The 113,614-nt window shown below is 42.9% G+C and overlaps 3 protein-coding genes across 10 annotated transcripts; all 3 read left to right on the forward strand.

Moving 5' to 3' along the window:
- The first annotated feature begins 9,062 nt into the window (after positions 1-9,062).
- On the forward strand, positions 9,063-76,775 carry JADE3 (jade family PHD finger 3). 8 transcript variants are annotated; one of them, XM_057404495.1, is made up of 12 exons: positions 9,063-9,258; positions 29,071-29,123; positions 43,799-43,858; positions 44,841-44,923; positions 55,066-55,223; positions 57,065-57,255; positions 59,386-59,597; positions 62,092-62,259; positions 68,028-68,144; positions 68,604-69,077; positions 71,377-71,494; positions 73,363-76,775. In XM_057404495.1, the coding sequence occupies exons 3-12, from the start codon at positions 43,810-43,812 to the stop codon at positions 74,253-74,255; spliced, it is 2,463 nt and encodes an 820-aa protein (XP_057260478.1). In that variant the 5' UTR covers positions 9,063-9,258; positions 29,071-29,123; positions 43,799-43,809; the 3' UTR covers positions 74,256-76,775. The 8 variants fall into 8 exon arrangements, with proteins under 8 accessions (XP_057260478.1, XP_057260481.1, XP_057260485.1 ...); XM_057404497.1 differs by lacking the exon at positions 9,063-9,258 and adding an exon at positions 9,445-9,462; XM_057404496.1 differs by lacking the exon at positions 9,063-9,258 and adding an exon at positions 9,794-9,905.
- A 7,928-nt stretch (positions 76,776-84,703) lies between these two features.
- On the forward strand, positions 84,704-96,391 carry RGN (regucalcin). Its single transcript, XM_057404507.1, has 6 exons — positions 84,704-84,901; positions 88,162-88,344; positions 89,172-89,387; positions 90,867-90,998; positions 95,106-95,260; positions 96,027-96,391. The coding sequence occupies exons 1-6, from the start codon at positions 84,721-84,723 to the stop codon at positions 96,075-96,077; spliced, it is 918 nt and encodes a 305-aa protein (XP_057260490.1). The 5' UTR covers positions 84,704-84,720; the 3' UTR covers positions 96,078-96,391.
- An 8,242-nt stretch (positions 96,392-104,633) lies between these two features.
- Positions 104,634-112,123, forward strand: LOC130596619 (regucalcin-like). Its single transcript, XM_057404428.1, has 6 exons — positions 104,634-105,305; positions 105,797-105,979; positions 107,409-107,624; positions 109,393-109,524; positions 110,210-110,364; positions 111,535-112,123. Exons 1-6 carry the CDS (start codon positions 105,140-105,142, stop codon positions 111,583-111,585), a joined length of 903 nt encoding a protein of 300 aa, XP_057260411.1. The 5' UTR covers positions 104,634-105,139; the 3' UTR covers positions 111,586-112,123.
- Positions 112,124-113,614: the final 1,491 nt, after the last annotated feature.

A 113,614-nucleotide genomic window follows, 5' to 3' on the forward strand; every position in this document is an offset into this window, starting at 1 on the left:
AGGAAGAATATCTCCTGAAGTCGATAAACCATTGGTGTACTGAAGATAAGAAAGATACTCACTTCTGGGAGATGCTTTTATTTGACAAAGCAAAATGAAATCAAACAGCCACCAGAATTTGACTGGTAGCAGAAATTACCACTTTTTTGCCCTTAGCCAGCCAGGATTTAATTTTCTTTATATATGTGTGAGCAAAGGCTGTGAAAATACCTAAATACCTAAAAATCTTAGGTCAGTCTCCAAAGTACACCTCAACAAACACTTGCTGGAATTAATCTAGACACACACAGTAAATGTATTTTTTTTTGTATGGACAGAACATTGTGTCATGTACTTCAGAACTATCATTGTGTAAGTTGTCTAAGCAGTGCGTATTGGACCACCTTGGTCTCTAAATTTCTACATATAATACTTCCAAACTTATATGCTGACGCATGGTTATATGTATGTTCATAGTTTATTTTTTATATCATCAACCTGCTCTGGAAACAAAATGCCGAATTGATTTTTGTGACTACTTTTCCTGGGGGACAGGATGGTTAGTTAAAAATTAATCTAGGCTAGAATCAGTGGAAAAAAATTTTAAATGCTAGGAAAGAGCAGGATATTGCTTTTTTAACTTTTTTATTACCTTGATAGCCTGCTTACCAATCTGAAGTTTTTAATTAAAAAAAAAACTAAATAATGAAGGACTTTCTTAATGCAATTATTTATCTTTTGGTTTCAGTTTCTTGCTAACAGGTGTTAAGAACACTTCTAGCTTAAGCATCAGGTACTGTATGCATTACAGAATGGTACATGCTCCATGTAGTCTTTATATGTTTGTTGTATAGCTTTTTATGTAATTTGTATTGCACTGTGAATGTGATTCATAATAAACATTGTACATCTAAACTCTGGATTCTGGAAGACTTTTTAAAGTTATAAAATATTGCAAACCGTAATTACATTATATTAAGTTTACAAACTGAAATCTGTGTTTAAGTGGGGACTTCAAATAGATACAGCTAATTGAAAATAAGCATTAACTCTGCGGTCAGCCATCTTCCAAAAAAGGTGAATTCTTGACAGCAGAGATTTCCCCCCGAAGTCACTGAGGATGTGATTAACTTTACACTGCAGTTTTTCCTAATAAAATGTGGAAGAAGGGTTTTGATAGCAAGCTGTAGAGAGTCAAGTAGAGAGATTCGTGGCTGGAGACTGTTAAAGTGCTTCTCCCTGATCTGTGTGTGCATGGAGTTGTTTCTTTTTGGTTTGTTTTTTAGCTTGTAAAAGTCTTGTGCTTTTAACCGTGCTTATCTCTTCGGTTATTGCATGCATGCGAGTGATGTGCTCACAGCAAAAACAGATTGTGGTGGTTATACTGGTAGAACTATTCATTTAGAATGCAGTTTCTTTGTAAATCCCATTTAGTGTCTGAAAACAGGTAAAAAGTCCTGAAAACAGGTAAGCACTAAATACATTCCCAAACTTGGCTTTAAACTGGTCAACATATATGAGAATCTTCTGTCTAGAGGTGGTCTAGGGCAATTTTATCATAGATCATTGAATGATTTGGACTAGAAGGGGCCTTAAGACCATCTACTCCTCTGTCATGGGGAGGGACGCCTTCCACTAGACCAGGTTGCTCAAAGCCACGTCCAACCTGGCCTTGAATACTGCCAGGATTGGGCAGCCATGGGTTCTCTGGGCAACCTGTTCCAGTGCCTCACCACCCTCACAGTAAAGAACTTCTTTATATCTAACCTAAATCTCCCCTGTTTAAGTTTGAACCCATTGCCCCTTGCCCTATCACTACAGTCCCTGATGAAGAGTCCCTCTCCAGCATCCTTGTAGGCCCCCTTCAGATACTGGAAGGCTGCTATGAGGTCTCCACGCAGCCTTCTCCAGGCTGAACAGCCCCAACTTTCTCAGCCTATCTTATATGGGAGGTGCTCCAGTCCCCTGATCATCCTCTTGGCCCTCCGCTGGACTTGTTCCAACAGTTCCATGTCCTTTTTATGTTGAGGACACCAGAACTGCACACAGTACTCCAAGTGAGGTCTCATGAGAGCAGAGTAGAGGGGCAGGATCACCTCCTTTGACCTGCTGACTGTGCTCCTTTTGATGCAGCCCCAGAATACAGTTGGTTTTTGGGCTGCAAGTACACACTGCCAGCTTATGTTAAGTTTCTTGGTGACCAACACCCCCAAGTCCTTCTCTGCAGAAGTTCACGTCATGAACTTGCATGAAGTGTAAATGTTTGCTAAGAACATGAAGTACTGTGTCAATATAATTTTTTTAATATCTAGAGTTAAATTGTGAAGCTTTAAAGAATCAAAGATTTTTGTTTAAACTTAACTGTTATTGTCTGATTTTACAGTTTAAAAATAATCTTATACCCCAACTGGATCTGAGTTGCCTAATAATCGGGTTTTTTTACATAGCATGTAAGTAATAGCAAAGCTGTCTTAAGTATTTTCACAATTTTTACCAATCACATCCTCGAACAGTAAGATGCAGAAGCTTTGTATCTGTGTCCCAATTGCTAGGAAGACACCCACTTTCTTGTATCGTACCTCATAGTCATGCATAAGATGCACGGATTTAAAAGTAAGCCACATGCCAGGCTGCACTTACATAACTGGGACAGATGCTTTTTTCATTCCAAAAAGCAGCCGGAAACTTTTTATTTCAAAATATGTGCTTCCATCATTCTGACTAATTGGAAAAAAAAATGAGTTTTACTGACTTAAGTGTGAGCAAGAATTCTGTTGTGCAATATTTTCTCTTAAATGTTGGCTTTTGAATGTTTAGGGTTTATTCATACAGCAGTCAGCTTTCTGTACATATTGAAATGAGCATTGCTGATAACATAGTCTAGAAGATACTGATTCCCCAGGCTTTTTGCCTAAAGATTTAATAAAAGCTGCTGAGAAATGACTCTTTCAAGACCTAGTATCAGCCCCGGTGCTTACATGAGTAGCTCCTAAACAGTAGGATTTTTGCCATCAACTTCCTTGTTGATTCCTTGTGACCTTTGTGCCATTTCTTTTTTAAGTAATGAGTAAGCCTTCTGAATTCATAAGGATGACAAAGGCCTTCGGAGGTTTGCAGAAACAGCTCTTCCAAGGCATGTTTAAACCTGACCTAAAACGTGTACATCCTAGTCCACCAGTACTAAAAGCTGTGAGTGATGCTCATAAGTAATGTCTCTAGTAGGGATGGATCTGAGTGGGATAATGCAAGCAGGCTGTAGCACTTCATTAAGTTGTGTGTTGTAGGACTGCTTTCTTGCTGCAGTATATGCTGGAAGGAAGCTCTGCAGTGGTCCATCCCATTCCCTGGACCTGTGAAGCTTGCAGTATAAATTATAGCAATCTGCTGAGGATAGCGTTTTCTGGAAAATAACAACTTGCTGTATTACCAGCCTGGAAGCTTTTCTTAAAACTATCTAGTCTGAGCTCTGTCTCTCAACACAACCACCTATGTGTGGGAAAACCTTACAAGCACCCAACCTGGTAAAAGCAGGATGTACTGGAGGTGTTACTGCATGGCTGGGAGTCACAGTGTCTCAACAGGCCAGACATTAATGTCTTGGTGTCCACTTTGATAGAAGAATGCTTTTTACTGCTTTCATCTCTCCAGAATGCCTGGTTGCCATAAGGCTGTTGCTGTTAATATTTGTGGTCATGCAGTCTTCCTGGTGCATATGTAGTCATTGCTGGTTCTGAGTAAGAGAGAAGAAAAGGAGGGGGAAGTGAGAGGAGCTTTTGAAAAAGCTCTGAAGTTTTCTGAGTACATGAAGAAAAATGTGCAACTGCTCATTCCTTTACTTTTTCTGCAGCTAATGATAATCCCCAGCTATGTCCAATGTCATGTCTAGAGTATCTGAGTACCGTCCCAGAATGTGTTAAGCAATGTGACCAGCATCTGTCAACTACGAGTCATCCTCTTTCCAGTTAGACAAAGCTTTAAACTTGCCAGTGTTGTCAGGGGTCTAAGAGGTCTTCCAAAGACATATGAATTTTCCTCACATCCTTCTGTTAAATCCACTATAAAAAGTTTGCCCTTAAAAGGATCAGGTAAAGCTGATAGGCAGGAAATGATGGTGAGGTTAAGAGGCTCTTGGACAGTGTTTCAGTGAGTGAGTTTCTGACATTCCCAAGCTGCACAGGCTAAAAGCAAAGCAATGTGCTACTACAGGTTCTACCCACGTGATGAGGCTAAATTTAAGGCTAGGCACTCCTGCAGTACTGGGAGCTCAAAGGACTCTGTGTCTGCATGCCAATAATGTGCATCTTTTTGCTTTACCAACTTCATTTTATCAGAAGTGTTGTGGTGATGAAGTCCCAGCTCATACAGTCACGTGAGAATCTCCATTTCATTTTAGGTGCCTTTTGTCCTGGTCATAGTGAAGAAAACTTACAACCACTTTTTCACTATGCAGAAAACTTTGTGGCTGTTTGAGCCATTGAACTTCTGTGTCTCAAAATTAAAAAGACAGAAACTTTGGAGGGGTGGGGAAGGGTGGAGCAGCCACTGACTTGTGATTTCTGGGCAGTGGAGAAGCAGCCTCACTTCCCCCTACTCACATGGATGCTGGGTACTGTAGGTGGGATCTTCCCCCAAAACTGCATGCATGTCACCACAGAAGAAACTAACTCTCCAGCTCTTTTAGGCAAGGTACAAAATTTGTTCCCTCGCTAATACAGGCATAAGATACATTTTTTGATTCTTTTTTTTGTTAGGTACTTACCTGCTTGAGTCTAAGTACAGAGCCATAGTACCGATAGGGTTTGAAAGCTGCTGGCAGCGCTCTCCATTCTGTGTTACTATCTTAGAAGGAGAAAGATAAACCAAAGATCTCCTACAAAACTTTGAACTTGTCAGATCCTGGGAAGTGAAGCTGGCACATTTTGCTCTATAGAAAGTAAATGCTTCACTATTGTGGAAGTACTGTTTTTTTCCGAATGTGCTGATCTTTCTATGAGGGGAGACCTTACCCCACTCCCCCCCCCCCCCCCCCCCCTTTTCCTGAAGTTCCTCCATGAAAACCGCTTCAGGGGCTTTTTTTTTTTTTTTTTTTTACGTGTTCTGGCGATTAAATGGAAGGGCTGTGCGATGACCTGAGGACGTCTTTTGATAGCTGCTCCAACAGGCGCTAAAGGACTGGATTCAAGTGTTAAAAGACCATCTTTTGAAGCTCTGAGCACTCTTTGCTTCTATTTCGAACAGTATCAGAAACAGTTTTAGTCATGAGAGAGTTTAAAGACAACTAGCCATCCTTAGATGAGATTCTGCTTTGCATTTTTTTCCCACAGTTGAATTACTCTTCAGTGATAATCAGCTCATTGTGGAAAGAAACGAAGGGAGTTTAAGCTGTTGTGTCTCTCGCTGGTAGCTGACAATGCTTCTTCTGGTTTCAAGGACAGCGTATCAAGATTTCACCCATGGTACCTGTTCTACCGTTGAAGTGAGTTTTATGCAGCTCTGCAAGTTTCAAAAAGAGTCAGTGTATCAAGTGTTGGGATCTGTGTATTTTAACAGAGTCAACTAGAGCAGATGCCCATGAAAGCCTCTATGTGCAGGCTGGGTATGCTGCAAACACTTGGAGGTAAGCAGCATGAATTAATCCTCCCAGGCCTTTCCAATTCTTATTTCTTCTCCAGGATACCATGGCATGTTTGTTGTCTTTTTCTTTCCCAGCATCTGATCTGAGATAGCAGATTTAGTAAAAAAAATGCTTTTGTCCTGAAATTCACTGCCATACTTCTAGGTATTCTCAATTAGAGATGATGCTTCTGGGACTCCAGTCCCTAAACTCTGTGTGACCCTGCTTCTCAGATGTTAAACATTACTTGACTGTAACTTTCTCAATGCCTTCATACACTATGGGCAGCCTTTGCACAGCTGAATAATGACCTGGTTCAACTTGAGTATGGTATACCTGTAAACGTTATTTTATCTTCACCATATATCTTATACTTCTAGTTTCCTGCACATTCCTCCCTTGGGAAGACTTCATGTTTGTACTATATTTTATCAACGTGTTAACATCTGGCTTTGTAAATTCTTTATATTCTCTAGGTGCATAAGAGCATCTGTAGTTCATCCTTTCCCAAGAAATGTGGAAACTGTCTTGCATATGTCTCTTAAAAACACAACAGTGTACAATCTGCTTTTTATTTATTCATCTTGCTCCATGTTCCTTCCTATAGAAATGCATCTGAATGCAAATACAATTATGTGTAAATTATTATCAAGTTGTAAATAGTTTACCAGGACTTATAGGGGATCAGATTAAAAAAAAACAAAAAAACTATTTGCACATAAAAGCATTTCTTGAAATTAGAAGCCCCACAGTCTTTCTGCTGCGAGTTTTTCCATGTCACCTATGTTTTAGCGCTGAGCCCATCATGTACAGCTGCGGATTAGAAATAGGGATTTGGATGTCATCTTGTCATCTTCTCCTGACATATAACAGACAGTGCATGAGGAGGGGAGGAGTGGTGTGTGATTCCAGGCATGGGAAATGAAGATAGCTGTGCAACACCTTTTGTGGGCTGGGCTGCATCTGCTCCTGATAAAGTCATTGCGTATAAAGTAATCTGGCCGGAAACTTCTCATTGGAATGTTTCCTTCACTGATGGGAATGTACATTTGTCATTGTCCTTCAGAATGACAGATACTTTAAATGATGTAAATCTCCACTAAGCAGATTCATGGACATACAAGAATAGAAAATACAAGTGAAGACATTGCTACTTGAAAATAGTTTCTGTTTAAATCAATCAGGCTTCAAATTCCTTTTATGATTAGGAAACAGATCTTTTTCTATTGCACATAGACCTGGTTTTATCACTCTGAATTCTCTTAATTTTGAACTTAACATCTGTCTCATGGCTCTATTGCCTTCCCTGCTGCCTGGACCATCCGGTTTGATAGACAGGATTCCACAAATGATGATGATCAGAGGAGTGTTCTTGGTGTTTTACTTGAGACTGTGGTTTTCAGAAGCTGCTCAGAGTGGTTTCCTGGCAAGTATATATTAATGAACAGAAGGGTGATCACTGGTGCGTGAAGGAAGTCACACATGTCGGCATTGCTGTTTGGTTGCAGTCTAACTGTATTTGTAAAAAGCTACACTATGTATTACACACAGAAATATTAACCAGATAGTCAAAAGAAAAAAGAATACTGGGTCGTTCAGGGTTGTTTGTTTTTTGGTTTTTTTTTTGGTTTTTTTCAGCAGCAAAAAAAAGGACTTCTATGGAAGTCTTTGGATTAGCCAGCTGTGATTTACAATCAGAAGCCTACATGGATTCAGTGAAAGCTGACTTGGACAGGTTGGCCAGGTACTTGGAGAAGTGATCTGTTGGGGGCTACTGAACAGATGTGCCACACATCCTGCTTGGGAATCTGAGTAAGAGCTATTGGAGGTTTGCAGAGTATATAAGGAAGATTCTTATTGTGGATGCCCACTTGGACCAGGAGGAAGTTGATGCAGGGGGGCTGTGATTTTTCTACAGCAGGTAGGAGGATGTTGAGTTAGGCAGAACAATTAGCTTGAACATTTTGCCTTTCTCGTGATCCATTTCACCTCATCCTTTGGCTGGCATCTGGGAACACCATAGAAGTGCAGCTCAGGCATGCCAAACCATCCCTTCCACAGTTGCTGCTTGTCTCTTCATTCATAGAATCATAGAATGGATTGGGTTGGAAAGGACCTGAAAGATGGTCCAGTTCCAACTCCCTGCCATGGGCAGGGACACCTCACACTAAACCATGTCACCCAAGGCTCCGTCCAACCTGGCCTTGAACACTGCCAGCGATGGGGCAGCCACAGTTTCGCTGGGCAACCTGCTCCAGTGTCTCACCACTCTCACCTAATATCTAATGTTAATCTCCCTTCTGTCAGTTTAAAGCCATTCTCCCTTGTCCTGTCACTGCATGCCCTTGTAAAAAGTCCCTCTCCAGATCTCTTGTAAGTCCTCTACAAGAATAATTTTTCTTTGTACTCGTTACTATATTTTTGTTGTTTCTTCTCTGTGCCTGGCCTAGGCAGGAGGGCTGTATCCCATACTTGAGACCCCAGGTTTGATGTCCTTCTCTGCTGAGTTTCCATAGTCTTTCCATGCCTCAGTTATTATACACAGACCACAGGGCTGCAGCAGCTGAAGGGTGTTCTGCAGTTACATCTCTTTGAGCCAGTCCTTCTGGTAAGGAAGGCAAAAGGGTTTTGCAGCCTGTTTGACGCAAGTGATACTTGGTAACAGCAGTTTGGGAACTATGTGTGGGTGTGGGGCCTAATAATGGAGGAGGTTTGCCAAATTTCTGCTGTTGCTTCCTTTATTCTAACTGATGCAGCCTACTGTGCTATCAAATACTGTTTTGATGTGGAACTCTGTCATGGGCCAATTAGCACCAATAACTGGCTGAAAGCTGCCCCAAGGCATACTTTACGACCACCATTTTACAAGTTGTGCCACTCACATAAACTGTTCTCAATTTGGTGCAGGACCGGGCGAGGATGGGTGCGTGATGCCCTCAGAAGCTGTCGGAAGGCAGGTGGGATGTGCCGGCGTGCCTGGCCACCTCAGCTCCGCGACCAGCCGCCCTGCCCAAAGCTGGGTCTCGGCAGCGGATGGCTCTGGGCCCACGCGCCAGGCACTGCCACTTGCCGATCACCTGCGCTGGACATCCCAAAGGGAGAAGCACCGCCTGAGTGCGGCGGAAGCCAACTGCCGCTCTCACCGCGCCCGGGCACGGCTTAATCCCCTCAGCCCTGCCGCCCGCCCGAGGAGCTGCTACTGAGGTCTCCCCCGCGGACCTTCCCCCTCAGGCCCTTCACCGCCCGGTCGCCGGGGCGGGGGACGGCTCAGCCGGCGCAGCTGGCAGGAAGGCCCGGCAAGGGAGGGAAGGGAAGGGGAAGAGGCGGGGCCTGTAGCCCAGCAGTGTCAATAATACAATAGGGCTCTTGTGAAGCTGCCGCCGGAGGAGGAGTGGGGTCTGACTGCGGGTGAGCGGGCCAGCCAGCCGAGCAGCCGGCACGCAGGGCGGGAGCCGCCGCCGGCCACGGGCCCGGGCGGGCGGAGGCGATGCGCGCCGGCGCGGGACGGCGGCACCACCACCAGCAGGAGCGGCAGCGGCTGCCGCCGTCGTCGTCGCGGCGGGAGCGCCAGCCCTGACGGCCGCGGCCGCCCACGCCGGCGAGCAGAGGAGGAGCGGGAGAAGGCGGCGGCGGCGCGCCGGGCCGTGCCGCGCCGGCGGCGGGAGGTGAGCGCGGCCCGGGCTGCCCGCATGAAGGCGGGGCGGGGGGCGGGCGCCGGGCCGCCGGGGCCGCCGCGCCGGGCCTGTACGCGGGGGAGGCGCCGGGCCTGCGGCGGGCGGGAGGCGGTGGCGGCGTTTGGCGCCAAGGCCGGGCAGGAGAAGGGGGAGGAGGAAGCAGCGGCGACCGGGGGGAGGCGGCGAGTCCTGCGGGTACGTGGGGCCGGGAGTGGTGGTGGGGGCCGTGCCGTGCCGGGCGGGCAGCGTCCCTGAGGTGCCGTGGCGGGTTGCCCGCCCGTCCATCTGTCCGGCGTGGGCGCTGCGGCCCCGGCCGCGTCCGGAGGGAAAAGTTGCGGCTGTTCTTCCGGGCCGCCGCTCCGACCCCGCGCTTGGGAGGCCGTGCCCGCAACGTGCGGCAGCGGCTGGGCGCCCCCGGCGAAGCGCCCTTTTGTTCGCCGCAGCCCGGAGAGGCGGCGACCCGGCGGTCCCCGAGCCGGCGTGGCCCTGCGGAGCGGGTCTGGGCGTGGCGGGCGGGCGGGCCGACACAGCCGAGCGGTTGTCCGCTGCCGAGCAGCGCTCCGCCGGTATGTCGAGGAACTTGCTAGAACTGAGTTTGACAATGAAGAGGTAGCGCTGCCCGGCCCGCAGCTGCCAAGGTAAGTTTTGTGATGAGCAGCAGGCGCGGGTAGCGCCCAGGAGCACCGTGCACTTGTAGGGATAGGAACGGGAAGGGCCCGTCTTCGGCTTTCCTAATACAACCTTCTTCCGCCCTCGCACGATGTTTGCTGGGATGTTGCCCGTCTTTCTGCAAAGGACGCACAGCGCCCAGTACGGTTAGCAGTAAAGGATGTAGCAAAAGTGGCACTTGCAAGTAATTCTGTAGTGATTGGTGGGAAGAATGGGGCACAGGCACCTCAAAATACGTCTTGACAGGTAGAATAAATGCTGATTTTTCCTGTTTTATTTAACTACACTTTATAAAGAGCATTTATAGTTATTTGAAGAGTTCAGCTATTATTCACAAATTGTTATAATGAGCAGCTACGGACTTTAAAATATCACTAAATTAGTGCAGTGCTTTAAAGGAGACAGGATGCTGAAGACAGCATCCAGTTGTGATTAAAATACACTAGGAACAACTTGGAATCTGTTGCGCTTCTCTGAAAGTCTTAGCACTAAAACTGAAAGGTTAAGAGGGTTGTATTTTGTCTTGGTGCACACGAGACGTTTCATCTGCAGCCAACTCTTTACGTCATGTTGGTGCTTATTGTGGGCTGTTCTGTAGAGCATCTCGAGCACACCTGCTTATCTCTGCAAAGCAAGGCTGTATCTTGGCCACAGTTAGAGCTAACCTGTAAGTGTGAGAGCTGGGTGGGTTTATAGAGGAAAGGACCCACCTGGATGAAGGCATGCTAGTGTAACTTTCAAGCCTGCCACAGAGTTCCTTAGCAGGACGTCAGAAGCTTTCACCTGCACATACTAAAGGGAAAAAATGCAATTTTAGTTAAGAGAGTGCATTTTCAAATTAAAAGCAACTTAATGCTCTTAGAGTCCAAAGTTATGTTGGGTTTTGTTGTTGATTTTCAGTTTGGCTGTTTGGGTTTTTTTTTTTAGCTGAACTTCTAACCTCTTTTCAGACTGGATATGACATGCCCTGTTCTTAGTGCCTAGGAGGAGCAGAAAAAAAAGCTGTCTTCTCCAAAAGTTGGGCTTGAGATGCAACAGAAGTCATCAAAATAACAAGAGCTGTTTCTATTGCCTGTCCTTCATTTAATGTTTCCTCTTTCTAGGTTCATTTTGCAGAACAGGCCTCTCTCCGCCAGCAGTAAAATTTCCCCTGAGTTCGGTTAGTCAGTGCAACTGTGGGTTAGTTTTTTTTTTTTGTTGTTTATTTGCATTTTTGCATTGTGTAGCAGGTACCTGCAAAGATTTACTAGAGAGCTGATGCAAGAGCATCCGCAGTGGCATTTATTGGCAAGGATGTGTGTTAATTTGGGATCTCGTTAAAATCCTGAAAATCCTTTGTGAATGTAAAAGGCGCAGCTAAAGGATCTCAGTGTAAGTGTTAGAATGAACCCAGCTTTTTCTTTCACCATGGTTCTGTGGGCTTCCTCCCTGTGGCAGAAAATCAGGAAGTTTCCATGTGGAATTTATTGGGATACCTGAGGTTGCTGTAGACTTGTAGTTTTTAAAATACATGTAGTTCTTGTAGAGCTGGGTGGCTTACTTAGGACAATTTCCAAAGGCTGCTCATTTACTTGTCCAGCTCTATGTGTACACCTCAGCAGGCACACATGCGTGCGGTTGCTGTAGTAGCTGCCACGTGCTGAGTGCTGTAGAGCATTTATCCCAAAGAGCTTGCTGTGGCTCACCTGTGGGGTGTCTTGACTGGTGGGAACTCTTGCCTGGCATGATACGATGGCAGGTGCCCAAGGCCATGGCAGAAATGGCTGGATTTGTTAGACCTGCTGGTGAGAAGTGAAGTTAAACCCAGTTCAAGCTGCTTCGAGTTTGAGTTTGAAATTGATACTCCTACGTTGCTCCTTGGGGGCTATTCAGGTAGCTTTTTTCAATCTTTGAAATTGTTTTCTGGCCATTATGCCCAACAGGTAAGGAGCATGGTTTGGAGTCTGTATATTTTTGTTTAGCTCAGCACAACATATCCAGACCAGGAGCATAGACCCATGTTTGTAGTGCAGCTTTTGTGATCCATGGATTAAAATGTTATATAAACCTCTGTTTCTGTGGTGCATCTTTCTCCTTTAGTCCCTAGAAGTCTCCTTTAGAATTGGCTCAAGGTTTTGAGAGGTCTTACCTGAATAGGTTTGGTAGTGGAATGTTTTGTACGCTTCAGAATATGCAGAGCAATTTAGTAACAAAGAATTTGAAAGTTAATATTTTATTAAGTGTGGAGATCATTCTCTTGATATATTTTATAACCAAACCCTTGCTGTTCTGTCTAGGTCAGTGGTGTCATTCCTTCTTGCATTATAGCCAGAAATGGATTTAGCCAAAACTTGCAGTTTGATCATGCCAGCTTAATTTCTCACTACTCCCACAACTTTTGTGGGAGCCGCAGCTAAAGGTTCCCAGGGGCTTCTGAATTTCTGGAGAGGGGAACCCTTCCTCTGGAATCGTGTGGTATTTCTCTGAAGATTTGAAAGTGGTTATGACACTTGAGGCTTCATGTAATTTGAGACATAAGTGCAATTTTTACATACTTTACTTAAAATGGAAACTAACAAGTTAATAATAGCACTTATCGGGGGATATTTATGTAATGGAAGCCAACAGATGCTATTTGCATCTTGAAGAGCTGGTGTATAACATGTTATGTCAGGGCCCTGGCAGGTTTTGTGCTGGCGGAGGCTGGGTCAGGTGGGAGTGAGAGATGCTGGAGATCCGTAGTGCTTGATGGCACCTCTGAGAAGTGAGATAACTATATGAAATTTTGCATTTTAGCACACAGTTGATTTTAGCTTAATGCTGCTATTTAAAATAAAAAAGCATGTGAGAGGTGATTTAAATTTATCCATGTTAAATGATCAATTGTACTGTCACTTTAAAATGACTTTTCTTTAAGCTGTCTTCTAGCTACAACTGCACATCTGATGTTCAGAACCCCTGAAAAGTGTGCTTATAGATACTAATTTTACTGATGCTTCAACTTCAGCTGTAAGATGATATCTGGCAAAGAAGTATTAGAAGTGTGATGTGACAGCCTGGGTGTTGCCTTCTGTGGAGAGATGTCTGTGTAATTACTAACCACCTCCCTATTTCCTAGGCTGTTCTCTCTTTTCGTATTTATTTACTTCCCAGTCACCCTTTTCTAGATGGCATGTGAACTTTTCTAGCATTTAAGATCTTGTTTCAGTGGGTAGGAGACAAGGAATTTTGGGATTAGAGCACTCTGGGACGTGTGATCTTGGGCCTAATGAAATCTCCTGCGTTTGCAGAGCTGTAATACAAGCTTTAATGGGATTTAAAGAGATGGAAGAGACCCTGAGCTGTGAGTGTGGATGCGGAGGCCCCACTGGCACTTGTTAAGTCGCCCTGTTAGGAGGAGCAGGAGAAGGTGGGAGTATAAGCTTGTGACTGCTGCTGCTATTTGTTATAACTTTCTCCTGGATGAAACACTGGGATGCTTGCTTTAGCTTGTTAAAACTTTGCTTGAAAACTTTGGAGTGTTTTCCTTCTTTAACATACACCTGCTACAGCATTAGATTACAGAGCTGTGTTTTCTTGCTTATTGAATTGAATGCCGAACATAACATATTGTGTCGTTAATGCCTCCTTGTGTTTTAATTAAAGCTGTAGGGAGATGTTAAAAAACAGGTTTATACACATGCCACACTGGTTGCTAAATTGAATATGCTTGTCATATGGTCTTGAAGGAATTACGTACTATTTTGCTAATCTGCTGTCCAGGGCTCTCCCAATCCTCTGCTTCTTCTTTATCCTTCCCCCCACCATTATTCTGAAAAAAAAAAACCAAAAACCTTCTCAAATGTTTTCTGACAGCCTCTCATATTTGCTAAGAGTTCCTGACTGTGTGGTTGGCTTTGCTGTGGCTCTTGTTCATGTGCTAGAGAGCAGTTTTGCACCTGCGCAAGTGGTTTGATGCACAGCAGGTCCAACAGCTTCCAAGGGTGAGTGCTGTGCAGTAGTAGATGCTGGGATGCCAAAGGGAGGGGTGGCACCCTGCCTACCAGGCTGTGCCAAGCGAAACAACTGACCAAGAGCATTTACTACACATGGTTAATTCTGTGCGACTGTGTTACGAGCTGTTTTCCAAGCTGTGTTTTAAATTTACAGGTAGTTCTTGTTTACGGGTAGTTTAAATTTACAGGTAGTTCTTGTTTTGGAACATTCTGTTGGGTAGATAAGAAGTTGGAGGAAAACTTCTGGATAGGACATGTCTGCATGCTAAATAGCTTTTAACTGTGATAAATTGTTTATCATGTAGTACTGGATGACTGCAGTTCTTTAAATGTGCAAATGACATATTCTGCTACAAATGTTAGACTGAAGTCTTCTGCTAAAGTTATTTTGGTTGTTAGATGCAGTTTGATTATTAGGTTAATACACTACTAGGTTCATAACATTGGTGTTCACAGGCAATTGAAAAATCATAATGTCCTGGGTTCAGCAGTAGCAGTCATAACCAAACTGTGAGCTTTCATTCATACTGCTTTAAAAAAGTGAGTATTGGTTTAACAGACTGGACAATTTTTAACTAACACTTGCTTTAAAGAGCGTAAGATTGAGAAAGTTACTAGTTTTATCCACAAATATTTAAATCTTCCCTGTGTATCAATTATAGGAGAATAAAATGGCAGTGTTTTTGTTCTGCTGCTAGATAGAAAATGCAACATCTTGAACTGCTGGATACAAAAACATAAGGAAAAATGTGTGTCCTGTCAAGGGAAGGAAAGAGTGTCCCTAGTGGGATTACTTGCAGTTTTTAATTCTTTGTTGTTCTGCTTTTAACTGCTTGTATTTCTTTAATATTCTTCCAGTGTTAATTTGCAAGATTTGATATCAAAGTGGCTGTCGAGAACTCACTGTTGGAAATAGTGCCATATCTTCCCCCCGGTTTTGACTTTATGAAAGAATCAAAACCAACAACCAACAAAAAATCCCTGAAACACCGCGTGGAGCTGAAATACAGAGCATGTGAGCATGTTAGGGATCCACACGAGAAAATGGTAGGCTCAGCAATTATCTGGTGAGAAGGTGCCTCAGCGTAAGAGGTAGCAGAAATACCTCTCCCTCTTTTATTAGTACTTGCAAGGGAAGAGGAGTAACAAACTCATACTCCTATTCCTGCCTTCATGCAAATAGGTTCTTTTTCCAGCAGGTAACTGACTGGAAATAGTGATAACGGGTGATTACTCTGCAGTGCAAAGTAAACCTTGTTAAATGCTGTTTGATAGGAATGAGAAGAAATGCTCATTTCAAGCACAGAAAATAGTTTATTGTTTGTTTGTTTGTTTTTTTTCAAGAACTGCTGACTGGTGGTTTGGCAAGGGAAAGGTTACCAGTCAGTCATCAGCATTGCTGGGCTTTGCTAGTGTTAACCTTGTTGGATGGAGTTTTAGCAACTCTTCTGCTTAATTCCTGAGCAGTTGTATTCTTCTGCAAAAATCAAACTGACTGTCATTTAAGCAACTGAAAGGCAGATACTTAAACCTGATAATGAAGTTGCAGTCTTCCTTATGTTAGCAACATAATCATTTCCAGTGTAGCATAAAATGAGCAAGCTTAAGAAGCAAGTGAAGTGTTTTGTCTGACAAATTTGAACTTGCAGTTCTGCAACAGAATGTGCTAAGAGTGAGGGAGGAGCTACAACGTTGATCTTAATACAAGGTGCTTGTTAATGAGCTGCAATATCGGAATTTTGCTGTTGGCATACATAGGAAGTAAAGTTCACTCCTTAAAGGTATTGATTCTTATGGAATTTTTTTTTTTTTTTTTGCAAAATAGTTTGCCTGTGTTACAGAAACTAATTTTCTGCCCTGCCCTTCCTTTGGTTTGTGCTTCTTCACTTTTGCTGTCCAGGAGTGAGAAAAAAAAAAAAAAGGTGAAAAAAAACTCTGGAATGAAATAATTCCACATTTTTGTATGAACAAAAACAATGCAGGATAGTTTTGTGTGCTCTTTGGAACTGGTATCCATCAGTTTAGGTAGCTTTTTTTGGGTTTTGTTGCGTTGTTTGTTTGGGTTTTTTGTGTGTTTTTTGTTTTGTCATACTATAGCTTCCCAGTGACGTTTTGTGAAAATTTTAAAGTTTTTCTTTATTTGGGTATTTTTCAGGTGTTTAAATCTGTTGAAGTTGGTAGTACGCATATTTTTGATCAAAATGAATTTTCATACAGCTTAGCATACAAAGGGTTTACTTGCCCTGGCAATTGGACATCATTTTGCCAGTGACTAGCAAGTTATATCCATGTATGCTCCTGCAATTTTGATGAAGATCTGACTTTGTGTAATCTGATCTGTGTGCCTGTACAGAGGTGAAATAGCTGTGGTACAACTGTTATCAAATATAAAGTCTCTGGCCTGAGCTCAGTGAAAGAGGAGGTGGTTAAAAATGACTTAATGTGTCGATACCTTGTGTATTCTGTCTTTCCTCTATTACTTAACACTGGATATATATATATATTTCTTTGCTAGGCATGTGGTGTTTTCATTTTTCTTCCTCTATCAGTGCCATAAAACTTAAGAAGGTGGGACGTAAGTTATTAGAAAGCTTGTGCTCCTGACAATTGGCTCAGTATCAGTCAGAGCCCCGTGACTCCCATTACGTGGATTAATCTGGCTTAAGTGCTTTCTTAAATCTTTTGTTTGGCGTCTTCTGTGTACTTGTTCTAGATTTTTGGAAGCCTCTACATGTAATAGCAAACAGGGATATGTATTAATTTACGTTGCTGAAGTCGAATAGCTTTTGCAGGTGCCATTTCATTTTCTTTCTAAGATCATTGAAAAGATTATTAAGATTATTCTGCTTGTTCACTTGTGCATGCTTGACTCCCACATTTCAGACAGTCCACTTCTGAGGTACCGAGCGTGTTAAGAGCTGGAAAAAACATCTAAACTAAATTTAAAAAGGGGAAGAAAAAAAAAGCCCCAAGTGCACGCAACAACTTGAATGTGATTTATAGTTCCTACTTATCTCTCCCAGCCATGTCTTTGATGCCTTTGTGGTCTCCGGTTGGCTGTCCCCTTTTCTTTTTGCCTTGACTTCCCAGCTTTTTCCTTGTCATTGGAGAAAACAGTGTTTCTAGCGAGTGGCTCTTGGTCATCTTGGGACCCTATAAATCAGGTAGGTCAAACTAAAATTGTCTCCTGTACCAGACTCCAGGCTCTATGGACTTCCAGATTATTTGTAGTTGGCCTGAAAATATTTTAGCAGACCTTTAAGTTTGGTTTGGTTGGTTTGGGGTTTTTGTTGTTGCTGTTTTGTTCGTTAGGTGGTTGTTTTTGAATAAGATTCAAAAGGTCACAACAGTAGGTTTGCTAGGCCTGATAAAGAGATGCTTTTCCCTTGTCAGGGTTTTTATGTGAGGTTTACTTTCTGTGGCTGGTACTTATGTGTGGGTTTACATATGTATAAAAGCATCATCCACTGAAAAATCAAGTGGTTTTTTTGATATTCGTATAAAAAAATGTATTCATGATATAACACTTCTCAGTGAACTGTTGTATTGATGTGATGAGTGTTTTGCTTATGTATTTAACAAAAACTTCTGTCGTCTTTATGCCTGTACATATGTAAGTTGTGCTTGGTTAAGCAAGTTGAATCAGTGTGATTTAAAGTAAACACAATTGCTGATATGTGTTTTGTACTGATAATAAGTATGTTTCAAAAGCAGGTATACTTTTAGGTATCAAGAGGAACTGCTGGAAAAACAGGACAGTGGTAAAGCATTGGGGTAACTTCCAAAGCGCTTAAAAGTAACAAGGATGCAGGTATCAAATCCTTTCTAATAATCTGATAGTTTTTTCTGTCAAAGTGCTTTTTTTTTTTTTTTTTTGACTTCTTGAAATAAGCTCATTCTATTGAGGAAACTAGTGTTTCTAGCAATTCGAAGGTGTTGCACTAGCTTAGCTGTGTTACAATCATCAGGCTGGTCGTACATGTTTAATTCTGAATAAAAGGCGTTAGTTCAGCCCTTACACAAGGCCTATAGAAGCTGAGCCTGCTTCGCTCTCATACCAGACTTTGGCCATAATGAACTATCTTTAGATCTGTGACTTAGAGGTCTTAATGCCACATTAAGGTATGCTGTACTACCTCTGCCTGTTCATAACCTCTTACAGGCTCGTAGAGATAAAATCGTTAAGAATTGTGGGCTTAACTGCATGATGGCAATTCCCAAAGGAGGAAAAGCTCAGCTCCTATGTTTACTTTCTCTGTTGAGCTTTCCAGGTCTGACTGGATTATAGCAGGATTATAGAAGGTTTTGTGCTCCAGGTGAGCAGAAGCAGTGCAAAACTCTTGAGGAGCAAGCCTGTTAAAGCAAGTTGTCTTTATTTTTATTCTTCATCCCTCTGGAGGATCATAATGGGGTTTGGCAAGTTCACAGGGGGCATTTGTGCTGTTTGCATGCCTGAAGTGCAGATATACCAGTGTGCTGTGAGGAGCCTCAGAACTGGTGGAAACCTATTCATGCAACCCATCCATACCAGTGCAAGTGGCAAGTCTCTCTATGTCTAGTTTAGCCCCTTGCTAAGCAATGTCAAAAGCTTGGCCTCTGCAAACGTGATAACTTTATATAGCAGAAATCTTACTAAACTACTAGAAATCATAAAGGTCTGTGTATTTATAGACAATTTTATTAAAGGTCACATATTTATTTTTGACAGCTCTTCTGGCAGTGGGTGCTTTTAAATGAGTAGTTCTCTTGCATTGCAACTCCATCTTGCAAACTCCCACCCTTCCTCAACATATTTGCATCAGGAAACTTTGAGAAGAAATTCAAATTTTGTTGCTTGGGAGTTCTGCTCACAAATTTATCAGATAGATGCTCTGCTAATTCTGTCTTTGTTTTGGCACTGTCCTTAATTCCTGTTGATTCCACCAAGGCCAAAATTTCTTTGCTCGTTACTTGGAGCTTATCATGTGTTTTGTCTGACTGAGCAGGAATGGCTTTGGGAAAGGATTAGTGGTTGACACAGGTTTCTCTTTCATGGCAGTAAAAAAGCACCAACTCTTTCTGACCATTTAGGATCATCTTCAAGGAAGGAGTCTTTTGGTTACTGCTGTGGAATTTGCAGCCACAAAGGATGAAGTTGATGAAGTCTTGTTTACTGTGTTTTCGTGTCTGCTGCTTCATTAATTGTCATTTGATTGTGCTCCAAGTCTTGTGTTTTGCGGTCTAAGTGTAAAGCTTGGGTACTTTATTTATTTATGGAGTTTCTTTGCAGGAGGAAGTGAAAATTTGAGTGCTAGTGTGCTATTGATGATCAGCTGTCTGACTGTGAAAGAACGGGGGGCTTTTCCTTGTGAAATCTCACAAATACCAATGTACCGACTTTGAAGGATGTCAAAAGTACTCTAAATGATCGTGATGAGCAAGTGAAGTTAACACTGTTATTTTTCTCTTGCCTTTCTTTTAGTTTCTCTGGAAACTGACCATCATTCAGCTGAATACTGACTAAATGTTTTGATAGGAGGTGAGCTGTTTGAGGGTGACTTTTCTGTGGCCACTGAGACTGCCTTCAAGTCCAGGAATGCACAGTATATTCACTATTCACTCAAATTCCTAGTAGCCACAGCAGTTACAGAAACTTGAAAATGCCTGTTCTGTAGTCTGTATGAACCCCTCCGTTGTACATTGGTGAGCATTATAACTTAATGTAGCCAGAAGAGGAGGCACAGTCTTTTCTTGACTGCTGTCAACTAACTGTGATCTAGCTTTCCCCCTGTAATCCAGATGTAAATTATTCTGAATCTTTTCTTTAAACTCGCTGATGCCAACCAGTTGTGGGTGGGTTTGGTTTTGGTGTTGTTTTTTTTTTTTTTCCCCTTACTTACATTGACCACAATAGGAACAGAGGCTCAGCTGGCTCATTTGGGTTATAAAAGCTGGTGGTGGCTTCAGGCATGAGCTTCCGACCAGCAACTGGTGGCCATCCTGCATGTAAGTGGTCAGAGCTAAATGGCACAACATAGGTAGTAAAAGGTTGCGTGGGCTGGGCTTCCCTCAGAGCAGTGGGGAATAACTGCGGGTACTTGCATGCTCCATTTAGCAGCAGCAGAGTCCTGTGAGGGAAAGGGGCCTGGGGTCTGGTAGCTGGGCTTGGAAGGTTGGAGGCATTGAGGCTGAATCTCGATGGACAGAGGAGGGCTGAGAAGGCAAGGTGCAGAATGTGGGATGGCCTTTGCAGGTGTGGCAATCATTGAAGCCTTATGCAACCCTGAATTGGATATTTGAAGAGTGCGAGCGAGGGGAGGAGGAAGAAAGGTCTAAGCACTGATCTGATTCCTGAAGGTATCTGTTTACAGGACTGCAAGTCAGCAGTTGAATCTGCAAGAGGAGAGATTTCTGGCATCATTTCCTCTTTGGTTTGTGAGCTGACTGTCCTGAATGTGCTGGCACTTTGAGTCCCGCCATAAAGACCTTTTCATTTGCTGCATGGGGAGTTAAAACATTACGAGGCTTGTTGTTTCTTGTTGTTTCAGAGATGTAACTTGAAGGCATTGAAATGCACAGTTTGATATTACTTCAGTCTGAAGTCTAAATCTGGCCCTTCATCTTTTATGTTGTCAGTGCGTGGAGGATCCAGCAAGAAACAGTGATGTTGCTTTTAGCATTTGTGACTCTCATGTGTGTGGTGGGGTCATGGGACTTGCTGCAGGGTGTATGAGAATGGCAAGGCTGTGCCATCAGAAACATAACATCTGTTACCATGCTTCAGAGGTTCTCACACTTGGTGAATAGTTTTATTTTTTATTTTTATTTTAAGATCTTCACTAAAGATATCCATAACTGTGCACAAATATAACTGCATTAAATTATGGAAATTATCTGTGGGAAAAGATGCTTCTAGGTCATCTAGATCATTGCTTCTGAAATGTTCCCTTAGACCTCCCTTCAGCACACGACATGAAGTAGCTATCACTCAGCTCTAGAAAATGCACATAAGCGCATCTGTTTAGGACAGGATGTACAAGTCAAATGAAGTGGGTTGACAGTTAAGATCTAACTGGCCAAAATGTGACTGTGTCTAACAGTGAGACATGTTCCCTTTCCTCAAGAACTGGCTTTGTTTTTGTTGTTCCAGATCCTCCTAAATAGGCTGGTTTTGCTGGTCAGTGGCTCAAAGCCCTGTTCTGCAGCTTCTCGTGGTAGGTAGCACCAAACTACATTTGTTTCTTCTGGATTCAAGAAGCCTCCTGCCAGTCCCTGATATTTATATCCCAGTTCAGGTGTTTTACTGCAGGCTTCTGCCATGTGCATTTGTGGTCTCCTGCTGCAGTCCTCTGCATTGCAATGTGACTTGCCATGGGGAATACCCACTCCTCAGAGAGATGCATCTTGCAGCAGGCTTAAGTAATACATCTCAACATTTTGGCGTGAAAGAGGAGCACACACCTGACCTGGTGTGTGGACTGCAGCATTACTCACTCTATATTAAAGTATTATAGAATAGTTTGGATTGGAGGGGTCCTTAAAGATGATCTAGATCCAGCCTCCTGTCACGGGCAGGTACAACTTCCACTAGACCAGATTGCTGAAAGTCCCTTTCAACCTGGCCTTGAACACTGCCGGGCATGGACAACCTCAGCTTCTCTGGGCGACCTTTTCCAGTGATTCAGCATCCTCATAGTGAAGAATTTTCTCCTACTGCTTAATCTAAATCTACCTTCTTTCAGTTTGAAACCATTACCCTCTATGTCCCCTCAGTCTCTGATGCAGGGAGGAGAGACACATGGGTGGAACAGCTACTTGGAATTGCTTTACTCTCACCAGTGTGCAGCGATATGCACATGTGCTGTGCAGTAGCTGATGCACAGTACTTGCTGCTCCACAGTAACATGTTTGCATGGCTAGGTGCAGTCCTAGGTGCAGAAAGGCCAAACAAACCACTTTGTGCAGTCCTCCTCTTTATACTTGAGTCCCATTTGTTGTTGTCTTGCCCTTGGGCTGGTTTGAGGAATGCTGAGCTGGATCATGTTGTCTTGGCAGTGTAACTACCAGGACTCTTGTCCAATCTTTGTTTAGACGTCCAAAGCTGCAGCCTCCAATCTGTCCCCTGGGGATATGGACCAGCAGTTCTGACTGTCAGCATGTTTCCTTGATGCTAAGCCTAAAGTTTTGGGTTTCAGTTTGGTGATTTTTTGTTTTGCTGTTTTGGTTGCTTTTCCCCCGCTTTTCTTCTCCTAAAATTTATCCCGTTACCTCTCATCTTTTACAGACCCATGCCTACCATGTTTCACTAATGTTAATATTCTGCTGGACACATGAAGACTATAAACAACTTTGTGTGCACCTTAGGTTGGGTGGTTTAAGTTAAATCCTGTGTGTATGTGGATCTCGGTAGCTTTTCCCCATAAGGGCAGTTGTTTCAATCCCTGACTTTTTTTGCATGCATATGTTAATTATATTGTGTAACAAGTAATTTCAAGGGAGTAATAAGTTTTGAGTATTTTGCAGAGTGGCTGGCACTACATATGCACTGAATAACTGCTGCATTGGGTCACCATCTGGGTGCCTACAGGCCCAGGACTTCAGAGCATTTCATAAAACGGCTTGATGTTACTTGTTAGTTGCCTTACGAAACCTATCCTTCTAGGCATCCTGCTGCATTGTTTGTCTGAAATGGGGTAAGCTGCTGTGGGAAGTTGTTTTCCCAGCAATTTTGAACTGGTTGCTGGAATTACTAAGGCATTGGCTATTATTAAGAATAGACTTGTTGCTGTGTAAAGGTGTAATGAAATACTTTTGTGACAGTGGAAGGAAATGAAGGTGCTAGAGAGTTGCTGGCTTTTCTAGCTGCTTTCCGCATCTCTAACCTGCTTTAGGATGAGATGGGCTGTCTTTAGATTTTTACAGTAAGATTGTGAATTTGTACTGAATTGCAAGCAAAAATCTAACCCTGTTCGCTATGAATACTTAAAGATTTTAGAAGACTATTCTTAAAGCTTAGTGACTTTTTCTTTTCTACCGCCTCTAGGATAAGTATTGCCTGGAAGTCTCTTCAGTTAAATACGATGGCTACTGTTTTGGTATTTGTATATTTGTTCCTGTTATGATTTTTCTAGAACTATAAGGGGAAAGAATACCATTACCTTCTTGCTTCATACTATGATTTATTTATAATCTCAAACTACTGGCCTTATTTCCCATGCTGTCTTAGTAGTATTAAAATCTTCATGTGCATTTTGTAAGAGATCTGTGTATACTGGCAGTCTGTGGGGAGCCAGATACATGTGTTAGGTAGCTGAGACAGTCTGTAAGAAAATTGGGTGGTAAATAATTATAATTTTCTAATACCTTTCTCACATAAACAGTTGTTACATCTGTGGAATTATTTATCGTGATGTAGACATGAAGCATCGTAAGACCAGCTTTCTAATTCAGTCGTGAAAGTTCATTTGTGAGCTAAGAATTCCACAGGAGATGATGCAAGTTATCAGAAAATGAATGTTACCAGCATCAAGCGAAGGAAAAATGGATTAGGTGAAATGCTCATAGAAATGTTTGCAGTTGCTTAGAAAACGGAAAGGAAGTTGCTAAGCCACTGTCCCTCATATTTGAAAAATCATGTCAGTCAGGTGAAGTTCCCAACAACTGGAAAAAGGGAAATATAACCCCCATTTTCAAGAAGGGGAAAATGGATGACCCAGGGAATTACAGACCAGTCAGTCTCACCTCTGTGCTTGACAAAATCTTGGAGCAGATTCTCCTGGAAGGCATGCTAAAGCACATGAAAATCAACAAGGTGCTTGGTGACAGCCAGCATGGCTTCACTAAGGGGAAATCCTGCCTGACCAATTTGGTGGCCTTCTGTGATGGGGCTACAGAACTGATGGACAGGGGTAGAGCAGTCATGTACCTGGACTTGTGCAAAGCATTTGACACTGTCCCACACAACATCCTTGTCTCCAGATTAGAGAGACAATTTGATGGGTGGACCACTCAGTGGATAAAGAACTGGCTGGATGGCTGCACACAAAGAGTTGTGGTCAATGGCTCAATGTCCACCTGGAGACCAGTAACGAGTGGTGTCCCTCAGGGATCGGTGTTGGGACCGGTCTCGTTCAACATCTTTGTCGCTGACATGGACAGTGGGATTGAGTGCGCCCTCAGCAAGTTTGCCAATGACACCAAACTGTGTGGTTCTGTTGATACGCTGGAGGGAAGGAATGCCATCCAGAGGGACCCTGATGTGCTCGTGAGGTGCCGGGCTGATGGCAACCTTAAGAGGTTTAACGATGCCAAGTGCAAGGTCCTACAGCTGGGTCAGAGCAATCCTGGACCCAGCTACAGGTTGGGCAGAGAGGAGATTCAGAGCAGCCCTGTGGAGAAGGACTTTGGGGTGTTGGTCGATGAGAAAATGAACCCTGGAGGGAAGGAATGCCATCCAGAGGGACCTTGACACACTTGTGAGGTGGGCTGATGCCAACCTCATGAGGTTTAACCATGCCAAGTGCAAGGTCCTACACCTGGGTTGGGGCAATCCCAGGCACAGCTACAGGTTGGGCGGAGAAGAGATTCAGAGCAGCCCTATGGAGAAGGACTTGGGGGTGTTGGTCGATGAGAAAATGAACATGAGCCGGCTTCAGTGTGTGCTTGCAGCCCAGAAAGCCAACCGTATCCTGGGCTGCATCAAAAGGAGCGTGACCAGCAGGTCGAAGGAGGTGATCCTGCCCCTCTGCTCTGCTCTCCTGAGACCTCACTTGGAGTATTGTGTGCAGTTCTGGTGTCCTCAACATAAAAAGGACATGGAACTGTTGGAACAAGTCCAGAGGAGGGCCAAGAGGATGATCAGGGGACTGGAGCACCTCCCGTATGAAGATAAGCTGAGAAAGTTGGGCTGCTCAGCCTGGAGAAGAGAAGGCTGTGTGGAGACCTCATAGCAGCCTTCCAGTATCTGAAGGGTATGCTGGGGAGGGACTGTTCATTAGGGACTTGTCCTGTCCCCCATTAGGACAAGGGGTAACGGGTTAAAACAGAGGAAGTTTAGATTGGATATAAGAAAGAAGTTCTTTACTGAAAGGGTGGTGATGCACTGGAATGGGTTTCCCAGGGAAGTTGTGAATGCTCCATCCCTGGTGGTGTTGAAGGCGAGGTTGGACAGAGCCTTGGGTGACATGATTTTGTGTGAGGTGTCCCTGCCCATGGTAGGGGGGTTGGAACTTGATGAACTTAAGGTCCTTTCTAGCCCTAACTATTCTATGGTAGTTGCTAATTAGTTTAAACAGGACAGGTGAATGTGGTGAGATTTAAGTGGTCTTTGCTAGGTCCAGTGTTATTTGCCATTGATGATGGGGGTAAAGGAAAGAAGACTGCTTATTAAATACCCAGATGAAACTGAGTGGAGCTGTATGTCTGTTTGAGAAGATGCTTTGAATGTACAGTTGTTTGACACATGAAGAAGGAGTCTAGGAGGAGGGGTTGAACAGGGCTGAGCAGGGGGCTGAGAAGTAGCTGTGATGGGAGGGTCTGGCTCTACACTGGCAGACTGGGAGCGATGGGCCCAATAGCAGTGATTGTTTATGGCCAGGACATGAGGCAGCAGTTGTGTTGCAAAAGCAGCCACACTGGAGTTCACTCACAGTATTATTATATGTGACTCACAAGACGGTAAATAATGGTTTTCTGTAACAAGGAAAAAATGTTTTACGTCTAGGGAAGGGTTCAGCTGGAAGACTTCACCCAGATTTGGGCATCACAACCTTGCAGTGGTTTTGTGCACCAGCACGAGAAAGGTGGTGGAGAGCAGCAACTAGAAGGATCAGAAATATTGAAAACGTGGCCTATGAGCAGAGGGTGAAAAATGGAGTTTTATTTAGTCTGGAGAAAAGACTAAGGCGTACTAATTGTTCAAGCATGAAGTTAACTGTGTAAAGAGGAAAGGGGTAATCTCTTCCAGGGTCCAGTGCAAAGAGAGACTTGGTAAAGGGCTTGAGCTCTGTCAGGGGAGATGTGTGCTATAAGTGCTGGAATGTGCTTTCTAGCAGTGGAAGGGGCACACCTGGAGAGGATGTGGAGCCTCTGCTATGCAGTCTGAGCTCTTGGTCCCATCTTGGTGCGCTTTTCCAGCACCCAGGCCGATCTTTTCTCCTGAGTCCCTCTCTTATTGAAAATGGCAGTGAAGCGTGCAGGATGGTTAAGGAGAGAAGCATGAAGCGCTGTTCCAACCAGCACGGTTCTTGTTTTGGAGGCTTGGCTGTTGGCAAGTACTATGGTAAATTACAGAGGGAATGATAGTATAACAGTAGTGATAACTGCAAAAATAGGTCTTTGTTCCAAATGGCTTTCTGTTGTTAAAAGTTGTGTTTTAAGAAATAAATCTTCCTGATGCTTTTTTTCCCCTGGTGATGCTTAGTTTCCAGGCAGTATGAAAAGCTACTGTGCATTTCCAGGGTCTTTTTTTTTTTTTTTTGTCTTTTTTTCCTTTTTTTTTTTTCTGTGTCTGCATTGTCCTTTAGTTTCCTTAAATATTTTTTTTTCTCTTTTCTGTTTCTCCGCACTACAGTTTCTGGTGCTGCCTTCATGCTTTTTCAAATGCACACCAGGAGTAGAAATTTGGGGTCTGTTGACACAGTACGTGCAGAGAGGAGGGCGAGTGTCTCCAGCGTGATCCTTACCCTGCTCCTGAACTTGCTCTTGATGGAGAGATTTGGGGGGTTAGCACCCTTCTAGGCTGTGGAGCACTCTTCTGTTTGTTCTTTTCACCTGCTAGGGAAGAGTTCCCTGCTCGTTAACTTGAGGTGATTTAATTTAGTGTTTCAGAATCAATATGTTAAGACTGGCTTTCAAAAAAAAATAAAAGGAGAAAAGGGGGGAATGGTAATTTGTGATGTCAGCTCTATCTTTCATGTTATCTTGTGTATTTATATATGGTTGTGAAATAAATCAAGTTGGGACTGAAGATTGGGACTGTAGTGTAAGGGTTAGAGAAAGAAAAGATTTTTAGTTGAACCTTTTGGTATTTCAGAGTTCATCTTGGCATTTAACTGAGCAAACAAATGTGTTTTTAATGAGGAGTTCAAAAATATAATAGTTTTGTGGTTCAGCGGGGAGGCAAAAGCTGTGGTTTTGTTCACACTTAAAAGTTGTAGGCTGTGTTGCATTTTAATGATGTCATTTGGGCTGCCACGACCAGGACTTCGCTTGTGTTTCTATGGAAAACTTACATTAAAGGGCTTCAGTTGGGACTCTAAAAAATTAGGCCTTAATGAAACGTCTCATAAGAAGAATTTGTTCGAAGTCATGCTTGAAAATTTGATCCAGCCACTCACTCATTCTTTACTTTGTATCTTCCTTTGCTCTCCCTTCCCCAGTGCGTTTTGTGGGTGAGGTTCTCGGCATTTCTTAGCCAGAGGGTAGAAGCAGCATTAGTACCAGTGTTTTGTGGCAGAGCAGCAGTGGGCTTTTAGCACAAGTCCCTCTCGTCACCACCTCTCACTGTGTTGTGTGTCAGCTCAGCAAACCATGTTTCTGCTGCACACGAGCTGAGTCCCTCTGGATAGAGACTGGAGGCACCCATCGATGCCAAGTGCATTTTGTCTCCTGCTCATGGACCCTGTGATCGCTTCAGGCCATGCATGTGGTGGTGGCAGCAGTGGTGTATATCTGCTTATCTCCAGTTAAAAACTCGACCCACATAGTGTGATTCATGTTTTGGCAACCTTGGCTGTGGTACTGCTTTGATCTACAGATCTTCTAGCATTGCTCAAAATTAATTGCTTAATGTGGTTATAGCCAGAGACTGTATAAAGGAGATGGAAAGAGGAAACTGGGTTGATACAAAAAAAATGCTCAAAGATAAAAAACCTAAAGACAAAAAACTCAAAGACAACTTTGCCAAAACCTTACAATTTTCTAAGGTCAGCATACAGGAGCTATAATATACTGTGTGTTCCCCTACCCCCGCAATTGGAAGGAAACATTTTCCTTTGATGCCACAGCCAAAGTTGAGCAACAATAGTTGTACTAAGTAATAGAATCTGTGCCACTCCTCAGTGGATGGGTGGTGGTATCCTCTTCTTGTGCTGCAGATGGGTGGAGAAGCAGAAACGTTACAGCATGGTGCTGACGCTTGGGCCAGAAACTGCCTTATTTCAGTTAGAAAGACATTGCCATCCCCTCCTCCCCCTTTTATTCTTCTTCTGGCAGGGTTTGCAGTTATCAGTTCCTTGGTTTTTACTTGAATTTCTGCTTTCTAATACTTTGTTCCCCAGCTTGTAGCAGTCCTGTTTTTGTTAGCTTTTTATTCTAAGGCATGGGGTGGACTGCCTGCCAGGACAGACACTGGTCTAACTGCTGACATCTCTGAGGAGTGCTGCAACTAAGCTGTTGGGTGTAACGACTTTAATGCTTTTGCCATGTCCATTACAATAGGACACAAACCATACATGTGCATAATGCTGCAGGAGGTGAATGCGGGCAGTTGGTGGAGAGAAAAATTCCTTCTATTCCCATATTTGCTGTTGCTCAAGGCTGAGAACTAGATTAAAAAGGGCGAGTAAGCGGAATCCCTGCCAGGGAAGCTGAACTATCCAGGATTGTCAAGGAGAGGTTTGAAGGAATGTCTTGAGGAATTAAAGCAGGAGCCATAGGGAGCTTTCCCTCTATACTTGTCCTCCCCCTCCCTCCCCCCCATGAATTTATAAGCATGCTCAGTTCATAGAAGGCCCTCTAGAAGGAAGAAACCATTGGTGTATTTGGAGAAAGCAGCTCCTTAAGTCAGCTGAATAAGCGTGCAGCATCTACTTGAACTTTTTTTGTTATTCCCCAAACAAGATAGAGAAAATGCTAATTAAAGTTCTGTTTTGTTGGTATTGGTAAAGTTGCTTCCCATTTGTGTTAAGAGGAAGGCAAAACCAACTTTAAGATTATTGTTATGAATTTACTTTTAGTTGTAGTATGTGTATATATAGCTGATGTATTTCATTTTTTCATATATTAAGTTAGAATGATGGGATTTAAGGCTTTAGATTATGGATATATCATTTGCTTGAGAAAATTGCAGTAAAAATATAATACACCCTTCACTTACTTGCCAAAAATTAAGCTGTAGCTCAGACATGAAATGCCTGATGTCACTCCTGCTACGTAAGTAGCACTCCTTTCATTTTTTCAGGAGCTTGTGATGTCATAAGCTGAAGCGAAAACATCTACCTCATGACCTGGCATGTAAGTGAAGGAGGAACTGATACTTAAAGAACCCTAAATATGTGCGTGTTGGTGTTTACAATGTGTAAATTGAACCTGTATACCTTCAACATTCAGATATTGCCCTTTAAATGAAAGCTTTGTGGATTTTAAAGGAGTATAAAGTCCTTTTAAAGGAGAGGAAGTCATAAAAGAAGCTGTTAACAATGAGGTTCCAGCCTGCAGAGCTCCTTGTAATAATTTCAGTTAAAATCTATCTTTACGTATCCTGTAATGCTTGGAAGGCTAGTAGGCATAGACAGAGTAATTTTATCTTACCACAATATTTACATGTGCTGCTTCTAGTCCTTTTCATTCTGTGCTGCTTCTCTGGATATAAATTTTGATAGTTGTGATGAATACGTCCTGTACCCAGTGATACCCTTTCTAAAATTAAAAACCGCTTGTGCACAAGGTTTAGGTGCTTTTATGTGCTCAGATGCTTCACAGTAAACTTCCTGCAGCTTTGTGACACTTCTATATTCTTTTTTTTTTTCCCCTTAAGTAAGCAAAAATATTTCAATCCTCTGCAGAGGCATTTTCAGAGCCTTTTTTGTCTGCCCGCTTTCTGCTTTTCTTTTGTGTGGCTTAAAGGATTAAAGTGCAGTCATGGCTTTGAGGGGCTGATGTCAGCAGTGAGCTGGGTATTCCTAATTAGTGCTAACACCTGTACCTCATTATGAAGCCTTGTTCAAGCTGTCCAAGTGAACCAAGGTAGCCGGTCTCTGTTGCACGTCTCTAATGTGATTATAAAACCCTCTCCTGATGCAAGTTTTATTACTTATTCAACTTTGGGATTGATGTGGAAAGTGAAGCTAAGCTGAGCCATTTGGCTGGCTACCAAAGATCATAAGGAATGGCAAAGAGAAGAGATGCAGTCATCTCAGTTTCAAGACTTGTAGTTCAAAGCTTGCTTCTGCTTTGACTGTTAAAAAAGAAAGGGGGGGGGAGTGTTTTTTTCTAATTTTCAGTGTCAGATACTCTGAATTTAGAAACCAGATCTACAGACTCCAGCTGAGCTCTGAACATCTCAGTGCAGTTGCTATTGTGCATAACCGATTGATTTTCTGCAAATAGAGCTTTGGCCTTGACTACTCTTGCACCATCACTTTGTCTTTTAGGGGTCAGTGTTTAGAGATTCCTTTCTATACAAAACCAGCATCGGCCTCTCCTCCCACCTAATTCTGTGCTGTTAGCAGGGCTGTAATACAATGTGTTGTGCCATTGCAGTTGGAAAGTATGACCTCAGACAGATTTGACTAATAAAATTAAAGGCTTAGGTGAAACGGGTCACTGTCATGTTTGGGCTTTGCAGGCAAAATTTTAAGCATGGTTACTTTTTTTTAGGTAGTTTCAGTAGATTTTTAAGGGTTTAGCTTATAGAATTCAGGCACACAGTGCTGGCTGCAGGTTCTGGGTTATTTCCCTGTGAGGGAGGAGAGAGGGTAAGTTGAGATGTGTGTCTTGGAAAGGTTTTGGGTAATAAACCTGTAAGAATTCACATGAGAACGTTGTGCTAGTTATTCTGATTTGGAAAAATGAAAGAAAATGGCAGTTTAGTGAAGTCTTAAACTTCAAACATGGAGTTGAAAGTCTAGTTATTAAAGGGGTTGAAGCCTTGCAGAGTAGAAGAGAACCCAAAAGAAAAGCCTGAATGGATAGTGCCCTAAGGTGCGTGTAGGCTGTATTTGCACAGAGTGTTTATTAATTTCTCTTTAAGAAAAGAAAAAAAAGGCAGCAACTCCAACACACTGAGAGTGAGCTAATCTTATATTTAATCATTATGACCAAAATAGCTCTCTACAGTGAACAGCGATTAACAAATTCTTCAGGGAAACAGCATGTCGACTGTCAGAACCCCTGGTGGTTGTGCTCATCATAATCAATATCTTGTCTGATAAACACACTCATTTCAGTATTTACCATGTTCCTATGGACCATCTATCTGACCTGTAGTCCAGAGAGGTCAGGTTGGGAACTGGTAGATTAAGAAAATAAAATCCACTGCACAGAGGTGAATTGTTATGAGCAAGTCTGGTTTCGGATGAGCTCCTTTACTGAATTAGGCCAATTACTGTCTCTGATAATGGTCAATAGAAGACACCTAGGGAAAGAAAGCATTAAAAAGCTCATATAGACTCTGTTTCTTGTAAAATTTTGACTTTGGGATTTCCAGCAGATTGACATGACATATTGTGTTTAATAGCCCTTGTCCTCCATTTGCCTAATTCTCTTCAATCTGTTTATTTTTAAACCTCTGCAACATCCCATAGCATTGAGTTTCTCCAAGTAATTTTGTACTAAGTGACTTTTTTCTTTTAACGACTCTAGTTCAAAGTTTGTTCCATAACTGTGTATCCCTTGTCTTCTGCACCATGAGCAGCAGTGAGCGTCTCCATCCTGTTTGCTGTTTCTTAACCACTTATGGCAGCTCTCTCCTATTCTGCATCTTCCTTTCTCAGCTGGGAAGTCTCAGTTCGTTTAATCTTGTGCCCTAAGGCCATTGCATGCTTCTCTTGCAGCTGTAGTTGGAGGTTCATGTTCTGCAAATACTTTTTCTTCAGTGGTGCCCCTCCAGAAGGTACTTCCTTGCCCTTAGCCCAAATGAGTTACCTACTACTGTTGCTCGTCCATAAAGCTTTCTCTTATGTGGCTCAGCAGGTGCAGCAAATGAAATCAGACGGGCTTGTATTGATGTTTGTTGCTGCTGGTCTTGCACCTCACTTGTATAGGTGCAGAGCTCTCTGTGCTGTTAGTTTCTGCTACAGCTCACCTTGGAATACCCAAGGACCTGGTTTTTAAAGGCATTTTATGAATGTGTTTGTTTTCACCACCTTAAGGCCTTTCAGAAGCATCCCATAGGCACTGTGGCATGGCTGTGCATGTTAACTGGGAGCCATAGTTGGTGTTGAGGTAGGCAGCTCAGTGTCCCTGGCAGGGGTGTCCGAAGGAGCAGATGGACCATGCCTGGGCTGCTCCTGGGTCACAGCTTCAGTGTGAACAACTGGTCACTGTTGCAGAGCTGAGGAAGTGGATGAGTAGTCTCAGGTGGCTTTATTCTGCCCAAACACAGGTTAAGACATGTCTTCTCTCAGTTGCAGACCCTTGATAACAAATACAGCTGCAGCCTGCCCTGTGCCCTGCAGCTGCACAGGGTAAGAGCCTGCAGAGAGGGGGACTTCTTTACAGGTTCATAAAACTTCACTGACCAACTGGAGTTGCATATACAAAACGTATTGAATGTGCAGGTTTTGCATTGTGTTGTGGAGTTTTGAGAGTGACTCTGCTGTAAAGGTGGTTTTGTTTTGTTCAATTTTATAGTTGCGCTTTTAATTGTAACCTCTCCCTCTTTCTCAGCAGAGACTTTATTACTGCTCTTGATAGCATGTGATTCAGTTGCAGCATGTTGTGGGTTCTTACCTATGAATAAAGATGTGGTGAAACACCTCCCTGCCTTCATGGTTTGTAGGCATTTTCATTCTTTCCAGTACAGAGGTGGAGAGTGGATGAAGTGACCTGCTTTGGAGTCAGATTCATTATCTCACACCCCTGCAGCTTTGGAAGGTCAGTTGTGATAGTTCCTTGTCCTCATAGGATGGAAAGGATAGTATTTTTCTGTACTTTCTCACTCCACCTATTCAAGTACAGCTGCTGTTTGTGATCCACCCTATGGGTTGGCACCTTTTTTCCTGTGCCAAAAAAAGCCACCTCCATCCACTTGCTTGGCTTTAGCACAGCTCAAGTAAGGACATGCTTTCCACAAAAGGGTGGGGGTCTAGTGTTACTCATTTTAATCGTGTTTATTTAGTCAAGAATGGGGGGGGGAAGGAGGGAGGAATTTGGGGTAGTGTTAATGGTCAGTGTGGCCCCTCATCAAAAAACCAGGAAAGTGCTTCAGCTTGGCTCTTTGGTAGGAAACTGAACTTTATGTGGTCTTTGAGAAAGCAGTCAAGTGATGCATCCTAAACAAGATGTGGCAATTTAGAAACCTTGGGCAAATACAATCATTCTTTAGTTCCCCTTTCCAGGGTGGTGTCAGCCCCAGTGAGTAAGTTTGCTGTCTATTTTGTCACTGCTGCATTTTGCGTTACAATGGGGGGGGGGGGGAAGAGTAATTTTTCTTTTTGCCTCTGCTCTGTACATAAAAATGGACAAACATTATTTGGTCACAGTATCATTTTCATAATGTCTTCTCCCACCTCAGTTGGGTGATTTAGAGAAACCTGGAATCTTACTTACTTTTTTATAAAGCTGTTTTAAATCTGTTGGCCTAAGAGTCCTGAACATCATTGGTGTGTTGTAGTATTATAGATTGTAGCACATAACATGAAATTAATTGACCTTCCATTAAAATTAATTTAAATTCATTACTTATTAAGGCGTTTTTTTGTCTCTTTAGAAAGTTTTTCAAACTAAAAAAGTGCTTTAACAAGTCTAGTAAATCTTTGTTCATGTTGTGATGTTTTGACACAGAGAATTAAATACTGCAGTTGCATATGTGTTGTGTGAAATGTGAGAAAATGTAGTAGGATGTTAGTATTCAACTAGTGATTTGGAATATTCCAAGTATTATTTTGAGTTCTGGCTGTGACAGTACTTCCCCTTTAAATGTTCCTGCCCAGTGATCCCCTTGGTGCCCTTTTTCTTACTTGAAGAAAACTTCAGCATCCAGATTGTTTATTTTAAGCTTGTGAATGAAAACCATTTCTTGTCCGATGAGGAAACAAGTCATCAACTTCATGTTTCCTATAGGAAAATATTTGTGTTCTTACTTTCTGTTATCCTTTGAGTAGAATATAAAGATGCAGCTTGCTGTTTTTTGTAATCCTTCAGGCTTTGTTAGTGATATAAAACTTTGCAGCGAAGTTGTTAGCCTCTTCAAAGTATTATAACCAATAAATAAATGAGTCAAAAGAGGTAACATATTTAATGCATTCTACTGCTGTTGATTCTTTTATTGTTTGAGACTTAGGAGAAAACAGAGAGAATGGTGAAAGCTACTTACTTTATTTGCAAGTACCAAAAAAATAACCAATTATTTGAAGCAAATGTCTTTTGGGAAATGAGAACTTCTGCCTGTGCTATTAATAGAAAATTTGTTTTTTGGAATCCCAGTAATGCATCCATTTCTAGATCTTTCCTTCTCTGATAATATTTCCTGCGTGTATTCCTAGCTGTGATGCTAGTTTCTTACCTGTGTTTTGTCAGGAAAGCATGCATTAATACAGCTGGAGAGCAGAGAAAACAGATACAAGTGGAAAACTGCTTGCAGCATCAGGCAGATAAAGCAAAGTGGCATCTTCACTTGAACTAGTGTAATACTTGTTATTGCCTAATTTTCAATTAACCAGTGACTCTTTTGTTAGTTTCTTTCATTCTCCCCTCCGGCTGTGGAGCAATTTCATCACAGTACAACAGCAGGACAATACTTGGTGACTGAGTGCATCACAGGGATTTTTATCCTGTTTGTCTCCACGTGTGCATTAGCAGGAAGGGCAGCGAGCGGTGAGGCTGTGGGATAAGCACTTGGGAGACCTGTATGCAGCTGCCTGCTTTGCCAGAGGCTCCCTGCATGATGTATGGCTGCTCTGTGCTGCAGCTCTGAAATGTCAGAGCTTTCAGTGCTTGCTTAACATGAGCCTATCGTGAGGGTGGATATGGTAAAGACTGCAAAACACTTAGAGCCAAGGTAATGTGAATCATACCAGGTCTTAAAATAGAAAGCCCAGCTAACTGCTCTCTGAGGCTTTTCTGCTCAGTGATACTGGAGAGGCGTGTGCATGCTGCTCCTGTTTCTCGCCAGCGCTTGACGTGCCCATGACTGCAATCTCCTTGCAGATACAGTGCATGAGGCTGCCTTTGGGTGTTGAATCCCCTCGGGGAGCCCCTGGGCAGCCATCTGCTTGTTTACCTGGCTTAGCACTGGGTGCAGTAACCTGCACCAGTCAAAAACTGACTCGTACTGGTCAGTTTTTAGTAGCAGGATGTCCACACCAGTCTTACAGCAAAGACCTTAGCCTCATCTTTGTTTAGTAAGTACATATGGGCTTGTGGGGTTTTCTTTTTTCTTTTGCCCCTTTATTATTAGATGCTGCCTCAGTGTTAATGTCAGGTATGAGTTTTCTTCTGAGGGAGCCCTGTAAAACAGGCAACAAACCATTAGTAACTGCATCTTCCCTGCTGAGGGCTCTTGGGAGCAGATTAAGTCCTCCACGTGTGTGTACCTGAGATCGGCACTTTCTGCGGCATATGGTGCATGCGTGTAGTTAAAGGTCTGTATGTGAGCCAGCCCCTGCCTCCTGGGGGATTCCTTCAGGGATGAATTAGCTGCCCTGGAGTTTCCAGCAGCCTGACAAGAGGTGGCTTGTTTGTGTGAGGCTGGCCTGAGGAAGCAGGAACTGTGATGGCTTCCCTCTGGCAGCATGGCGCTCCTCCCTCCCCTGTGGGCCTGCCCTGCCTGCCTGCCTGCCACTTGGGCCTCAGGCACTGACCTGCTGTGTGGCAGCCGTGGTAATGCCTGCTGGGAACTTGTTCCTTGTTTCTTTGCATTGAGAACTTTGTCACTCCATTGGCCATGAGGTGGGCCCAGCTGGGTCAGGCAGAAAGAGAAGACACCATCAGGGTGTTGGTGTCCTGCTGAGGACGGTGGTTCCCTTTTCCTGAGGGCTGTGCCCTCATTTTAGCCTTTTTCCTGAGTGGAAGCAATGCTGGGAGGTGTTTGAGGAGCTGGGAGAGGTGGGTGAGGAGTGTTCACTGGGCTGCAGCCGGGCAGATGCATCTCTGGTGTTGTGATCATAGCAATGCCAGGCAGTGCCCGGCTGGTTGCTGTGTCAGGGGAGGAAGTGCCGCCTTCTGATTGTTTTTTATTTTATTTTAGAAGCAGGCTTTCGTTCAAACTCAGTACGGTATTTTGAGGGAAATAATTTTGTGTGTCTTAATCTCTACTGCTCTTTTAGGAAAACGGTAGCTCTGTTAATAAACAGCTGGTATGAAAACAGCCTTGCGTTCAGGAGCAGAAAGTAATTATGAGGACTGAAGCAGAGAGGAGCAGCACCACGTATGCATTGGTGTATTTGCTCGCATTAATGGCAGTCTGATGTTCTTTATTTTTTAAATTGATTTTGCTCAGGTGGTACCGTCTTTAGGATGCAGTGTTTAATGTGAAGAAATACTTCCATGTCAGCCTGGCCCACCTGGCTGCTCTGTGCACAGGCCAACACATGCAGCTTGCTTCAAAGCCAAAAATAAAGCTGCTCAGTCACTGCCGGGTGTCAGGGAAGCACAGGGAGGAGAGTGTCGTTTAATCTTTCAGGCCTCTTGGAGAGTTGCTGTCGAGGTGGTGCTGTGTGTGTTGCTGGTGACTTGGTCTTCTGAATGACTTTGATTTTGAATGACTTCTGAATGACTTCGATTTTACCCAGCTTCTTGGTGTGAGGTGATTTAGCTGAAGGCCTCTGCTGGAAATCTGTCCCCACCTGCCCTCACGGTGGGTCTTCATGTGGATGTGGCACTGGGAATTAAAAGCTGCTCTTCTGTTTTCAAGGTAGGAAAGGCAGTTGTATTCCGGCTGTGCTGTATTTTATTGTATCATCAAAGCATGTTATAAATGTGAAATAGCATCACTTACCCTCTTTTTATACTCACAAAGCAAAATGAAGGCCATTAAGTGCTTTGCAGTAGACCAAATGATGAATCTTCTTTGTAGAAGGGCACGTGAAATGATGCCAGGGTTCCCTTTTGGCCCATAATCCACCAATGAATGGGAAGGGGGCTGGGGGGGGAATTATACTTGGGATTTCTTCATCATGATTTTATGATCTATCAGCTGACTTCAGAATTTTAACTATTTCAGGTGATAAATTGTGCTGTTAGATGATACTTTGGGTTCTTCTTTCTAGGTTTTAAACACACAGTATCCTTGTGGCAGGTGCTAAATGGCCTTATGTAAAAAGGTAATGTACAAGGAAAAGAGAGCTGGAGACTAGGTAGTTGCTATTGTGCTTCATACGGACCTATGTTGTTATCCAGATTCCTGTAACGTGTACTTCCTTGCCTACTAATGTTATTTCTTTAATTAATGACAAAGGAATTGACTGTCACTGGTAGTGCTGTTTCTAAAAACAGGCTCATTCCTCCTTTGATTATTATGTTAACCAAGGCTTAGTTTGAAATAGTAGCAAGAAAAGGTTTATTTTGTGGTAGGCCAAGTATAGTCTTCAGAGAATAAATCAAGCTTTCATTTTGGGGGTGAGAGGAGAGTAGGATAGATGTGGTCACTTTATTAGGGTTCTTCAGTAGGGGGATATTACTAATCTTAAAATGTTCATTCTCTGCAGAATGAAATAAATTTTTTTTTTTTTTGCTGAACTTTTCCTGTGAATTGTTTAAGCTTTCAGACCTTTTTGTTGTGGCACATACTGCCAACCGAAGTCCGAGTAGGTGTTTTTTCCAGTTTATAAAGCCTTTTTGTGAGATTGGATAGGATATTAAAAAATAATAGTAATAAACCCAAACATGACTGATCTCTCTTCCTCTAGTTATTTGAAAGGTTGTATTAACTCTACTCATATTTCATAATTTCCCTGGCAGTTGACTATGAAATTTGACCTATTTAAATGGTCTTACTGTACTACATTTCCTGGAGACCTTTCAAGATAATTTGCTTCCTAATCTAAATTTAACAGTTACATAAACCACATTTTGGAGACTTGGAAATTTCTGCCTACTGCCTCTGCCTTTTTTTGTATTTTTTTTTTAATTTCTTTTTTAATGTAGACAAGCCATATTGGAAAACTGTAAGTACAGATTTTTTTAATCTGAGATTTGCGCGTAGCTTGTCAGTTGGTTTGCATACATAGATGCTGTTTTTCTTTTTAATAAGATAATGAAAGTAGGTTATTTCTTTGTCACACTTGAAAGTTTCCGTAGTGCAGCGGCCAATTCCATTTTTTTGTCAGTCTATTTTAAAGCATGAAGAAATAAAATCTCACAGGTCTAGGTTATATTTGCCTTACAGCTCCTTGAATTTCTTTGTTGCCTTTTCCTTCTGTATAGGTGTTAACAGGTACTGAGTAGCGTATGGATATATTTAACCTTTCTCTGCAACAAACTGAAGCCAGGAAGAAATGACTGCTACTCCTTGGAGATACTGTTTTGTTCTGAAATCTGGGTTAGATTTAAGGATTCATTTTGTACGTTTGTCACTAGTGTCTTGCCTAATATGCTGGTGAATTCAGACTCTGTGAGATACCTCATCCTTCTTTGTGCTAACTCTTGTTACATTCTTCAGCATATAGTGCATCAGTATCAGAACAAGAGGATAAACTTAATGGCTTATTTGGTAAATTTAGTTGTTTACTCTGACACAAACTAAAAAGGGAAAATGTGTGTTGCTATTGTTTTCGCAGGTATTTGAGTTTTTATTTTGAATAAGGCTCTGAAATTTTGTTAACTGCTGTTTACATATGCTGCTTGACTGATTTTTTTTGAGTAATTCATGCTAACTAGCCCTTCAGAAAGGGGAAGTGCCATAAGTCAGTGCAGCTCAAGTTTTCCCTAGGGAGAGGAGATTGGTGGTAGAGGCAAGTGTTCTTGTTAGCTTCAGCTAACTGTAAATAAGCAAAAAGGAGCAAACATTATTTAGAAATCATTAATTACAAAACATCTCCCCTAGATTTTTGGCACAGAGCGTTTCATTTTTGTCAGATTCTTGCATGTGCTGGCTGATATGTTGATTACTGTTAAATCGGGATCCATGTTCTGTTTCAGCCAGGTGAGTGCAAGGCAATTTTTTCCTAAAGTGCAGTGATATGTTGGATCCAGCATCGATTTTGGCTCCAGGGCAGAATTCCCAATATGGGCATCAGCCTTCCGGAAGCCAGGGAGATGCTGGCAGCATAATGTTGCTGCTTGTGGCTCAGGAGAGTGTGTTTCCTGGGGTTATTTTTAGTTGAACACCTGAACAGTTCAGGGCATTTTGACTTGCTTTTGAGGGTTTAGGTGACAACAGGGAATGAGGCCGATTTTTCTTCTTTAAGTTGTGGGTTTTATCTTTAGTAGTTGTGAGCACATCAGGGATATGGCCATGGCTTGACAAGTCACAAATGGGACAGGTGTGGAATATGGTTGAAGTTTAGGAACTGCTCTGGTAATTGATATTGAAAATGTTCCACTGCGGTAATTGCCTGGAGGATTGAGTATCTTTTTGCTTGTGACATGGTGATTTTGTAATGTCGCTTCTGTATTTTAATTTTCATTTAAAAGGTCCCTCAAGGTGAGCATCTTTAGAACTTGGATATGTTGTCATACGTGATAGATCAGTTGTTAGTCCTTCTGTGGATTTAAGAAGTGGAGAGGTGGGGGGAGAACTTTAGATCAAGACATGTTATGTTCTTATTCCTAATGATCATTTTTAAGTTAATCTGTGCTTGACTGTAATGCTTGAGCACATTTCAAATCCACAGCCACAGCACTTCTACTTAAGTTTTAAGGTAGTGGAATCATTACGCAGTGACTGGTAAATAATAAGGCTTTTCTTGGGGCTTTTTTGGGGAGCCACTTGCCTTTTTTTGCTCTGCAACAACATTTCTGTGTTGCTTTATGCTCCTTGTTTATCTTAGCTTGTACATTGGAACTACTGTAAAGTTTAAATGCTAAAACTAATTTCTCAAAATTCAGATAAAAAGTTCAACATGCACATTTGCAAAACATCTGTATGAAGAAAACTGAAGTGGAAGGAGGCTGGTTTTAGTTGTTTGTGGTCCAGCATTTCCATCATACTGCTGATAGCTCATCTTACTTTTTTTTTTCCCCTTTATAAACCGCATCTATTTGAGGCTGGTTTCTAAATTTATATTGTAACAATTCTGTGGGAAAAATATTTTTTATCTGTTCTAAAAGTTCACTAAATCTTTCATTTTGTATGTAAAACTAAAACTGTTTATTTGACTCTCTTGGTTTGCCATTGATACTGTGAAGTAGGAAAAAGGCACTGGTAATCTCGTTAGTTTATTTATTACCTTTCTAAGCTTCATGCATATGTTGAAAAAAAATTAATTGTGCTCCTTTATTCTAGGCTTAATTTCACCATAGTTTGCGGGGTAAAGTTAGAAAAGGGGCCGAGCTAGGATATCTGAGGGATTGTACCTGCTTGTGTGGGATTTTTTGGTTCTGCTTGTTTGGGCTTTTGGTATGTGTGGATTGTCCTTTCTTTCTACGTTTAACCCTTTCAGGGATATTTGTGGGGGGTTGATTTTTATTTTTTTTATTTGAACTCTTCACCATGCATTGCAAGTGATAACGCTAAATGTGATGGAAGAAGTAGGAACTTCAGCACAGGGTTGCTTGCAGCCTTGCTCTGGATGGTATCATCCAGCAGATAGTATCATCATCTGAAGCTGAGGGACAAAACTGGAGGGTGCTGGACTGCTTTGCGAGGAATTGGACTGAAGCTGGGAGAGGCTGACATAAGTTTCCATGTTGTGGAGTCTGGCTTTGTCGCTCCTGTCTTTCTGAACAGAGCAGCTGCTGATTCTCCTGCGTTCTGCAAAGGCAGATGAAGGAGTGAGGTGGGATCTTTACCACAAAGTGGGTGTTACTTTGGGACTCCTCACTGATGACTGAGGAAGTGGTATCATTGTTAGTGAGCCTTTTTGATGAGCCCTCACCGCACTTTGGGGTGGAAGTGAGCTGGAAGTTGTGTGCCAATCACAGTGTATGCAAGGGTACAGCAAAGGAGTCTCCTACCTACTAAAACCAGAAGTGAAGTCCCCTGCAGAGGTAGTCCTGTTGAATGATGCTGAGTCTTGTTACTCCTGCATCGGAAGGGGGGGGGGGTGGAGGGGTGGTGGTGGTGTATATAGCTGGTGTTGGTCACTTTAATAACCTCTCTTAGTGAATGCAGCACACACCTGTGACTTGTTGTAGCTCTTAGTGACTGTTGTGGTTAATACTGCTGAAAAAAATCGGTAAGGACTCCAGTGTTATTACTCTTTGGGGCTTTTACCCTGAGTGACTGCTTTCACTGTTTCTGTCTGCTGTGACAGAGGTGTAAATCTCTTGCCTCAGCTGCTGCAAATCCAGTTCTCAAATACAGCTTTTTAATTTTTTTAATTGGTTTGATTTTGTTTTTCCTCCTAGAAAGTTGTTTGCTGAGGTGTGCTTTCTATTCCAAAGTTTTGGTTACACTGTGTAAGTTGTCTTTGAAGTAGCTGTCACCTCTCTGCTTTTCCTAGTTGCCCAGGCAAAAATCCAGGCTTCCTCGGTGTTCTTTCCTGCAGTTGTCTGTCTTAGCCTCGTGTTTGACCCTACTTTGGATGAATGCACATGTTGTGCTCTGCAGATAGCTGTCTTTAGGAGAGAATGAAAAGGTTTTATTGCTGCATGTTTCTATAGGCTGTAAGAGATGAGAATCGCCTGCCATAAGCTTTCAGCACCTTTTAACAACTGCTCAAAAATTCATCTGAACATCAAAGCAAGCAGCAAGCACTTGAATTTCTTGCTAAGAAATGGAAGTGAGAAATACTGCTTGGCACACATAGATGTCTTTTTCATCGACTCCCAAGGTCTTGTAGCATGCCCGATGGTCTGTAAGCCAGGGCACTTTGAACTGAAAGACTGCCAGCAGAGAAGGTATTGCCACAGCCAGAATGTGCTGCATTTTAGAGAGTGTTGTATGCTCCAGGGGCTGGGTTTGGCTGCTTTAGCACAAGATCTCAAATAAGGCAATACCATTTTATTTGCTCTTGATTAAAGTCCGTGCATTTAAACTTCGTGACTGGGCAAGATGACAGTAGTCTTCTAGCCCTCCCCGCACTACCCAGAAGTTAACTTCAAGTCTGCTGCCCCCAAAACATGCAGAAAGACAAGCCCTTCTGGCTCAGGTGCCTTCTACCTGTCAAACAGCTTTTGCTAAGAGATTCATGGAAGTCCCTTCATCTGGCTGGTGCCTGCAGAAGCCACCTGACCCTGCTAGCTGGAAGTAAAGACCTGCGGTGTTTTGGGTACTTTGTTTTTGATGCTTCTCTTCTGTTGGATGCTGGTCTTTGTATGCGGGATGGCTGCCTTGCCTCCCCCAGGCTGTTTTGAGCTGGGAGAAGGTGAATTAATGTGAAATAAACTGCCATTGCATAGCAGTTTATAGTTTAAGTGATATGACACTTTTTTGATGTCCTGCCCTGTTGATCACTGTGTCTGTCTGTCCTCCACCCAGGTTGAATACCTGACTCAGAAGTTCTGTATCTGACTGCTTGAAAACTACACATGTTGCTTCCTTTTTTGACTCCCAGGAGTGTGGGACAATGTCTTCTTATAACAGATAGTTCAAAAGGGTTGTTTTAAACTTTTAGTGATTGATTATTGCGTTTAGATTCAGTAAACTCACTCCCTTAAATAGGAGTGAAAATTTCCACCAAATTAAATACTTGTGCTGCAGAGAACTCGGTTGCAATCAAAGTCTTGGGACATGCTCCTCTTACGTGGAAGTCTTGTTTATCCCATGGTCTTTGGATAATCTCAAGACCCATTGTACAGTAACTACCAATGAGGGTTTATTAAATGGGGGCACTTAGCTATGTTGCTGTTTTTAACTGCATGTGGTTTTGTTTAAGAAATGAAGCTGCTTATGTTTCAGGTGTGGGCAAGCCTGCGTTCTAATAGTGCAGGCATTTCAGGTTCAGCTCTCTGTAACCTACTCATGCCTAGCTTCTGCTTTGTCTGTTTTTGCAGAATAATTTTTTACTTCTTTAATGATTTCCTCATTCAATCCATTAATAAGATCAGAGCAATTTCCATTTGCTGTTATTAACTGTAAACTGTTACTGGTTCTTATTTAGCAAATGTAGCATTTAATATAGAATTGCAAAGTCTGGTAAGAATGTTTATGGATTTCTGTTGGCACTTGTTTAGAGCCTGTAACTGATCACTGTTTTGACCTTTATTAAGTAGAGGCCCAGAATTTTTTCTTGTGTGTTCTCTGTATGTGTTACATGTTGAAAAATCAGTTTCAAAAAGCTTAATACCTTTTTTTAATGGGACCGTGGAAGCGATACCCTCCTTCACTCCTCAGACTTCTGAAAACCACATTTCATGTGAACTAAGTGGTGGCCTGATGATTTCAATGGCATCAGGCATTATCTTCTGCGATTGTCCCTATTTAAAATGTGCCTTTTGTTTTTCATGGATGCCTTTGCTTTTTGCTGGCTTGTGTTTGTGTTGGGTTATTTTTAAGGGGAGTTGTATTTCTAAATCGTTGTCTTGCTGTGTGAATCCACCTTATTTCCTGGCCTCCACCCATCTCTCAGCTAGCGACTGCCACCATGGCAACTCTTCCTCTGGCTGAACAGATGGGACATTGAGTCTCCTCCAGGAGCAGAGCACTGCTCACGCCCTGCTGGGAATCATGCGGGTTGCAATCCTTGCTGCAGAATTCGGAGCAAGCTCTGGCCAGCAGAGGCATGCTGGTTTTGAGGGTGCTTGGTTTCACAAATCATACTGTGGTTGAAGAATTGCTTGCAGAAATAAAACATGGTGCCTTATTGTATCTGTGCCTGAAAGCTCTTCAGAGGAACTTTGTATTTAGTGAGAGGAGCTTGGCCTCAGCCAGCACCTGGTGATTTTTCTGATAGAATGGTTGCCATCTCAACTTTTCTTTTCTCTAGGATGCGTCAGGATGAAACGCCACAGGCATCTAAGCACCAGTGACAGTTCAGACAATGAGAGTAAGTAATACCTACTAGTTTTTCTTTGGTCTGTCACCCCCTTGTGGTTTCCTTCCGTGGTTTGAGGCCAAACTGTTTCACCTCTTAAAATTAAAAAAAAAAATGTTTCTTGATTTCTTTTTTGCATTCTGTGGTTTTTGATGTTCTGATTCCTGTTATAGGAGGAAAATGAGGCAAACGATCCTTTAAACCTAGGGGAAGTTTTGAGTCTACTTAGAATGTAAAGAGAAACTTGAGTGTCTTTACTTTTCAATGTTGGGGAAATGAAATCTGTAATTCAAGAGAAAAATTTACTGTCGGGGGTCCTATTTTGTAATTCCTATTTTTTAAAAGGAGTTCTGTTGTCTCTTGTTATGCAGGAGCCTCAACTTCAAAATGACTGGGGGTGGCAAGCTATTTGAGCATTGGTACGTTAGAGTGTACATAAGACACAGAGTTACAATAAGTATATTGATAGTTATCTTACATTACACTGGTCCTTGATCTATTCTACTTTGTTCTGTTGTACCACTTCGGATAGTTATATTTTAAATGTTCCTTGGCACACATTAGCCTGAGTTTGCTGAGGAAGGTGGGGACACCTTCCACTTGAGCAGGTTGTCTTCGCCCCCCTGCCCTCCCCAGACCTTCCTCTCTGCTTTTTGTTTTCCAGGACTTGCAAACTCTGTCTCAGTTTTGCTCCTTCTTCCACTTTGTTAGAAAGAAAGCAAAGGAAAGTGGTCTGCCTGCCTCTTTCTGTTTACTCCTGCTTGCATCAGGCAGATCAGAATGTACCCATAAGCTGTGTGCTGTGGCTTTACAAAGAAGGAGTGGAACAGAAGGAGCTGTAATTAAGCCTACAGACTGCCTAAGAGTTTTTTTGCCCACATCTTGTCAAAAACTTGTGATAATTCAGGAGACTGGAGCACCTTGTGTCTTACTGAAAAATTAAATGAATTGAAATGAGCTATAATGTTTTTGTTTTTGTTTTTTTTTTAAACAGGTCCTTCCACTTCCTTTTCATCTTGTTCTAAATACAGGAGCAAGTCAAAAACACCAGCAAATGAACAAAAGAAACCTGCTGAGGTAAGAACCAGGGTTAAAGATTGGTTGCTGGTAATTTTTTGTCATGTAGTTTTAATGTTTCTAAGCCTTGAAATCAGGAGCTTTGAACTAGTGCCAGTGAGTCCTTTTGTCACCTGTCAAATTCTTTATGAAACTCTGTTTTCCCCACTGTGCGAGTATTATGGGAGCTCTAGTGTTTGATGTCCCAGAATGACTTTGGGCATTTGCAGACAGTATTGTGTAGTTCTTTCTTCCCCTGAAATGTAGTCTTCTTTTTAAATTGGAAAAGCTGGGATGGTTTTAGGACTTGAGCGTGCCACAGAAAAGTGGTTCATGTGTATGGGAAGCATACTTTCTTTCTGCTTTAGGATAAAGCAGTGGGCCACTTAAGTGGGCAGGATATGCATGAGGAGTGCTTACTCATCTTCTGTCACTTTCTCACTTTTGGCTTTTTACCTTCAACAAAGTATTTTATTTTATTTTTTTCCTATTCACTCTGCTGTCCCCACCATTAGGACCTCACCTACTGCCATTGTCACTGGATCTGTATCCACCAGTTGAATAAACTGGCCTATATGCACAGTCCAGTGCGCAAATCCAGTCTGTCAGTCATTCCACCAGTAGCCCTTCTGCGGGAGAATTTGTAGGCTGCCTTCTCCAGATTTGATGCTTGCTTTCTTAAGGGATGAAGTCAGATAACTGCTGCAAATGGGAAGAATGTTTTTCTTTCCCTTTACCTTGCTATTGCATTCACTCCAACTGAGTCCTTCAACATGTTAGTATGAACTGTTGATGCCTGAGGTTACTGAAAAAAAACACCAAAAAAATACAAAACCCACTTTGCTCAACAATTTAAAGCTGAGATTTTTTTCCCAGAAGTAATTTTCTGTACTATACCAGCAGCTTTTTACCTGCTTTAGGTGCTACTATGAGAGATTGCATGAACTAGAATGGATTGTGCTCATACAGCAGAGCTGTTTGGCAGACATACTTCATGCTTCTTTTCTAAATGCTGCTAACCAGATGAGTTTGGTTTGGTAAGAGCAAAGTACATGTTGCAGAGCATGTTCTTTCTTTAGAAGCTTAATTTTTATCACAAATTAATTGAATAAAACTCACAGATTCTTTTCTAGAACAGAATCTTTTAGGAAGGTTTCCATAAAAGGAAAATTGGCCATCACTAGCTACATAGTGTCTTATTTACAGCCATCAAGAAGGTTAAGAAGAGTTTACTTACTTTTTACCTTTAAAAAAGTAAGTCTGAGGTCTGAGGGTAATGGTTCTGTGAGAATTTTAATCTTAAAACAGCGCATGGCTTCTGAGGTCTTGTAGTTATTGCTGATGTCTGCCTTGTTACTAGCTGAGCTAGTAACTATGAGCTAGTAACTAGGGCAAATGGGAACTGAAACGCGCATACCCTGCCAGACTTCTTGTGTCAAATACACCTCAGTGCTAATCCCTTACCAATCAATCCCTTGTTTCTTTGCAGCCATCCAGCTTTACTTTTGTGTCTCTTCTTGGTGATTGTCCTATTACAGTTTTCTTTGCATTTGTTGCATGCTGTCATTATGGTGTGTATGTACATTATAAATAATTATGAAGATTTAGTCCATATGTATAGCATACAAGTATTCTGTTTATGTAACTTCTAGGAATTAAAATGAGCAGTATTTTCAGTTCCTCCTCTTGGGATCTTTGCTGCTTTCTACCTGTTTCAGCACAGAATCTTGAACCCTTTACTGCTTGAAAATATGAAACTTTGAACAACAAAATCTGAAATATACAGTTTGAATTAAAAAGTGTATTTTGTAACATCATCTTTCCAATAATAATGACATCTTTTTATCATCTTTCATTTAAGATCCTGCTCCTGGGAATAAAAGAAGGAAAAAAAAAAAAAGGAGAGAAATCTTAACCCTTAGAATATGTTCTCGTCTGAAGGAGTGTCCCAAGTATAGTATTTAAAAGAATGCTGTATTTCCAGGGGGTGGGGGAGGAAATCAAGTCCCATGGGAAAAGGGAATGAAAGGGAAGGTGACAGTAATAATCTCTACTGCTTGTACATAAACTCTTGGCTGTCCTTCCAGTTTTCCTTTCCTTTTGCTTCCTTCTGCTGGAAGCAAACACTTCTTGCAAATCCTTGAAAAGCACATGCTGGGAGAGTGTGTTACATGAAATGCTGTTGTCTGCAAAGCCTTGAAATTGATTATTTATGCACCAAGTGGTGACAAGTGTGTAAAGCAAAGACTGAAAAGCGACCCCACCACCCACCCTTCCAAAAGTCATGTTGTAATCCCACAAGTTTTTTGTAGCAATAGTTGTCTAATAACTGTCAGATAGAAATTTAAAATTTCGGGCTGACAGGATCTGTTTAGCAAGGGCTCTCTTTAACAAGTTGGCATTCCTCTGCTTTTGTTCACCTCTGCTTGCCAGGCAGCAGGCTGTTTCTTGAGTCAGTGATGCAGAAAATCTAGAAGGTCAAAGCTATAAATAGCTGTTTGGGAATATTTTTGCTCATGGTCTTCATACATTGATTTTTCTTTCATGCCAGTAAGCCTGGCTTTCTCAATTAGATTGCATGTGAATACATAGGGTTTTTTTCCACTTCTTTCACCGTGTTCAGCCCAGCCCAAGTACCTGGGTTCTCTTTCCAAATACAAGCTTGGTTAGGGCCCTGTGACCAACAAGAAAGTTAGTGTATCTGTAGATTGCTTCACAGGACTTGTCTGTACATGCTATGGTCCTCTGTGCTCACCTCTAAAAAAAGATGAATGGCTGCAGTTGAGGAGAGCTCTGCCTTGAACTACCTCCCAGGTCAGTCAGTATCGAGGTGGGTGCAGATGGCCTCAGTGGAGCCATGGAAAGGTTATCTGGTGTTTCTTCAGGGCAAAAGGGCTCAGTGTCAGAATGCACATGTCAGAGTTCATTCCCAGAGCCTAACTTACCCCAGAGGTTTGCATCAGTGCAAAAGGGATGTTACTGAGTCAGACCTGGGTCTGCTTACTCCATGCTCCTCCTTGGAGGAGAACAAGGCAAGCCTGTGACGATGCTTCTTCAGACCACCGTGTTTCTCTATGTAATTTAAAAAGCAGGACTGTGGCTCTTTCTCTGTGCTCCCCTTCTGGATTATTACAATCTATCACAAACTACTGAAATGTTGACTTAAAAATTCTGCTGTCTGATTAGCTTTAGCATTTACTTTGAATAAATACTGTTAAGGCTACAGGTACTTCAGTAGTATAAGTCATAAGTTTTTCAGGCCTTTATGGTGATGTTGGCTACGTGCCATTTGTGGTGTTGCCCCTCAGGGGTTTAAACATAGACAGGAGGGGCTTGCAGGCTGGAGCAGTAGGCTGTGTGGGAGTAGCAGAGTAGCAGGCATTTGGGTGTCTGGCTCAGCATGAAGCCTGTACTTTGCAGCTTCCTGTCTCTGTGGAAGCTGCAGAAAAAAATGATGGCATTTTTGCAGGGAAAACCTATTAGCTGGGCTGTCCGGAATGAATGTGGCTGTTTATTTTCTCTTAGACTACTGGGGTCACAAAAGAGCCTAAGAGATCTTTATGATGCTCCACACTCAAGCTTCTATATGCATAAAAATATGTATATATATTTTAGTCCCCTCTCCTTTTGAAACTGTAAAGGAGTTAGGTTAGCATTGTGCTTTTTTTTTTTTTTTTTTAACCTTCCCATAAAAGATGGCAGTATTTTACCTTTCTTTACAAATAGGCTTTTGAGTCTCTCAGCAATAGTAGTTTTTAATCCCTCATTGATGATAGCGACAGCTGAGTTATCATGTGAAATATGGCTTGTCTTCTACAAGTAAATGGTCTGCTTTCATTACTTGGATATGTGAAACTTTCTTTAGTGGCATTTAACTGCCACATAAATCGTAGGTCTTGATCCTGAAGAGCACCGTGTAAGACCAGACTCTTGGCAGAAAATGGATTCTTCTTGCAGTTTGAAAGTGGTTGGTTTTGTTCTATGTATGAATAGACAATGTGGTTGAATTATATTGCTCTGCATGTACCATGCATAATAGAAGAGGAGGCTGTTACTTTTATACTCATGCTACCTCAGAAAATTCTGAATTAACTTGGACATCTGCTCAGGTTTCTCAAGACCTCTGGCAAACATGGCTTAAGCATTTCAATGCGCAGCTTTTTAGCCTGCTTAGGTTATGATTTTTTTTTTTTAAAAGTGTTTTACAATACTTCTATGTATGTCAGAGGTGCAACCTCATTGGTTATTTTTATGCTTTCAGATAGTCTCAGGCTATTTGGTCTTTTTAGCAAGAGGTGACCCGGATGCATAAGTGCATGGAAGAGCTTGCTTATGAAAAGGCTGACCTGTTTTACCTTTGGAAGTGCATGAGCAGGTCTAAGAGTTAAGTGTGAGTGGTCTGGAAACAGCAGAGCTAGAGCTTCAGTCCTGCCTGTCCTTGTGATGGAAGAACTGGGGAGGAAAGCTGGGAGGGAGTGAGGGGGTGGTGAATGAGGCCAAAAGTTAAGAAATCTGTAGCAATTAAAAGGATATGCTTTTCCATGCATCATGTAATTAGACTGTGGAGCTCATCTGCTACAGGAAGTTGTTGAGACTGAGAATTAAACAAGATTAAAAAAGAAATGGGGCAGATGATAATGAGCACAGATTTTTCTAAATATCTGTATAAATTAATACCACTTAAAACAAATTGATTATTCGGATTAATCCCAAAATCTGAAGCTTATGTCTGATGGGCAACCAGAAGGAAACTTGACGTGTTCTTGCACAGTCTTCTGGCTCATGAGATACTGTCGGAGACATGACGTTGGGTAGGGATGATTTAGTATCCAATTTCCTGGCTTTTTCTATACATGCTTGTAAAAGAGCCTAGGAAGATTCATGGCTACTTAACGGCCAAGTACAACATTTTATTTGTTTGTGTCCTGGATAATCCATAAAAATGGTTTTTAGGGAGTAGGGGTTCCACATTAGGATTTACTGCAGTGTGTGTCCAAAGTGTGTGGATGTTTTGAGAACTACAGATTTTATGCTATTCTTACTCCTGTTTGTCCCAGCTTTTTTTTTAACACTGAGTTTTTCAGTCCAGTCAGTATACATGCCTGAAACTGTACCTTCACTTCCATGTTGAAGTTATGTTGTCTTTTTTGGCTACTTTACTACCAAAAAACTACCAACCAAATAAAAAAAAATCTTGTCTCAAGTCTTCAGGCTTCTCTGTAGTAAGTTGTCTTTATTCAGAAACTTCATGCCCAGATTGCAGTGTATTAATGAGAAAAAAATCTACCTCTCCATGATGAGCCTACCAAATTTTGTCCTTAAAACTTCATCCTCTATAAATGGAAAGTCTTTTGCACATGCTCTGAAACATCTATACAGAGATTAAACTATGCTCAGATACTATGTGGCTGTTTACATTTGTAATGGCTCATATTACAATTTGGCTTTTTTTTCATTATTTATGAGGTAATTTTAGGTGTACATTGTTTTGTAAGTGTAATAAATTTTGTTGAGGGCATTGTACTTGAGGGCTACAATAGCGAAGGAAGCTGTAACACAGGAATAAAAAAGTTACTATATCCTTTCAAAGTTGAATAAAAAAGTTTATTTGACCCCAAAGATGATGAAAAATTGTGTAATTTACCATTGTTTGGCACCTGGCCTTTCCAAGTTGGCCTTTGCAATAGGTTGTAAAGGAGACCAGAAATCCAAGAAAATAACTAGTTCTTTCAGCTGTCTCTGGTTAGAGAGGATGTTCCACATGGTTTTCCATAAAAGATTCCTGAGGGTATGCTCTTGTGGGGGGACAGGATGAGACATAGTAGTTCTGTCTTGCCTTTTAAAAATCATGGTTCTGTCTCTGGAGCAGTGAGTCTTCTGACTACCTAAGCAGTGGGTACAAGGAGCAGAAGCTAGGTGCAGCTGTCATGCATGGGGCTTTGCTGGGCGCAAGGGAAGCCTTAGGGCTGAAGAAATTGAATGCAGTCCAGCAGAAATCCCACTTGGATTGTAGCAACAGAGCAGTTAACCCATAATTTACTTAACACTTTGGGGTGTGGTTCCCAGCCATGGACCTGTGACAAGCAGTTTACCCTTGGGGGTTTGTAAGTACCCAGAAGGTCAGTGTGTCAAAAGAAGAAACACTGGGTTTATTTATTTTTTAATTTTTTTTTTTTTCCCCCATTTGCTTTCTCTTACACATTCATTTGGGCAAGACAAGGTGAATGAGCAATGGCATCAGTCAGCTTCAGTGATAGCTTCCTGAGGGGTCTTGGAAAAGGTATTTAACTTGTTTGTTTGTTTTCATCTTTGTTTTTTCACTGGTTTTAGGTTTGCAATGGTCCTTAACAAATGGTGCCTGGCAGTCTGTGCAGATCTGATGTTTGAATTGTTCAGCCAAGATGGGGCTTGTGGTAGCCTACTCTAGTGTCAAGACTCACGCTCTCTGTGTTGCTAATATTTTCGTGTAATCCTCTATAGCATTACTTGTATCCTCCTTGATATCTCTAGTGGATAAGGATACTTCACACATAATAGTATTCTTTGTTTCACAGGTTTCATTTATTCACACAGTGAGCACAGGAAGTTCCTGTGGGGAAGATTACATACTGAATTGACATAGAGTGCTTCCAGAAGGAGTCTGGATTAAAGTTATAGACAGCTTTTGGTGAAGCATTTATAAATGGATTCCAAGAAGTTAATTTTCCTTGGACATAATCTTCTAACATAATTTCCAAATAGGACTCAGAAGTCTGAAAAACAAATAAAACATATGATCCATATCTTTCCTTCCAGAGCTCCACGATATCTCTGTTGCTTGGTGTGTTACTGCCGTGGGGGAGCAGAGCATCCTTATTTCTTGAGATTTTTGGTAGAATTTAGGTTTTAAAGGCTTTAGAGACAGCAGTACATCTCTGCAGAGGTGACTAAGATGTTCTCATTGCCTCAGCAAGTCCAGGCAGACTTATACTGCAGAGCAAAAAGCTGATCTTCACCAAAGAACAAGATTTCCTCTTCTAGATCTAAGCCCCAGCTCTAACACATTAAATAATTGTTGGGAGTTTCTCCATAAAATGGTGGTGATGATGATGAAGGTGTAAGCAAACACTTTTTTCACTAACGTCATTCACTCAAAGCACTGCACCATTTTCAGCTGAAACTTAAAATTCCTGGCAGCAAAATGAAATTGCAAGGTCAGACTGAACAGCCTTGCATGGTAAGCAGGGCTTACCTCATTTCTTCTTTCATGCTTTCAATTGCTGAAAATACTTCTTAAAACCCCCCAGTCAGACCGTAATCCCTGTGAGCACTTGGCAGTGGTGGGGAGTACCCCATCTCTGTGTGAACATGCAGACCTGGCTCTGCTGGCTCCAGGTTGTTGTCGCCCACCTCTGCAAAACGCTTCTCTGTTGTGGTAAAGATACGCAGCACTAGTTGAGTCTACTCTTGAGGAGTGATATGTATGTCTGTATGGGAGTACTTTACTAGCCTAAACCTGGCATACTCATTTTTCAGGTTTTCTCAATATGGATTATATTGAAATAAAGTTGAAGGGTTGTGTTTTATGTGTGGTAAGAAATAGAGCTGCTGTTGGGTGACTGAAAGATGACAGCCACACTTCATGGGCTAATTGTGGAAGTGAAGGTGGTCCTTGCCAAGAGAAGAGCATGTGCTGTGGAGTGGACTAGCTTTTGCTTAACGGGTACAGTTAGTAAAGGAACTGCAGTGTTTTTCAAATAAGTGTCCAAAAAGGAACAGCCACAAGGAAAAGCTGTCTAAATCCTGAAGGTGTGTGTTGGCTCGTCATTGAGTTGGCTTAGTTCATAGCCTTGAGGCTGACTGCTGAAATATACTTAGTTTGTCAGAAAACTCTTTAAGTCTCCTGGGTGTTTTGGTTTACTTCCACAAGAAAGGAAATACAGAATGAGTGTTCTCATACATTGTCTTCTTGAGTGTATTTTACTGTTGGAAGACCCAGCTTGGCCACACGTGAAGCAGCGAACAATGATGAGAGCTACATATTGTAATGATTCCAAGCATTTGCAGGAAATACTCAATTGCACTCATCACAAGTATGAATAGGCAATTCTTAGGAAGTCTTGGTCAAGTTTTGGCATCTCTTAAGTTTTCATCAGTTGTGTTTAATCTTCAACCTTCAGTGGTCAAAATTTTAGAAAATTGAAGCAGAGAACTTAATATTGTGGTGTGGTGATGGTGTGGTCAGTACTGTACAAGAGTCAAAAAAGCAACAAAAAAGTCCATGTTCCAGCAGATTTGTACTCTAAAAATAGAGGTGATACAGTTCACATACATAATGGATGATCAGAAGATGAATTTGCTGCTAAGCAATGTAGTTAGAATACTGATGCCTTTAATAGCATTTTTCATCTAGTATTTAAAAAAGTGGGCTTGACATGAAGTAGTCTACTTCTGTATTCTGTTAGTAGCTTAAAAGGTAGCTTATAAAGCACTTACCCTCAGATGAGGTTTGAGAAATATCTTTTCTGATAGTTAAGCTAGTCATTGCCCTTCTCATTTATTGGATTATTTTTTCCATCTGGAGTTCTTTTGGAATTGTACCATGTTAGTGTTTCTCATTATCCTGGTTCTGTACCTGTAACACGGAAAATGAAAATGCCTTTTAAAAGGCATAAATAATTTTATATTTTGGTGTGTGCACCTGCTGCTTGGAACAAATGGATGCTTGCAGCCTCAGTGCTTTCACTTCTGTCATTCAGATTTTAATACAGCCCTGTTAGGTACCTGAGAATCTGGGGTTTTACACAGAAGACAACAGTTAACAGTCTGGACTGAACCAAAGCAGACTGCACATCAGGAGCAAATAAGAGAGCCTTGAGTCTGTGGTTTTGAATTCCCTTGGTCAGTTTGCTCTCCCAGCAGTCCATGTGAGATGTGCTTGTAGGACGTAATGAAGTAACACCGATGTTCCAAGTTATTGGCAGCCTGTTTCAATACCTGTTTTTAGCATAGAACCTTTTTTAATAATGTTTTCTTGATGATTTCCAGGAACAGCTGAGAATTTTTGTAGTATGCATAACCGGTCTGGTGCTGTCAAATTGAAAAGGGTACACAAAGATACTTGGCTCTCAGATATTTTATTACTCTTCTAACTATAAAACTGAATTAATAAGAAGAGAGTTCAACCTGCCACAGCTTATTGCAGGGATATTTTCTGTCTTGTTTTATTGCCCTTGGAGGGTTTGATTTCTCATTATGATAATACTGCTAATTAGTCGTGATGTCTCCCCAACACTAAGCCATAGTCACTGTTTTGCTGGTGCAGTGTAGCAGTAGAGGAAAAAAAACCCACAAAGCATGCATATGCCCTTTATTTAAATTGTATGCACCTGTATTTGACAGACACTGCCATTAAGTAAGCTTTGAGATGACTGATAACAGTGTTTGTATGTTTGTAAAAACTTAATCCTCTTGAGCCAAGAGCTGGATGTTATGGCTGAGGTTTGTCACTGATGGGTTTGCTTTGTTTCGCAGTAGCATGTTTCATCATCTAGGTTTGCAAAGGATGCCGAGGTTGTGTTGCTGTGCCTGCACTGCTGGTGTTCGGACACAGAGCAGCAAAGGTCTTGTGTTTTAGCAAAGGCAGCTGTTCATCTTTGATCATGGAATTCCTGACCAGTAAATCTTCAAGTGGTTTTAAGAAATGAACAAGTGCCTATGCATCAATTTTGCCATGGCAACCTTCATAGCCCGTGATGAATATGACAGTTTAAAATAGCTAAACTGGGTGAAAGAGAAGGATATGCTACCTTGCATCTAAGTTGGGGTAAAGCCTACAGACTGGCAAGTAAAATAAGCTGTTTGAAAGTGATATGGTGAGGAATATTAAATCAGAAGCAGGCTTCTTGTCCCTTCTCCCTGGTCACCTCTAGCAGCCTTCTTCCGTCTGATTAGCCTTTAGGCATCAGCGTGGTTTTGAGTTAGCATAAAATTCTTGTCATACTGCATGTGATACACTGAACTGCTAATCTGAGTAATTTCAAGCCTGTTTGTGTCTTGGTACTCTTTTAAAAAAATTATCAAGGTATATGCATTGTTTCAATGTAGATTAAGAAAAATACCTACTGCTTCTTTTAGTGCAGTGCACTTTCTCAAGCCACTCTTTTCCCTGGTGTTTCTTGCAGGTGTTCCGCAAGGATCTCATTAGTGCCATGAAACTACCAGATTCTCACCATGTTAACCCTGATGAATATTATATCTTTGCGGACACATGGAAACAAGAATGGGAGAAAGGGGTTCAAGTTCCAGCCAGTCCAGAAACTATTCCACAGCCTTCCCTCAGGTAATGACAATCAGATGCAGATCACGTACACAAAACGCAAAACAGCAACTTGGAGAAGATGCTCTCTCAAAAATAGGTTGTCTAAATGCAGTCAGCTTTTCTGTATTCTTATATTTAAACCTCCAATGCAGCAGCCTTCAGGCATGTTCTTAAACCAAGCAAGTACCAATTTGGAAAACATTTCTGTGGCACTTCAGATCTGGTTCTGTCTGTACACTGTTATAGCATCTACACTGTGAATTTAAAAAGGTTTTTTTTTCTCTCCTGAGTCACACAGTGTTATGGATTAAAAAGTTTCTCATTTGAGTATGGCAGGTTTAATAAATTAAAAATAAACCCAAATCTTATACGTGTTATTTGAAAGGCTTCCATATAAAGCATGATGATAACAGAGCAGGAGGCATGCAGTAGTTACTGATACCCTGTAAAGTTACTCGTTCATGTAATTTTAGTTATTATTGCCAAAGCCTTAATCCTTCTGCCATCTCTTGCCAAAAATTGCTGCTTAACATTATAGAAAATCAGTGATCTTGGTAGATAAATAACCTTAGACTAGGAAAACATAACACTAGTCCTGCAACTCTTCCTGGGGCAAACAGAGTGTGTTTCAACACAGAAATGTTGTTGCCAGCATGGTCTTTGAGACAAGTGAATTGTCCAGTGAAAGCACTGATGCCAGCATAATTTAATTTCTACTGGGCTATTGTCAGTACCAAGTTATTAAAAATAACTATATTGCATCTCATATCAGCAGTATTACATTAGAAGAAAAAAAATGCTATAGATTTGGCTGGACCAGAGAAAAGAAAAGCTCACAGGGGAACAAGATGAAAAAATGAGCAAGGTGAAGGGGGAGGAAGAATGGCAGAACACTGTACTGACATTGACAACTCTCATTGTCCAGTAAGAACTATGTAGGATGCTGTTTGAGTGCTGCCTGTTCCCTCTTTATTCTACTTGCCTAATTTCCCACTGTTTTTTCTTTTTTTCCTTGTCCTGTGGAAGGTTAGTGCTAGAAAGCATGCAGAGTTGCTCATGCATGGCACTGTTCCAGTCAGTATCTCCCTGGCTTCCTTTCACATGCAAGTCCTCTTGCATTGAAGTCAGGGAAAGATTGACCTTATCTAGGTAAGGTCAATTTTTCCATTTCCATAGGTTAGTTTACTGATCAAATGCTGAGTTTTATCTCTTAAAATAATTGAAAGATTGAAAACAGCAATATCTTTCTTCCTTGCTTCCTGGATGATTTTTAGCTGGTTTTTCCCCCTTTACGTTTTTTCTTGGCATCAGGATGGTTCTTACATAACAAAAATAATGCTTTAGTAATGTGGATAAAGTAATTTACAAAATACGGGTAGACTGTTTATCCCAAATGAAGAGCAAGCATTTCTACACACACACTGCAGTAGAATAAATTAAGTTTTTGTGAAAAAGCTGTTATTTTCAAGAAATCAGTTGGCAAGACTTCCTTCTAACGTTTAAGAAGAATATAGAAAAAAGATTGTAGCAGGATTTTATGCATTATACTTTCTGTGGGTTTCAAAAGGACTTGCATCATCGCTGTAGTAGCATTTGTTAAATTCAAAATCATATGCACAGGCTTACATTTTAAGAAGGATTCTGTGTACGTAGCACACGTTAACACATTTTGTGTGAAGAAATGACATTTACAGACTCTCATCTCTGTAGCCTGTCTATGTTTACTGGCTAGTTTAAAATCTGTGAAACACAAGGTTTCTTTGCACTTCTAGCAAACATTTTGTGTCTTTCAAGGATGAGTCTTAAAAAGCTATAACCCTCTATTTCTGTTTTGTGGTGGTGTTTTTTTACTTTCATTCTAGGGTTGTAGCTGAAAAGGTGAAAGAAGTACTGTATACACGACCCAGGAAATACATCCACTGTTCCAGCCAAGAACCCACAGAACCAGGTTACATCAACATTTTGGAACTGGCAGAATCTGTCTGTCGCTATGACTTGGATGACATGGACATCTTTTGGCTTCAGGAGCTAAATGAAGAGCTTACAGAAATGGGTAATTTTACAACATGTTCTAATTTTAAAAGCAGTGGTTAATTTCTGGTGTTTGAGTTGTAGTTGGATGTGTGAGATCTCTTAAAGATTGCTGAATAAGAGTTGAATGGAAAGGCTGAGAAAAACAGGAGGAAGAAATGCTTAAAGTAATTACTTGCTTCATCTGTTAATGCTTTATATTTTACCTGTTATGCCGAAAAACTTCATCACATCCAAAATCATGTGCAGCTTCTGCAGGCTGAGGCAGGAGGAGATTATCCCACACCAGATGGAGTTGATTTTAGGACTTCAAAAGTTAAAAAATTTAATGTAGTAAAAGCAGATGTTTTCATTTCTTAAACTTGAACATATTACTGCTACAAATTCAGAGTTCTGAGGAGCTTGCATGCTGGGTTCTTAACAGAGTAATTAAGTTTCACACATGTTAGCTCATTTAAAATCAGCTAAGTAAACTTTTCTTTTTTCCATGCAAGTGGCGGTATAGAAGGCTATGAGGTCGAGTGAGCTGTGGAAAATAATCTTGGAATTATTTCTGGAATAACTGACTTGTGTTGGAATAGCATGTGTGGCTGACATTCTTCCATGGGTGATTACAGGTCCTTTAGGAAGGACGGGTGGGCAAAAGAGAGGTATTTGGCATGTCGTGGATTTGCTGTTCACAAACAAGGAAGAACCTGTAGGGATGTGCTAATCGATGGCAGTGTTGGGTGTAGTGGCTATGAAATTGTGGTGACTGAGATCCCGAGGGAAGTGAAGAGAGGAAGTAGCCTTGTGGTCCTGGATCTTCTCCTTATTTGGTTAACTGGCAGATGGGATCTGGGAGGCAGCTTTGAAGTTGAAACTGTTGAAGAGAGCTAGCAGGACTTTAAGGACAGTCTCCTCCAAGCACAGGAGAGATCAATCCACATTGAGGAGAAAAAGTAGATATGTCAGGAGACCAGTTTGTTGAAGAAGGGAACTCATGACTGAGCTCCAGTGCCAAAGGATGTATGTAAGAGGCAGAAGCAAGAACAAGCTTCCCAGGCATACAGGAATGCTGTTAGCAAAAGCTTTTCTGGGGGCCAGATCTCCATCCGTGGAGATTTTTCAAGATCTGGCTAATACATCTCTTGAGCAGCATCCTTGTCTAGATTCACCATTGACTGCTTGGAGCCAGGGACTAGGCTGGAGCCCTCTGAAGGTGCCTTCCATCTGAACAGTTCTGCAGTTCTTTTTGTTCAGGGACTGAAAAAATATCCAAGCATTGGGGAGAACAGTTTAATAGTAGAAGATACTTTTTATCAACAGTCATTTATCTTTTCCATCTCTGTTTGTTTGTGACAAGGAGTTAAAATTAGTAGCCCTATTCTTGTGCATAGTCCAGGAGTTAAAATGTTAGCCTCTGACAGCAATGTCACGTGAGTATCCCAGCCTTTGAAAGTCTGAGTAAATAGTGAACTATGGGCAGCAGCATCATTTTTGAGTGAGGATTTTGATATTTTGAGAGGATGCAGTTTGGAGGTTTTTTGTAGCTGTAAACATTGTAGAGTTTTGTATTAAGCGTGTGTCCTGAAGCTGCAAGCTGAAGGCCAGTCTCATAGCAAATCCTTTCTATGTGGTTCTGTTTACACTGTGTTAATTAGTGGTAAGTGTATAGAGCATGTGTAGTGTTCAAGTGAACAGAGGTAGTATGGATTGCAAATAGTATATTTATCTGCTATTTTATAAAAAAAATAAAAAAACCCTAAGAAACAACAACAAAACCCACAAAACAGCAACAAAAAAATATTAGTGTTTCTTAGTGATGGAGATGAAGGAAAGGTTGTATGGGAGCAGTTAGGAGTTAGAGCAACTGCTGTCTGTCTCTTGTGCTGTTGTGTTTTCTTCAAGGTCCCAGTCTTGTGTTATATATACAAAAACTTTTACTCAGGTAGTAGTTCTTAGCTTATTTATAAAATAAATCTGCAATTAACCAGTAAGTGGAAAAGGTTTTCTATTTTTATTATTTTTTAGTTTTAGTAAGAGTGATGGGGGAGGATGCCATGTCTACTGCTGTAGCTGCTAGAAGTTATCCTTCTCTCTTCATGCATCTCGGACTCTGTCAGAGGCACCTGACTGTCCTTTAATTCCCCTTCCCTATTCTGTGTTGCAGGATGTGGGCCCCTGGATGAAAACACAATGGAGAAGACGATTGAAGTGTTGGAACGGCATTGTCATGAGAACATGAATCACGCTATTGAGACTGAAGAAGGATTAGGTATTGAATATGATGAAGATGTCATCTGTGATGTGTGCCGGTCCCCTGACAGTGAAGATGGGAATGACATGGTGTTTTGTGACAAGTGTAATATCTGTGTCCATCAGGTTAGTAGTGCCTGCAGAAATGTTGACAGTGTCCTAGGGTCCTGGGATCTTAGTTGATGTTGGCGAATGTGGAATTTGAACTGGTATTAGATGTTTTGGGGACTTGCAAGTACTCTGTGACCATAACAGTTTTCCCCCTGTAATTAAACCTGCTTTTGAAGATAAAACAGGGCAGGAAATTCTAGCTTGCCTATTTGTGAAGAACCTAAAGATCATTGTTTCAGAGCTGGGGTTTTTCCTCCTTGACTGACTAGTTAATTGTTCAGATGGGGGGTATCCAAATCTAGCCATCTGAAACCACATGTATGTGTAGGCACTTTAACAGACTGACCTTTTTAGAAGGTGTAAGCACCTGCAATAACTGTGCTCTCAGTCTGAAAGTTGCTCACGTTTATAATGTTTCATACGTAGCCAAGACTTTACACTGACTGGGCTCAGTATAGTGAGGCAGAGGTATCCTTGTAATCAAAAAAGGAATATGAATCCTGTAGTTTCTGTTCATCTTGTTCTGGAAGGGGCTTTTGCTATAAATTGAGACGGGACTGTGAAGGTTTTTTAGTGTATTTTTGTACCAACTGCATGTAATACCCAGTAAACATACCTGGCTGAAAAAGGAGCTGTCATCTTCCTGCTTGCAGTGGGCTGGCTTCCAGCCCAGCTGCTTTCCCGATCTGATTCACTGTGTGTAGCTGCCATATGAAACCGAGTGCCAGTAATGTGGCCAGTGACAGGAATAGGGCTGGCAGCTGGGCTGCCTGCTTCAGCCTCTGCTGATGTCTGTTCAAAAGTAATGATGAATTTGCAGTAGGAGGCTTGTGGTTGCCTGCTGGCAGCTGAGCTTGATCTCATGGCCTGCTGCCTCCAAGCTCCTGACCTGTGCTGGATCTGACTGAAACTAACTGGGGAGCATGTCTGGGCTAAGGCTAATCCTACCCACAACAACAAAATCATTTGATTTTTAATCTGGATTGGCTCTGGTTCACCAAATAGCCTCAGGTCTGTTTGTCATTGCACAGTTAGGAGGGAGGGGGGAGTGTGAGAAATTTCCTCCTTCATGGTACCTTCTCGTGCTGGCTCAAACACATTGTGAAATTACTGGTTTAGTAGTCTAGGCCTCCTCTGCTTATTAGTTGGATTAAATCAGAAAATAGTTTCTGTTCATTTCCAACCCCCTAAATGTGATCTTAGGTGTAATGTCACTTCTGCTTTAGTAACAGAAAGGATGCTGGTAGGAATGTGCTGCATAAGGGAGAAAAAAATTATTTGTAACATTTAGATTACAGCTCCCCCTGTTGATTTTTGCAGCAGTCGCCACATCAAAATAGCTTTTAGACTAGTGAGTCTTGCAGAATTTAATTCAGGAAAGTCCCCCTCTCTGTGAGCCTGACATAATGTGCAATGTTTTATGGTATCTCCTCATATTAAATACTTAGCTCTTACAATCAGAAGGTTGGGAAGTCAAGTGTGGAAATTTTATACTAGATTTGAATCTGAAAGACTAGTTGCAGTTAATCCTGTTCTACAGAGTGTTTCAAGTTACTGCTCTCAGAGACAGTGTTAGGAATGGTGGGATTTCTTCTGAAAGCCACCCTTTTGACAGAGCTTGTATTTGGAGTGGTTAGGTAGAGTTAGGCCTTAGTGGCATCCATGATTTTAGATCCACTCAGCTTGTTATGCGTGTATATATGTACAGCAGGATATGTATAGGTACATGTGTGGTTAGCCATCAAGAACCGCTAGGAATTTGAATTAGAAAGCAGGTTTGTTTATTCTGTTTTTTTTCCTTTTTTGTTTTTAATTCTCAATCCTAGGAAAACGTAAGCCCTTGGAAAATGAGAAATGTCTCAAGTGCAGTACTCAGGAAATAGTCATAAAACCCAGCACCCCATAATTTCAGTATATGCTGTAGTTTTTTGTTGTGATACTATATAAATATTTAAAGTAACAAACAATTCACAGAACTGTAACCACAAAGGTAATTTAAGGTTGCAGGAAATGGTCTTCAGTCAAGCCACTCATATCCCATCACATCTAAATAGAATTTTATGTTACAGTGTAAAGTTAATAGCAGTAGGAAATTGTGATTTTAAAGAAGTAGTTGATGCAGAAGCTAATTTAAAGAGATGGCAACAGTTTTTGTTTTGGAAATTTAAATCTCTAAAAGGAAAGATGAAGGTTCTTAAAGCCAGTGGTGTTTTGCAGTCACAGTGGGTATGTTTTACACCATAAACAAATATTGCAAGCACACTTGAAAAGAAACCAGCATAAAAAGTCTTTGCTTTATAGGCTGCTTGCTTATCTCTTTGATCACTTGACTCATTTTAAGGTAAAGAAGCTAGAGAAGGATTAAGTAAAGGCCAAACAGTGCCTTAACTATTTGAAAGCTTCTTTCTGTGTGAATATTAATGCTCAGTGTGAAATCATTTCAGCATAATGATCTCAACATTTAGTTTTCATTATTCATATTATCTCAATATTTATGTTTTCCTCCAAGGCATGCTATGGAATCTTAAAAGTACCTGAAGGGAGTTGGTTGTGCCGCACCTGTGTCCTGGGAATACATCCTCAGTGCCTCCTGTGTCCCAAAAGAGGAGGTGCCATGAAAGCTACCAGGACAGGAACCAAGTGGGCACATGTGAGCTGTGCTCTCTGGATTCCAGAGGTAAACACTTAATTTCTGCCTCTTCTTTTGCGTTACAGACTCCTCTTTTGCGTTATAGACTCCTCTGCGTTATAGACTCCTTCTTGTTCCTTCCTCTGCCTTCATGTCATGATTTAAGATATCTCTCTGGCTTAATACTGGGCTTTATTCTGATGAGCCTGCACAGTCTGTGAAGACTGGGAGAGAGTCCAGCTTATGTTCCCATTAATTAATAACTTTGTCCCCTCCATTTACTCGGCAGTCACTTCTTGGTGTTGTCATGGTATCAGAGCTACCTGCTAGAAAGAATTACTGATGTAAGCTAGTGTTAACCACACAAATGCATCTTTGTTGTTTTTTCTCTTCTGAATTTGTGTATTCAGTTAGGTGTATGGTTTGCATAAATACATCATTTTTGGTTTCGTTTTTTTTTTTTGTTTTTTTGTTTTTGTTTTAAAGAACCACCTCATTGCATTATCTGCAGAGGATATATTAAAACATTTATAGTTAGGGTTTTTTTGTGGTTTTTTGTGTTTTTTTTAACTAGATTTGGTGGGGAGATAAGTATCTATCTTCTATGTCATATTTTATAAGAAAAGGCTTTTTAAATATATCTGTGTATAAATATGTGTTAGAGTTTCATAATGAAACTTTAAACTTCTTCCTCCATTTTGAATCAAGTTTAGCATAACAGTATTGTTCTGTAAATCGAATGTTCATTCCTGTATAGTTGGGGTTTGTTTAATTTTGTACTTGGAATATTTCTGTTTTCTCTCTGGTAAGATCCACAAATCCATTAAAGGGTGGTTTAATATGAGGCATTAGCCAAGTCTGTTGGCACCATGACATCAGTGGGATGGATGCTTTCTTTTCTGAGCATTCTGCTGCCAAGAGCAGCCAGGCCTCCTGTTTGCGAAACTTTGAGGGAGATGATAAGATTCTAGGGTTTTTTTTGTTTTCTATTTTTTTCTAGCATAGCAATCAGATGCAATGTGTAGTTGTTCCTAGCTCTGTCTCAGGCACATATCTGCTTTTCAAGGAGGTTATCTTTGCAGTTGCACTTTTCCTTTAGGCCTGCTTTGGTTTTTGGCACCTCTTCAACCTCTAAGAAGAGTGGAGTTGAAGAAAAAAAAAAAAACCAACAAAACCAAGCGGTTTATTTTGGAGTTAATAAAATATATAAGTAAAGCAACCTTCTGACTTCTCCTCCTCTGCTGAAGTGTCTTAGCTGGAGGCTCTTTTGGATTTGAGCAGATGGTTTTTCCCAGGAGGTCCTTCCTGCATGTGATTGCCTTGATGCTCTCACCAGCAGATGTGTAGCCGGTAGGTTTGGGAAGCAGGTGATGGCAGGGCAGGAGCCTGTGCTGCCTGCTCACCTTCCCTGCGGCTGAGGGAGAAGCTGCTTGGGAGAGACCTCACATCCAGCTGCTCCCACAGCCTTTTCACTGGCTCTAGGCCTCGGCCACCTCCTCCCCTCCACACCAGTGCCTAGTGTGTCAGGCATAGCAAGAAAATGACACCTGGCAGTAGGGGTGGGAAATGCCTCTTGGATCCATTCTGTCTCCTGGTGTTCTGTGTTGTCACTTGTAAAACAATTCAGTCATAGGAGAAGCCAGAAAAACCTTTGGGAATCCGCTAAAATGGCAGATCAGTTCCTTCTGCAGAGTTGTGGCCTCACATGCTACAGGGGACAAGAAAACCCAGAATTTGAACACCTGGGGATAGATACTTTAGGAAAGAATGTGTATTCTCGTATGCCTGTTTCTCTTCTGTGAAAGACAGTAGCACACTGAAACTCCCCCAAAAGAAACAGAGAAATTCTAAAATCACTGCCATTTCCTCTTGTGGCCCTAACAAAATAGAGTAAGACAGAATGAAGAGAGGAATAGGTCATAAACATGTCTGTGCCTTCTGGTAGAAGTTTCAAAGAGGGACTTCCTGAGTCACCAGGTACAGGCTAGCATTGTTGCAGGCAATTGCACCAGGTATTTTCCTTCATTAGCTCATTCAGCACTGTCTTAAAATGCTTTTCCCTCCCTTCCTGGTGAGCTAATGCTGTTGAAAGACTTTCTTGACCCTCACTTGACTGATGGGGAAGTTGGAAGGGTGTACTCATTGCTGGTTTAAAGGGGCCTACAAGAAATCTCGAGAGATGTTTTACAAGGGCATGTAGTGACAGGACAAGGGGGAATGGATTTAAGCTGGAAGAGGGTAGATTTAGATTAGATATTAAGAAGTTCTACACTATGAGGGTAGTGAGACACTGGCACAGGTTGCCCGGAGAAGCTGTGGCTGCCCCATCCCTGGCAGTGTTTAAGGCCAGGCTGGACGCGGCTGGGAGCAACCTGGTCTAGTGGAAGGTGTCCCTGCCTGTGGCAGGGGGTTGGAACCAGCTGGTCTTTAAGGTCCCTTCCAGCCCAAACCATTCTATGGTTTTGTGATACTCTTCTGCCTCTGGTGTAAATGTGTAGTCTAATTCATGTTTTCTTAAAAAGCATTCTTTTTAAAAAATGGGAACATTGAGACCGGAAAACTGTGATGAGTGTTTTGAAATTCAAGGTCCTTCTCTGCCTTAGACCACCCATTACAGTTACGTCCTCCCTCAGTCAGTGTGGGGTCAGCTGAAGCAGAAAGTTATTTTTCCTTGCTACAACTGGATGTGTATCAAATTGACTATCCTTAGCTGCTGTTTGAGTGGCTGTGCTCCAGCCACTGGTGCAGATCATTGTGCACTTGTGTAGCTGCTTGTGGCGGGTTAGCAGGGGAGCAGAGGACAGGATGGTGGCAGTTGAGATGGCAGCGGATATACGTAGCAGTCACAGAGAAGAGATTTCAACAGCCCCTTGTCTTCACCCTATCCCACTCTTAACACTTCAGAGTACAGCAGTCAAATGTAACAACAGATACAATGTGCAGAAACAACAGGAAAGCTACATATTACAGCAGATGGATAATTTCTGCCTTGGCATAGAAGGTTTTGGAGAACGATAAATGTTGGCCTCTCTGCCCTCTATATCCCTTGGGAGCAGTGAAGTTAAAACAGACTTTGCCTTGACTCTTCTCTTAGGAACATCAGAAGCATGCAGACAGCATGAGGCCAGTATAAATAAATCACACCTGACTCTGTAAGCTCCTCTTTGTGCTTTTACAGAGTAGGGTAATATAAACAGGCAGCACTACAAGCTGAATGGACAGTATTTCCAACATAAATGTTTCCTGACCTTGAGTCCCCTCTGGTGAAGGAGCTGGGAGAGCATTAAAAGGGCAGAGAGGGACAAGAAGGTCTGTGTCAATTCCCAGATCCTGCTGGGAAGCATGGTGGAAAGTTGGTATTACCCAGTCTCCATTAAAAAAAAAAAAAAATCACTGAAGAATCTGTTTTGTTTTTGAAAGGAATATAGATAACCTGACAAGATGATCAAATCCTTTAATTCCCAAAGTCTTGCATCCTTGTGTAGTGGTAACCACAAGGAGAATTCTAGTCAATCTTTGTAGAACGTTTCAGAAATACCTGTGCAACTTGGAACCAGCTCTGGTTCAAGGAAGGTCAAGTTAGGTTGATGAAGTTAGGCTCACTTTGGAAGTGAAAAAGCTACATTTTATGATGTTTGGGAGTGCTAGGCATAATATTGTGGAACCATTCAAGCATTCCAGAGACAGCTTTGTCACCCACCAATTTATAGGAAGGCCACAACAGATTGTCATCTCTGTCTGATGGGGGCATCACATATGGCCTGCTTATTCTCCTTATCTGATAAAACCTGGGCCCTCTCTGAAGCATCTGTCTTCCTAATAAAGACTTCTGGAAATGAATACAGGAGGTTGACCTCAGTATATTACAAAAGATGTGGCTTCAGCTGGGGGATCTAAAGGGTGAAGTACTATAATAAAACCAATGAGAAATCCTGTTTGAGTCAATATATGTTATTCGTTCATGAACTGCTGATAAACTTTTTAAAATGTTGAAATAAACCAGGTAATCTCTTGCAAGCCTGTCTTCCACCTGGTTTAAGTGATCCTTAGAGCAATGCAGTGGTACAAAGAGAGTAACAGAATTACTCAGCTTGAGCATAGCAACTATGACACTTGGACTTTATGAACTTAGCACTGCTATCTTTGAATAGTTCAGCCTCACCAAGGAGGTCTGCTGAAACAAATCCTTCCCTTTTCAGGGATTAAGCAGGTTTTAAAATTAATATGTGCATCAAGTGATTGCTGATGTATCTCCAGAGAGGAGCTAGGAAATTCAGCTTAGTCTGCTGGCTCTTGTGAAGTCAACTAATTATCACATGCTAAATCAATTCATATAACCTGGATTTCCCTAGGGGAGTCATATTATGGAGTTAATCTTTGAAAATTATTGCAGCATAATGCTCAAGTGTTCTAGAAGAAGAAGAAAAAAATTGCCATTCAGATCTCAGCCTTAACTGTTCTCTTAAGAAATCAGTGTTATACTGGCCTCATAGTGCCATGGGGTATGACCTAGGAACCTCTCTTCTTTGAATTCTTGGATATGACCCCTTTGAGAATAGGCCCCTGTCCCACCATTGGAAATACAAGTCTGTTCTATTCAGGTGAATTGTTCATAAAAATTATGATCTTCCCAACTAGAATCTGCATTTTCTTTTCTGCTTCAGGCAGGTAGCTCTCCAAAGCATATATTCAACTCTCCAAACATACAGTCAGCTCTCCAACTGCTATATTCAAAAAGTGCAGTGTAAGCATCAAAATCCAAGCTTTTGGAGACTGGAATTCTTGGGACAGAACAGTTCCCTCACTGAAATCTTCTGCCATGTGCCATTCTCATACTGGTCCAGTTCTGCATGTCAGTCATTCAGAGCTGGCCAGCTTTTTGTTTGTGCTCTTAGTTAAACTCTGTCTGTCAGGAGTGGCTCAAGAGATGCCCACACAGCTAATTTATGTCTGTTTTGGTGTCCGCTTTATGGGGGACAGTCCTTACTTCCCAGTATGGACAACAAGCAACTGAGAAATTTGTCACAAAGGATATGTGGACGTTAGTGTAACAAAGAATAGGAAAAGGTATCCTGTGCTTATCAGTTTTTCTTTTAGTATTAATATCCATAATCTGGTCTACCAGAGACAAATGGATCATCCAGACTAAGTATGTGAAAACTTGAACAAGAGAACATACTGTGCTTTGCAGTAAGAGAAGTTTGTTGTATTCTTTCTCAAATAATATTTGATGCAACCTGTAGTGAGGAAAGTGTGTTTGCACTGGGAGTGCTCAGAGTAGTGGCAGAACTGGGAAGCAAAGCCTTCCCTGACTGCTGGCTGGTAGATCTGGTTCTGTCCTAAACTGGGGGCTGACGGGAGTAGCTACTGTAGCAGATCTGTGGATCATAAAAAAGAAACTATATGGGTAAGTATGAGTAAGTGTTCCTATTTTGTTCTGATAAGCTTGCATTTTGATACTTTTAAATTAGACCTGTAAAAGTAGCACAGGGGAAATAAGCATCACTTATTGCAGTCTGTCAACTGATTCATAACAGGACATGCTGCAGGTGCCTCAAATGTTTTGAAGAGCTACAACTTATAGCCACCAGGTTAAACTAGTAGGATTCCACAGTACTGTTTTCATGTGGGATCTTTCAGGGTCCCTTGCTGAGAAGTATGAGCACATAGAGATCTCTCAGTGAGATAAATGTGTGGTCATATTTCTTCATCTGGTATTAATTGAGAGCTTGTTTCTACTGCCTTGATAACTGCTTTCTATGCTGTTTTGTTTTGTTTTGTTTGTTTTTGGTTGTTTTTTTTTTTAATGTTTACAGGTTAGTATTGCTTGCCCAGAAAGAATGGAGCCAATCACAAAGGTGTCTCACATTCCACCAAGTCGATGGGCTCTAGTGTGTAGTTTATGCAAACTGAAAACTGGTGCTTGCATACAGGTATGTACTTGTCCTCTGGTGACTCTATGTAGTGTGTCATCTATGTGAGAAGGGCAGTTTTGGTTTTGCATTTTGTTCTTTGTGTGTTCAGAGATGCTTTATAATGCAGATGACTGTGGATAGTATGCATACTTCTTCATAGCTGTTTACTATCAAATTAGTTCACTAACACAGAGATTTAGGAGTGAGTTTGAGTTGCCTTCTTTTAAAGAAGGCTGAGATGTATAAGGACTGCTACAGTGTGGGTCAGAGATGGATAGAAAAGTTCTTCTGTTGAACATTGTTCACAAACAACAATATACTGAATTGGGTGGTACCAGCTTCAAAGAGACCAACAGAATGTTTAAGAGTGCTTAGGAAATAAGTTTTGTAGGGATGGACTTTAGTTAAGATAATTCTGTCCTTTTTTCCTGGTTTGTTGCTACTGTTATTGATCAAGGTTTTTTGTTTTGTCTGTAGTGCTCTGTGAAAAGCTGCATCACTGCCTTTCATGTCACCTGTGCCTTTGAGCATAGCTTAGAGATGAAAACCATCCTGGATGACGGTGATGAGGTCAAGTTTAAGTCGTACTGTCTAAAGCACAGCAAGAACAAACAGAATTCGCTACCTGACATTGATGAGCACCCTAAAAGCATGTCGGACCAGAAGCAAATAGAGAGTGAGAAAACCAGTTTGCGAGCCCAAAAACTCCGAGAGCTGGAAGAAGAGTTTTACTCACTAGTTAAAGTGGAGGATGTTGCAGCAGAACTGGGCCTTCCTAAACTTGCTGTAGACTTCATCTACAATTACTGGAAATTAAAGCGGAAAAGTAACTTTAACAAACCATTGTTTCCTCCCAAGGAGGATGAAGAAAATGGCTTGGTGCAGCCAAAAGAAGATAGCATTCATACTCGCATGAGGATGTTCATGCATTTGAGGCAGGACCTAGAGAGGGTAAGAAATTAACTGGTACAGTTTTGAAAACCTGTTTGCAGGTGAGCGAGGTCTTTGTTCGTAGAGAGAAGTGGGAATGGAGGGAAACATAGGGAGATGATTTCAAAAATTACAATAAAGAAAACAAAGCTTTCAACTCAGATCTTCAGTATGCTGCCCTGCCTGCTGCAGAGGCTGTCAACAGCGGTCCCTTCTTAGTCCAGTGACACCTGCAGTTTTCAGGTGCTTAGGGATAGTGAATATAAAAAAGGTAACAAATAAGGTATATGTGATAGCTGTGATTCAGAGATGTTGGAGAGGAGAGGGGAAGGAAAATCAAAAGAGAGAAAATAGTGTTATAAGAAAAGGGAAAACAATACTGGGGAGAGAAGAACATGAAAATACAGGGAGATAAATGTTAGAGCCAAGATTTCCCCTTCTTGATGTAACTGTTGTCTTGAATCTAGTCATTATCAATCTCGATCTCCTTTTCCAGGACTACTTCAGCTATGGATCTTTATTTAAAAAAAAAATTTAATTAAAACCCCATAACATGCTTCAAATGGAGGGTTGTGGTTTTGGGGCGTTTTTCTTCCAAGAGGCCGTTTCAAACTTTTTCTTCTTGTTTTTGCAAGTAGTTTGTTTGCATCAGGTTTTGTTGATAATGCTTATTCTGAGTGGAGGTAATTCACAGTTGGAAGCATCTGTCTCAGTTTCTGAACTTCTCATGCCACAAGGCTGTACTGGGTTACATTGTGGGATGAGTATGAATTTGGGGATCTTGGAATTTCCTTTCTGGGGAGAGAGGTCCCAGTTCTGAACAGATGAAGTTGAGTGCTGGGGGAGACATGCTTGGCAAACATCTTTCAGCCAGCCCTTAAACTGTTTCTGTGTTCTGAAAGCTTTTTTAACTGTGTATCAAGAACTTTCAGTGTCTCTTCCTGTTCTCGTTACATTAGGTGGAAATGCTGCTGTTAAACAAATAGTGAAAGCAGAATTATGTGAAACAGAATCACACAATGGTTTGGACTGGAAATAACCTTTAAAGATCATCTAGTCTGACCACCTGGCCACAGCAGGGACACTTTCCACTAGAAGAGATTGTTCAAAGCCCCTTTCAGCCTGGCCTTGAGCACTGCCAGGGATGGGGCAGCCACAGCTTCTCTGGGCAACCTGTTCCAGTGCCTCACCACCTTCATAGTGGAGAATTTCTTCCTTGTATCTAATCTAAACCTACCCTCCTTCACTTTAAAGCCATCCTCCTTTGTCCTGTCACTACACGCCCTGGTTTCTCTTTTCCTTATAATTCCCTTTCATGTAACAAAAGGCTTCTTTATTGTCCCATGGAGACAGCAAGGTCTCTGCAGAGCCTTCTCTTCTCCAGACTTGGTAACCCAAACTCTCAGCCTTTCTTCAGAGGAGAGGGGTTCCAGCACTGACCTTTCTTGTGGCCCTCCTGGATTCACTCCAACATGAGTGTCTCCATGTCTGTCTTGTGCTGGGGGCCCAAAGCTGAACACAGTACTGCAGGTGGCATCTCACCAGAGTGGAGCAGAGGAGGAGAATCACCTCTCTCAGCCTGCTGGTCACTCTTCTCTTGATGCAGCCCAGGATACAGTTGGCTTTCTGGGCTCCATGCGCACATTGCCAGGTCATGTCCTGTTTTTCAGCCACCAGAGTTCTCACGTCCTTCTCATCCAGGCCTCTCCAATCCCTTCATCTGCCAACCAGTACTGATCCTGGGTATTGCCCTGACCCCGGTGCAGGACCTTGCACTTGGCCTTTTTGAGCTTTGTGAGCCTGCAATGGAGTCAAAAACTAAATTGCAAAATGGGTTATCCAGAATGTGTGTATTGCACAAGAAGCCAGAGTATTCTTTTAATTTTAGGAGAAAAAACATAGTTTAGCCGTTAAAAAGCATTCTATGAAACATTTTGCAGGGAAATTCTGGGAGAATCCAGTATTGCCAGCAGTAACATCCCCAGCATTGTACACAGTGGAAGCAGGTTGCAGACAAGCAGGTCTTAGAAATGGCTTACTTTTCTTTTGACTAGAACTCTGCTTGCTGTTCTTATACATGAAAACGTCTTCTACTGTCTTGCTGAATATATTCAAGGCATTCATTAAATTGGCAATGAAAAAGAAAAAATCCAGGGTATTTTTTTTATTCTTAGTTACATATGCTCAGTAATATTCACAAGAACTTTGCCAAGGGATTTACACATAATGTTGTTTAAATTCTGTTGTTGATGCACTTTCTATAACTATGTTGGGATTTATTTTTGTATTGCCTATTAAGTCTCCTATTATTCCTCTGTAGGTAAGAAATCTCTGCTACATGGTAAGCAGGAGAGAGAAACTGAAGTTATCTCACAGTAAAGTACATGAACAGGTCTTCAATTTGCAAGTCCAGCTCATTAATCAGGAAATTGCTGCAGGTAATCACACAAATGTAAAATTTTTACACATTCTGTCTGTATTTAAACTAAAAAAAGTGTTCCCTTTATGTTCCTGCTTAGTGTTTTTAACACTGTAAGTCTGCCTTTAAAAACTTTGTTCAAGTACGCAGTCAGTGAAAGTAGCAACACACACAAGACTCTAATTTCTTAAAATATGTACTTCAATATTTCTTGATTTTATGGCTGTTTGTGGTATATTCCTATTACTTATCAATCACTGTGGCATCCAGATGGCAGAAACAGCCTGGTGGCGATCTCTAGGTTTTTGCTTCCTTTGGCCTCTGGTTTATGGTTATTTCCCCACAGCAAGCTCTGCCCTGCTCTTTGGTCCTCCAGCTGAGAAGGCTTTTTGCTTGCTGTCACGCTTGGTTCCTTCAGGCAAGAGAGAAGAATGACTGATGGGAATCACTGTTCTCCTGTTGCCTCGCATGCTTGATGAGCACTGCAAAGAGGCATTTCTTAGATTGCCATCTGCAATTACTCTCCTTCCTTCAAAAAGAGTTTAAGTTTTCTGTTTTTTAAGAGTGAATGGTAACTGGTTAGGAATGCTGATGTACCAAACCCCACTCTGCCCTTTGTTCTTATAGCGACCCTTTTGAAATAAGGAGCACACCATTTGGAAAGAGGAAGAGTATATATTACAGTGCAGTTACTTTTTTTTAATTCTTTCAGGGTACATATTACGTTTTAATGAGTTAAGAATGAAGTCTTCGAGGTTTTTTTGTTTGCTTGTTTTTTTTTCTCTACCTCTGAAACACAGGTTTCATTAGTACTGACAAGGTGGGTTTTTTAAACTGTTTTAGATCAGACTGGAACTTTGTGAAGCAGCAGTATTCTAAAGCACTTTGGGTTTCTGTAACTGCATTTACAGTGCTGGGCCTGGAGAACAAAAGGCTCCAGGGAGACCTTAGAACAGTCTCCCAGTACCTAAAAGGGGTCTACAAGAAATCTGGAGAGGGACTTTTTACAAGGGCATGCAGTGACAGGACAAGGGGAAATGGCTTTAAACTGAATGAGCAGAGATTTAGATTAGATACAGGGAAGAAGTTCTTCACTATGAGGCTGGTGAGACACTGGCACGGGTTGCCCAGAGAAGCTGTGGCTGCCCCATCCCTGGCAGTGTTCAGGGCTAGGCTGGGTGGGGCTTTGAGCAGCCTGTTCTAGTAGAAAGTGTCCCTGCCTGTGGCAGGGGGTTTGGAACTGGATAATCTCTAACGTCCTTTCCAACCCAAACCATTCTATGATTCTGTGATTTCGTTAGAAATGTCTACTAAATTTATTTTATGACTTTTCTAATACAAGTGCTTTTGTAATGCTTATTGGACAAGCTTGATAGCTGCTCTGCAATGGGTTCTGTATGCATATAATATCATAAAGACTAATATAGTGGGGTGAAAAGACTTTTAAAGTGTAAAGAATTGTATAATACAAAGCAGAGAGTTGAACCAAGTCCAAACTGGAACTCAGTTTGAAGCATTGTTTTTTCTCCATCCAAAACTGAATATGAACCTTTTTTATAGCTTTGTTGGAACTACTTCAGTCATATCTCAAAACTGGTTCGATTCACTGGCTTAAAGCCCTTTAAAAATGGCATGCTGTTGTTTTTAATGGAAATGCTAAAATGCTTACCTAAATTCTGAAACGGTGAATAATTTGGAACAATTTTCATTATCCCAGCTTCTCTTTAATGTCCTAAAATAATTTCACTCTAATTGCTTGCAAATGCTTCTTATTGTTGAATGACCTTCTAATGGACTGTAAGACTTGTTATAGATAACAAAACAATTACTCTCTTCTAAAAAAAGCTTTTTTTTTTTCTTCTCTCCCCTTGTGTCTTTCTGCTGTAGGCCATACCCTGACAAGTGCACTAGAGAATACACTGTTCTACCCACCTCCCAGGATCACCCTGAAGTTAAAAATGCCCAAGTCAGCACTAGGAGATTGCAAAAATAACTCGCTGAAGCCTGGCAACAGACCGCTTTCTCCTGACAACAACAGCACTGTTTACGGCAAGCGGAGCGTGCCGATGTCAAAGGAATCATTTGAGATTAAAGCAAAATCTTATGCCAGGTATCAACATGAGAGCAGAAGTAATGGGTTGCTGACAGGGATTGGAAAGCCTCGGGGTGAGGCAAAGGATTCTGGCCCCACACAGATGCTGGAGTTTCACCGGGGCCAGCCGTCCGGGAAGCCCTTAGCCCTCCAGGCTGCTTTGCACGGACAGGGTTCCATTGGGAATGGGCGGGTGCAGCAGGATAACTCAAGGCTGGCAACAAAGTCTAATGGCCTGATGGGCAGGGCTGGAGATGTGAGCCAGAGAGACAGCTCCAGCCAGACGCCCTATGAGCAAGAGTCCGTGCTCACGGCTCACTTGGCCAGCCAGAGCAGTTTCAGAAAGTCCACCATAGAACATTTTAGTCGGTCCTTCAAAGAGGCTACCAACAGCCTTGTGAGGACCACAGAAGATCTCCGGTGCTGTGACAAGCCAACAAGAAGACTTGCAACAAAAGACCGTTTGTGGAGCAAGCAGACACTGGAAGGTGCTCCGTACCAGGACAACGATGGGTACTGTCCTGACTTAGAGCTGAGTGACTCTGAAGCAGAAAGTGATGAAAACAAAGAGCAAGTGAGGTTAAGACGAGGTAGCTCAGAGAGAGAAAGCCCAAGTAAGGACTTTGGAAGAGATTGTCACAATAGAAACAAAAAGAACATGATTTCTCACAGTTCCGTACAAAGGTGATTAGAAGCCCCCACGGGGTGACTCAGCCTTTATGTATTCCAGTGTACCAGTGCAAAGCTCAGCATCAAAAGGTTCCAGAAAATAGTCCAGGACCTACATTAGGAAGATTTGCGATAGGGGATAGGGGAAGGGGAGAGAAATCAGTAGTTCTGTTCAACTGTGAATTGGCTTGCAGTCTCCGCAAGGTTGACTCTGTTATTGCAAAGTCATGTGGAAGTGGATGTGTTTTAATTAGACGGTAACATCTGGGAGAGCACAAAGCAGTTACTCTTCGTGTAAATCCAGGGAACTGCTTCCCCCTTGCCGGTTTATGTGCCAGACAGTGTGCTCGTGTTATGTCCATCTCGTGGTAGTGGACAGGTATTAAAGAAGTCCTTGCATTGCTCTAATGTGTTGCAAAAAAGTGCAGACAGAGACACTGAAACTGCATTCATGTGGCACGTTCAGTAAGGCTTTGATCCAGCAATGCACATGCAGATGCGTTGGGAAGTTAAGCATGTGAAAAGTCCTGCTGGTTTCCCCCTGGGAACGTTTCTACTCCGATCTCTGAGCGCATGCCAGTGTGCTCTGCTGGATCAGGCCCAAAGTGACTACTAAGTGATGATCCTGTTCTGCAGGAGACTTTGAGCTGCAGTGGTGTGTGCAGGCTCCTTGCGGAGGGTGGAAGCAGGCGTCGCTTGTGCTGCCAAACTCGCTGACCTCTAGCCGTGCCCCTGTTCCTTGCTCTTGCTGAAGGTTGTGTTTCTCTTCACAATAATTTGCTTACTTTGTAAATATACAACTTCTATTACTTCAATTTTTTTAATCTCTGTACATACTTGCTTGTTGTGGGATGCACTTGTAAATATTTTACCCAGCTAACAAGTACAGATGGCTAATTTTGTGGATAGTGTTTACAAAAGTAGATGTACTACTTCAAAGAAAAATGCTATTTGACACTTACTCTTAGGCAATCACCGGTGATGCCAGGTTCCTCTTGAAACTGAGATTTCATGTCCAGAGGTGTTTGTACCTGGTACTTCTTTTGCAGGCTCAAATTTTCAACCCTGGTTGCCTGAATGCAGGCATAAGAACCTTACTTCTGGCATCGAGGTCTGTAAAATTTTAGCCAGTCATCATTTGGAGTAGCTTTTTTTCTGTTCTGAAAATCTATCCTGTTACTAAACTACTTTTCAACCTCTGGATCAGTTGCTGTTTCCCAAACTAACACTGTTTTGTCTGTCCTTTACAATTAGCAGTTGTTAAGTAGCGCTTAAATTTCAGCCAGGACTGGAGAAGCAAGAAGGGAAGGGATTTTTTTCCATTTGTTTCAGTGTCAGGGAATTTTTGTTCAAATGCATACAACCTTCTTGCTTTCCAGATGGTGTCCTATCAATCAGCAAAGTAACTGTGCTGTTTTTCTCTGAAATGCTGTACATTTCATAAATATGCCATATCCTCTGTCCCCACACTGCTGGCTGAAACAGGCCGTAGGTTGTGTAAGGCACGTCATCCACCTCCTTTCTGTTGAGGGTTTTATTTTGTGTAGAAACAAAAGGTGTTGCCCACCCAGCATGAAGATGACTATGCAGAATCCAAACCACAACCTGCTTTTCTTCATCATCTTAATTTATTGCTTTTAGCTTGGGAAATGGCAACGACACTTTCAGATTTGTTTTAGACTTTGAAATCTCCCTAGTTGCAATAGAACTAGCAGGTCAGGGGCTGCAGGACTTCTCAGTTGTGAAATAATAATTAAGAAGAAAGAAAAGCATACTTGGCAGTTCTGCTCTGTTTGCTTCAAGCATCTTAATTTTTATAATTTCTTTTTCCACTTCTTGATTTTATGTATATTTGTGTAATTGATCTTTCTAGAGCTGTATCTTCAAAACGATTTCTTTGGTGTAAATATGCAGTAGCATTTTAGGTTTCCACATATTTTATTTTAATGGGAAATGCTTTGTGTTCTAAGCCATGGGTCATTCAGAATAAGTAAACAAATGTTGCTCATTTGTATTCCAGTTCTGATTCTCTTAGTTCTCCTTCGATATTTATTAGTAATCCTTTCTCACTGGTCATGAAATTTTATGAAGCTTGTATTGGGAACACTGATCTAGGAGGTCAGCAAAGTGTTCCTCTTATTTTGTGACTGGCAGCGTATGACAGAGGGGAGGGAAAATGGTGCTTCAGCAAAACTCAGCATTTCTGCTCTTCTGGGGTAATTAATTCAGTTGTTTCCAGTCTGGGCAATGGTTTTGCTAATTTTACATGATTTTAATAGATATATGAAGGAGCCCTTGGTTATGTAGTTCTCAAGTATTGTTCCCAAAGTGCATTTGCTAGTTTTTATTGTGTGTTCGGTGGCTAACTGTTTGAAGTATTACCTCTTAACCTTATTTGTCAATTTTTTTTTGTGTTTTTGCATTTTGTTTTATATATATAAATATATATATATTCAATTTTCCAAGATGGACTCGGTCTTTTTCAGATGTCCCCTTTTTACAAGTACTTTTTCATTAAATTATGAAACTGCTAACAGTATTTTCATTTGTTGTGATTTATTTAGGGCTTTACCCCTTGTGTCTGGCAGGTTGTTAAACTCATCAGTCCAAGTGCAGTTCTATGTCCAGCAGGAGTAAAGTATTTCTGCAGAGCTGGCAATACTTGTAACAAGTTAAGTATCAAAGAAAACCTTTCCCCTTCAGCCTCCCAGAAAAAGTCACTGAACCACTAATTTGCTGTGGATAGCAAATAGCCCAAGCCTGGCATTTGTTTCTGCCTAGCTGAGCAAATGTAACAGACCGTTTGCTGCCCTGGCCTCACTCTATTTTCTTATGCTGTGGTGTGACTGTATTTCCCTGGTTGGACAAATTAAGTTGCAGAGGAAGAGCCATAGCCAGGCCAGCTGTCTCATCCTTGTTCTTGAATGCTCACATGCATGCAGAAATACCTAACAGTCAGCTTTTGTCTCATGCGTGCTGCAGACAAATCCATGCAAGCAAGTTCCTGGTTTGATGGTTTATGCTGGTTCTCCATGGCCTTCAGCTGTAGTTCCCCTTGTTCCCACAGGCCGGTGCTGTGCTATACCTTGCTGGCAGAGAGGAGCTGCTCCCTGTTGCCTGGGTGGGGAAGGTGGCAAAACCAAGGAGGAAGATGGAGAGAAAGGAGCAGGTTGTGGCTGCACAACCGCTCCAGTTGCATCCCTCCTGCTCTGGCTGGCTTGGTAGCTTGCAGTGTTCAAGAGGGATGAGGGATCTGCAGCGCGTATGTTGGAAGCAGCAGTGACCTTCCTGCCTGTGGTGGGTCAGTGGCTGAGCAGTGGCCCCAGGCAGGTGGGAGTGGAACTGGGAGTGGGTTGGGTGAAATAGAGCAAAAAGTCCCTTGGCTGCAAAGAAAACAGGAGACCAAAAAAGGGGAAATGCAGTAAAGGTGCATATAGAAGAAAGGGAAAAAACAGCACTAGGAAGAAGCAGTGAATGTTGGATAGTCAGCTGTTTTTCAGGACCAGGATTTCTCTTTCCTTGCTAAAGGCATCCTTGCAGCAGATTCCTGCACTGGACTTCTTTTTGTGACTTTCTGACTGGCAGCCTCCCATTCCGTTTGCAAGTACAGTCTGCTTGTGGCTGTGATGTGGGAAAGACAGGGCCAAAGAAGGAAACTGGTGTCCTCATTATTTTGGAAATGGCTGCTATTGGTTTGTAGAGTCTTTACAAACAAGAAAGTGTGGTTAGTTGTTGACAGTAACTTGAGCCAAGCTCTCACAGGGGCTGTGCGGTGATTCCCAGCACCCTCAGTTCCACATTTACATCTCTGTCCAAAGAGAGATGTTCCTCAGCTATAACTTGCATATATCACTTGTAGAATGTTTTCTTCGCACCATGAATCACAAACCATAGAAGGAAAAATTACAGATGTTTAACTACTAAATATAAGCTTGAAACCTTCACCTGATTTTGATGTGGTACCTCAGTGCTGACTAAGCCCAGACACACGGGCTGTACTGCAGACACGTGATGTGCATCTGGTACCTGGGAGGGACTCGGTGTTCAAAGCCTGCCTCTGTGAGCTGCAGAGATAATCCAGCACAACCTGTCATTTTGATCATTGTGAGTTTTGATGATCCCAGTACTCGGGAAGATGTAGTACTGCACAGAACTGACACATCTATTAGGAAGACATGCTTTTGATGTGAATTAATGAGCAAAAGGAAGCTGCTTGCACAACCTGAGAGCTTGGCATGGAAGGGAATAATCCTGGGGAAGGGCAGAGATGTAGAACAATGGAGTGCCTCAGTGTGACTTCTTCAGGAAGAAGTGAAGACTTGGATTTCTGGGCTCTGGTTTCATGAGAGATGCCCTGCTGCTGCTGCTCTGACTCTTCCTCCATGCCAGCTTCATGGCTGAACAGAATTTTGCCCCTCCTGGGATGTATTCCTTTTGCAGAGACCTGGGAGCCTGGAGTAACTGCTCCCAGGCTCCGCTCCAAACCACATCAGCTCATCTGGTGGACTCTTCCAGCACAACTGCTGGACTCTTCCAGAGAGATGTGACACAAGTGGATTAAAGCGACTGCAAGCACAGCTTTCTGAAGCAAAATCTTACATAGCAGTTGGGTAAGTTGCTTGAAAATAGCAGCTGTGCATGCCTGTTTCTGTTCCTCAAGTCAACCCTGGGCAGACAGCTTGGATGAGTTTGTATGACTACCTCATTGTGTAAGGAGAAGCAGCCTCAGATAGTATTTTCCCTGCCTCTGTGTGTGCAGCTTCCAGATAATCTTTCTCTAGTAGGCTTCTTTTGGCTGGGACAACCTCATGGTTCCACCTTGCCCTGCCTTTTCTCTGGGACTCTTTTTTTTTTTTTTTTTTTGTTTCAGGCTGGGCTGACCTTCCCAGCCTTCCCATTGCTTTCTCAACAGCCCTAAAGCTGGCTATCACCAGCTAGCCTCACCTAGGCTGCCTTATCTGAGACATTGTTTTAAATCTTGCAGTAGGCTCTGGAATGACATCTTAATGGTTTCTTTTGGCCTAGCCCTTCTCAAGACATTTTTCCTGGTTTCTTTTTTTTTTTTTTTCCACAGGTGCCTGCCCCCTCTGCCCTCACTTCAGGGAAAAACACTGGGCAAGGCAGGGACACAAGGTGTATTTTGACTTATTTGAGTTCTGTAATAGCTCCAGAGATGTTCTGCTAGCCAAATTGGTGGGCCAGTGTCCTGATGAAGAATTTAAAACCTAGCACAACAGCACTGTAGAAAGGAAGATGCCTTCAAGAAATCTTCTGGTCATCCAAAAGTCCTTGAGGTTGTGACCGATGTCAAGATTTGTCACTCTTCTTATTTTCTGTGGTCTCAGCAACCACAAGGAATCCAAGTATAGGTGCTACTACTGGAGTGATACCTCTAAAATTAAAATGTATGACATGCCATTTGAGAAAATGGCTCTGGTTATACCTTTTTGGAAGTGCAAGCCCTAGTGAGGTACCTAATGAGGTACCAGAGAGGGGAGGAAATCATTAAACTAGCCCATCCCCTTCATCTGAAATCACAGTGTCTGGCTGCATTCCTTTGGAGTTCCATCCCTCTTATCTCAGAAGCTTATCTTAGCTCAGTAGTTTGGGAACCTCTGCCCTGGCATAACTGGCATTTTAGGCTCCATTTACATCGGTTGAATAGAGCCTGACCAAAGCACTTCCCCTCCCTAGAAGTGATGGCTCAGCCGTTGTTATGTTATCTCCTCTACAGTGGAGTAGGGGCACTGCCTCACCCTCTCCCTTCAGATTATTCCTTCTACAACAAGCTAGCCATCTCTCCTGGCTTAAGGAAGCACAGAGGCCAAAAGCTGAATGTGCCAGGTGATGTAGATATCCATAAGCAAGTTGGAGTTTATACTTCGTACGAATGGCTGATACAGAAAACAGGCTTCTCTCAAACTGGTTGAAATGCTAAATTAAGCTCAGAGCAGTCACCCCAAACCTGAAGTTTGCTTCTGATTTGGGCCTGAAGAAGGTCTGGTGTGCCTGAAAAGTGCAAACCCTGAAAGCACTATTGCTAAATTACCTCCTCGAATGAAAGATGCTGGCTCCCTTGCACAGCCTTTGCTGTGGCTGTAATTTTGCAGCTGCTGTAGCACATATCAATGCTCTTTTTTTATCCTGAGGCAAGCAAAATGGAAATGCAGGTCACGTGGATTATGAAGACCAGAAAAGTAAGGCATTAATGAAAAATGCCTTGGCCGTGCTCCACTGAAGAAGGCTTTCTGAAGCGCCCTGCTCCCCAGCTGCTCCTGGTGATGTACAGCGAGAATGGGATTTGCCGTCTTTCTTCTTAGAAAAGATTCCTCAGCCCGCAGAGCAGAGAATCTTTCTGGGACAGTTTAAGGTGGCAGGAGCTAGCACTTGTGAGTGCTCCAGTGACAACGAAGTTGGAGGTGCATGTGTGGTGGTGTGAGGGGTGTTTGTGAAACACTTGAGAAGCTGGCTGCACTGGGAAAGGCAATATGTTTGCTTATAGTACTGTGTTCTGGGGTGTGATACGCTTTTTCATAGCCACTGTGTAAGAAATGAAGCTCAAAGAAGACTGTGTAATAAACTGCAATAAGTAGAGACAACTGTTGCTGGTTCTGTGAGAGAAACTGCACTTTTAAAGGCTAAATGCTTCAATATGACTCCATGGTAATTTGGTGCAGTCCTTTTTAGAAAAGATTGCCTGGCTGAAATTCTTAATCCATGCTGCATTAACTTCTGTGACAGTGTGACAGCAGTGGGTGTTAGCCTTGATGTAACACATAAATTAATCAGTGGGCACAAGTCTGCTGTTTAACGCACTCCAGAGAGGACATTTACAGAGCAGGAATACTTTGGCAAATGCATGAGTGTTTAAATACAGGACTGTGATCATCCAGACTAGTAAACAGTTGTAGCATCCCAGCGGTTTGATCTCTCCTGCACCTACTTGTTGCTTACTAACAAATAAAAGCTTGAGCTGGACACACAAGTGAGTTCCAAGAACTGTACTTAGCTGAAAACAAGTGTGTGGCAGTGCCAACTCCTGCTTTCCAGCCAACTGATTGCAGTGACTGATCTTTTATTTCTCTCTGCTCTCGCTTGGTGTTGGGGTTTTTTGATTTGGTGTGTTCTCTCCATCCTCCCAAATGCAGTATTATCTGCTGCACTTTGCTCAGCTGCGGAGGAGGCCTGACAGAGTGCCTTGGTGAGGTGCTGGGTCTTTAAGATAGAGACATCTGATATATGGCAATTGCACTTTGTACCAGGCATGGATAAGGCCTACAGCCCTCCCATCTTTAGACAGGGAGGAGGACTAAAATAGGAGTAGAACAAGAAGGCTAAAGGTGAAAGAAAAAAGACAAAGAGGGCTCTAAAGATGAAGAAACAAGAGGATCAGATTTATAAAAGGAGAAAAGAACAACTGCAACCTTCCAGGAACCAGCATAAACAAGTCCTGGTTTATTTTTGTAACCCCTGAAATCACCCAGCACCCATTCTTGCCTGCAGTCCTTATTGGGGGGGGGCGGGCGGGGGGGAATTTTCCCTGCTTTGTGGCACACTGGGCTACTCTCCAGAACTGGTCAAAATTTCCTGACTAGAGAGAAGGGTAATGGCTTGCGGCAGGCTCTGGGAGCCTGCAGGCTGGGTAAGGGCTGTGACTTCACCTTACAGGACCTCCTGCAGCATAGGTCTACTCTTACTGCTCCTCATGGCTGCCATAGTAAGATTCCCCTTTCCCTGCTCTCACAAAACAGGAGTAAGTGTGCAGTGTACGCTACCATGTGGAATAAATGCTGAGCCACCAGCCACTTCCTTTGTGCTGTGTGTGCTCCTTGTTACTCAGATTTAGAGGCCACAGAATAGACATTGTGGCTGCGATGCAAGGGAGGGAAATTCCTGGTGGGGAAGCCACATGGCAACACCACTTTCCACAACTATCTTGTCTGTGCTCCTCTCTCCCATATTGAGCTTGTACTGGCAGAAGACCTCAGCTGATGCTCTCTGTGAAGGCACCCTGCCATGAATTCCTCCCTGCTCTACCTTCCAGCAAGCCTGGATTAACTGTTACAGAAAAGACAAAGCAGGAGTACTGCCCTGTGTAACTGGAGATACAAGTTCAAAATACTTGGTACTTTGGAAGGAGACCAGAGTTTGTGTTGTAACCCAGCGCTTGCAGAAGCTGTTAATTTTCTCCCAAGGTGTGTGCCATCCCACAGCTTGTTTTGATGCCTCCAAACCATGCTAGCAAATGCCTAAGTCAGCAAGGAGCAGAGAGATTGGCGCCAGGTAGGTTGAGAGTGCGAGTATCTCCTGCTTGCTGAATTCAGTTAGCTGTTTCACTGACCACATGTCCCAAAGGCAAAAGGCCTTGTAGTGTGCAAGGACAAGGGGAGAACAGCAAATGTGGCTGAGCTTTGTAAGAATTGGTAGTTGTACTTTGCTGTACTTCATGAATTCTCAGGATACATTCTGGGTTTTTTTTAGTTAACGTCTGGATCCTCTTCCCTTATTGAAAAATGTATGAAAGAAAGAGAACTGTAGCACTTTTTCTCTGGATGTTCGTTTTCTGTGATGGCAGTCACTAATAATTTGCTTGCCTTGGGTCCAGGATGAAATCCTGCTGTTTGTTGTACAACACAACAGTGGGGACAGAAGGAGGAAGTTCAGTGTGAAGCACTGAAGCAACGCTACGCAAGCCTGACACAATAAAAGCCTAACTGCTTGGTTAATGTAGTACAGTGGTATAGTAGTCCACTGAGGTAAGCCTGCATGAAAAACATGTTGGTAAGGCCAGGTAGCCCATACATTTTCCAAATATACCACTAAAAGAAAAAAAAGCCATGACCAAATGAAGCCTGGGCTGTGAACACCTGCTGTGTGAATAAAGGTAACCCAGTAAAAATGCTTGGCAGGAGATAATTGCTAATAGGAATGTGTCTGGTAAGGAACAAGTAAGACCTGTAACAGAAGCTCTGAGGGGACTGCCTGGTGTGCAGTGGAATGAAGTGCCAGCTGGAAACAAGAGTCTGGGTGGGGAAAAGGGGGTTTGGAGCAGCCGTGTTGATCCTGGTTCAGGGGCATACGGCGGTGAGCCAGCTTGGTGCCCCCTGGGTTGCCAGAAGACACACAAGACATGGAGCAGTGAGACCAAAGTCGCTCTTGTATCACAGATCCTTGTGGCGATGACCGAATTCAAGTCAAAAGGCAATCTGTTGGGATGCTAAAGAGGAAAGCTGGCATTTAGAAAACACACTGCTTTGTGACTGGGAGCCACAGCGGCATGAACACAGGCAGGTGCAGTGGAGAATTGCACGTGGAAATTTTGGTGCTAGCCATCTGTTTGTCTCCTCGCTTTGGAAGTAATTGAAGCTATACAGCAAGAGGAGCAAAAGAGGGCACGACATGACACGTGGAAGGTCCTGGATTCCTGGAAATGCTGCAGGATCTGTGGAGGACGATGCGCGGTGCTGGGAGCCGGGGCCAAGGCTCAGCAGACGCGTAAGCCAAGCAAGGAGAAGGCACACACAGACCAGGCCTCCGGAGAGAGAAGACACTTGTCCACTGCGGGGAGAAATCTCCTCTCTCTTTCTTCCTCCCTGCAGCTTTTGGAGGGTGAAGCTGGACCTCACCTGGAACCGCCCGCTCCCTGCGCCGTCCTTGCAGCACCACGCGGAAAGTTCCCCGAGGGGCCCGGCCTGGCCCTGCGGGGGGCCCCCCCCCCCCCCCCGCCCTTTCCCCCGGGGCAGGACTGCCCGGGAGGCCCGCCCCTGGCCGCGACACCAGAGGCCCCGCCGCCACCGGCCCCGGGGCGCCGAGGAGAGGGGCCGCCTCCCCGCTATAAGAGCGGCGGCGGCTGTCGGGGGCCTTTGGCTGCGCTCCCCGAATCAGGTAAGGCAGGCGGGGAAGGCGTGCGTGTGGTGCTCTGTTGCCACTGCTTCATTGTCTCCTGCGTGTGGATACACTGAGGGGTGTGTGTGGTTAAATCACACCGCCCCACGCCGCGGCAGAGGTGCGCCGGAGCAGCCCGGAGTGCAGGGGCGGGACTGCCGGCTGACGGGCCTTCCCCCGCCGGGCCCGGCGCCCCCAGTTGGGATTTGTGTCTGTTTTATTACCCAAACACCCCTTGTTTTGCATTATTGTTTGCAACCTTCGCCGTGATGCATTACAATCCGCTCCACACCGCCGCGCGGGGTGCCCGGCTGGGTGCCCCGCCGGATGCAGGCGCTCTCTGCCGCCGGGCCGGGCCGGGCCGGGCCGGGCCGCGCTGCGCTCCCCGCAGCGGCGGGGAGGGGAGCGCACGTTGTTGGACATGTGAAAGTCGTTCAGTAGCACGAAGCGGGCCATCGGCGCAGGCAGCACGGATAAGCTCTGTCGCTGTGTACAGGTGAAGCCTCGCTATGCTTGAAGCACGGCTCTGAACACTGATTTTCAGCACTCAGAAGTGGATTTCATATGCTCTTGCTGTTGGCAGAGGCGTGTAAAATGGAATGGTTTTCTCTACAGGCATGTCAGCCGTTAAGATTGAGTGCGTAGCCAGCGAGGGCTACAGGATTGGGGAGTCGCCCGTCTGGGATGAGAAGGAAAGCGCGCTCCTCTGCGTGGACATCACGGGTAGAAAGGTGTGCCGCTGGAGCTCGGTCACCAAGCAGGTGCAGGCCATCTCTGTGGGTAAGGAATGGCTCAAAAATCCTCTGCTCATCACAACAGTTGTGTCTTCTGCCTTGGTCCTCTGTCCCTGCCCAATGTGGCCAGGGTACCTGTTGGTGATGCATCTGCATTCCTCAAAAGCCGCTCAACTTATAGAGATCTTTCCCTAAAACCTGACTTTCCTAGGCCAAGGAGGACACCGGGACTTGTGCTGTGCACAGACAGTAGATACTGGCCAGACAGTCCTGAGCACCCCTCTTATGATTCTGGGCTAATGTTTGATCAGCTTCTCTTTCCTGTGACTTGTTCACAATCTCTTTCGTTCAAAGAATCATAGAATGGTTTGGGTTGAAAGGGACCTTAAAGATCATAGAATTCCACCTCCCTTCCATGGGCAGGGACACCTTCCACTAGACCAGGTTGCTCAAAGCCCCATCCAGCCTGGCCTTGAACACTGTCAGTGATGGGGCAGCCACAGCTTCTCTGGACAACCTGCTCCAGTGTCTCACCACCTTCATAGTAAAGAATTTCTTCCTAATATCTAATCTAAATTGTCCTGCATTGTCCCAGAGATAAAGTTCTGCTCTTGATATTTGGGGGGGGGGGTGTGGGGGGGGGTGTTACAGAAGGAGCAATGCCCATAATGTTTTCTTTATTGGAAGAAAAATTCCTGTACCTGTTTAAGAAGACATTTTTGTAAGGTAACAGTGTCACCACCTAGATCCTCGATAGTTGAAGTATTTAGTCAAGAAAGGAAGAAATGTGCTAATTCTTGTGAAGAGTTGCAGATGTACTTTTCTGTGTAATAATGTACTTAATTGTCTTTCAGAAGCCAGATCCTTAAATGTTTTAAGTACTTGTATTTATGACTTTCTCATGTTCAGTAACACTTGGTGAAAATCACTTTTTCTCACCTATAAGCTGTTCGCATCATTCCCAATGAATTGAATGGGACTTACCTGCCTTTCGCATTACTGTAGTTACCAGTTTTAAGATGGAAGAAGGCTCGATACTAAGTCTGGAAGCATTCCTTCCCAGACTTAGTTCTTCTTACCTTAGCTGAGGAGGGGTGCTTCTCTCTGCCTCCCCCTACCCAACTTGGACCTACTCTCAAAGGTGTAATCTTTTACATGTGGCCTCATTGGAGGTGTAGAAGGGGTAGTAGCTGAAGTAGTTTGTTTTTTTTTTTCTACTTCCTTCTGTTTCCTCTGTTTTGTAACAAAATAGTTTTAGTTAATGGCTGTGCCTTTGGGAGTACCATGATTAAAAGAAAAAAAAACCAAACCCAACCAGCAAACACCCAAAGAGTATCATGTGATTTAAATAGCGGGTTGATGTCCAAAGTGGCAGCTGAGGGGGAAATTACTCATTACTGAAGTTTATAGAGAATTGCAACAACCCCACACTTAGCAGCAACTTCAAATGCCCTTTTCAGCTTCACAGGGAAAACACCACTACATGCGTAATTGTGCCTGGGGTGGGGGGAACTTTACGGTCAATTTTCTGTTTGGCATAAGATGGTGTTGCAAATAAATTGGTTCCTGTGGATGCTGCTTAATGAAGCCCTCTGGGGTGGCTGCAGATTGAGCTGTGTGCAAGGCCAATACGCTCACTTCTGCAGTGAACAGTGGGGTGGGTGGCTGTGTCCATCTCACTAGGCTTATACTCCCCTTTCCACTGGGAGGCTTTGTCGGGAGCTATGGGGCTGTTCTTGTGGCTGAAGGGGCACCTGTGCCTACCTCCAGGGACAGGCAGGTAGGGGTGTACAGGCTGCTGTGCTTAGGGCTGCTCCCCCAGGTTGGAAGGGAGGGAGGCCCTGGGGGCTGCCTGGGTGGAAGGGCTCATGTGAGCTATAGCCCAGGGGGTGTTTCACCGGGAGAGCAAATGGAGAGCTGCATACCAAGGAGAGGTGTTCCTATGCTCTCCCAGCAAAGCCCCTGCTGCTAGTGCAGGCAGAAAAGTGCTTTTACCGGCAATTGGAAAAGCAGCAAAATTAATTCCTTTGGTGGGTGCCACAAAGGGCTGAGGGGACTCTGCCAGCCTCTCTGTGTTGGCACAGTAAGGAGAAGTGGCACCTGTTTGCCCACTGTAGGTAAGCCCAGACCAACACCTAGAGGTGGCGCACCTCTAGGTGAAAGAGTCGCTAGAGTCGAGCTTGCAATTAGGTGTGCATCTCCGGTGTTGGGGGCAAATAGCATTTGGTTTGCTTGCATGGTGGTACCGCTGCCGGGACTGCAAAGGGAAGGAGCATCCTGAGCCAAGAGCAAGCAGCCAGAAAGGAGCAGCTCCTCTTGGCAACAGGGATGGCTGGTGATGTTTATAAGTGTTTGGGAAGCTATTACCTAATTATACCTCTGCAAAGCTATAAATACATGAAATGTTTTATTTTTAAATTAAAAAGTTGCCAATTAGTCCCATGTGTATTAAATGCTATGCCAGACTTTATTGCCCTGTTTAATGTTGTTATTCCTTATGTTGCGCCTGATTGCAGGTTTTTACAGAAATGTTATCCACACTCATTTTGCTGCTTTTTCACTAATTCCTTTATAATAACCTGCAGTTGAGGTCTTACTGCATAATAACGCAAATGAGTGTAAAATAACCATGGAGCATTTATTAACTTTTGGTTTTGCTTTGACTCGTGGAAAGCTCTGCCACTCCTGGGTGTGTTTCTGGTGCTGCTGGCAGCGTGTCTGAACTGCACAGCAGCGTGGTGCAGAGGGGTGGCTCTCCTGTCCAGTGTGACCTGTCCCAATGCAGAGATACTCTCTGTCTCCATGAGTTACAGCTCAATGCTGCTGTAGAGCTGATTTACTCAGGAGCTGTGCTAAACAAACACAGTTGCTCCAGTGCTCTTGTGGCAATTGATTTTTCCCTTGAGAAAGGGGGAGCCCAGGCAGTAAGCTGCTGTAAAAAGCTTACATGCCTGTATCTTTTTATTGAATTATTTACTTATTTCTTAAAGCACCTCAGAACCAGGTGCTGGTAATGATTATTGCTCCTGGTTGCTATGGTAGTACTCAAGTTCCTGGAGTCTGTGTGTCCCAGACTGGTGATTTTTCTTCATAGTGACTTTCTGTATGCATTAAGTATGCCCTCTTCACATGGAAGAATCTATTTCTGTGCATTTACACACCAGTTTTGTTGGTAGAAAAGGAGTTTGTTTCTCTTGCCTGTGGTCATACTGAGTCTAGTGTAACTAGACTGGCATGTCTGAAGTGGACAGAAAACAAATGCCTCTTCATAGCACATCCCTCTTTTCCATTTCACCCTGTTTCTAGATGCTCCCGTGAGCTCTGTGGCTCTCCGGAAATCTGGGGGTTATGTCATCACTCTGGGAACAAGATTTGCTGCTTTGAAATGGAATGAGCAGCTGGTAACCACCATTACTCACGTGGACAAGGATAAACCAAACAACCGATTCAATGATGGGAAAGTAGATCCTGCAGGGAGGTATTTTGCAGGTAAGCTGCAGGTGGTTCTTTCCTTCTGCTGCGCTGTGAGGTTTTGGTGATGAATCACCAAACAGCAATCACTTTTGGATGCAGTAAGTGTTGATTCATAGTTAAATGGTGGAGGTGGATTTTTTGTTGTTGCTGTCTTCAAGCAGAGTTTATTCCATTTACATGGGGATAATCCAGGTGACATCTAATCAAGGGGACACCATCTAATCAGGGGGTGGGCCTGGATGATCTCCAGGGGAGCCCACCAGCCTCAGCTGTCCTGTGATCCTGTCCTCCTGTTTTGTAAAACACCATTGCGTCTATCTGCCATGTAATTGGGTCCCCAGACTTACCTTAACTTGCATTTACCCAAACTCTAAGAGCCGGTCTTAGCTGCCAACTTTGAGCCATAAAGATGAGATTTGTTTTTTGGAGACGCTTTGGTAAGACTCATTCTGAGGCAGGAGGAAATGTTTTTCCCAGTCTCTGTTAAACAAGATGTGGAGATTTGCGGGAAGTTAAATGCTGACCACGCCTTTCTCAATATTTGAATGACTGAATAAGGCATTTTGCAGGAATCGTGCTGCACACCGTTTCTGCCACAGTTCAACAGAAAAACAAAGGCTGTGTTTCTACATCTTCTGCTGAAAGCAAGCACTTTTGAAACCTACCTTTCTCTTTTGCTTTTACTCAGTTTCTTCCCCAAATTTCTGAAGCCCCACACTGCTCCCTTCTACATGGGCAATGTGGTCATTGTCATAGCAAGGGGCTGCCACCAAACCCAAACTTGCTTTCACTCTGAACTTATTTCATTCTAAACCTGCTCTCTCCCCTTTGGCTCTGCACAGGGACAATGGCTGAGGAGATTCGTCCTGCTGTGCTGGAAAGACACCAGGGCTCTCTGTATTCCCTCCTCTCTGATCTCACAGTGGTGAAGCACTTTGATCAGGTGGACATTTCTAATGGGCTGGACTGGTCGCTGGATCACAAAACCTTCTTTTACATTGACAGCTTGTCCTACTCAGTGGATGCCTTTGATTATGACCTCCAAACTGGAAAAATTGGTATGAATTGTTGCATTCTACAATAATTGTTTGCACCTAATGATGGGGATGTTTGTTTGCATTCTGGTTATGATGCAGAGATGATCAGAGCTTTGGGAGTGCTCCTACAGAAACCTCTTTAGAACAAAGCAACAGAAGTCATATTAACATCCATCTGAGCCTGAGTAAGGTCAAACTAATCAGATGCTGTTGGTAATATTCTAAAGTATATAAATTGAGTGGCAGAGTTTGAGCAGTAATGTGGACTGCTGTTATTAAACAAGATGCATATCTGATCTTCTTGTTTAAAAAAGGCAGTGTTTCTTACATGGCTAGGTTTCTGTGGCTCCGTGCTTCTTATTACTGACAGCATAGGCAAAGTATCAGAATGCTTGTAGTCCTGTGCAGAACCTTTGCTAGCTTCTCTGGAGGTTTTTTCCACCCTGTTTTGTTTTTTTTTTTTTTAATATAAGCTCTTAAACGAAGATTCTGCAGATAGAGCCAAACAGCAACTCAAAACTTCTTCATTTATTTAAGACAAAACAACCCTTTAAGGGCTTCTACAAGCTTGGGCAAAAGAAAAGAATTCAGTGGCTTGGACTAATAGTTTGCTATTGAGTACATGGACTGCAGTATTTTGCTTTAAAAGAACCCAGTCAATTTGATATTTAGCTTTGAAACAGTGAATTTAAAGTCATACTGGGTGTAGCATCTTGTCCTAGTGTCTCTGCTATAGCTTCCAACTGGATTTTCCTTTAGGAAACAGGGCGGTTCTTCTCTCTCTCACCCCCGCTCATTCACTCCCTTTCTGTGGGCAGTCTGAGAATCCCCAGGAGACAAAGGAAACTCATTAAAAATATTTCTGCATGTGAGAAACATTGAAGTTGTCAGAGCATAAAATAAACAATGTTGGGAAATTGGTTTTCATTTTCTTTAATAACAGTGGATAAAAGTCCAGGTAAGAGTTGTTTGGGTCTCGCTTGACAGTATGCCTTTGAAGTTGATGCTTTTTCTAACTCTGTGTTTATATAAACTCTCAGTTTATATATCTTAAGGTCAGTTTTGTGTTGGAACAGTGATTATTGGCACGTTCCAGCAATCTGTTTGAAAAGTCTCCAGTTTTCTGACTGGAAGTGGCCCATACTTGTAATGATCCAAACTGCTATTAGAACAAGTAATTAATTTTCTGAATATATATATATATAACATTAATGTATTCAGTTCTTCATTTAGTATTAAAAGTAGGGAGCATGAGTGCTGCACTAGAAAGGAATACCAAAAAACAAAGATTATACTTCCAATGGGAAGAAACTGATCCACAGGCTTTCATGCCAAGAAACAACTGGCTCAGGGAAACAAACAGGGCAGCAGACACAATCTGTTTCTTTCATATGAAAAAGCACAGCTTTTGAAACTCACAGGATAATTAACTGCTGGGCTGCAGTTTTGATAAAAGTTTTAACAACTGTCTCAGTTGTGTTGGTTTTTTCGACCCTGCAGGCAACCGTAGGAGTATATACAAACTGGAAAAAGAGGAGAGCATTCCTGATGGGATGTGCATTGATACAGAAGACAAACTCTGGGTAGCTTGTTATGATGGGGGGAGAGTGATTCGTCTTGATCCTGAGACAGGTAAATCCTTGCAAAGGGTGGGCTGGAATTCTGTATGAGAGAAAAAGAGAAACAAGCACAAAGAATAAGAGGTGTTTTTTTTTCCCCTCACAGAAATGGTATATTAAACAGATTAATGTCCCTGTTCTCAAAAGTTAGCTTTGTAAATAAGACTCCTTAGTTCTAGCCTCTGTTGTGTTGGAAAAGGTAAAGTTGATGAGGAGATTATTATTATGCTTGTGAATTGTTTGAGTTAGCATCCTCTTACAGCTTCCAAGCTTAAGGTTTACCTCATTGATAAATTATGTGGAAGAAAATTAGTGAGCCATGAAAAAGCAAAGATGACTTAAACCATTTTTTGGCTTCTTTCTTCAGCATAGCGTATTATTTTGGGCAGCCTACTGAGATTAATACAAGTCCCATGAGACACTGATACCAGCAATGTTGGTTTATTGTTGAAAATTATTTGCACAATGAACTTTGCAATTGAGATGATAAAAAAAATGTTTAATGAATTCCACAGCATTTTACCATTCCCACAGTAGTGTCTTGGGTGTGCCCATTGTCTGAGCCTGTCATTCATTGCTGCCCTCATTTGGGCTTTGGTGGTCTGCCAGGCATGATTTAGCCTGGGTCAAAAACACGTGAGCCTCTCTGATTCACCGTTTCTACTTTTTTCCTCCCTCGCCTTCACCTTCTTCCTTTTTTCACTTGTTTTCCTTTTTGTCCTCCCTTTTGGAAGTATTTTCTTAAATGAAAGCTAAAGAGAATAGTGTTCATAAGCAAAAGTCAGAGAGAGACTAAGAATATTGACAGCAGAGTATATATCCCTAATGCATTCCCAGTTTCTTACTGTGTTCAGAGCAGAGTCTTTAGGAGCTGAATGTGGTTTGGATGTACCAGTAGGTGCCAGTGATTTTCTCTTCCCATGTAGAACACCCAGCACCTGCAGCAAACATTACCAAAAACATTAGCAAGAAGTTTCTCAGGTTAAGTGTCCATGTCAAAAAGAGCCTTCTTTGTGAATATCTCATGCTTATCTGCCTCTCCACAGGGACAGTAATATGTAAAATCTGCAAATTGCTGAATTCTGAGTGAATTGAAGCTGTTTAGGGAGATAACCCAGACAGGTTTGAAGAGAGCTCCATGAAAGCCTCTCTTTTAATGCACAATAGCTATTAAGTGTGACTTGAATGACTGTCAGACAGTTGCAGTTACATCCACTGATAAAAAGTTGATCTAAAGCATGGAGGGGTTTTCAGGTTTCACTGATAGCAAAGCTTAGACTGTGTTTTTAGGAGGATGGGTAAGGAAACTTGTTTGTTTTGCATCTTTTCTAATAGAAGGTTTTGAGTTTCAGGGTGAAGCAGCTTTTCAGGTCTAAGCTTCTTTAGCCCAGACAGCTGCTGCCTTGAGATTTAGGATGTGCTACAGGGAAAGACTGTGATGACTGATCCAACTGGGTTTGCAAAGGGCTGCAAAGGGATGTCTAACTTGTATATTGCCAAGTCTTGTCATACCTTCTGGTCATGTAGTGACCTAGTTTTGTGTAGTCTTGTCTTATTATTAGGAATTAAATATTTGACAGCTCTTCCTAATGAATGTATTCTTATGTCCTTTGATTGTATAGGGTCTAAAAGATTCGCTGAGTTTCTCCCTTCTAGGTACCAGGCCTAGACGAATACTTCAGGTAGATTTTGGAGCGTCCAGGTGCAGATTTTCTTGTACTTCAGGAGACAATGCTCATCTCAGATCTTTGTAAACAATATCTTCCAGGCTGCTACACTGAGACCACTCTGCAAGTGCAGTCAAGGTGTCTCCGCTTGTCTTTGGGGCTCATGCCTCTTCTCCTGCAATGCATATTTTTTGCCTTTGAATACCCTTCACACTCATTTTCTCCCAGACTTGGTTTCAGCCAGTTTCTAGGGTGGCCTCTGGAGCATTTTGTATGCAATCATGTAACCCATGCAACCATGTTATGCTTCAATTGACAGCTGACTGGATAACAACAAAGTGTTGGTTGAGCAAGTTGTCAGGAGCCTTGTCTTGGGACTCATATTGGTCCTTGTCACTCCCAGGCAACAGACAGAACTACTTCTTTCCCAGTTTTTCTAGATATTTTGAAAAATCTGCTCTTCTCAGAGGAAAAAAAAAGCAGTTAACCAGACAGGCAAATGATCTCTGGCAACCTAAATGCTCTTACAAAGTGGGTTTGATTTTTACTTTGGCCACTGTGGGTCTAGAAGTGTGCCAAATAAGCTTATTGCACAGCATCAGGAATCCAAGACTGCTCAAACTTTCCAGGCTTTTTCACCCCTCCTTACTTGCTATTTTCTTATATTTATTTTCGGCTTAAAACAGAGTTGTAAAGTACCAAGACATCATCAGAGTTGCTGATGAAGCCAAGAGAATTCTGCACATCCCTCTGTTGTGTATTCTGCGTGTACTGGTTACTTCAGTACTAGCAAGTAAAATGGATCAGGCAATGTCCGTTAGTCCTGCGCCATACAGCATATGATGAGGGATGTTTTACAAGGGCGTGTAGTAATAGGACAAGGGGGAATGACTTTAAATTAGAACAGGGTAGAATTTAGATGAGATATTAGGAAGAAATTCTTCACTATGAGAGCGGTGAGGCACTGGCACAGGTTGCCCAGAGAAGTTGTGCGTGGTGTACGCTTCATCCCTGGCAGTGCTCAAGGCCAGGTTGGATGGGGGTTGAAGCAGCCTGGTCTAGTGGAAAGTGTCCTTGCCTGTGGCAGGGGGTTGGAACTGGGTAGTCTTTAAGGTCTCTTCCAACCCACACCATTCTGTGATTCTATATTGTAGCTTATTTTGGACAGCCAGGCTGTCTTCCCACACCAAAGCAGAGACCAAACAGCCTCTGGGGAGCACTATATCCATCTAGGCAGGCCAAAAGTGTGCCAGGACTGCACCAACAGCTTAAATGTGGCCTTGATTTTACCTGTGCTTATGACCCACTTAGTGTTGTGGTACATGTGAAGCTGCTTAGTCTGTGCTTTTGTCAGGTAATTGCAGCACTGCTACATCATCGCAAGGGAGAAAAGTGCAGCTTGGTGGTGAGGCAGAAGGGTTGATAAACACCTCCTGGGAAATGGTGGCCCCACTCTGAAGCTGACCAAAAACTTCTGACAGGTGTTAAGTGGGCCAAACTTTCCACTTTTTCTTTTCCCTTGTAGGATTCCTGACATCAAAGTTACTCTCCTGCTATTGCAACTCATCGCTAAACAGTTATTTACTGTAAGGGGACCGGGCCTTTACACATGCAGTTGTGGGGCAGGGAAGATACGTGTTTTGTAAGAAGAAACTATTCTATGACAGCCTTCTGGTTAAGGCTGGGCCAGTCCATTTACTACTGTCATTATGCTGGTAGCTGTTTGTTAGTATAATAAATGAGTAATATCATTTAGGCAGGGGGGGTTGGAAGTAGATGATCTTAAGGTCCTTTCCAAGCCTAACTGTTCTATGATTCTATGATAGCACTAGTTTCTTCCAAGCTTCAGACTTGTCCCATGATCCCTATTTTATTCAAGCTTGTTTTGAAAGGCTATTGAAATTTCAGGAAAAACTTCAAGGAATTAATCTTCCTTAACTGCAGGCAGTAGAGGTGTAGCACGAGGTACGCCTCAATAGAGCTGCATGAGGTCTGTCTGCTCCAGGCTTCCTTTGTAGTTATAAGTAGAAAAGTCATCAGCTCTAGGGCATGATTCATGTGACCTGTTGTAGGGAGGAATTATATCTCATTTCCATTGACTGCATGGGCAGCCGAGATGATGAGCTGAGATAAACATCTGTGCTGTGGCTGTTAGCATTTACTTAGGGGACAAGCTGAGACTGGGGGGAAGGAAGATCTGTTTGTAATAAGTGAGACTGAAACTTGTCAAATGATACGTCGTCAACAACAGAAAATCCACTTCTGTGGTGAACAGAAGCCTGGTTTCTCCTGTCACGGTGCTCATCAGTGTGCTGAAATGCAGCATAGGACCTGCTCCTGCCCTGGTACCTGCTTTTGTGGAACACCTGGCTCCATGCTGGTTATTCGCATAATTTGTTTAAGTTTCTTGTCCTAAGCTGACGAATGGGAGCACAATGCATTGTTTTCTTCAGGAAAAAGACTGCAGACAGTGAAACTTCCTGTTGACAAGACAACTTCCTGCTGTTTCGGAGGAAAGGATTATTCAGAAATGTATGTGACTTCTGCCAGTGACGGGATGGATAAAGAATGGCTTTCACGGCAGCCGCAGGCTGGTGGGATTTTCAAGGTGAATGATACTTTTTCCTGTTATTTTAGAAGGCCATTTTTTCCTTCCTGCATTTTTCAGGTAGCAACCCAGTTGGAGTGGTGGGAAGCAGGAAAAGGGGTGGTCATTGGAACTTAATTCACATATGTTAAGCTACTGTTTGCATTTTTGGTTCCTGTTGCAGGACAAAGAAGTTAAATGTACTTGGAGATTTGAAATACTTCTGGGTTTTGTAATGTTGTGACATTTGTAACAACGCTGATACTGCAATTTTTTTATGCTGTCACCTCTTTCTCGTTCTCCCCTTCCCAATACAGTTTGGGTTTTCTATTTATTATGGAAAGAATGTGTAAATACTCTGTGTCTCAATCAATGGCAGATAAAAGTATCTGCTATTATTTACCTTCTAGTTAGTTATAACTAAGTTATCTCTTTACAAATTTGTCAGCTTGGGATTTGTTTGAAATCTGTAACCTGCTCTTCTGTATGTGTCCATACTGAAGGCTATATTGCAAACTGCAGAATTAAGGCTTAGTGGTATCTTGAAAGAGGCTTTTGGGGACTGGACTCTGGTCTGTGATTATTGAGCTTCACAGAAAGAGCACAGGTTGCACAGGCTGAAGTTCCTGGCTGTGATGAGCTGCTGTGTACAAAATACAGTAGGACATCGAGTTGGAGGACAGAGTCCTTTTCTAAATTAGAGCATGTCTAGTTGTGAAAGAAAAGCAAGTGTCTGATAGTGGTGAATTGTTGCACTGATCTTGTTTTTTTGTCTCTGTTTTAATAGATAACAGGGCTAGGGGTGAAAGGAGTCCCGCCGTTTCCGTTTGCAGGTTAAATATACACTCTTCAGGACGGATGGAGAGGACTGATTTAAGCAAGAGAAGTGGGAAGGTCTTATTCTAAACTCCAAGTATTCTGGTTCAGCATCTTCTGCTTTGAAACCACAACACAATTATAATATCAGGAAAGGTTTAAAAACTACTGAAATACATAGAATATTTTAAAACTGATCTCCCCCTTGCCCTTAAACTCTATTACTTTTAATATCTGATGGTGCTTTTTCTGTTGTGTTAAAAAGATTCTCACCCTAATAAATTACTGAATATTGTAACTTTCTTTTATGATTAAATAATGTTTTCATATGTTTTATTTTTCTTGTTTATTCTCTTGTCTCCTAAGTTCCTTATAAAATGTCCATTTGTGGTCTTACCACTACTTTAACAAGAACTTCATTTGTTCCATGATGTTCTCAGCAACTCAAACACTAATACCTATTGCTGTGCATCTACAGCTTTCTTTTCACATTACCTTTTTAAGGCCTCAGGTGTGGTTGTGTTTAAATCGGCTGGAGCCGATCATCGTCTCTCCCCCAGTGCATGTCACTATGTTGTTCATTTTGTTAAATATAAACCCAGACTTTTGGGATGAAGAACCGTATCTTTACACATCCTCTGAAGATCTCAGCCTGTTCTGGCTTGATCCATGATGACAGGAAGGTGTCAGGTATTCTTGGCCATTTGTGTTTAGAAGAAAACACTACTTGCACATACCTCTCACTGAACAATATTCCCCAGAGCAAAAGGGGGCTGCATGCCCAAATGACAACTGCTTCAATGTATGTGTTTGAAAGGGAAGTTCTATTGTAGTTTCTTCACAGCATCTGTTGCAAATGGTAAGATTATTCACTGGTTTGGTTTTTTGCTGGTAACTTCAGGCCTCTATGTGCTGAAACAACTGTGATGTAGCTCAGCTGGTTTTTAAACTGCAGATTTTGCTGCTGTCGTGTTACACATTCCCATATTTGTGCACCTCCACCTGCAGGTGGTATAGCTATCCATCCCACCCTGCTGTGTGTAGGTAACCCACCAGGTGAGTGCCAAGAGAGCCTGTGGCTGTGCGTCTTCTCTGCAGGTAGCTCCAAGACTTGGTACATCATGGTTTTCTGCTACGTCTCCAGAAGCCTGTGGGAGTTAGTTTCTCTCTGTGGGATCTGCTTGTGTCTGCTATGCCTCCTGAGCATTGCCTCTGCACCACAGCGTTACACTGAGGCTGTGGTGCCGCTTTGAATTGAGGGTTCAAACCTAACTTTGTGCAAGTCACCATTTTTCGTCTTTAAAGCATGTAGAGGTTTGTGGCCAAGTGCAAGGTCCTACACCTGGGCTGGGGCAATGCCAAGCACAAATACAGGCTGGGTGGAGAAGGGATTCAGAGTAGCCCCGAGGAGAAGGAGTTGGGGTGTTGAATGAGAAGGTCAACATGGCAATGTGCACTTGCAGCCCAGCAAGCCAACTGTATCCGGGGCTGCAGCAAAAGAACTGTAATCAGGAGGTTGAGGGAGGTCTTGTGAGACCCCACCTGCAGTACTGCATCCAGCTCTGTGGCCCCCAACATAAGAAGGATGTGGACCTGCTTGACTGAGTCCTGAGGAAGGCATGAAGATGATCCAAAGCCTGGAGCACCTCTCCTATGAAGAGAGACAGAGAGTTGGGTTTGTTCAGCCTGGAGAAGAGAATTCTCTGGAGATACTTTATAGCAGCCTTTCGGTACCTAAAGGAGAACTGTAAGAAATCTGGAGAGGGACTTTTTATAAGGGCATGTAGTGACAGGACAAGGGGGAATGGCTTTGAATTGGCAGCAGATTTAGATTAGATATTAAGGCACGAACGGGTTGCCCAGAGAAGTTATGGCTGTCCCCATTGCTGGCAGTGTGTGTCTTTGTGCCTGTGAGCATGGGAGCAGGTACAGTAAGCTTCTGCAGACACTTGACAAGTAAATACCACCTCCCCTCTGTAGGATCACCCACTGGGCTTCACTACACTGATTTCACAGGCATCACATGAGCAGGAAGAGCCAACTCTGCCAGGAGAGTCGTATTTTTAATATTACTGAAAACACCCCGGGAGCGCGCCTCACCACAGCCTGCAGTGCCGAGGCCTTGGCTGCCTCCCGCGCCCCAGCCCCGAGGAACCCAAACAGGTGCTGCCAGCATATTTTGACTCAAGTCCCATGATGGGCCATCGGATCAGTCCCAAACTGGAGCTGGGTGGTTGCCGGTTCCCTCAATTAGGAAGGCTCCCTGACTTTAGTTTAATCCCTTGCTTATTAATGAAGCTCACCTCTTTGATCAAAGACTTGTACTGATTTCAATTAGCATTGAGCAAGAGCCCACTGACAGGAAAGGCTGTACTAGGAGGAGCAGCTGCTGTGCCCTGAAGGATTTCTTCACCCTCGTGACCAAAATCTATAGTCATAGGTGAACAGTATTTATTCCCAACCAAACTGGAGAAAACTCAAGTCATCCTCTGCTGGCAGCATAGCTCTGCTGAAATAAAAGCCGGAAGCACGGACTGCCCGGGGAGCTCCAGTTCTTCCCATCTCAAGCACCAGGGAGGGACCAAGCCCTGCCTACAAAAAGGGCGAAGCCAGGGGAAGGTAAGCCTTGGCTTCACGTTTGGACAGCGCTGTCAAGTGGGATATTGCTGGGGTGAGTAGCTGCACCCGCGCCTGCCTGGCACGGGTTTTTAATAACTGTGTCTTCCTTAACTGTAACCATGCCTGTTGTCGTCTCCAAGAGGGAGACAGCAGCAGAGGATGTCTCTGTCTAGGTGAAGAATGACTTTAAGACATAAGGGCAATCAAATCATATGAAAGGTTGAGTTTCTAGAGTAACAAAAGCTGGGATGGACCCGCAAGGGGAATAAGCAACACAAGTGTGATTTGAGGAGCTGTGAAAAAAAGAGGGGAGTGATGGACCTACTAAATATTTACAAAGCCGTGGGAACAGAGCTATTGTCTGAGCCTGTATGCAACAGAATATATGCCTGTGGGTAACAGAAGACAAGTACAATTATTTAGATACCACATTAATATATGTGGTGTGTTAATGCTTTGATACACTCTCCCAGCTACACTGTGTTGATAAAAACTAGGGACCACAAAAAAAGAAGTGGTAGGATTTGCATCAGAGGAAACCAAAGCAGTGGGAAAGGAGAGAGGAGGTCACTCCAGAAGGAAACACTGTGGTGGGGTTGTCAGCCAGAAGTACAGGGTTGCACCACTGCCTTTATCATAAATCACAGAATGGTGTGGGTTGGAAGTGACCTTAAAGATCATCCAGTTCCAAACCCTGCCATGGACAGGGGCATCTTCCACTAGACCAGGTTGCTCAAAGCCCCATCCATTCTGGCCTTGAACACTGCCAGGGATAGGGCAGCCACAGCTTCTCTGAGCAGCCTCTGCCAGTGCCTCACCGGCCTCATAGTGAAGAATTTCTTCCTAATACGTAATCTGAATCTCCCATTTCTCAACTTAAAGCCATTTCTCCTTGTCCTGTCACCACATGCCCTTGTAAAAAGTCCCTCACCAGATTTCTTGTAGTCCCCTTTAGGTACTAGAAGACTGTTACAAGGTCTCCCCTTATATACTCAAAGCTTGATTTGTTTAAAGAAATAAGATATTTTTAAAAGTTCAGATTTTATTTTTGTGCTGTTAATGACAGTGCTTGCCTATGGCCAAATCCTCTGTAAACTTCTGCTTTGCAACATCAGAAACAAATGGAGTGCATGGCAGGGACAGGCTCTTGATGTTCCGGAAATAATTCAGGAATAGTGGGCTCGCCAGCAACAAATACATGCACCTGCTACTGCAGGGGTGCGCCGCTTGTCAGCAGCATCCCCAGAGCCTTTGAGATGTGTCTCCTCCTAAAGTGACCGACCTCTGGAAAGGTTGGCATAGGGGATGCTGGAGTGTTGTGCTAGGGGTGGGAGATGTGATGCTGGTAGTCTATATGCTGGTCGGGTCAGGAATAAGAGATGGTGCCAAATGCGGTGAGGGTGTTCCCAGAGCATTTGCAACCACCTGAATAAATCAGAGAGACGTGCTCTGGTAGCACTGTCCCAGCTGCTGCCCTGCTTGGTGTTGCTGCTTGTTGATGATCCAGCATCTGAGCTGCTCCACAGCAAAGCAGCACATGGGGTTTTTTAGCTGCAGCAAAGCAAATGCTTTATCCCCCTGCCCGACGTGGTTTTGCTTTGCCGCAGCCTGTGGCGGGAAGTCAGTCAAGTCACCAGAAAAAATTGCTGAGTGGGAAATGTGGTTTTCTCTGCCAAAATTCCTTTAGGAAAAGATGCCTTGAGAAATACTTTGTGGAGAGAAAAAAAAAAAAAAAAAGACCTTTTTTTCCTGCACCAGAGAACCAGTCACTTGTCTTTCAATGTGAAAGCAGTTAAAATGATAGTAAATGAGAATTTCCCTTTTGAATATACCTTCCATCTGAATGCTGTGAAAAAATGGATATCGGTCTGCATGAACCTCCCTCCAAAGTTATCTTTTAGGTTAAAAGTAGGAAAACAGAGTAATGTGAAAAGTTTTGTGGGAACGAGCAGAGACGCAGGGTTTGTGCTGAAATGAGGTGGAGCCCTGGGAGGCCAAGGAAGACTGAAAAGGGTATTCAAGGAGCTCACAGCCACTTTGCCCATAATGCAATGACTTGGCAGGAGCTCAACTTGGAAATATGACTGCCTCTTTTGCTAGAAATGGTTGAATCTGTCTCTGGCTTAGGGCTGTAACTTTTTAACCTCCAAATGTGGCTCGATGGTGACTGTGACAGGATAATACTGGGTCTATTGCTTATCTGGGAGAAATGTTCATCCTGTTAATCATTTGAACATCAAATTAACATGTTCATTAAAGTTTTGCATTAGTAAAGAAATGCATTGCTTTCTCATGCTGGACTGGGTCTGATTCCTCCCAGGTGGCTTCTGCCCTCTCTGATCATGGTGAGACCAGTGACTGGCAGCAGCAACCTGCCTCCTGCATTTCCCACTAGCTCTGTCTCCATGGCAAGCCTGCCCTTGTCCCCACCTTGCTGGACCAGCTGCAGGGGGTACCCACCATCACCTACCTCTGCTGAGCAGGGCTGGTTTGGAGAAGGCACTTGACATCTTCTGTCTTCATCTCTCACGGGTGAAAAAATGGCAAATGCCAAAGAAAGAAAAAAAAAAAAGTCTTAAATCCAAGCAAGATGTTGCTGTCCTGCAGCATCCGTGGCAATCGTGGAGGGTCCCGGGGCAAAGCCCTTCTTGGGTGTGCTGCAGGCAACAGCTTGCAGCTCTCCACTGAGGTGCGGATCGGGCTTTGCATGTAGGAGGTGAGAAGCCCTGCAAGGAGAACGGGTTCTTCTTTGCACACAAGAAGGTTGTGGCACAGCTGGTAACAACCTCCAAATCTTAATGATGCTAATATGCTTTAATCACAAGAGTAGATTTTTCCTTATCCTTCAAAGTGACTACAAAACCTTCTCCTGCATCTTTTATTTACCTCCCCTTTTTATCACCCCAGACATTCATTTGCCTCTAAATCTGGGGAGAGTGGGCTAGCCCTTGGGGTGACCGAGTGGTGCAATGTCTCAGTTTTCCTCTCCTGCTCTTATGACATGAGAGAAACTCTGAGCAAGGATTTTTCCCTATCACATGTTCTGCTGCTGGCACCAGGAACCAGACCATTCAGAAGGGCTTTGCTCCATGCCTCATCATTCATGTGACTGCTGGCTGAATACAAAATCTAAAAGGTTACCTGCTAGGTGCAGATAGCATCAGCTATTGCACATTGTTCATTGTCGCCAAAAACAGCAGCTGGTTTCATCGGACTAGTGCTGGAAAGGAGATACCAGCCCAGGAGTTGCGATATTTCCCTCTGCAGGTGTGTTGTTGTGATGTGCTGCACAGGCATCCTCCAGCTCGGTGAAAATACTCAGCTGCTTGATCAAGGGAAGCGGGTTCTTAAGATTCCTTAGTTTTCACTGATGGGTATTTCTCTGTATGCACATTATAAGCCTCAGCTGTCTGCCTGCTTCAGCTTGAAATGAAAAATGAAATGATGTGCGCTTGCATGGGGGAGAGAGGAGGAGAAACAGTAAAGACCTGTTAAGGTAAATCATTTGTTTGGTTTTTACCTGTATCTGAGAGGTACTGAAATGACCACTTTATGTCCAAATCATTTGAAAAGGGATGTGGACTGAGGATTAGAAAAGCTATTTTCAAATAGCTACCAGAAGAAGGCTTTAGTTTTAAGAGCTGACCGGATATTTTTACATTATTTTCCCATTCCTAAAAGGAAATTTTTCTTATGGCCTCCAGATTCTGGTAACTTTAAACAGTTTAACTTGGAAAACATTTCAGTGACACCCATCAGCCCCTTAGCCTGCATAATGGGTTTAGGCACGAGTCCAGGAGGCTAGAACGCCAACAAAATGTAGCAGAGAGGAAATAGGCAGGGTAAAGATGATGTTTTTATCCACAGGGATTTGTTTGGGGAAAATACAGTAGAATTTGGTGTTTTCTGCTTGGAATGGTTCTTTTTTTCTCCCCTGCAGGCCAATCAGTGCAAGGTGCCCCTTGCACAGAAACGTGCCAGGCAGCAGAATGCTTGGGGAGTGGTGAAGTTGGGATGTTTTGAACAGGGTTTTTTGTGGTCATTTCCACATTGTTTCCCCTGAGATGCTGTATTCTGTGGAGCGCTGCTCCTATATACCTCCATGTGGTGCAAGCAGGGAAAGTGCAGAAGGAGGTGGACCACCAAGCACTGGGGGGAACAGGGGCTGCATCCTTGCCAAGTTGTGAGGCCTCTTTTGGATGACAGTGCTGCCTGTTAGGGTTGAATGAACATCCTGTTAAAATTCTCACTTTTTAGTTGTTTGTGAAAATTAGTGAAACCTCAGCCAATAAGGCACAGATCTTCCCTTTTTGTTACCCTCTGCTTAAAACTTTGAGCCAAAATATTCAGATATTTGAAAATTAAAGGGACCCACAGCTGGAGGGACATACAAGAGCTAATCCTTTGGAGAAGGGGTGAAATGCTGAGGCTGGATGTGCAGCTGGGGAAGGTGGATGTGTGCTGAGTTTCCATGGGACAGGGCAGGTCTAGGCAGCATCGTGGTGGGGGCATGAGAAGGGTAAGCAGGCAGCTGGTGCGTGCAGGTTGGTTTCTCCTCTGCCTGTGCCTTGGGAAATAGCTGTCAGTGATGTGATTGCATACTCCTCATGTGACACGCAGGATGGGTCTGTCAATCAGTGTTTCACTCCGGATTATCTGCCGGGCCCTGGTATTGTTGCTGCTGGTGAAGGAGCAATAAATTGAACAGGTGGTGGTGGGAAGAGAGAGGTTTAATACAGCTCAGTTTTGTCAATGAAACAGCAAACAAAACAAATACCGTCTGCTGCAGATCTGGAGACTTTCTTCCTTTGTGGAGCCGTGTGGATGCCAGGCTGCTGCTGAACCTTGTTTTCCCATGAGGGTGAGAGCCACTCTGTGTTTTCCAGACCGCAATACAATACAGTCAGCATTGTGTCTCTGAGCCTCAAGTCCCAAACAAGGCAGCCACATGACACAAAACTTCAACCCAAGAGAAACTCACTTCTCCAGCTTGAGCATGGCCTAAGAGGTTTTATGAGGTTTTACTGGCATCTTGCTGGGTATCCTCATTTACACTTGAGACTGATGCTGATTTCTTGCATGGAGCAGCTTAAGTCCAGCCTCTCATGACTATTTTCTTGGAAGGGAGAAGGATATATTTGATAAATGGGTTGTTTGGATCTTACCGTGATGGTGTGACTCCTTGTTATGCATGCCTGGGGTTGGAGAGCAGTGGAGATCCTGAGTCCCCAGCCATGGAGTTTCCACTCAGGGTGATTACTGGCTCTTCCCAGTACTTTGAAGAGCATTAGTGATAATTAATTGTATAGCATATCATCAGCTCACCTACTAGGAAAAAATGCCCTCTTCAAGACAATAATCCATAGGAAGTGTGTTATGGCAGGGACTGGCTGCCTCCCAAGAAATATCTCTCTGGTCTGTGGAAAAAATGCGCTGAGGCCAGTGGGTGCAGCAGCAGTGATGTCTCCATTAGCAGTGACTGAGGCAGTGAGGAGGCCCCTTTCTTTTGTAAGAGCTGAATGGTGGATGCTGCTGCTCACATCCCACACTGAGACAGGGGCAGAGGCTGATCTACCTGTTTTGGAGGGCATCAGTGGACTCCGAACACAAATATAAGGGATCTGGCACCCTGTTCCAGGGTGGTGGCTGAGTGTCTGGTGTCTCTCTGGGCACCTTGCCACAACAGGGATGGGACATGAGCACCCCCTGGCAGGAGCAGCTGCCTGGGATGAGAGCTTCATAGGTGGCTTTGCAATGAAGCTGCAGCAGGAGTAATTACACCCTGCAGCCTGGCACAGGGTGAAATGTGGAGTCTGCGGCAGGGGCTGGAGCCATGACTAGGGCGGCGAGGGGGCTGATTAAGATGAAATGCTCAGAGGGAAAAGAAAGTATCAGGATTTCAAAGGCAGGATCCTTCCCTGGTATTTGCATATTCGCGCTGGCTCCTTGTGGGAACAGGTACTTGGTCTGCAGTGGCATCAGTGGCAAGTTGCAGATGGTATATGAGCTTACATCTTCCTGTGGAGCAAGTCAGAGCATCTGTGTTAACAAGGAAGACCCTTGTTTTTCCACAAAAAGTCACCTGAATCATCAGTGCTGCTGCCCACAATCCCTTCTCATGGGTCAGGGAAAGCTTTGGGATCACCACTCTCTGGTTGACAGCTTGGTCCCGGCTCAGGGACATATCCCCAGAACTTCCTTGTCCGGAGGCAGGTGCCTTATTAATAGCTCTGGTTCGAAGTCTTCTTCCTAGAGAGGTTTGCTAAGGAGAAGCCTTGGAGCCTGGAGCTCAGTTCCAGCCATGAGGACATGGAAATGTCACAGAAACTTCCTAAATTACTTGTCATGTGGGATTTGGAGGGCTTTGCCCTTTACAAACTCTGCCTTTAGGCATTGTAGGCATAAAACTTCTGCACAATGAGAGCTTTTCATTAAATCTGTCACCAGCATTCTTCCCCTCAGACCATGTCCTCCTCCATCAAAATCGAATCCGTTGTGAAGGAGAAGAACAGGATGGGAGAGTGCCCAGTTTGGGAAGAGAGGGAGAGTGCGCTCGTCTATGTAGACATTAACTCACAGAAAGTTTGCCGCTGGAGCTCTCTCACCAATGAAGTGCAGAGCGTGTCTGTGGGTAAGAGTCCATAGTCATCACTTCATCATGGGAATCTTCTCTGTCTGCTCCTGTCCATCCCTCCTGGTAGGAGTCCCACAGCATGGTGGTCTCCCTTACTTTCCGTGGGGTCACAATCCCTGTCCTCCCGTGACATGTTGCTGAATACAGTGTGCTTTGAGCCAGTTGATCAGAGGGGATTGTGCTTAGGTGCGGAGAGCCATGTGCATGTTGCTTTTGCTAAGCCCAGATGGGATGTTTCATTTGGAACCTGCAGAGGAAAAGCTACAATCCTAATGGCTGTGTCTGCCCAGAATGTGGGAAGATCTGGGGAGCACAGAGCCAGCAAGGAGTGCTAATGATCCCAGGGAAGAAGGATCTTAGCATCAACTCAGCCTGTCCCGGGTCAGGGATGTCCCAATCAAGCCCAGATGCTCACAGTGAGATGGGGGGATTAGGGCTGACTGAAGGCCTGGAGCCATTCGCCATCTCCTGCTCCCTCTTGCCCACAGATGCCCGTGTTGGCTCAGTGGCACTGCGGCAGTGCGGGGGCTACATCATCGCCCTGGGGACCAGGTTTGCCTTTCTGGACTGGGACACCAAGGCGGTCACCACCATCCTTGAGCTTGAGCAGGATAAGCCCAACAACAGATTCAATGACGGGAAGGTGGATCCAAAGGGAAGGTTTTTTGCTGGTAAGTTCCTGGCAGAAATTTCCCCCAGCTCAAAGAGGAACTAATTAAAGGGTATTTTGTACAGTGCGTTTTATTCCATGTTCTTGATTCCTCTGTGGAGTTCCCCACAAAAACTGCCGTTGCAAGCGTAAGCCATCTTGTGGATGCTCTGCTCAGTTACTGCCCAATGGAGGAGGACAAGGGACCCCACATCCCCTGACCCAAATGAGGACAGGGGCTGTCAACATGGGCTGTCTGGCAGGAAGGCTCCCCTTCCACTTGGTGGATGGTGTTTTACAAACATCTGATTCCATGGGAGCTGAAAAGCCAGTGAGGGGCTCATGCAGATAGGAAAGTTTCTGGAGGTGTGCAGGGGGATGCAGGTCCTACAGTAAAAGATGAGCTGCAGCTTGAACCCTTCATGTACAGCCTCCTCTGGTTAGCCTGTGGGAAACAGGAATGTGAGGCGAGATCCTTGGCCTCCTGAAGGCAGGAGGGACTTTTGCCACTGGTTGCGATGCAAAGCCCTGTGCTTTTTCTCCTCCTATATAAACGAGGACTCAAGCACAGAAATCCATGCTGGAAGCAGAGGGCAACTGATTGGAGTGAAAATGGCTCTGCATTTGCTTTTCCACCCAGCCTTTTCTTTTTATTTCAAATTTACCAAAAACCAGGAAATTCATTTGACTCATGGTTATGCTTGAGGGCTGACATGTCACTGGAGTTAAGGACAAGAAAAGACCCACCTGTTTTGCACACCCATTCCTAGATGTGCATGGTGGATCAGTGCTTTTACAGGGGCTTTGGCCAAATGTTGTAAAACAAGCTCATGAAGTCTTCTAAAAGGGGAAGCCAACAGAAACAGCCTGTCACAGTTAAAAGAAGGCATGAATTTCCCCCTTGAGTGCTTCCCATCCCATTGATACAGAGCTCTTTCCTTTCTGGACAGAATCAGAAACTAAATAATGAGCAAAACACTGAGACATAAATCCATTAAGGAAAAAAAATCTCACTTCTGTACTATTCTCCACTTGCTTCTGAGGCCACCATGATTTACAGCACCTGTATTTTAAGGTCACAGCCCATTTAAATGACAAAATCAGTCTACAAAGAGAACCAACAAAAAGAGCACCTGATGCTTGCCTGCCTCTTGGATTTTGCTGTGAGCAACCTCAGCATCTGATGTGTTGTGGTGCTCCTTTGGGTCTTTGGTGTATATGACTTAAACCTCATGGCAATGCAGAAACTCGTCCTTTTGTTGGCCAGAATGACCTCCATGGGAGGCAGCTGCTCCTGACCTGCACCTTTTAATCCTTCTCACCAGTCTGATGGGACCTGGGCAGACCCTTTCTCCCTAGGACCTCTCACTAACAGTTACAGGAGGTTTTTGATCAAGCCTGAGGAAAAATAAGCTTCTGCTTTCTAACTGTCACTCACATTTCCATTTCAGGTACAATGGCTGAAGAGACAGCACCGGGGGTCCGAGCAAAGCAGCAAGGAGCTCTCTATACCCTTTTCCCCAGCCACTCAGTAATAAAACAGTTAGACCAGGTGGACATCTCCAATGGTCTGGACTGGTCCCTGGACCACAGGACCTTCTTTCACATTGACAGCCTGGCATACGCTGTGCATGCCTTCAGCTACGATGTGCACACTGGAAAGATTGGTACAAGTGCTTTCCTAATTTCGGTGACAAATAGCGCTATCACTCTTCCTGCAGGAAGACCTGGGTGTGTAAGGTGATTTGTTTGACAGATCTCATAGCTCCTGGGTACAGCTTGTCAGCAGGCTGACCGTGACTTTTGTCAAATTTAGTTACACACCAGGTGTATTTGGTGAACACACTTTTGGCACTCCTTCAACTTACTTTCATCTGGGTAGATGGATCATATTTAGACCCTTTCAAGGAGCTGCAGGGAAAAAGCCATTTATACTGCAGAGTGAGAATTAGCTTTTAGGAAGCTATTTATTCTTCAGTGCCATCTACTGGAATACTTTGATTTGTACTAGTTCCACAAATACAAATACGGAATGTATGTGTATGTGTATCACAGGATTGTGTTTAAAGAATCAAGTTATCATTGTGACTGGAGTTTCCAAATTCTGAAATGAAAATTGCCCTCAGATGTTTGGTGAATTTCATTTGATTAATTTTCTGGACAAATATTATTTGATTCTGGACTGTAGTGATAGGACAAGGGGTAATGATTTCAAGCTTAAACAGGGGAGATTTGAGTTAGATAGAAGGAAGAATTCTTCCCTGTGAGGGTGATGAGGCCCTGTCACAGGCTGCCCAGAGAAGCTGTGGCTGCCCTATCCCTGGCAGTGTTCAAGGCCAGGCTGGTTGGGGCTTGGAGCAACCTGGTCTAGTGGAATGTGGCCTTGTCTGTGGCAGGGAATTGGAGCCAGGTGGTCTTTAAATTTCCTTTCCAACCCAAAACATTCTGGCATTACATCTGCAAAAATGAAAATTCAAGTGCAAGCAAAATCGAGGTAACCTCATTTGAAAACTCGGTGAAATATTTTTGTGCTGTATCAACCAGTTGTACTTCACGGGAGTCTAAATTGCGGAACTACCTTTGTGCTCTGATGAGTGTGGACTTTGTGTAATCATGGGTGAAAATCATACAAAATAATTACATTCTCTCAGATCTCATTTTGCAGAGAAAATCTATCTCTACAGATTTTATGATACAAGATTTCTAAAGAAGATGTAATGTGACTTCCTTTCCCCCACTCTCTCCACCCCAATACACAAATGTAATGAATTTGAACTTCCTAGCCTTGGCTTTAAGTCAACGGCTGTCTGGTTTTGGGTGATGTAAATGCCATAAGGCACTGGATCAGAGCAGGCAGACTGCTGCCTACGGGCACTGCTCCATGGGCCCACCAACCCATCTTCACTGCAGCCTACACCATTAGCAGTTGTTGTCCAGGCTTAACCAAAACTGGTAGCTTGGCTGGCCATTAAAAGGTAAGGTTCTTCATCTTTAGCTGGCAGAGAATGCTTATCACCAACATTTAAACCTAAGTCATTATTTACGTGATGTGTTGCTCATAATAAGACATCCGGGCTGCTGTGAGAAAGGAAAGACCAGGAAAAGTTCTTGCACTTGCAGCAGTGGTGTTATGGTGGGCAGCTAGTAGGTTAACAAGAAGGACAGTGGTATTTTGTTCTCTTCCCTTGGTAAAATAGGAGCGTTAATCCAGTACAATTCCAAACTGCAGTGGTTCTACTGGTCACTTGTTTCTGCCAGGCTAAGTTAGGCTTCTAACACATTTGCTAAATGCATATATGATATACATTTTGCAGCACATCTTCCTCACGGAAAATGAACTTACCTGTTTGCAAGAGCGTGGAAGATGTTAGACTGGGATCTGATACAGAACTGGTAGGACCCCATGTAACACTGGCTTTGTAACTCTCCCTGCAGCCTGCCCCAGACTTTTGTACCACCTAGAAAAGGAGGAGCAAATGCCCGATGGGATGTGCATAGATGCAGAAGGGAAGCTCTGGGTGGCCTGTATTGATGGAGGGAGAGTCATTCGTATAGACCCAGAGACAGGTAAGGCATCCATCAGTACGTGTGAATCAAGTGTCACCTATGTGCCATGAATACAAGAGCAAGGAAGAATGGTTTGAAGGTGAGACAAGAAGGTGTTATCTATTGCCTGTTTCTGATCCATGTGATACCATGAGCATCACTGGTCCAGACCCTGATCACATGGAGAGCACAGCTCCCTGCGCTGCCTCCCAGTGTCAAGTACCCTTGCTCCCACAAGGAACCTCCTGATGTAGCACACCCACTTCTTAATAGTACACTAAAAGAAAATTAAAAAATGCATTGCTTATCTATTGTGAGAAATATTATACACCTGCAATTCTTAATTATATGTAATTTAAAACTTAATTAAATTTAATTAAAAGAAAGAATTCAGCGTTGAAATGTTTAGCTGGGAAACTCTGTTAGGGAATGACAACCATGCCAGGCCAGGTGTCTCTGCTCTTCCTGGCTTTACATAGTGTATTACTTCTTTATGAGGAAAGGAAACAAAGCCTCACAGATACAGGGAAGAGATTGAAAAATAGTTAGAGAGGAGGCAGATGAAAGAATTTGATTTCCCAACAAGCTATCCTTTAGGATATGGCCTCTGTCTGGAGAGGAGATTCCTTCTGAGTGAATGCCACATCTGTGCTATGTATGCATTAATATTTATATGGCATAAGTAAACAAATGCACATTTTCCCAGGAAAAAGAATCCAAACTGTGAGGCTGCCTACTCCGAGGATCACTTCTTGCTGCTTTGGTGGAAAAGACTACTCAGAAATGTACGTGACTTCTGCGTATGATGGATTGGACAAGACCACCTTAGCCAAGGAACCTCATGCGGGAGAGATTTTCAAGGTCAGCAGATCTTCTTTCTGTATCTCAGACCTGCCAAGCAGGGTGAGGTGTCCATCCTGCTCACCTCATTTGTTGGTCCAGATGTGTTGCTTGTCCTGTAGCTGGGTACAGCTGCTTTTGCACAGCCACTCATGCATTTGGAAGGAAGATTGGAATGTTGCTAAGCCAAAGTTGGTATCTGGTTGGGATCTGAAGGCAGCTAGTGGGTCTGAATCTGCCCTGTATAGCATAGTCTGTGATACACTGTAAGGAACTGGGACTTGCTCCTATGTCTTACTTTATTTTCATCAGTTCTGGAAATTTCACTTCCTTAATTCTCAGGTTTTAATTGTGCCAGGAAATCTAAATGTAATGTTTACAGCACAGATTGCACCTTTAAACATTTAAAGGTTACATTCACCAGGTCAAAATTCTGCATCCCAATCCCAAAACTTTGGAGATTATTATTTTTTTAATATATTTAAAATGGTTGCTACATTTTGAGAAACTAATAATACACATTTTTGTCCATTTTTGCTCTTAAATCTGAAACTTGTTTTTCTCTTCATTTAGCAAAAAATTTAGCAAAAAGTACATCAGGAATGTAAAATGCAGTTCTTAATCATCAACTGCCATTATTCCCTGAAAGCTGACTGCAGCCAGTTTGGCTATAGCATGAAAACATGTTCCAGGGGAAATGGAGATCTAGTCTCAAATCTGGGACTTTCTGGTTTAAAGTAGTGCTTGGAACAGATTTTGCATGGCTGAGAACTACTAGATTTCTCAAGAAGCAGAGTTTAGGACCCCAGGAGAATTAAATGAGCCTTGTCTCTTTTTATCTCCTTCTCAGTTCTCCAGTTCTAGAAGGGAACTGGTATTTTCCAAACTCAGATGTCTTCCATGGGCAAAGCACATTCGAAGTTACTATGACTCGTTTGGTTACTATGGACATAAAGACCATATGTAAGGGCCGCAGACAATGTGTAAATTAGCAAAATTATTGAGTGGTGCTTGATTATCTTAAAGACCTTAATGAGTTCTAAAGAACTCCATTTAATCTTTTTAGTCTTCTATTGAACCAGGAGAACATTCACGTAGGAGTAGGTTGTTACGGTATTTGTTGTAAAACAGTTGAAGGTTTTCATTGTACTCAGTTGGAGACTTTTCTGTTTCTTTAATTTTTTCAAACAGATAACAGGCCTGGGTGTGAAAGGGATCCCACAGAACTTCTATGCTGCTTGAACACTGATGTTATATAACAAAGAAGAAGTGCTTGCATCTTGTAGTAACTCTGCCAAGGAGAAGTCCAATGAACTGCAGAATTTATCTGTATGAGGATTTCTAAATCCACATGTGAGAGCATTCCTGTTTGGACTTGAAGACATTCCTTCTCCTGTGGGCCTGTGTCTTGATGCAATAGGTTAGAGAGATAAAGTTAGCTGGTGCTACACCTGGATAGCTTTTGTGACTTCCCATAGACCTCTTCAAGCTTAGTTTTGTTGAACTTTCTGATTGACAAGCTCTGGATTTTCAAGATTGGGTGGTTCCTGTAGCAGAATCTGACTCATGGTTTATCTTTTCATGTTACAGTGATGTACCAGCTATGATATGGCAGATGTTAATAAACATTTTAAGTAAGTGATGACCTTAATTGCTCCTCTGCTGTGGGACTTCCCCAGAGTATGTTCTTTGGTGTTTTGGTGTCTTTCTCTGAGGTATTTGGCCTTTCCACCACTGCTATTGAAAGCCTTAAGTTAGTCCTCAGACACCAGGAAGTAAGTATTCAATGCCTCATGAGGACAGTTTCCCACAATGGCCCACAAGTGAAAGAGCAGAAAAAATGGTTAGCCACACAGAAATGTTACAGTTTCTGTGGTGCTGTATGCAGATTCCCTCTAGAACTGAGCATTTTCTCCAGAACCAAGAATCCTTCTCCTGGCCAGGGGTTCTACATAGCGTGGTTTTGAAAGAACCAAGCTGGGCTGATTTCTTTGCTTCTGTGCTACTTGGCCAAATCATTGGTAAAACAGAACAAACGCTCTTGGCCCATTGCTCTGCTTCACTCCGACCTTGTTCTGGAAACAAGTTGATTCCACAGAGCGGCACAAAGACAACTTGATTGAGAAATAAAACGTTCAATTCATTCTAATGTTTGCTCAACAACTGGGCTGTTGTTTTTTTCCTAGTCATAATTCCAATCGCAATTAAGCTGCTGGGGTGTTTTAAGAGCAAAGGTGTTAAATGCTCCTTTGGCACCATGTCAATGCCAAACTGGTATAAGGGATGTTGACAATTATGCAAGATTTCCTGTTTGCCCCATCTGGAGAGGAAAGTGAAGGTAGGATATTTGGAGGCAAGTCAAGTGTCCTGACCTTTAATTAAAAAAAAGAAAAAATATAGAAGTGTGTGCAGATATCTTATTTAATAAAAAATTACCAAATTATTTGCAAAATTGCCTATCCATCATGTTAAATGTTCTGCCAGAAAGGAAAATAGATAGTTTTGAAAAACTTACACTTTAGAAATCCTCAATACCCTCATAATTTTTTTCTTGAGCTTACTTGGGCACGCAAGCCAGGCTCACTGGTTTGTAATTCTTCAGCTACTCCTTCCTCCATCTCTAAATGGAGATACTGTGCATGCTGCTGTCAGACTCCAGCGTCTGAGTGCTCTTGGATCTTTTTCGGTGTAGCACAGCTTCCCAAAGTAAAGAAAGGTTTGAAGATGAATTTCACTCTGTTACCCAAGGGCCCACTACTTCATTTCTCTTCAGATTTCAGAAGTTGCTCTTTCGTGATTTTGCTTCCTAGAAAAAAGCACTGATTGAAAACCAGGGGATATGGGACTGGCTTTATTCTCTTTGTCTGTGTAGGGAATAATGCAGTATCTATAGTCCTTGGTGAGGATACTCTCTGAGATAGTGACTGTGTGACTGAGTACGTGGTTGGTGTGGGTCAGCCCCACACAGTGAGAAGCATAGCAGGGAGGATGCTGTCTGCACAGGGTTAACCTGCTAATGAAGCGTCTTCACAGTGTAGATCACAGGCAGAACACAAAACATCTTGTCAATGAGCTAGCAGTGACTGATGAAAGCTGGCTTCTCTTGTAAGGGATTGGTTTGTACATCCTGCATTTTATAAACTTTTCTAAGTATTTACTATGCTTAATGTATATTTAGCTATACCAGTCTGGATAAATCTTACTTTTCTTGCATACTTTTGTGTGTGTTGGAAATAGGCATTCAACTGGGAAGATTTTGGTCCTGGTGTTT

Source organism: Pezoporus wallicus, unplaced genomic scaffold, assembly GCF_028554395.1.
Source record: "Pezoporus wallicus isolate ANWC-B61680 ecotype Strahan unplaced genomic scaffold, APGP_CSIRO_Pwel_v1 contig_5787, whole genome shotgun sequence".
Taxonomy (NCBI): domain Eukaryota; kingdom Metazoa; phylum Chordata; class Aves; order Psittaciformes; family Psittacidae; genus Pezoporus; species Pezoporus wallicus.

Bases quoted from the DNA above. Each gene is read 5' to 3' on its own strand.
- JADE3 (XM_057404495.1), top strand. From the start codon at position 43,810: ATGAAACGCCACAGGCATCTAAGCACCAGTGACAGTTCAGACAATGAG. The intron at 55,224-57,064 runs GTAATGACAATC...CTTTCATTCTAG, and splicing joins ATTCCACAGCCTTCCCTCAG to GGTTGTAGCTGAAAAGGTGA. The intron at 71,495-73,362 runs GTAATCACACAA...TTTCTGCTGTAG, and splicing joins TAATCAGGAAATTGCTGCAG to GCCATACCCTGACAAGTGCA.
- RGN (XM_057404507.1), top strand. From the start codon at position 84,721: ATGGTTTTCTCTACAGGCATGTCAGCCGTTAAGATTGAGTGCGTAGCC. The intron at 90,999-95,105 runs GTAAATCCTTGC...TGTTTTCTTCAG, and splicing joins TCGTCTTGATCCTGAGACAG to GAAAAAGACTGCAGACAGTG. The intron at 95,261-96,026 runs GTGAATGATACT...CTGTTTTAATAG, and splicing joins AGGCTGGTGGGATTTTCAAG to ATAACAGGGCTAGGGGTGAA.
- LOC130596619 (XM_057404428.1), top strand. From the start codon at position 105,140: ATGTCCTCCTCCATCAAAATCGAATCCGTTGTGAAGGAGAAGAACAGG. The intron at 107,625-109,392 runs GTACAAGTGCTT...CTCTCCCTGCAG, and splicing joins TGTGCACACTGGAAAGATTG to CCTGCCCCAGACTTTTGTAC. The intron at 109,525-110,209 runs GTAAGGCATCCA...ACATTTTCCCAG, and splicing joins TCGTATAGACCCAGAGACAG to GAAAAAGAATCCAAACTGTG.